Below are 144,179 nucleotides of genomic sequence, written 5' to 3' on the forward strand. Positions count from 1 at the left end.
TTCTTTTCCTTGTCTAATTGCATTGGCTAGTATTTCTCAAACAGTATTGGAAATAACAAAGTTGATAGTCTGAGTTTTGTGAAACTGCTTCTAGTGTTTTGTCATTAACTATGACATAATGTTGAGCTTCACATGACTATCTTGTTCTCATTTCCCAGGTCTCAGCTAAGCTCATATCCTCAGGGAGTTTTTTTCTAACTATGTGATCTAAAATCCGTCAGCCCTTGTCTCTGTTATTTTATTTTCTTCACAGCTATTATTTCTGTATTTATTGTGCATTGTGTATTGAATTCTGATTTTTTGTTCATTTACTTTTTCAAATTGTTTATTGTTTTTGCCTTCACTTAAATATAAGCTCCATTAGAGCAAGAACCTGATCTGCTAGTGCATAGTACTTTTCTATTGATAAGTAAACATTGGACCTTCTAGCTTAAAAAGATAAAAGCCCAATATGTCCTCCCATCTTCTCACCACCTCCCTTTTTATTAAACATTGCCACATTTTACTACACTCATGTACCACATTTCCCTCTGTCCTGTAGTTGTATGCATAAATCGCTTCCCTAACACCAACAATGCTTTTTACTACCATTCTTTACTTCTTGGTTAGATTTTCTGAGTTACTTTCTTTGAGGTCTAATGACTGCAGTATCTCACCCTTCCATGTTTTGTTGTCTCTCTTGTCTTTATATTTGAACAACTTACTTAGCATTTCAGTCACCATATATTTTCTTAAATACTTCTTAGAACTTCAGACACTGCTCCATTATCTTTTGCTAGGAAATATTGCTCTAACTGGCTTACTTTCTCCCTTGCCTTGTCCTACTAGTGAGGGCAGGCTGTGCTGGCTATTTGCTTAATTATTTCAGGTTCACTTTTTCTCCCTTTGTTCCTTTCTCAGCCTTGCAGAGAATGAATGTCACGAACTCTCTTGCTGTTTTGCTTCCGGATCAGTTCTGCCAATATAGGCAGAACGAGGAGGGAAGCCTGGGTTTCTCCCTTTCCTTCAAAAAGCATCCCGGTCAGTGACTTTGTCTTTTCCTTGGATCAGCTCCCTGGAGAAGAGCTGCCCTATCTGTCCTTACTCTCAGCTCTCTCCTTTTTATTTTCTTCAAGCCAGGCCTTAGTCTTAACCTCTACCGTTTTCAAATACCCTTCTTTTGAAATACCTAGGGTGACTTCCATTTTCTGACTGGAGCCTGACTCATTCGGGCATGATTAGGTGTGCTCAAATACACCAACATTTTCCATTTTCCTTTCTCCAGCCACTGCCTTTCAAAGATTATATTATGGGTTTGTGCTTCTTTCGTTGTTTTGATGTTTACAGAGGAATATTTTGGCTCTTTAAATACTTCTGTTAAGCATGGGGGGTATTTCTTCAGCTATCGTATCCTGCAGTCCATTGTCAGTATTTTGCATAGCACCTTTGGAACTCTTGTGCTTGTGAGACAAGTAAAGAGTGATGTAGCCTGAGCCTGCACTGCATTTTAAAAATTAGAGCTCTAATTAGCAGAGCTCTATTTATATTATTAAAATTGATGTTTTTTATCATTAACAGTTTTCGCTCATAAATACAATGTCAAAGAATCAAAATGGAAAAAGTGAAATTTAGGACACTGATTTGAAATTTCAGAACGACTGCTCAAGTTAACCTCTATGATTTATAAAAGTATTTTGGAAAATGTTGATTAAATACAAAAGTGAGCAATATTAGAGAGTAAAGATTTTAAATGTGTACTTATTTCATGTGAAAATACTTGAGCACCACACACTGATTTTTCTAGATGGGGATATACAAGACAAAAATTATTGTCCTTGCATTCTGCCTCTCATTGGCAGTGATAACCCTGAAACTACCTAAACAGGGTAAAACTAACATACCCACATAGGCTGATCAAATTGGGCAATTAACAGGTACCCTAAATTTTTTAGAAAAGTATACTGTGACAGCAAGTGCTGCCTGTCAACCTTCAATCTTCACAGAGAATTCTCAACCCCAGCCATTTTCCTTATGATGGATATGTGCAGTAAAATGTTCTATTAGTAACACAGAACATCATTTCAAGTGTTTCCTGCCTATACCTGTCCTAAAAATTAGAACCTGGTTGGACATCAAGGCATCATCTTAACCAAAAATACGAGACTATCAGTCCTATTGAAGCCAGGACATAGTCCCCAACCCCTGTGACACACATCGTGCCCTTCAGTTCCTGCTGGTCCATCTCCCCAAACTGATCACATTAGAAGAAGCCTCTTGCTTCTCATTGGCTTATTTACTCCTAAAATGTGCTCACAGAAATCTCTTTAATTACTGGTTCAGTTGATTCATCTTGCCATAATGCTAACAAAACAGATTTGCAGTTAGGTTTTGGTAACCAATAGTAAATTGCAACAATTTCTTACAAGGAACGAAAAAGCTAGTTGTTGTTCCTATCTCCTAAGGTGAAGGACAAAATCAGTATTTGAAGAAAAATTTTTCTGTAACCTTTATAAATTTTCTTCAATCTGTCTTTAGCTCTTCAGGATTTGTAATTCATTCAATAAGTATTTATGGAATACTCTGTATCACACTGTTCTTTTGAGGAAACCAGTGAACAATAGAGATGGCAGATAAAGGCCTCTGAGCTGAACTTTAAGACTTAGACTGAATGGGCAGCAAAAGTGTACAAGTCTTGAAAAACAAACTCCCCAGGGCAGGGGAAATGCAAACCCTAGAGAAGGTAATGCAGTGAGCAAGGGAGAAACAAGTTGATGAGACTGAGGTGACATTTAGGGGTTTAAACATGTAAATAACAGGAGCTTAGGCTTTCGTTCACACATGCGATTGGACCATGAACAGAACGTGTGGTTTCTATCCCACTCTGGTGGCTGCATGGAGAATAGACTGTGTGGAGGCAGTGTTAAGATGGGCGCGAAGAGAAGGGTAAGGAGACTGTGGTAGCGTTCTGGTTCAAAGATAACTGTGGACTGGAGTGGTAAACATGGTGAGAAGCCACAGATCTAAGTACACCGTGAAGGCAGAGCCTGCGGATCTTGATGGCTTGAATAGAGGATGAGGGTGTTGAAAATGGGCACCCTAGAGAACAGTCAGAAGCACAAGAGCTTTCTTAGAGAATCTGCAATATTAAATCAAGCATCTGAGCTATGGTTGAGTGCAAAGAAGAGATCAGGTTAACTTGGGTGAAACTAACCTTGAAGTGGTTCTTAAAGACAGGGGCTTAGATGAGATTTAACCAGGACGACCGCACTTCAAGGCATTCCCAAAATTAAGACATAAGAAAAAATGGGGGTGGGGGCTGTGGTTTACAATAAATTAGAACAGGATCTAAAGAATCTCAACTTTTAAGCCAAAATTTTTTATTGAAATACTGCAACTAGGAAATTATATTACAACTGACATGACACCTGCTATTGAAATTAAAGCAGTAATCTAGTATTTGGTTTTTTAAAATGCAAATTATGCATTCTAAGACTTTCAAAACAGACTGTTCTGAAATAACTGCACAGTATAGTCAAAACATATTTATTACTTTTTAGTGTCATTTTGTACACTTCAGTACAAATACAAGAATATAGTCATAATTACATGTATTGAAACGAATTTCCGTATATTCAAACCCCACATCTAAGTACAGTAGCATTAAGTCCTGATTTAAGCCCAAATCAGAACCATAATAGTTTTGATTTGCAGAGTAACTTATTTCACTTCACGCCTACCTTCCTCCCCTGGGCAATAACTCCTTAAAGCTAAGGCTATTTAAACATAACAATAGATTAGTTTTGAAATGGGTAACAATTCATTCTTTGCAAAGTTTTAAGCACCTCCTTTCCAAGATTTTACAAGTGTGAAACATATATAAAATTAGAAGATAAAACGGTTCGTTTGGGCTATTAAAATCATGATGTCTTTCAAAAGACTGAAGCATGAAATTTTCAGTGTGGTAAAAATCTGGAGATATCTAGTCCAAGTTTTAAAATTAAAAATTAGTTCAACTAGTTACACAGAAAAAAGAAATAGGGATGCTGGTTCTTCAGGGTAAAGAATTTCTAACAGACCCACCTTCACAAAATATTTTATTACAATATAGTATGAATATGTCCCTTTTAAAACAAACACCCTGAGGTTTCCTAGGGGCTATTTTTATATCCTTTTTCAAATTATTTGAACTAAGGTCTCCATCTAAACCAAATGAGATACATATTCAAAACCATGGCAATAAGCCACCTAGATAAAGAATGTTCTCTGGTAGTATTCCTATTTTAATAAACAGTCCCTGGTTACCTCAAGGTTAGTAGCTGGACACTGTATCTGTATTAAAGTGCAATATTTAAAATAATTTACTGTAGAATAATTAATTCAAGTATTGTAAAAATAGTTACAAAAACTTTTAATTTTGTGTTTAAAAATTCACCAGGAAATTTCAAATCAGGCATCTTCTCTCTATATATATATCTTTGTGAGCAATTCACTTAGGGATGCAAACTTTTTTAAGCAAAGAAATAAGGTGATGTAAATCTATGATAAACTATTAGCAAGTCAAATTTACCATCTGATCAGGAAAACTTTGCCACCCAGGACTGTGCCCATAAGGGTTCTAGCTTAACACAGCTCTTTGGAGTTTCATTTACATGCACTAATCAAGTCCAGCAACTGTTAACAATCTCAAAATATAAACATTTCATGACAATATGATGTACATTTGTTTCTTCCTACATTTTAGAAGTATGCTCATTACAATAAAAAAAATCAGTTTCCAGTATAAGATTCTAATTCCTCTTAATTATACTGGAACATTTTTGTACTTTAGAAAATATCTACACTATTGTTACAGTTTATTTTTTAAAATTTATTTAAAAATCTGAACATTTTCCTCTATACTTTATGCTTAAAGCACAAGAGCAATTTCAAAATTTCATTATCCCAGACTGCAGTGAACATTAATGTCTGACATCACAGAATAAGCCCTTGGTGCTGGCAGTTCTCTAAAAGCACATGAACACATCTGCCTTGACAGGAAGAAAAAGGCTCTAAATTTAAGTTGAGATTCTAAAATTAAGATTTTTCTGCATAAAGAAACCCTTGTGATTTGATAGATTACTGGCAATGTCATGCTAAGGCCACGTGATCAATATTTTAGCAAAGAAAAAAAAAGCCAAGGTAATTTTATAGTAGCAATAGTTTCTTTTTTTATTTTAATATACTTTAGGAAAACAATATACAAAGCTGAGCTTCTCCACCATTTCCAGCTAACAGTAGGAAGCTCCAATTACACAAATTTAGCGTTTTGTGATGGCTAAGAACAGCAGTCAGCACCAGACTTGAACAGTTAGCTACAACACAAACATCCTTCAAAATGAAATGTCATAATAGCAAGACAGGTAAACCAGGGTTTAACAAATGACAACCACTTGGGAAGTGACTTAGTCATTCTTGTTGAATTTCATAGTTCATTAAATTATCTTATACACATTTCCTGTTAATATGCTTTAAATGAAACCTCCCTTCAGGACTTATTTCAGTTAAGTATAAATATTCAACAAGAATAGTTCTAATAAAGAATCCCCAGGTAGTTCTTCTAATATGCATTTGACCAAAGGAAAAGAAAAATAACAATTCATTTATTTTAACATGTTTATTACAACAGATACAATTCACATGTGACTAGCTTTGTTTCCTCTTTCCCCTCACCCAACCATGTTCATTGGGCCATTTCTTCACATTTGAGCAATCAATGTACTTTCAGCACATGCGCCCAGCAGTACTTTTAGGTCCATTCCATTCTTACAGGGTGCAAATGGATTTCAATAATTTATACAAACAAGTGAATTATGCTCAATCACTGCAACTTTAAGCTACTGTACACAGGAATGAAAAGGTTAGAGAAAAGTGCCATAGCAACAGTGCCTTAAGAAAGGAGAAAAAAAGAGGAGCCTTAAAAAATGGATAAAATCAGATCAAGTATTTCAGAGGGAAATGAAACACACGGGAAATGAAAAAACATTTCTCTGCAAAACAAATGGAGAAGCACTGCTCTTGATCAGGTGCAAGTGTAGACACGGTTGTCCCATGATATTGTACACTGCCCGTATGGTTCAGAATTGTATTCTCCTCAGACACAGATCGCTGGCGCTTGCACTGAATTTTTGAAAATGCAAGATTTTTGAATGATAAATTAAACCCTCCCCCATCCGTTTTTTTTTTTTTCTTAAAAAAGCTAATTTTGCAGACAGGTTTACATGTAAAAGGCTAGGTATTTAGCCACCTCAGCATTGATTAGTTTTGGATGTCTAAGCTCATTACACATGGCTTCCCATGGCTTCACTCTACAAAACATATTTACAACGTGAAGAATACATCTACATTAAATCTACATTTCAAGGGTTTTACAAATCAATCTGTCTCTTTCCCTTGAATTAACTCTCACAGATCCCCTTCCCCTTGTCATTTCCTTTGCCCAGCTTAACGGTCCAAAGTCTACGTAACTGCAGCTCAAAAATGTTAAGATTGGGCAAGAGATTTATAGTTCCTGTACTCAAAACCATGTGTGGTTATTCACATCTTCACACCATGAAGGAATTCTGATTTTTTAGCTTTTCGAGTTCCTTAATTTGTTGTCTCAAAAATAGTATCCTGAAAAAAATAAGAAGGCATTAGAACTGTGTGGTCATATAAATATTACAGAAGAATCAAACTTTTAACAAAAATCTCTTAAAGAAAATGAGTACTAGTAAGACAAAATAATAAACTGACTAGTATACAGTTAAGACAAAATAACTACTAAATATATGATATACAGTACCTCAGGAAGTTAGAATGTTTTCTAGTTTTCTAACAACTTCTCAATAATTAATTTGAATTAAAGATTTATTTAAAATGTAGTGTTCACTGTATCATCACACACAATGGCAGTAGATATTAAACATAATATAAACCTCTATTGCTCATTTTCTGCACTACCAGATAGTAAGTCTGGAATTAACCAAGTGCAAGAGGCTCATCATTTTGACTAATTGTTCTTAATACAAATGCAGGTTCATAAAAATGGAGCCAAGTCAAAGTCCCACAGACATGTCTATTTAAAACAAAAAATAAAACACAAACTCCACAGCTAAATATATTCCCATGAACTTCATACAAATCTTTCCCACTGATTCCTCTTTCTGGTGAACCATAACTTTTATGGCCTATACCAGGGAATTAGGCAAAATAATGTTATTGGCTCGAGATTTGACTATGTACACTGTTTTAACAAAATACAATAAAAAACAATATACTTTAAAAAAAATTAAATCATCTATCTAGCAGGCCAAAATGTAGTTTAAGTTTTACGTATGTTCAGAGCAATCCTAGAGTAAAAAAATCCCAGGTGATATTCAAAACATACCTCCAAATATTTTAGTAATTGAAACATTAGATAAAAATTCAATTTTTCTGAGTTTACTATAAATCCCAAGTTGGTACTCTGCCAAATAAGTAGTGTTTTCATGACAAGATTAATACCACTTTATATAGACAGGATGTAAAGCAATTTCTATACTAATGCTCACAAGAACTAGGGAATCAGGGAACGTGCAGATACTCCAGTACTTTCAGCCTTCTGTATAGTGCATTTTCTCCAATGAAAGTTGCTTTTGCATTTCATTTGCATAATTGAACAACTTTCTTTGATTGTTGTTTGCTTTTCTGATGTTCTTAATTAAAAATATCAAATGCTTATTTTTTTATCACTTCATATTCATTTTGAAATATCCTCTAATTTTTGTGAGCAGTAGATGTAGCTATCCTACTTGAAGATACCAGATTAAGAAGAGACAATAAGTTTATTTAGGTGGAAACAATTATAAAAACAGGAATGTATCACTGAACTTGCTGAACAACTAAATTCTTATTGTAATTTCTAAAGATCTATTGGTTATACAAGCGTGATTTAAAATTTCAACTCAGTAAGTCTCTTCGATTCAATATGCCTCTCAATTCAAGAGTGACCCTTTATAAAATTAGTTGCTAATTTCACTTTTTAAATAATACACTACTATACCGTTTAGTTATAGCAGAAGAAAAAACATCTAATGAAGCATTTCCATAGGTTAAGAAAAATGAAATCTAGACATTATCATTTACCAGAAATAATTACATTATAAAAATGAGTTACATTTTTATGAAACATGATACAATACCAAAGAAACATTAAATTTCCTTGCTGATACTTAGTTATGTTCTTCAGTCCAATTTGAAAAAAATTATTTCAGTGAAAAACTTACCTTTGCTCTCTCAATGTTGCTTGAATTTCACATACTCGGACTAAAGATCTTAAATTTTTTAATTCAGTACAAATTTCTGACATATGAACGCTCCCCATGTTATGAGCTTCTTCCCTCAATCTTGATGCCTATATTAAAGAGAAACACATAAAATATAAGTCACATTCACATATAAAAAAATAAAACATTGAATCTTTAAGAAGTTTATACCAAGATTACAAAATAATACTTCTCCTTTAAATACACAAAAATGCTGGTGAATCTAAGGGGGAAAATAATTTCCTTTTAAAAAAATTGTCTCATGGTGAAAGACACTTATTTTAAGATTTGCACATCAGGCTTTGAGAAGACAATATTGCCCATCTCAGAATAGTATAGGATAGGATGACTCATGATTTATTATTAATAAAAGATGCTGGGTTGGACTAGGCAAAGTTCAGGTGTAACACTGATAAAAGGACCTCACTGTATTACTATATCATGAGATACACAATGACTCCGTGAGCTTACGGAACAATTCAGATGGTCAGTTATATGGTATAAGGGAGAAACCAATGGCAATAATTGCAATGTCCTAAGGTCCCTTGTCCCAAAACAAAAATGTTTAACTTCTCGTAGCTTAGTCTATCTAGTGGGGGAGAGGTAAGATTAACAGTACTAAGTTTCTAAAACTATCAAAATGGCTGAATGAAAAAGCACACTGGCTTTGAGACACATTACTGTATTAACAGGGTGACCTTGTTATAATCCATTTAGTCTTCAGGGTTTCTTTGATAAAAAGAAAACTCATCATCTGCACTGGTTAGCAGTTTTAAGTGCAGAAAATAAAGCACTTGGTACAGAATTGAATGCCAAGTACTTGATAATAACATAATACATAATGATAATTATATTAAAACATTTTATGTGAAACCACAGATATTTATAAATATCCTACAGGTAAGTATATATCAAATATTTTATAAAATAGCTAGACAACCTACTTAGAAATTAGTTGTTTTAAATATAGCTTGAATTTAGCAGTCCAGGTTAGAGTTTCTAAAAGTAGAAGTTATATTTTTTAGTCATCCAAAGGTAATCATCTGCTCTGAATCATGTAACGTACCTGCTTCTCTGCATGGTCTGCAGGCCATCCTTGAACATGTTTTATGAGATTTTCATTGAAGTGTGCTGCTAGTGAAGGTGTTAATGAACATGGAGTTCGGGTAGATGAATTCTGTGGTACAACTGCTACATTTGATGCATTACTACCAGAAGTATGATTTGGACCAGGTGATGGACTTCTCTGGCTACTGGAAGAGAAAACACAATTGACATGTCAAGTAGTTTCTAGGTATCCCACATATTGTCCGCTGCAAATCCTTTCTATTAAAGATACCCAAATACCTAAGAAAAATGTTATTCTAACATTAGGCAAACAGAATTTAAAATTCAAAGTACATTTATATCATGTACTCTTCAATACACCTTCTGGGGAAAAAAGCTCTTTAAACACTAATGTCAGAGTCCTTTAAAATAACAGTACTCTCCAAATGTTACAACAGAACCTGATGACTGTACACTACAAACATTAATAAGAATGTCAGTAAGAAATGATCACATTGTAACAGCGGTAAAATAAAAGGTACACCTGAATATATCTCTGGTACAAGTGAATAAGGAAGGGACAATGAATACTGCTGTCATTTAACCTCAGAACAGAGTGTTGGATCAGAGGGTGAAATAATGAGGAGCAGATTACAGGAAATTTATTGGACAGCAATGAATGAGTTTAGTGGCAAAATAAGACCAAATAACACTATGAGATTAGTTATCTTTTTTTTTTGTATTTTTCCGAAGCTAGAAACGAGGAGAGACAGTCAGACAGACTCCCGCATGCGCCCAACCGGGATCCACCTGGCACGCCCACCAGGGGGCGTTGCTCTGCCGTGACCAGAGCCACTCTAGCGCCTGAGGCAGAGGCCAAGGAGCCATCCCCAGCGCCCGGGCCATCTTTGCTCCAATGGAGCCTCGGCTGCGGGAGGGGAAGAGAGAGACAGAGAAGAAGGAGAGGGGGAGGGGTGGAGAAGCAGATGGGCGCTTTTCCTGTGTGCCCCGGCCGGGAATCGTACCTGGGACTTCTATGCGCCAGGCCAACGCTCTACCACTGAGCCAACCGGCCAGGGCCATTAGTTATCTTTTTTAAAAGCTGTATGGTTTAGGCGAGGGTTTGGGGAAATGGTTGTGAGAACCAAAAAATCACTCAAATTAATTTCCTACTTGTTTCACCAAACTCGGTTCTGAATGAATTTCAATTATTTCCAAAAACTAAATCTCCCAAAGGATGAAGAGTTTTCATCACTGAGAATACCTAAAATAAAACTGTAGCCCTAAAGAGAATTTAAAAGAATTTCCCAATACTGTTCTGAGCAATGGGAACACTGCTGGAGTAAGCAGACAGCTTCCCAAGGTGATTATTGTCAAGGGAACAACTCTCATTTGGATGTGTAAGTTCTGAAATGCTTGTTTAGAAAACAACAATAAGAAACAACACAAATTATTTTGCCACCTCATAGCAAGAAATATAGGAAAATCAATTAAATGAAAATCATTTAAGTTGTATTTGTTCATTAACAAAGCAAAGTGACAACACACACTGGAGCGCTTTCTGAGAAGCAGTCCTGTGGGGCAGCTGAAGGGAACAGGAATGTTAACACACCGCTGGCAACACTGGCCCAGCTTCTGATGTGAGAGTACTGGGTACATCAATACACTCAAATTAAACACTGCTACACGGAGGTTAAAAATGACGTTTCATTTCTAACAAAAGTATTATAAAACCATGTACCCTCTTTGTACAAGTTATCACATATTGTTACTCTCATCATAGTCTATTAAGTGAAATTCTAAAGAAAGAGCCACTTTCCTCAGAATAACCCAGGCTTCACTACTAGAGACAAAAACCAACTTGTTGCTTCCTGCAGATTTGCCTTTGTGGATTCTGTAATACATAAAACTATGGCTAGTCATGGATTCTTTCAAGATGAAGTTCTAGTATACACATATTTATAATATGTGAACAATGCAGAATGGCATATTAAGGAAAAATTAATGATGTGTCAACATATAACATCAACTTACTTCGAGCGCTGAAGGCTTCTAGGAGAGACAGGTTCATGACCTTGTGGTTTGTCAGCAGTTATAGGCTGCTGCTGTGTGGCCGATTGTGAAACTGGTCCTTGCTTAACCACTGGAGTTGTAACCTGAAATGTCAAAATCTGGTAAGACAGGCTTCTATTACATTGGCAAACAGCATAGAAACTAGACAAAAAGCAAAAGTTCTATCAATAAAACTTCCCAATTATCTTTATTCAGTGATTTAAGATAAAAAAAAATTGTCCTAAATTGTTTCATAAGATTAATATTAGTGATACAGACAGACAATAGTTCCCCCACCTATCCTGAGGGGATACATTCCAAAACTTCAATAGAGGCCTGAAATTAGTACCGAATCTCTCTCTCTCTCTCTCTCACACACACACACATATATATCAGATCCTCAAATAACATAATTTTGTTCTACGCAGTTTCATTATAAAATTGATAGAAATCTACCCTCTGTTTATAACAATTAGCCTTCAGTAAAGGTGGTTTCATTATACATTGCTTTGCTTAAAGTTACGGAACTTATTGATGGTATTAAAGAGTTAGTTACTGTATATATATTTTTCCTCCTATACATACATATCTGTGATAATGTTTATGAATTAGTCACAGGAACAGATTAACAAGTAATAACAGAATTATAACAATATAACTTTTAGTAAAGTTGTATGAATGTACTCTCTCTGACAACAAGTGGCTACTCAGTGACTTATATAGTGTGGATACATTGGACAACAAAGGGATGTCAAGTGGGGGGGGATGAAACAGGATACTGTGAGATCTCCTCACAGCACTCAGAACAGTATGCAATTTAACTTAGGAATTCTTCATCCTTGGAATTTTCCATTTAATATTTTTAAAAGCAGCTGACCACAGATAACTGAAATTGTGGATAAGGGAGGGGAGACTAACTACTTAACTATGTATTGTCATTCAGACCCCAAATTCACATACCTCTCCAAATCTAGTTAATAATCTTAAATACCATAAAATCTAGAGGTTCAAAAAAGCAGAATGAGTTTCCAAAGGTCGTAGAAGCGAGTCAAGGTTTGAGACTTGGATCTAATTTCTTTTTAAAATGGCACAAAGCCATAAAATGACTTTCTTTGCACACCAACATAAGAAATGAGTTCTCCTGATTCCGAGCCCAGTTTTCTTTCCAAGACACTAACAGTGCTGACGGTCACATGCTACACAGCCTTTTGGTGAAGGAAAGTGCATAAACAACAGAGGTCCCGATGTAAGATTAACAGCTGGATATTCCTAATGCCTAGTGACATCTTAGCCCCTCAGTGATATCCTGGCCATTTTCAAGGCACAGCATAACAAATCATATAAATATTTACATTGTGATACCACTGCCTACAGCAGGGGTCCCCAAACTTTTTACACAGGGGGCCAATTCACTGTCCCTCAGACCGTTGGAGGGCCGGACTATAAAAAAAACTATGAACAAATCCCTATGCACACTGCACATACCTTATTTTAAAGTAAAAAAACAAAACGGGAACAAATACAATATTTAAAATAAAGAACAAGTAAATTTAAATCAACAAACTGACCAGTATTTCAATGGGAACTATGCTCCTCTCACTGACCACCAATGAAAGAGGTGCCTCTTCCGGAAGTGCAGCGGGGGCCAGATAAATGGCCTCAGGGGGCCGCATGCGGCCCGCGGGCCGTAGTTTGGGGACCCCTGGCCTACAGCATTCTGTACATTAACATGCTGTCCGGGTTTTGTAGCTTAGGAGCTGGAAAGGAACAATACTTGTCACCACAAAATACATCTATGTGGCATAAGGCTTGCTTTAGGGTAATTAGTTATAAGAAACAGAAGACATGGGAGAAGCTCTGAAGACCAAGTTCTCCCCCTTTGTAAAAGACATTTATATTTGCAAGGAAAACCTCCATTTGTAAGGCTGTCTCCCTCAGTGTTCAGGTACAAGGGAAGGGAACGACCACATCTACAGAAATGCTCACCAATGCTCAATACAAGAACTTCGATTTGCATACCAACCTTACCCTCTTCTTGGCTTTTAACCTCCCCTGATTCCCCTTACCCCCAACATCTTCTTTAATCTTCAGCTGAAGATGATATTTAAGGTAGTGGCTTCAGCCACTGTGGTGAGCTACTTAGTTTTTCTGAATCTTTCCCATGTGACCAGGAGGGTGTATATTATTGTTAAACTTTTGTTTGTTTACCTCTTGTTAATCTGTTGGGGACCGAATAAATAAACAGGGTATTTCTGCAATCTGGACAGAGGTGCTGGGCCCAAACCCCACCTCATTTGCCTGGTTGACAGGGAGCTACACCTGATTCTCATTTGTCTCACCTGTGTTCTCTGGAGGAGGCTGGAAGCTAGTTTCTTATTAGTGTAAAGTAGATTTGGATGGTATGGTGGGGGTTGTTTTTGAGTTGCCTTGGAAACAATTGAATTGCTGATGGACCACAATTTTTCTATGAATAAAAGTGGATGTGCTTCTGGGAGCACGAACGTTATGGCTAAGGAACAGTAGAGACTGTGTGCCGTGGCATCCTCCTGAACGCGTGCGTGCGTGCGTGTGTCTTTAAGTCCCTGTCTATCATTTATTTCAATTCCATACCTTTTCCCGTTCAAGACACCGTAATAGACTCGTCATGGCTGGACCGCAACATTAATTTGTTTTATTACAGGATGTCTCAGTCAAGAAGCCAGACAGGTGCAGGGATAATTACCTTTTCTCCCCTACAGAGCAAAAGACACCACCACATAGCCTAGGTGTGCAGCAGGCTGTACCACTGAGGTTTTGTGCACCTGCACTTCGTGATGTTCGCACAACGAAAAAGCTGCCTAATGAAGCATCTCTGAGAACGTACTCCCATCGTTTATAAAAATAAATGTTACTCCATCATATAAATACAGCTGCTTAAATTTCAACCACATATAGAGACAAAGTACAGACTGGTTATCAGAGAATAAGCAATGGCCCACATAAAATTCAACTGGAGTGATCATCAAAGAGATGTCACTCTACAGAGATAGACCAAGAGGTCCATGGCTGCCAGTGGGGATACATTTACTATTCATATACAGGTGTTAGAGAGGACGAATACAGGCAGTTTTAAATATAATCCCCAAATAAAGGTACAAAGGTAGATGCAGCCTTTGTGATTAAGTCACATCCCCTAGGCAGCAGAGTTTTTCATTTGAGGTCTTTTTTTTTTTTTTAATGATTATTCTCCCAAATAAATCTAAATGGCTCGACTACTTTTGAATATAAAAGAACTTGTTCTTTTATTACAAACATTTTATAAGATCACATGTCCACTTATTTTTAAAAACTTGAAAAAGTTTTTGAATGCAAAAATTTATAGCCATCTATATATCTAAAATAAGTATTTTAGTCAATTATCAAAATTAATACTTCCAGCTTAAGAGACTGGAAGTACTAATTTTGATAACTGACTAAAATAAATACTACCATTTATTTCACTTTTAGTCATCATTTGCTGTACTCTTAAGATACCATCTTGGGATAAGTTTTAAGCATTAAGATCTATTTTACTGAATCTCATATTTTAATTCATCTCCCATCAAAATATAAACAATAAGGAATCATGTAAACTAACAATTATAACTCAGAATTTTAAAAATCAAACTACACTGATCCTAAACACGTGCAGGTAAATGGTTGAAACAGGGAGGAGATGAACCAACAGAAGACCTGAAGGCTGGCCTACCATCGATGTCAAGCTATGTCTCAATGCATTTTTTATGTTTAGACTTCTGCTTATGATTTTGTTTGAATAAAGAATTCTTTGGGTTTGAAACAGCTCATTGCTTTTACAACAACTAAAAAGAATCTTCTCCTACATTTACCATTAAGAGTAAACAAGTACAATATATATATACCAACTTCCAGATCTCGGTGTTTTACTGGTGGCATGCTTCAAAGCAAAGCTTGAATGTGACTGGGATTGGGGGTTATGAATTTGTGGGCAAGCTCCAAATGATGTAGTCTAAAATTTGACTAAAGCACTTTAGAGTCCTATTCATAGTCCAATAAGAAAAGACCAACAATTTTCTAAAAGCTCTGAAGAGAGCCATCCATGTAAGATTTTGCTTGGACCAACACAGGCACATAGCTTAGTATCAAAGACCTAAGTCTCAAATTGACTCTATCACAAAAACTAGATTTAACTAAAGGTTTAATTTTCTCATCTACTAATTGAGTCAAATATTTGAGTCTCATGATGTGAATGTTAAACATAATACATTTAAAGCTCTTAGCACAGAAACTGACTTATGTCTGAAATAAAAGTATGGGGAAAAAGACATGGAAAACATGTTTCCTCATCTCTTTTAGATTTTGATAATTCTACAAATATTAAGACTCAATTAGTATACTCTGCTTTATCCTGCTTTCCATGTCACAAATCCCAAACTGGCAAAGAGAAGAATCAGTGCATAAACACAGCACAGGTCCAATTCCCTCCTTCATCCTTCAATTAACTGAGAGGTTCTAACCTGCATCTATTCACACTCACCTGTTATTCACGCCACCCCTTCCTTCTTCCTGGCTTTTTCTATAATACAGATTCTACAACATCATTAAACTTAACTAAATCATTTCTTTTCTCAAGTTTCCCTGAAGGCGACATACCTTTGGTTGTGATGAAACAGGAGGAGTACTAATCAAAGGTTTGATAGGGACTGTATTAGTTTGAGGTGTGCTTATTCTTGGAGACACATAGGATCTTGGGGACGATGCATCAGATGTTAAAGACATTGGAGACTGATTAGATGGCTGGGCTGCAGAAGAATGAAGGAGTTAATTTCCAGTGAACAACCTCTGTAATACATTTGAGGATCTTTGCATCTCTGCACATGCATCCCCCACCCCCAAGAAAATACTACCTAAAAGTCAGGATGTGAGATACTCATCAGGGCCACCCTAGCTATATGAGCTGTGTGCTACAGATAAGTAACATCCAGTGTGGCGCACTCTCTTCTAAGGCTAGGCAAGAAGGTAAGTCTGAACCCATTCTCACATGGAAGGCATCTTCACCATCCATTACTTCTTCGTCTACATTGAGGCTCAGGTTCTACCTTAGTCTATTGCCTCATGAGGCTATCTAGAGAATTGATCAAGTCTTTTCACTATTATACAGTGGTACCTTGAGATACAAGTTTAATTCGTTCAGTAACCGAGCTTGTAAGTCAGTCAACTCGTATATTAAACAAATTTCTCCCATTTAAAATAACTGAAATAGATTTAATCCATTCCAGCCCTATGAAACATCCCCAAACCATCATAAATTATGAAAAATAAAATGTTTCTAATTAAGAAACACACATGCATACTTTACCAATACATAACAAAATACATGAAATAAAAGAAAAAAGTATTACTTAGTACACTTATCTGCAAATAATACTTTTCTCAAGATTTTATTTTTTTTAGCAGTTGGGGTACAGACGGCATGACAGGAAGGGAGAGAAGTCTGAAGTATCAACTGCCATAGTAGTGGCACCTTAGTTCATTGATTTCTTCCTCATATGTGCCTTGACTGGGGGCTCTAGCTGAGTCAGCCGCCTTTGGGCTCAAGCCATGAGGCCATGTCGATCCTACTCTCAAGCCCACGCTCAAGACACCAACCATGGGATTTAGAACCTGAGTTCTTAGTGTCCCAGGCCACACTCTAACCACTGTGCCACTACCTCATGAGGCTTCTCAAGATTTTTGTTGTGTTTAAGTAGTGAGCTTTTTTTTTTTCTTTTAACATACAGAGAGCATAAAAGGGTCCTTGGCTATATGAACGACTAGCTTTTGCTTCCATCACTTTGTTGGGCTGAACGGCATCCATGAGACTCTCTCAGTGGCATATGTATTAATCTTCATTTGTGTACTTGAGTAATCACTGGATTTAGTATTAAAATTCTGAGTTAAGGTTTTATCCGTGACTCTATACTACAAATTACTTATTTTTTTCTCTCAGCTTTAGATTCTACATTATACTACTAATTTTTTTTTTAAAGCTTGTGTTCTTATCCTGGAATAAACAAATACTGTACATTGTGAGGTAGGATGCAAGAAAAATTATGAGTTTTAAAACAGGTGATTTCAAAGAATTACTGTTGTAGCACTTTATAGGTATGGTCTGGAAGATCATAAATACCATCATCATTGCTCTGACCCCGGGAAGGCTGTGCGTAATTACTTCACTTGTATGTCACTTCAGTTTGGAAAGAACTGAATGGAGAAATTAAAAGGCTCAAATGATACACACCAAAAGTGCTCTGGAAAATATTATAAATTGTAGCTTTTATTATAGAGAGTTAGCTTTGCTTAGCTAAGTGTAGTCATGTTATTCATGGGGAAATCTGCCTGCCTTTAGCTCTTAAGCACATCCTTCTGGCTGGAGTCAAAGGTCTGTTGCCTCTGTTATTATATTATGCTTTCTATACTTCTTTTACTTAGTTTTGGGTTCTGTTTAAAAATGTTACTTTATTCTTACTCTTCCTAAAATATTTGTTTATTAATCTTGCTCCTTCTTTTTAAAGGTTTGGTTATTAGTTTTGCTAAGTGGTTTATATAAAACCTATTTCATAGGATGTGGAATCTAGTCTCTATTCAGAAAGCTCCTGTATCTGAAAATGAATTTCTTCTAAACAGCAGATTCAATTTTCTCTTGGCTCTGCAGTGTTAGGCTAATATGCCCTGATGCTTATGGTATTTGATTATTATATTATCTACTCTAGAAACTAGAGCTAAAAGCTATCTAATGAATGTTTATTAGGCTGGTGGAAGACATGCCATTTCTTCAGAGGTAAGAACTTGATTAATTGAGTGCTTGTCAAATTTTGAATATTCATGACACAAAAATTGAGTGAATTCCTGGATCTTAACCTCATAAGAGATCAACAGACCTCATTCCTAACATAACCTTACATTTATAGGGTACTCTACCAATCATGTCTTTTAAACAAATCTGCAATGTGGTACTTTTATTTCACAGATTTAATTATTTTGTAGAACATTTTACTCACAAATGTGTACAAATAAATGTCAGGGCATCTAACCTAGACTTCTTAATGGATCACTCTGGGATTCATTTCAGTCAGTAAAATTGGCCTTTTTTTCTTCATTATTGCTGTCTTATTTATGGAAATTTTTGTGGCAATCTCAACTCTCCTAGTAGTGTATAAATATGGTATTCTAGTAGTTCATATTACTACAGTGGTGCCTTGAGATACGAGTTTAATTCGTTCTGCAACTGAGCTTGTAAGTCAACTCGTATATCAAACAAATTTCTCCCATTTAAAATAACTGAAATAGATTTAATCCGTTCCAGCCCTGTGAAACATCCTCAGACCACCCTAAATTATGAAAAAAGACAAGTTTTTAATTAAGAAGCACACATGTATACTTTAACAATGCATAACAAAATATATGAAGTAAAAGAGAAAAGTGTTATTTAGTACTGTATTCCTACCTTGGAGACAGACGAGTGGGGCTAACAAAAGTGAATGGCGGAGGGGGGATGGAGGGAGGAAGGGATGCAGGCACTGTAGACACGTAAACTAAAACTGCACTTTCTTAACACTAAATGTAAACTAAAACTTCATTTTCTTTAAACAAAACTAAAACTGCACTTTCTTTACTTAAAATGAAACCACAAAAACTTAATTGTAAAAAAAAAAAAAGCATTTTCTTAACTTTAAAGGTCACCTAAGCTTAACATTATGTATTTTTCATTTAATCACCACCTGTTTTTGCCTTTTTGGCTGCACTTTTGGCACTTTCACTTGCAGGGCTTTTGAATAAAAATCTATCCAAAGAGGTTTGCTGTTGCCTGCCTTTTAAAATGTTACGGAAATGTGACAAACAAGTGTCATTAAAAAGTGCTGAAGCATGACCAGTTGAAACTTTTTCTGGGTGTTTCTTTTCAATGAAACTTGAAAGCTTCTCCCACATTGCCAGCATGTCTTTAATTTCACTTGTAGAAATCACTTCCTCCGACTCGACCTCCTCCTCACTACTAATCTCTTGCAGAAGCTCCGTATGTTGCATCACTTGTAGCTCCTTCAACTCCTCAGTTGAGAGTTCCTCCTCATGTTCCTCGACGAGTTCCTTTATGTCACCCTCAGCTACCTCCAGACCCAAGGACTTTCTGAGGGACACAATCTCCTCCAACGCTTCTACCTCGGTCTTGGTCTCTGGTCGGAATCCTTTGAAGTCCCTGTCTGCAACAACATCAGGCCATAACTTTTTCCATGCTGAGTTCAAGGTTCTTCTTGTAACCTCTTGCCATGCCAAGTCAATAATCTGTAAACATATCATGATGTTGTAGTGATCTTTCCAAAACTCTTGAAGGGTTAGATTTGTATTCTCAGTCACCTCAAAGCAGCGGCAGAACAAGCTCTTTAAAGCTGGAAATGACCTGCTGATCCATAGGTTGCAAGATTGAAGTCGTGTTGGGTGGGAGGTAGAGGACTTTCACGAATTTGAACTCATCGAGAATGTCATCTTCAAGACCAGGTGGGTGGGCTGGAGTATTTTCAAGGATTAGTAATGCTTTCATCGGGAGTTTATTTTCTGGAAGATATTTCTTCACCGCAGGACCAAAGACGAGATTTACCCATTCAGTAAAAAAATGCCGCGTAACCCATGCCCTAACATTGGTGCGCCACATAACCTGCAGTTTTTCTTTAAGAATCTTGTGAGTCTTACAGGCTCAAGGATTTTTGGAATGATAACACTAGCAGTGGCTTTACTTTACAGTCACCACTAGCATTTGCACACAATGCAAAGGTCAGACATCCCTTCATGGGTATATGGCCTGGCAGCTTCTTCTCCTCTGTGATGATGAAAGTATTCCAGAGCATTTTTTCCCAAAACTATCCTGTTTCGTCACAGCTGAACACTTGTTGGGGGATGTAGCCTTCCTTTGCGATAAGCACAGCAAAACGTGCGATGTACTCCTCAGCTGCCATAACGTCAGCACTCGCAGCTTCACCATGCCTCACCACCGAGTGGATGCCAGATCTCTTGAAATTTTCAAACCAGCTGTGACTTGCCTTAAACGTATCTTCTGCCTCTTTTGAGGTTGATGGTTATTCTTTCTTCTTCAAGTCGCTGTAAATAATACATGCCTTTTCGCATATTACAGCCTCCGTCACTGTATCTCCTGCCAGCTCTTTCTCTTTCACCCACACCAGCAGAAGCTTCTCCATTTCTTTATAGATATTTGTCCTTAATTGGGACAGAATTGTAGTTCCTTTAGCTGGATTTTGCTTTTGATGGCATCCTTTTGTTTAAGGATGGTACAAATTGTAGATGTATTGCGGTCATACAGCCTGGCCAGTTCAATCACTCGTACACCATGCTCATACTTTTTTTTATTTCTTGCTTTACTTCTATTGACATTATTCTCTTCTTCTCACCACTGTCCTTTACACTCACCTTCTTCGGTCTCATTGACAGCACATACAAAAAGTTAGTAAAAAATGCAAAAATGATGCAAGAACAGGTAGAGTGCACGAGATTCGACTTGATTCTGTGGGTAACAGTGAGAAAGAACGAGATGCTGGTACTGTGCTGCCGATACTGGACTCATGCGCCAATGCATCAACTAGCAGCAGTTTCCTGAATCATGACTCATACCTCGGAATTTTGCTCATATCTTAAGAATTCATAGGTTGGTCTGCTCGTATCTCAAGGTACCACTGTACTTCAATTTTAGATCAGTTATTCCTGCTCAATTTACCAGCTTTCTGAATTGGGGCTTGAGTAGGAGTCAAAGCGACCCTTTCATTTCTCCTTTATCCCTGTGTCTCTCTCCATTGAATAACATCACAGAAGAGGAAGATGGCTATTTCAAGGCAAGACTTGTGCTTTTCTGTATCCATATCTTCTAGTCAAAAACCATCTAATATCAACCTGAACCAAACTTCAACTATTAAAACGTACTCAACTCTTCACAACTACTGAGGGCGTATCATCATTTATTTTCAGCTCTAAAGTAAACTATCTCAACAATAACTTAATTTCAGCATAAAATATATATTGCATTGCAGATTTGATGGCAATTATTTTAAGATGGTAAAGCCTCTTTCACCCAAAAAGTATATAAAGGGAGACCTGACTTGGGGCAGTGGACACATAATGCAATAGATAGCTACTGTATTGCAGAATCGTGCACCTAAAACCTGTACACTTCTATTAACCAATGTCACCCTCAATAAATCCAATAAAAAAATAAACAAGATGAGGTATATAAAAACACTATAGTGACGGTAAAAAAAAACATCAAACATAAAATAAAACCATTACTGTAGCAAAAAAGCTCAAAGATGAAATGATTTGCTAGAAATCCCCCCAAATCAAGATACAATGCTGAAGATATCTAAGAATATGAATACCTTGTGTAGATAGCTGAGCAGCCTGAGAAATCAGAGAGGTTATGTTGAAAGCTGATGGTCCAGCAGTAAGAAACTTATGAATTATAGACTGCAACGAGGCTTGTGTCACAGCTGCTGTAAGAACTAAAAATATATCTTAAATTAAAATAAAACAGAGGCATATGTGGCATTAATAACAACTTAAAAATTCAGAAAGAACAGAAAAAACTAGAGTTGTATCAAACTAGAACTGTCAAAATAAAGATCTTGATAACAGGAGTCATAGAATGGGTCTAGAGACATGAAATAACCAGAGGCAGAGGACAAGAAATTTAATGGGATTATGATCAAGAAAAAGAGTACTTTCCTTTACAGTAAAATTCTCCTCTCTGAGACTTAAAAAACAGTAACATGAGTATTCACTGGAACTCCTGATTATACCATGAACCTATTCACATATAGATAAAATGCTCAGTTTCTTAACTATATAAATGGTAGCTATTTAAACAGATTGCTTTTTTAGACAAGCCGACCACTCAAACCCCTACTCAAACCCTATGCAATAGATAGCTACTGTATTGCAGAATCGTGCACCTAAAACCTGTACACTTCTATTAACCAATGTCACCCTCAATAAATCCAATAAAAAAATAAACAAGATGAGGTATATAAAAACACTATAGTGACGGTAAAAAAAAACATCAAACATAAAATAAAACCATTACTGTAGCAAAAAAGCTCAAAGATGAAATGATTTGCTAGAAATCCCCCCAAATCAAGATACAATGCTGAAGATATCTAAGAATATGAATACCTTGTGTAGATAGCTGAGCAGCCTGAGAAATCAGAGAGGTTATGTTGAAAGCTGATGGTCCAGCAATCTTTTAAGAATGGGTATTAAGAGGAAAAAAGCTGGGCACTTAAGAAAGCCATAAGAGCTTTCGTTACTAGCATTTTCTTATGCTATCATTTCTTGAAACTGTATACCAGTTCCACTTTGCCTAATAAAGAGTTAACCTATCAAACAAGACAATGGCATGGTTACCTTAGACCAGAGGTCGCAAACCACGGCCTGCGAGCCATATGCGGCTCAATCATATAGAGGACGTTTTTAGCAAAGGCTAGCTTAGGAGTACCCTAATTAAGTTATTAACAATGTACCTACCTATATAGTTTAAGCTTAAAAAATCTGGCTCTTAAAAGAAATTTCAATCGTTGTACTGTTGATATTTGGCTCTGTTGACTAATGAGTTTGCCGACCACTGCCTTAGACAATAAAATTAAAATACAGAAAAGCTGAGGACAGTAAGAACAAAAGATTAATGACCAACTAGCCTGCAATAGCTCCATTTTTTAATTTTATTTTTCTGAAGCGAGAAGCGGGAGGCAGAGAAACAGACTCCTGCATGTGCCTGACTGGGATTCATCAGGCATGCCCACGAGGGGGTGATGCTCTGTCCATCTGGGGCGTTGCTCTGTTGCAACTGGAGCCATTCTAGCATCTAAGGCAGAGGCCATGGAGCCATCCTCAGTGCCCGGGCCAACTTTGCTCCAGTGGAGCCTTGGCTGCAGGAGGGGAAGAAAGAAATAGAAAGGAGAGAGGGAAGGGTAGAGAAGCAAATGGGCGCTTCTCTGTGTGCCTTGGCTGGGAATTGAACCTAGAATTTCCACAAGCCAGACCGATGCTCTACCACTGAACCATCTGGCCAGGGCATAGCTCCATTTTTTTTTTTTTAATTTTTCTGAAGTGAGAAGCAGGGCGGGGGCAGGGGGGAGGCAGACAGACTCCCACATGCGCCCCACCAGGATCCACCTAGCATGCCCACCAGGGTGTGATGCTCGGCCCCTCTGGGGCGTTTGCTCCGCTGAAATTAGAGCCATTCTAGTGCCTGAGGCAGAGGCTATGGAGCCATCTTCAGCACCCGGGCCAACTTTGCTCCAATGGAGCCTTGGCTGTGGGAGGGGAAGAGAGAGACTGAGAGAGAGAGAGAAGAGGGGGAGGAGTGGAGAAGCAAATGGGCACTTCTCCTGTGTGCCCTGGCTGGGAATCAAACCTGGGACTTCCACACACTGGGCTGATGCTCTAACGCTGAGCCAACTGGCCAGGGCTGGGCATAGCTTCATTTTTAAGATAAAGAATTCAACCATATAAAAATGTAAGAAAATAAAATTTTTTGCAATGCTCTTAGGACTTAATGTTTGAATCTAAATGGTTTACAAATTAAGAGTACAGTATATACTTTTATTCAGACTTCCTTGCAATCACTGCCTGAAAGTTTTCACATACTGAAAAGTGAAGCTGGAATTAACACAATAAACTATGAAAAAGAGCCAAATGCTATGTTATCCATTACCTCCCTTCACAAAATATTTTCAAGTATTAATTACCTGAGTTCCTACCATTCTAGTAATCAGCATATTAAACATTCCAAATAATTAGCCATAGACAGGATTTTTTTTAAAAAGCTAAAAAATCGAGTGTTTTTATATCAAGTTTAGCAAATGCTTTTTACTTGCAAAACAGCTTATTTCCAGTTAACTACCAGTATATACCAGTATATGGTGAGTCCTGAAAAATACACAGAAAACCCAATATTAACTCAACTATAATAATACGACATTATGGGAGATATAAATTCCAAATAATAAAGTACAAATATGAATTTCAAAATGAGACAAAGACCACTCCTAAAAATGGGGATTTTACTAATTACATAATTTTATACACAAGTTAGTTTGTAAAAATTATTAGCATGAAAATTTACCTTCGTTTATTTTGGATATGTCCACATTAGAATTATTGAGTTGCAGTGTAGCTTGCAAAGCAGGAAGCAACTGTCTAAGAAGATTTGGATCCTGAAGTAATGGAGGTATTGGTGACTGCGGAACAGGAGAAACAGGGATAGCTGAAGCAGATGTTGGAGGTGCAGATGTAGGGTTCAGTCCGGAGGAAGAGGACGTGGAAGGAGTTGTGCAAGAATGTGATACAGATTTGTCTCCTGGTGTCGATTCTAAATAAACAGGAGATAATAAGGCTGAAAAAAAAATTACTCAAATAGAGGAAACTGGAACCAATATCTAACAAGTTACTTCCACATGCCAGGCACCCAGCCTAAGTAATGTCATTTAAACTTTGCAAGTTAGCACACAGAAGAGACTCTGTAAACATGACTGACTAGAATGATGAGGTAGGCATTATTATGCCCTGATTTTACTGGTGAGACACCTGGAAGACTGCATACTTGCTTTATGTCACAAAACCTGGTAAATACCTGGGTATTCAAACCACACTCATATCTGATTCTGAAAATACTGCATTATTTATTAGTAATGCTGTTTTAACCATATTTGCATGTTAACTACACATTCAAGTAGTTCCACTAGGATAAAGGAACAATATTATTCTCCAGGACTAAATGCTATGTCTTATAAAATAACTTAAGGTGAAAATATCTATGAGTAAAATAACAAGCTGCCTAAACATAACACATCATGCACATCAGGACAGGCAGCGGCGTGGGCAGTCCTGGCCTAGGCTAAGGGTATGATAGACAACTAGTGTGTACCTTGCCAGATATAAAAACTTACATTTAAAACAAGACAAAATTAAGGTAACTGTAACTTCTGTATATATATTTAAATCTTTAAAACTAAGAGAGGGAAATATAGAAAGACACCTCTGACAGAAAGATACAGAAATTCACAAAAAGCAAACCAATTACATCAAAAGTACTGGTAACCAAAATATTTTAAGGAACTCCTATAAATCAAAAAGGACAAATTACACAATAGAAAAATAAAAGACATGAAAAGATTTCACAAAATAAACCTGAACGGCTTAAAAAACTGCAAAAGATGGTCAACTTCATTGATAAGAAAACACAACAGGGTATCTTTTTATGGTCACCAGTTTAATAAAAACTTAAAAGCCCAACAATATCAATGTCGGCAAGGAATAATCGAAATACTTCACATTTCCGGTGGAGGCTAGACTGATATAACCACATTGGAAAATAATAATTAGGCATTATCTAGAAAAACTGGAGCTGCACACACTTCATGGTCCAGTAACTTCCTTTTGGTATGTACCCTTAGAGAAACTCTGATGTACATCAGGAGAAACAGTCAACAATTTTTATCACAGTATTATGTTTGCTTTATTTTAGCACAAAACTAGAAACAAATCAAATACCCACCAACAGAAAAATGAACACAGACTGGTATTTTCATACCATGAAATTTTACTAATACAGTGACTTTCATGGAGGACAAGAGAGCATTAGAAACAGAGACCTTACTATGGGTAACAACATTAAGAATGGGGACTATTCAAGATATTCATACATATTATCTTACAATATTGGTCTAAGTAAGTTTGCTGCCTTCTGCTACTTGCATGTAAGTTCCTGGGAAAGGCCTGTCCCAGTTGGCTCTGCCCCAAGGCCATAGCATCCCAACCTGGCTGAAGTTGATGGTTGACGGCTTACAAACTGGCCAAGAAGGGCATGACTCCCTCGCAAATTGGTATGATCCTGAGAGACTCACATGGCATTGCCCAAGTAAGTTTTGTGACAGCCAATAAAACCCTGAGAATTCTTTTAAGTCCAAAGAACTTGCTCCTGATCTTCCTGAGGTTCCCTACCATTTAATTAAGAAAACTGCTGCCATCTAAAAGCATCTTAAGAGGAACAGAAAGAATAAGAATCCTAAATTTCATCTGATTCTGATCAAGAGCCGTATTCACTGGTTGGCTCAATATTTTAAGACCAAGAGTCCTCCCTCCCAATTAGATATATGAAATCATCCACATCCTCTGGGCTGATTGCATAAAATGTCTATGTATGTATTCAAGCAATAAAATCATTATTTAACTAGAAAAAAGTTATGCTAAAGCATCTTTAATACCGCATTTCTCGAAAATTTTAAGCTCATGTGCATATACAATAACTGACTTACAACTGCTATTATGATGTATGTTTCAAGCACACTGTATTTGAATATTACCCTGCTACCTAGTAACTATAAATCTTCATTTCCAATTCTAGGAACTAAACATTCATTAATAGTCATGGCCCCAGAGAATCTGGGTATTACTAGCAAGCTTACTGAAAATGAACTCCTATCAGCCTTTATACCACTAGGGTAATGGTCAAAAGAACTAGGGGCAATATCTCTCTAAACCTCAGGATGTACTGATCCATTACGATCAAGTCAGAAAGCCTAAGACACTTTAATTTTTTACGGTAAACATTTTAAAGGAGGATTTATAAGCATGCAAAATACAGTTTATCATTGCATTATTTTGTATATGAACAACTGTAAGCCTACTTTTACCCTCGTCTGAAGATAAGTACACAGAAACTTGAATTAAACAAGATTTTCCTTTTGAAAGCCAGATGAAAGTTACTGTATTTAATGGGGCAATTATAGACCATAGTAGCAGTCTCCTTCAAATCATCTCTGAAGGTTCAATTTAGGAAATACACAGCTTATAGACAGTTTAATTAATGTTAAGACTGAAACAAGTTCTGTATTTTTATACTCTGCATAAACTAATAATCACATCTCTTTGGAATGACCCTTCCCTCTTTTGGTTACTTTTACTGTGGTTTTCTTCTGCTTTTAATGGCAGGAGTTGGAAAAAAAGGTGTGAGTTGTTTTCAAATTTGTTTTGGTGCTTCTAAATCTACCCACGGATCTGAAATATTAACAGTAGCTTGAAGATTCTTCAGTGTTGTGCTTCAATCCAAGAAAATACACAGGATACCATAAAAAATTAACACCCCCAAACAGAAAAATAATCACACCATAAAAAAACAAAACAAAAACATCCTTAACTTCTAATTTTTAATGTTTATTTATCCTGAGGATAGATACCTTTTACAGTTTCATAAGAAAGAATTATTGATAAATAATATGGAAACCAGTTGATACTGCTCCATGCTTATGGAACCATCAAGCAAGAACTCTAAAGTCAAGAATTTTACTACAGAAAAGTTGTACTTCGAATACCAGTTTTCAATAGAATTGTAATTAAAATCACCTATAAAGTTAAAAAAACCCAAAAAACAAAAAACACCCACAGAGAGCAGGGCTCCACCCCTGTCCTCATGAACCTGGTGAGTCAATCACAAGCATATGCTGAACTTGTAAAAGTTCTATGGGTGATTCTGGCGTCCTTTGCAGGTTATGGGGGGGGGGGGGGGCGCGGGGGAAGATTAGAGAACTTCCAAGGTTCTTAACTTTAAAAACAAAAGGAATCAAAACCAAAACAGAAAAACACAGCATAGACTCAGAGGACAGAGTGTACAAATGGGTTACAATAAAAAACAGGAAAGCTGCACCCCATTTCTGGGCAGGCCTTCAGCACGCTATTTTCACATTCTTTAAAAAATAGTACCACTCACCCCCATATAAAGGCCCTTCCAAATCATGTTACATTTAAACATTTTAAATATTACATATTTGCCTCAGTCTGTAAGTATAATTGTGAATAATGTATTGAGTTTAATAATTAATATGGATTAAAAAGCTATACTGAAAGGTAGTTTTACTTTTACCATTAAAATGTGAAAGAAACGTGTTGGCTGTGTGCCCCTCCTGTGTGCAGAATGCCTTGACACAGATCTTTTATCTTACCCAGCATCTTCTAATACACAGTTTATCATTCCTCCCTTCTATTAGAATGTGAACTTCTTCAGGAGAGAAATTCTGTTGAATTTATCTCTGTGGCCTTCGTACACACGGAGGTCTGGCACCAAGATAGCATCAGCATGTATTTGTTGACTGGATGCCTGAAATTGGCAATAAAGAGCGACCTAGGTGCATGTGGATGTGGTCTCCATAGGTTTAAAATTTGTGAGAATGGGGAGGAAAGCCTAAGGTCTCCATAAACAACTGAGACAACAGACAACAGCTCACTTTATGCCATTTTCATAAAGCTGAGTTAACACTATATAGTTCTGACACAAATTTAACTTAGACGTATTTTTAAAAATATTATAAAATGTACAACCACTTCTTTTAATAACACAAAGGCAAAAGAACTACAGTTCAGAACAAGTAAACTCTGTATTTTTCTATATATAGTAGTAAAAGGTACGAATTACTTTTCTAATCATTAATTTCCTACAATGTTCTGATAGTTGCTATACAAGTACTGAATAGGGCCCTGGCTGGTTGCTCAATGGATAGAGTCGATCTGGCATATAGACATCCCGGGTTCAATTCCTGGTCAAGGCACACAGGAGAAGTGACCATCTGCTTCTCCTCCCTCCTCCTCCCCCAGCCAGAGGCTCCACTGGAGCACATCAGCCTCAGGCATTAGAAATAGCTTGGTACTCGAGCATCGGCCTAAGATGGGATTGCTGGGTGGATCCTGGTCAGGGTGCATGTGGGAATCTGCCTATCTCCCCACCTCTCACCTTAAAAAAAAAAAAAAGTACTGAACAGGACATGTGAACAAAGCTCAAACTAGCAGTGCACTAAGGTGTGGAACTGCCTGTTCTATTTTCTAGTAATGGTGCTACACAGCGGAGTACAGCACGGGAAATTTTAAAGGGAAAAAATGTATGCCAGTAGAAAAAAAAATGTAAGATAGCTAGGTAACAACACCTGGTATATAATCTGTGACTTTTATTTTTAATTTTATAACTCATGAATACACACACACACTCGTTCTTCGCCATATCACCGTTCACTTTTCAGGGTCTCACTGTATTGTGGATTTTTAAATTATATATATCTAATTTTGTATCGTGGATTTTTGCTATATCGTGGAATTTTGCGGTATTTTTAAGTAAAATAAGCATTTTCTAGCCTAAAAAATTGAAAACAATTTAAAATATTAAAATATATTAAAAGAATATTACTGTATATTCACTGGTGAGTACTCAGAATTTTATATGTTGTTAAAATTACGTAGGTTTAAGAGTATAGAAAGTGTTTAAGAGCATAGAAAGTGTTTATAAGAGTGTGGGGCAAGATTTATAAGAGTGTGGGAGGGTTTATAAAGCCTTAAAATATATATAAATAATAAAATAAATATAAGGTTGTGACTTAGTGAATTTTCGCCTACTGTGGAGGGTTCTGGAACCTAATCCCTGTGACAGGCGAAGGACCACTGTATATACTTATACTTTTTAAGTGAGAGGAGGAGAGATAAAGAGACTCCTGCATGCTCCCCAACTGGGATCTACCTGGCCACCCCTGTCTGTGGCTGATGCTTGAATTAACTGAGTTATCCTCAGCACCTAGGGCCGATGCACAGACTAATCAAGCCACTGGCTACAAGAGGGGAAAAGAGAGAAGGGGGAGAGGGAGGGGAAAAGAAGCAGATGGTTACTTCTCATGGGTGCCCTGACTGGGGATTGAACCCAGGACATCTGCACACCGGGCCGATGCTCTATCCACTGAGCAAACCAGCCAGGGCCTAATATTTTAAATAATGTATCCATCCAGAATATTTCCTATGTATTCAAAAATGTACATAAATACAGTGCTGATGTTTTATAATATAAAGATATATTTTTGCACTTGATTTTTTTATTCAACTGAGAAAATCTATGCTAATAAAAAGCATGAGCATATTTCAAAACATTTGATTTTGTTATACTAAGGTGATCTCAGCAATAACCAACCTAATACACCAACTGTGTTTCCTCACATTTTGTCACTAATCTTTTTCTTTAATTCAGTGAGAGCAAGAGGGCAAGAAAGAAAGAGAGAGAGAGAGAGAGAGAAATAAGAGGGGGAGGGTGGAGAAGCAGATGGGTGCTTTTCCTGTGTGCCCTGAGTGGGAATTGAACCCAAGACATCCACATGCCAGGCTGACGATCTACCACTGAGCAAACTGGCCAGGGCCAGTTGTCACTAATCTTAAGGATGAAAAATCTCATTTAAATTATTTTAATTTTAATTTCTAATATGTATTGGTAATAGTTCTCTTGAAACTTTTTATACTAGAAAAATATATATGCCATACAATTTTCCCCTTTAACAATGTCTAGGTTTGTAACTCAGGGGTATTAAGGACATACACACTGTTGTGCAACCATCACCACTATAATCATCTCCAGAACCTCTTCATCGTTCCAAATAGACACTTTCTACCCAATTAATTAAACAGTAGCTCCCCAACTCCTAGTAACCACTATTTTACTTTCTGCCTCTCTGAATTTGTCCATTCTAGATACATCACGTAAGTAAAATAAAAAATATTTAACCTTTTGTGTCAGGCTTCTTTCAATCAGTTTAAGGTTTTCAGGGTTCATCCATGTTCCAACACATGTCAGAATTTCACTCCTTTTAAGATTGAGTAATATAATATGTGTGTCACAATCTGGTACCCCTTTATCCACTGATTGGACACCTGAATTGTTTCCACTTTTTGGCTATAGTGAATGCTGCTGCGGTGAACATGGTATAGAAATCCTGTGTAATTTCCTGGCTTTCAATTTTTTTGGTTCTATACGTAGGCGGGGAATTGCTGGATCCTATGATAAAATTTCACTTTATGATGAACTGCCAAACTGTTTTCCACAGCAGCTATTGTCATTTTACATTCCTACTTGTAACACAGAGAAGTCCACAATCTCTCTATCCTCAAAAACACTTATTTTCCTTTGCTGTTTCTGTAACAGCCATCCTAATGGATGTGAAGTGGTGTTTCCTTGTGGCTTTCATTTGCTTTCTCTGATGACTAATGGTGCTGAGCACCTTTTCATGTGCTTATTGGCCATTCAAGTCTCTTCTTTAGAAAAATGTCTATTGAAGTCCTTAGCCCATTTTGAACTCGGTTGTTTCATTTTGTTAGAGTTATAGGATTTTATATACTGTATTTTGAATTTTAATCTCATCCCGTTTTGTGGGTGTTTTCACTGGGGAGCGTCCTCTGATGGACAAAATTTTACATTTTAATGAAATCCAATTCAACTATTTTCTTTTGCTGCCTGTACTTTTGGTGTCACATCTAAGAAATCAGGTCCATTGATCCAGTTTGAGTTAATTTTAGTAACTGTAAGGTCAGTCTGGCATTTTAAAATTCCTTTTCTGTAACTGCCTGTTCATAGCCTTTGCTCACTTTTCTACTGGATTACCTTTTTCATACTGCTTTTATTTTTAATGTATTGTCAATGTACTATTACATATATTGCAAATATTTTATCCCAATTTTATATTCACCATTTAACCTTTGTTTATTGTATGTCACAGATAAGCTTTAATTAATTAATTTGTTTATTTAAGCGACAGGAAGGGCCAGTGATGAGAAGCATCAACTCATAGTTGTGGCATTTTAGTTGTTCATTGATTGGTTTCTTGTATGTGCCTTGACTGGCAGGTTGCAGCCAAGCCACTGACCCCTTGTTCAAGCTGATGAGCCTGCACTCAAGCTGGTGACCTCAGGGTTTCAAACCTGAGTGCTCTGCATCCAGGACACTGAGCCACCACCTGGTCAGGCAAGTTTTAAATGTCTTATGTGGTCAAATATATACGTCAACTTTCTCTTTTAAGGCAATGTCTTGGCCCTGGCCGGTTGGCTAAGTGGTAGAGCGTTGGCCTGGTGTGCAGGAGTCCCAGGTTTGATTCCCGGCCAGGGCACACAGGAGAAGAGCCCATCTGCTTCTCTACCCCTCCCCTTCTCCTTCCTCTCTGTTTCTCTCTTCCCCTCCTGCAGCCAGGGCTCCATTGGAGCGAAGTTGGCCCGGGCACTGAGGATGGCTCTGTGGTCTCTGCCTCAGGCGCTAGAATGGCTCTGGTTGCAACAGAGCAACACCCCAGATGGGCAGAGCACCGCCCCCTGGAGGGCATGCCAGGTGGATCCTGGTCAGGCGCATGCGGGAATCTGTCTGACTGCCTCCTGTTTCCAACTTCAGAAAAATACAAAAAGAGGAGAAAAAAGAAGGGCAAATGCCTTTTTGGGTCTTGAGTAGAGAGATCGTCCCTAACCCTCAAGTTATAAAACATAATTTTAAAGTTATTGACTAAAAGAGACTAAATTCCTCCATTTACACAATCAGTTATTTAACAATATTTAAGTAACTTTATGGCCAATCTTTCTAATTTTTCATGAGTACTTAGTGAAACAAAAAATTATTTTAAAGCAAAGACGTAGAGTGCTAAATGTAACCCATTACAGGCAGTTAATGGCCTTCTATAGGTCAGCTATAAAGGGCTTATTGCTGATACACAGTGAAAAGTTTTAGGTTAATTAGAATTTTACCCTGTCTACAAATATCATCAAAATACAAAAGGAAAGCTTATTTCGGTGACTAACCCTAACCTCACAATATATGAATAATCATCCCTCCCATTAGATGACAACTAGAATAGCACGTAACTATTGACTATCAGACATGTTAATCTTCTGAAGCTAGCTTGAGATCACTGCATAGGTCTATTTCTGTGGCCATTCTGTTTACTTTTCAAACTTATCTGTGCTAATAAATCACCAGAAATTTGTTAATTAAGACTGTTAAACTCTTCTAACGTGGTACTTATTTGGCCAAAGCAAAGGAAAATGGACTCATGTCTCCTGCCTATTTTGTAATTTCACAAATCTGGAAGAGAGAGTGGAGTTAGGGCCAATTTATAGAACAGACAAGGAGCCAACTGATGAAATATCAGATTTAGATATTTTAGCACATCAGAGTCTGTTACTTTATTAGATGGTTGGCCAATAAATTAACCTTGCCAATAGATGTTCTAATGTTACCCTAATAGATAATCTACAAGGAGGTAGCCAACTTCCCCCTTGTTTTATACTACCCAACGCAAGAACTGTGCTCTGCAAAATCTAAGTTTCAAAGCTGCTTCACATTTGCGTCCCTTCCCTTCAAGCAAGGATAGATTTTGATTTATCTTAGGTTTTCCATCTCAAAAGGCATACCAGTGGTCCCTCATCTATCACGGGGGTACGTTCCAGAACCCCCCCCCATACACAATAGATGAAAATTCACAAAGAAGCGTCCTTATATTTTTTATTATATATATATATATATATTTTTTTTTTAAGGCTTCATTTCAACTTAATATTCTTTTAATATGTTTTAACTCATTTTTTTATATTGTTTTAAATTTTTAGGCTAGAATATGCTTATTTTACTGCAAAAATAATTAATATATAAAAATACCTATATACCACAAATCCCGCTACATAGCAAAAAATCCACGATACAAAATTAGATATATACAATTTAAAAATCCGTGATGCAGTGAGACCACAAAAAGTGAACCGCGATATGGTGAGAGACCACTGTAGAGATCTAATCTATTGCTGGTATCCTTTAATTAGATGCATATAACCTCTTTCTTTTTCTCCAAATACATTTTCGTAAACCATGACCAATGCTGCTGTTTCTCCAACCCTTAACACACCCATTACAATTCTTTCACTTACACTGCTAACAAAAATTAGGGATCAGGGAACATGCAGATACTCTAGTACTTTGAGCCTTTGTATAGTGCATTTTCACCAATGAAATAAAAGTTGATTTTGCATCTCATTTGCATAATCACTTTCTTTGACTTGTTCACTTTTCTGATGCTCTTGTTTAATAAATGAAATCAAACACTTCTTTTTTTTATTGCTTCATATTCATTTTGAAATATCCCCTAATTTTTGTGAGTATATTTATCCATCTACATCAAATATTTGTCAAAGCACTATGGCTAGATCAGTGGTTAAGAAAGATCCTGCTCTTATATTATTTAATGCAGCACCCTACTGCTAACATCCTTAGAACTACTTACTCTACTAGCACTGAAGACCAAGAGACCAATTTTATTTGAACCATCAAATGCTTCAAATAAATTAAGAAAAATCCAAATAAGGAAATCACTACACTGGTAAGAAGAGTCCATAGGAAGCACAATTTAAATAATAACATTAATATCTCTGAGGAAAATATACATATTTCAAATTAATGGGTGCTTTACAAATTTAGACTAACTAGAAAGTAATCTGAAAAAATCCAAATTCTTATTTAAGGAAACAGATTATCTTCAGTTCACATTTGAGAAGTACTTGGAAACTGTAGAATTTTTAAATAGGCAATTTCAAGGTAACTGAATTTCTTCCTAAAGGTTTTATGTCAAGTTTGATTAGCAAACATTTTGTAGAATTTCAAGTTAAATCACCTATGATTTGTCAGAAATTTCTGGAGTCTAAATTAATATAGATTTGCTGGGTCTTTCATTATGGTTTTATAAAAAGAATATGGATTTTGGGAAAGCTGCCTCTTAACACCATATGTTTTTAGACTGCAGCAATGTGCAGGGTCTTTTTCATATCTAAGAGATAATACATTCTCCCTCAGGATGTTGCTTTACAGAATAAATTAAAATGTACATTAAACCCTTTGCACCAAACATGGTACACTGTTAATTTTTAATTACTAGGTTTGTCAGGAATGGTACCTGAAGAAGCATGGAGAGGGCAGAAGGTAAAAAAAGTACAAACGCAAAAGTGTAACATCTAATTCTACACAGGACACAGTCTAATTGAAGGAATTAAAATTATAATGTGATAAATGCTGTAATAAACAAAAGCACAAAGTGTATGGGAAAAAATGGAAGAGGTTAACTAATGCTGAGAACCAAAGGACATTAGAGCTGGCTCTTAAACAAAGGGTAGTGAAGAGTTTAACAGATGGAATGGAAGAAACGTCTTTCTTTTCAGCAAAGGCTTAAAATATTAAAGAACATAACATGCCCTAAGAAATGTATAAATTTGCAACAGATGAATTATAGGAAATGTCTTATATTGGACTGCTGGAGCTCAAGCCAGGAAGACAGGCTGCAACCAGACTGTCAAATCCTTGCTTTTTAACCTTACTACAAAGTATGAACTTTATCCTTTGGATAATGAAAACCATTAGAAAATTTAGAACAAGGAAGTAATAAATCCAAAAAAATTTTTATAACGAAGCCACCACAAGTGAATGGACTGGGTGAAAAGAAAGCAGAGCAGTAGTCAGTTTAGTTCAGGAGAGATAACCTGAGTTTCAATAATGGCAGTTACATAAACAAGAGAAAGAACACACACAGATAAGAAGCCAAGATTTGTCGACGGCTGGGTAGGGCAGGTGGGCAAGAATGTTGAAGAACAAGGAATAGTTGGGGGAAATAGTGTTGTCACTTACTGAGAAGCTCAGAATAAACTGTGAAAAAAAGAGGAATTTGGGACATATTGCATTCTGCAGAGATGTAACAAATACCAAGTGCTTATGGAAGGAAAGTATGTATGTGAGCCAGAAATAAAAGACCTGGAAGCCACTCATAAGAATGCCCAGCAACAGAGAACATGATGAGCAAGAAAACAAAACAACACAGTCAAACACAGAACTCTGCTGGTCTTGAAGGGGCAAGAAGATAACAGAACTAGAAAATTTAAGAGTAGCAGTATCCCAGAAGACAGAAAAGAAAGAATTTCAAAAAGGAGGTAAAAGCTAAAAAGTGTTAAAATAAACAAGGTAAAATAAGACTCTTTAAGAACTGGAAAACCTAACATCCTTTAGAAAGTACCATCACATTAACAATTACTAGATTCAATTTTCATCTCTCAAGAATTCTCTTTGTAAATTTAATTCTGCATCAGGGTGAACATGACTTACATACCTATCCTTGGCCCTCAAGTTGGACTTTAGGAGGCGAAAGGGAGACACCAGCTCAGATATGGCCTGAGGTCCATGTGTGGATGGACCTCATGTACACACAGCATTCTCAAAACCCATTAAGACATCTGAAAGTTCCTTGACATTTACTAACGCCAACCTGCTAATTACCCTGCTTATGGGCCTACTCACAGTAATTTATTTATTGCATTTTCATTTCCTTAGTTCCTTAAAACACTCTAAAGCAGCAGTTCTCAACCTGTGGGTCGTGACCCCGGCGGGGGTCGAATGACCAAAACACAGGGGTCGCCTAGCCATCGGAAAATATATATTTTATTTAAAAATGTATAATAAATATGTATTTTCCGATGGCTTTAGAACCGCTGCTCTAAAACATATGTTTAGGATTGTGAGTGGTCTAGGCAAATACACTTATGCCATTGCCATCACTGTGCTTCTGTTTATGTGCCACCTCCCAAGCAGTGGCTGCCACAATTTTTCTCTAACCTTTTTGAACTTGGTATGGTTATTAGCACTAAGTTGGATAAATACAGTTTTGGTTGCAAAGTATAACTTCTACTTTTCAGACATTAAGACTCTATATCCTTAAAAAAAAAAAAAAGACTTATCTTGTGGCCCACGACTCAGTTTTCTAATTCACAAACTAAAACCAATAGTAGAATAATTATACAAAAATGACAAGTTTTAAAAATGTCTCTATTCATACTGAATTTTAATTAATAGAAAATTGAGACAATTTCTAAATTAAACCAACAAGACAATCATCACAAAAACCAAAAATTACAAAACTTCTAGGGACAGTCATTTGGCTAAGTTATTCAAGCCATTATTAAGTGTTATAAATACTGGACTTCAAAATGTCAGGCAAAACAGTTATGAGGCTTCATAACTTTCATAATTTCAAGTTAAAAGAAAAAGCCAAATATGGCTAACGGTAGACCTATATCTACACAGTAACATTCTAAAAAACTTAAAAAAGGAATTTATAATTAAGTTAATTTAAGCTAATGGAAATAATGTAATATAATTAGAAACTCAGAAACTATATAGTTCAACGTGCAGCATATCTAGTAATAATGCATACCTTTTCTTTCTGTTTTCTGTGCAGGGACAGAAGATGTGGGTGTAGGCAGTTTTGATAAAGTAGATGCTCCATTAGCATCAAATGATTTCTTTGGCTGGTGATCAGACTGTAGCATAAATTGACTAGAAGGAACAGTGCTGGGGGTAGCAGTTGGATGCACCACAGGTTTGATGGGGTGCTGTACTGGCGCAGAACTACTGTGAGTCTCTGCTCTTGGCAGTCTGTAGTCTCTGTCATTGTGTCTGCTTGTCTGAGACAAAATATTCTGTGGGAGCAAACTACTGGCATCACTGGAATGCTTGTCTTCCACTTTAGTTCACAGTTCGAAAAAAGATGTTGGAATGACGGAAAGGGGAAGAAAAAAGATTACGTTAGAATCCTATCTTGAACATCAGCTAATTGAGCAACAAAATTGTACTTTTAATGAAACTGCAAGCTCAGTTAGTGTCTGCAGTTTTACTACTACTATTTACTATAAATATCTAATACTGGAAGAATTCTACCTCAACTTTATTAATTGACCTATAGTACTCAGATTTCAAGTAGGCTACTACTTCCTGGAGATTTTTTAGAACCACACCGTTGTTCAAACAGAACATTAAAAATCAGTGTATGGAGTTACATTTTACTCAGATAAAATTATTTTTAAAAAAGTAGCCCTGGCTGGTTGGCTCAGTGGTAGAGCATCGGCCCAGCATTTGGAAGTCCCGGGTTCGATTCCCAGCCAGGGCACACAGGAGAAGCACCCATCTGTTTCTCCACCCCTCCTCCTCTCCTTCCTCTCTCTCTCTCTTCCCCTCCCGCAGACAAGGCTCCATTGGAGCAAAGGTGGCCCCGGCGCTGAGGATGGCTCCATGACCTCTGTCTCAGACACTAGAATGGCTCCAGTTGCAATGGAGCAATAGCCCAGATGGGCAAAGCATTGCCCGATGGGCTTGCCAGGTGGATCCCGGTTGGGCACATGTGAGAGTCTCTTTGCCTCCCCTCTTCTCATTTTAGGTAAAAAAAAAAAAAAAAAAAGAATTAAAAAACCATTCTTCTAAAATATAGATCTTAGATTCTAATAATTAACTGAATTATCCACAATGATTCTACTGTAAAATATTAGCTTTGTTAGCTTAATCTTTTTGAATACTGAAATAGTTAATTTGTGGGCTCTGAAAGTGTTTGTGCTAGGGCTCAACTGACCTCATTTTGGAATGACTGAATTAATCAGTTAATATTTTAATAATGCTGGCAAAAACCAGAATTAGTTACAAAATAAAGGTATAGATAATGCTATGTAAAAATAGAAGTGCTACATCCAAAGCATAGTAAAAAATAAAACAAAACTATTTGTTATTATTAATTACTTTCAGAACAGATCCTCTTCCAATTTAAAGCCACAAAAACTATTTTAAATTCAGGAGTTAAGTACTTTTGCCTCCACAAAGAATACAAAAGTAGGAAAAACTCAACAATCATCGTAACAAAACTTGTGTTTATCAAAAAACTCTAGTTTAAACAATAAGTCTAATCAGTAACTAAAGAATTAAAACAGTATGTTTCATGTGTTTCCAAGTAGAAAAACATTTTAAGATTAAAGTACATTCTATGTAATAATATACTGCTCATTTGAAGTGATCAAATATCCCCTAATTTTTGTGAGCAGTATAGTGCCAAAGGATGCCCTTCCTGTTGAACACTGTATTGTTTCTTACTAGTTCCTCCAAATCTAGAAACCAGGACAGCACAAAGAAGGAAGCATGCTCAAACTACTTGTCAGTTTTTAACTCATCAGTGCACAACGCCTACATATGTTACATCAAAGTAAAAGGTACAGCCAAAAAACTTCAATCAGATCAAAACACAAAGTCTTCTGACTTAATGACTTACCATATTTCCCCATATATAAGACGCACCGTTTTTCGAAAAATTTGGGGTCTAAAACTGGTTGTGTTTTATACAGTGGTTTTTTTTGTAGATTTTTTTTTACTTGCATATCCTGGGGGTTTTTGCACTTGTTTTTTCACTCATTGTTGATGACACTGATTCAGACACAGATGAAAGACACGCTAATAAATGGGAGTTTTGACAGTGATGAGGAGTGTATGAATTTTATGATGAATAAAACTTGAGTTCAATAACTTTATGTGATTTTTTTTTTCTTCAAATTTCCAGCCCCCAAATTAAGGTGCATCTTATACATGGGAAATACAGTGATAAATGACATTCAGTGTTATATATTACCTATCAGGAAAATGAACAACACATTTATCTGTTGTTGTATATTAATTCATTGGTCAACTATCAACCTGCATGCACAGAAAACTTATTAAAAGTTTCATACTATACTACACTAGTTTCTTCCTGAAAATATATATTGCCACTATGATAGAAACTTTTAGGAACAGACATAACAGAAATAATACTATACCCAATTCCCACCAATCCTGTCACTTGATTACCTAGAAGTTTCTTTCTTTCACCAAGAAAACTCCCATTTAGTTCTTTATGATTATAACAGTCTAAATGCATAAAGTAAATGTACTCCGATGAAAAATTAGATAGTATTTCTTTTAACACTTATAAACTTTAGGGGAAAAATCAGCAGCAGCAATACAGGAACTAAGAAAGATATACCTGCCAGTTTCCTATTTGAACTCTACAGAATGATTAAAGCACTGACTCTATTTGTACATCACCCACAACAAAGACATTTAGCAAACGTCTGGAGAAATTTTCTGTTGTCACAACTGGGAGGTGTGATACACATCGTACAACACACACAGGACAGCATTCCACAGCAAAGAATTACCTGACTCCAAATGTCATTTGTGTTATTACTGAGAACCCCAAGTTAGGGTTTCTCTAACCATCAAGCAATCACTCTAAAACGCATATATTAAAGATGACAAAAATAATCTAGTAGCAGTAATATCAAATTAAAAATTTTATCCATATAATTTTCAATGACAAATTGTGGAGAACATTATTTGGTATTTGGTACACTGCAAAAACCCCCAAAACCTCTCTAAAATCTATTTCTCCACACAACACATACACACACACTTCTTTATTGGCAGACAGAATTACAGAGCGTTAAGCCTTACCCTACATGAATACCAATGGACTGGTCATATGGGCTAACTCGCAATTAATTTTTGGCTAAAGTCAAACACTTAGGGATTTTATTACTACACCACACCACATAAACCTCAGTTGACAAATTAAGAACAAACAGAAACCCCCCAACATAACCAAGGTCCTTTCTCAAGCATTACTTAAAACTCAAAAAGTGTGACACTCAACTACATTTCAACACAGACACACTGACTCACTCTTTGCACTTCTAGAAATTTAGCTAAGGAAGCAGACAGATAAGTGGGCAAAAATATGAATTAAAGTACTGTTTACGATAGGAAAAGGCTAAAAGCCACCTAAAATATCCACAGATTATTCTATAAATGAGGACACATCCAAAACACATGGTGTTCTGCACAGAACACCATGCAGTCAATATATATACCAAACAGAAATATAAACTGACATTGAAATATATCTTTGAAACATTATTGAAAAAAGAATTAAAAACTGTAATATATAATTACATTTTTATTGGAAAAGATGTATGAACACATTTATATGCAGATAAAAAAGTATGTATCTCCAAATGTCTGAGTCACAGAATTAATGAAACTGATTAGATTTTTTTTAAAAATGGTTTATTAAAAAGAGAAAACTATATCTTCACTTACATCAATATATCTTTTAGATCTCAAATTACCCCCTTCACTTACTCTACCCCAGCAGAGGAGGAATGACTCAAATGACAGGTTATTTTGGAAAGAATAAGTAGACGTATAAGGCTTTGATCTTTTTCCTCTGGAAACCCATCAGTCACTAAGTGGAGAAGCCTAGCCAGGTAACTAAAAAAATAAAATAAAATAAATTTCTTTTTATACCCATTTACTGTTCTTCCTCCATACCCACCCACACCTTCCCACAACACTGGTCAGAAAGTCCAGAAGGTGGGTGCTATTTTTATTTTAACCTAAGGAGGAAAGCCTTTATCTCATTTTTAATGGTTTATCAAAAGTCAGTTACTTAAAATATTAAGTGAAATGGGACTAAAACCTAAGTCCTCCGTCTCAAAATGCAAAATTCTCAATTTCCTAACTTTAGTACTTTAAATCATTTTTGCTTTCTAAAAATTAAGTACAATTTTACTTATAAAATTAAGTTCCAAGAAATATAGCTTAAATATCCAGTCTCACAGAACTATGATGTTTCACCTAAAATAATTATTTCCATCAAAATATTGATATCCTCTGCTGAGACTACCTAGGTCTCCTATTTTTTTATTTTAAAATACAGGAGGAAGATTCAAATGCTTCAGTCTAAGAATTCCTAGAAAACAATTTAATTTCAAAATTTGATAAAGAGCCCTGTGTCATTTAAAGATTTTATTTATTGATTTTACAAGGGTGTGGGGGAGAGTGAGAAAGAAGTATCAACTCATAGTTGCTTCGCTTCAGTTGTTTATTGCTTGCTTGTCCTATGTGCCTTGACCAGGCAAGCCCAGAGGGTTTGGAACTGGTGACCTCAGCGTTCCAAGTCGACATTATATCCACTGTACCACCACAGGCCAGGCATCTCTGTGGTATTTAAATTTTACTCTAGATGAGGGAAGCCACTGGGAACATATGTTTTGTATAGGCTTCAAACTTAAAACAAATGTATGTTACTAATTATATTGTCCCATTTGGACAAAATCTTACCTCCAAAGAACATTAAGGTATGCCCACGATATGGAAATGTTATATGTACCTATGATCGTGTTGAAATCAATTTCCAAATATACAGTAAGGATAAATAAGGTTTTCACTGAAAACATAAAACACCAATAGTTACCTTTATGAAACTATCTGTGTGTGGCTCTGATTCAGTTATTAGACTGAAACCCAGGGAGTTTTGGAAGAGATTTCAGTGTCCAGTTTAATAGTACATAATTCAGGGTGGGGGTGGGGGGTATACAGGAGAAACTCCCGATTTAAAAAGAAGTCAATCTACAAAATAAAGTTTTATTTTCTTACCAGTAAGGATGGTAATGAATACATGTGTGTATTGCGTTTCACTGTGCATACCTTCCTTTTTAAGCAAACACAATGGTGAAAGTCAGAAGAACAAGATCCAACATAATGAAAACCTTATACAATGTCTCTGTATTTTAGTTTACCTACATAAGTGGTTATGCATTTAGATTTGTAGCATACATGAACTACAGGAATAAATCAAACATCATTTCTGTTTGAAAGAAAAAAATACTTACTTCCACTGGCAAATGCACTAGTGGCTGTCGCTTGCATCACCTCTCTTCTGTAATCCCTATCTTTTGGGAAGCTATTAACTGCCATCTTGTTTGCTTCTTTCTGTCTCTGTTCTCTAAAAATAAACAAACCCATAATAATTATATCAGGTACAATGCGTCTACAGAACACTTCTGGCCAGATGCTCAACAAAATGGTATATGCAAAATAAAAGAACCAAACATAGCTAGATTACTATGTATTTAATAATATTTAACTAGTTTGGCAAATGGAATGCAGCAAATGAAACATTAATGTTTTTAACTGGTGGCAATATTATATCCATTATTTATATGCCATTAACCCTACAACCAAAACTGCAATTTTAATTCTATATATATGATGAAAATACAGTCCTAAAAGAAAAATAAACATTCTATTACAAATTATAAGGAAGATGCATAAATGTAGATTAATGTAAATTTTTTAATTAATTACACTGTTCCCAAGGCCCTTGTGGACAGTTAATATGTCCTGGTTTTCTTTAAGGTAAAGAGAAATCACGAAAAACACAGATGATGGGGGTCAATCACTGCAATTAAAAAGGAGAATAAATGCCACTATAAGAAACCTAAACTTATAATGTTTAATGTTCTATGATGTTAACTTGTAGAATTAAGAATAAGAAATACTGTTCAATGAGATTAAGAGCAGATACCTTTCAAGCCATTCTTTTGGTTTTTCCCATTGTGAAACTTCTGTTCGACAATTGTAGTAGTACTTCTTCCCAGAAGAGCTAATATGCTCAGACCAGTCATCTGCAGAATCATAAGGCTTAAAAATATTTTTAAATTAGAAAGTGTTAACACTATTTAATCACTTGATATGAAATATCAAGAATGTCAATGGTTTTCAAAGTATACATTTGGGGAAAAACTTGTAAGAGAAAGGTGTCCTGACCTAGAATGTAATTATCTACATATATACCTTAAGAGATCTTAGCCTATGAAAACTTTCAAAGATAATGTAAAACCCTATAAACATCAAATTAAGTTGATTAATATAGTTTATTGGACACAGGAAGGAAAATGCTAATTTCACATCTTGACTTTAGAAAAAAGCATTACAAAAATTCTGCATTACCATAATTTTAATTGCTGAAATTCAGTCACACTGGGAAAGTGGGGTGGGTGAAGGTTAAAGCACTCACTCTCAACTGACTGACTTGATGACATGAGAGCATGTCAGTTACAAGCTCACAAGGCATAGCAGTAATCACATATAGTGTAATATATCTACTACTACCTAGTGGGAAAAAAACCAAGATTTAAAAATGTAAACATAACACTGTTTAAGGGGCTGTGAACTTGTTTCACCTTCAAAATCCATGAGATGGGTCAAGTATGTACTAAACCAGGGGTCCCCAAACTTTTTACACAGGGGGCCAGTTCACTGTCCCTCAGACCACTGGAGGGCTGGACTATAAAAAACTAAGAACAAATCCCTATGCACACTGCACATATTTTATTTTAAAGTAAAAAAACAAAACGGGAACAAATACAATATTTAAAATAAAGAACAAGTAAATTTAAATCAACAAACTGACCAGTACTTCAATAGGAACTATGTTCCTCTCACTGACCACCAATGAAAGAGGTGCCCCTTCCGGAAGTGCGGTGGGGGCCGGATAAACGGCCTCAGGGGGTCGCAGTTTGGGGATCCCTGTACTAAACCTTGTGTCAAATAATATAATGGGCAGCATCAGTCATTTTCCTGTAACTAAAACTGGTCTGTCTTTAGGAAAGTTCTTAGATACAGTCTCTTCCAAGTATTTTATTAGGCACTATAAAACCAGAATGACATTAGAAAAATCTGAAAGGCCCAGCTTTTATGGAACTGATCTCAAAAAGTGAATGTTGGAAGAGCCTGCACTGGCCTCAGGAAATCTGGTAGAATCTCAAGTATACTTCAGATGAATTTAACTATTTTTTCAAAAGAGCGTTTTTTAAAAATTTTGTGAAAGAGACCAAGAGAGGGACAGACAAGAAGAGAGAGAGATGAGAAGCATAAATTCATTGTTGCGGCACCTTAGTTGTTCAGTGATTGCTTTCTCTTATGTGTCTGGGGGAACCAAGTAACTTCTTGCTAAGGCAAAGACCTTGGGCTCAAGCTGGTGAGCCTTGCTCAAACCAGATGAGCCCGCGCTCAATCTAGTGACACTCAAGCTGGCGACCTCAGGGTTTTGAACCTGAGTCCTCCGTGTTCCACTCCAACGCTCTATCCATTGCTCCACCACCTGGTCAGGCTCAAAAGAACTTTGATAGTAAAATGAAATAATATTATACTTTGGGGTAGCCTGTCCTTCTGGATACACGGTATAGAGTGGCACAACTAGAAAGCTTGAGAAAAGCAATTTTTATGGTCTGCCTACTCAGCTTAATTTTACCAAATAAGGAACAAGCTGAGATGACTTATGAATTGTCCATGGGTCCCAAAACTAAGTGATTAAAAAAAAAAAAGGGATCAAAAATCAGGTTTGCCGATTCCATTATTTCCACTAAATCAACACTAATTCTAGAAATGCCATAACAATTTTCATGGCAATTGAAGAAATACTACAGATTCTACAATATGTTTACACTCTCAAGTTTACATCTCAAAATAACGAAACTACTGGGAACAAGTCCCGTGCCTCCAAAGCTATCCCATTAATGGAGAGTTAATGCTTAATCCCCCAAGCTTCTAGAATTAGGCTTCACCAACCTGCAGCAATCACAGAAGGCAAAATTCAAAAAAGTTCTTCACCACCCACTGCTCCCTATATCTAAATTATTATGCAAACTGAGCCCTTCTCTGGCTATATCTGGAAGATTTTGGTTTGCTGGGCAAGTGGTTATATCAGACTACTGGTCTGGTCTGAAGAAGCACAGTAAGATTTGAAGCAGGTGGACAGGAGTGCTCTTCAAAGTGATGGTCTGTGAATGGTTGTCTTTCCTAGAGTAGATAAGGAGTTTGCATCACAATATGTATCAACATATGGCTTCCCTCACCAAGTCTTGCTTTCAGGGGGGGAAAAATCAACTGAACAGTTTATTTAAAGATAATTAATTTAGATCTTGGCACAACTTTAGAACAGTGAAAAGTTCAAAGACCAGAAATCTTGAGGAGCACGGGTATACGACACTGCACTGATTTTACCTATAAATCTTAAATTAGTACAGATATGTGTTCCAAGGTACAGGATTATAATCACATATCAGTAACTTTAGCTTTCTTTACCCCACTTCCACCCTCAAAAAAAGATTAAAGTGGTGGGAGGAAAACTTTAAATAATGGTGTAATTTTAAAATGCTCAATGTGCAGCAAACAGCAGATGTTTCTTTTTTGTTGCATTGTATTTCTTTTCCACTTTACTGGGGTATAACTGACAAATACAATTGTGATTTATTTAAAGTGTACACAGGGATGTTCTGACACATATATAGAATGTGACAGGGTTCTTTGCCCATTTGGTTAACACATCCATCACCTAACATACTTACCTTTCCAATGATAACATTAAGTACTATTACTCTCTTAGCAAATTTCAAGTACACGATACATTTATCAATACTGTCACCATTTTACACATTAGCTCTTCCTTCAGGTATTAAATTTCTTATTTAAAAAAATATCTAACATTAAGAACAACAACAACAAAAAGCCTGAAAACATTACAAATTTTCTAAATCAGGCTTGTTGAAGTAGCCAACTTATAACTCAATGCAGCAGCAGTTCTGCAAGTGCTGCCCAGGAACCTCTGAGGGGCTGCCAGATCATTTCACAGGATCAAAACTATTTTCTTAAGAAAACTAAAATGACTGCTTTCTTCCCTCTATCATAAGAACACAGTGTTTTTGCAGAGGCTGAACAGATTTGAGACTGCAAAAAGTTGACTGCACAGGCCCTGGCCGGTTGGCTCAGTGGTAGAGCGTTGGCCTGGTGTGCACAAGTCCCGGGTTCGATTCCCGGCCAGGGCACACAGGAGAAGCGCCTATCTGCTTCTCCACCCCTCCCTCTCTCCCTCCTCTCTGTCTCTCTCTCCCCTCCCGCAGCCGAGGCTCCATTGGAGCAAAGATGGCCCGGGTGCTGGGGATGGCTCCTTGGCCTCTGCCCCAGGCACTGGAGTGGCTCTGGTCGCAACAGAGGGACGCCCCGGAGGGGCAGAGCATCGCCCCCCCTGGTGGGCGTGCCGGGTGGATCCCGGTCGGGCGCATGCGGGAGTCTGTCTGTCTCTCCCCGTTTCCAGCTTCAGAAAAATACAAAAAAAAAAAAAAGAGAGAGAGAGAGAGAGAGAAGAAAAGAAAAAAAGTTGACTGCAGGGCATATATGATATTCTAGGCATCTTCTATTAAGTTAGGCATTAAAGAAATGTTTGATTTTTTTTTAAGCGAGAGAGACAGACAGGGACAAACAGGAAAAGTAAGATGATAAGCATCAATTCATAGCTGGAGCACTTCAGTTGTATATTGATTGCTTTCTCGTATGTGCCTTAATTGGGACATTGCAGCTGAGCCAGTGACCCCCTTGCTGAAGCCACCAACCTTGGGTTTCAAGTCAGTGACCTTTGGGCTCAAGTCAGCAACCATGGGGTCATGTCTATGATCCCATGCTCAAGCCAGCAACCCTGCGCTCAAGCCTGGTGAGCCTGCGCATAAGCCAGCAACCTCGGGGTTTTGAAACTGGGTCCTCAGCATCCCAGGCCAATATTTTAATTACTGTGCCATTGCCTGGTTAGGCTGATGTGTTTTCTTAGTTTTAGAACTATTTTTCATAAAAATATATTACAAGCTAACATGTAGTGAGTTTATAATTAATTTTAAATTAGTAAAGTATATTTCAAATTTATTGGTTTTAATTTTTAATATGGTAAATACTGATAATAAAATCCACATAACAAAAGTCCTCAATATTCATGAATGTCGTGAGGTCTTAAAACTAAAAGTTCAAAAATGGCTGCTCTAAAAGACTAGCAGTGAACAGTGACTTAGCCACCTGTCTACTCTCCTTCAACTCAAAATGTCTTCTGGGGGGGCCGCGGCGGCATAGCTTAGTTGGTTATAGTATCGAACTGACACACCAAGGTCAAGAGTTCGATAGTCAGGGAATATATAAGGATCAACCAACTAATACATAAATAAGTGGAATAACAAATCAATGGTTCTCTAAAATAAAGGAGAAATTAAAAAACAAACATAAAAATGTCTTTTAGTACATTTATATGGATGTTGCTGTTCTCAAGGAAAAAAAAAAGCATCTCCCCTCTGAAACACGTCCCTACCACTAACTACAAGTTAAATGATGGAAATCAATCCTGAAATTATTTTATGAATTGATAATAAAATAGTTCATAAAATAACATCACAGATGGCATTCACTGTAACAAAGAATTTCATTGAGTCCTAAGAATTCTCTATGACAAATTTCTATTTTTTGAAATAAAGTAGAAGAGTATCTTTAAGCAAGATTGGTTTCAGAGAATAGATCTTGAGTCAAGTTTCAAACTGAAAAGCTCCAAAATATGAAGATATTTAGTTGATAACAAGAAGTTGAAGATAATGCAAAGTCCTCTAAGACAGAACTTGAAACTTTTCCCAACAAATCAAAGTTGAAGGATACCTAGAGATTTCATTTATGTCTTTATATATATATAGATATTTAAAGAAAGGACGAAGGGAGAGGGGAGGGGGGGCAGAGGGAAGAGGAGGAGGAGGAGGATAGGAAGCATCAACTCCCATATGTGCCTTGACCAGGCAAATAGAGGGTTTCGAACCAGTGACCTCAGCGTTTCAGGTCGACGCTTTATCCACTGCGCCAACATGGGTCAGGCTCATTTATGTCTTTAAATGAGAATTAAGAAAATTCTATATGAAAATGTCCAAGGTCTCTTTATAAAGAAAACCCCACAAATACACATAAAACAGTCTATATCAGGGGTAGACAACCCTTTTATACCTACCGCCCACTTTTGTATCTCTGTTAGTAGTAAAATTTTCTGACCGCCCACCAGTTCCACAGTAATGGTGATTTATAAAGTAGGGATTAACTTTACGTTATGAAATTTATAAAGCAGAGAGTTACAGCATATAACAATAATCACTTACACCAAGTACTTTATGTTGGATTTTCGCTAAGTTTCGCAGAATAAATCTATAAAACAACTTACTATAGTTAAATCTATCTTTTTATTTATACTTTGGTTGCTCCACTACTGCCCACCATGAAAGTTAGAACGCCCACTAGTGGGTGGTAGGGACCAGGTTGACTACCACTGGTCTATATGATACTTTTAAGTCCTATCATGATTTAGATTAGGAAGGAGAAGGCATTCAACAAACTTTTCCTAATTTACCACGGGCTAGGTAGGCACTGTGTTAAACACACCACAATAAATGTTCATCATAGGACCCAGCAGAGAACTACATGTAAATATGTTAATTTAATACTAATAAGTTAATTTCAACTTGACTTTCAACAGTTTAACTCAATAAATATAAGGCAAATCACTATATAACTGTCTATGTAGTAATCTAGATAATATTGTTACTGATTTTCAAAGACAGATTTAAAATCTGAAAACCTCAGTGGCATAAAGAAGGTCTACTTCTTACTTAACCTAGGTTAGAATAATATTCATTCACTTACTCTTTCATTATGAAAATATTAGATGAAAGGTAATTTTGTGTTTTACTCACTACTCAAAAACTTCCAACAGAAGTGATTTTAAGAGAAAGTCAGTGTTTAATAAACCTTCAAAAATGTTCAAAGCCTACTTCTCGGGCAAGATGAAACTGATGGTTTGTAAATGCTATGTGTCATAACCACTGGGCACAATATACACTATAATTAAAATCTATGGTAAGGGGGACCCTTGTTCTGAAAACATGTTAACATTAAATCCATTCTGGTAAAGGTCTTCAGTTTCCACTCATATAATGAAATTCCCTGACACTCTTTATGATTTGGGTCTTTCAAGCCCATTATTTGTTCTGATTTCACTGTTAATCCATTTCTTAAAAATCAAAATAATCAGAATGTTTTCACTGAATAAGGATTAAAAAAAAAACAATGTCAACATGTTCTGCCTCTGTCCTAACGGCACACAACTACCAAATCTGAGTTGTCAACAATACATAGATAGAGGATAGTGTCACTTTGTAAATTAATGGGGCCATTTTATACACACACACACAGCTATTCATTCTGAAATCCTGAGTACGCACTTCTTATTGAAAATGAGTCATCACAAGCAGTTTGGTAACACGAAAGTTTATCAAGCTGTGCCCTGCCCTCTACCCACCCTTTTATGTTCTATTCTGTGATGCTAGGCCTGGAATAATGCAAATATCACTCTACTTAGCCAGCTGGCCTCATGTTAGAGTCTGCCAATAGTGGGCATTACAAGACTGAAAGGCATGAGAAAGGAGGAGCCTGGCACGCAGTTCCCATTTTGAGCTCTCTCCTGTCTGCCCCAAACCAGAGCTAGCTTCATCAAACCACTAAGAGAAATGTAGCATCACCAGTTCTGCAGGGCTCCTCTAAGCTCCTCAGTTCTGATAACCCCAATCTCTTCCTGTTGTTCCTCAGCCCTAAGGGATGGTCACTACATACATGGTCCCTTACTGTCCCTTCTTGTTTTTTCAATTCCTCAATAACTTGCATATCTGTTTAATCAATCCTGTATATGAAATTGTGTTGTTTATGCTAAAACTAGCTAGTATGATTTCTCATTTCCCAAGCAGACCCTGATTAACACAATATTTAAAACTATTCTACATTTACTTTTATGAAATTATCATTGAAGTCTCAATTTTCTATGAAAATGTACTACCCACATTGCTTCAAGAGGCAAATAATAAACCCTGAGGGTCTTTCAATTCAGATTAACGTCTAATGATCACCAGACAAAAACCTGCTGGATTCAACCTACACTTCTATTGCCTTCTTGTTGTTCTTTCCCTTCTATAATGTATTTTCCACAGTTATTTGGTATATTTTAAAATGCAAATATGTTTTCTGATTATATCCTTCACTAGAGTTCTCCACTGCCTTTATAGAAAATTAATGTTCCTTGGCAAGATATATAACTCTTTGTGCTCTGACCCTCACTTATCTTTGTAACATGAACTGCTCCCATTTTACCATATCAAAATCCTGTACTTTTCAAAACATGTTATACTATTTTATATTTTACACTTCTATATCTTTGTATTGTTTTTGCATGTTACTCAAATTCCAGACCTGGCTATGTTATATTCAGTCTGTTGGGTAGCACTACATGTACTTCAATACCTCCCTCATCCAAGCTAGGAGTCCCCATCTTGAGTGCTCTCAAAGCAACTTTAACATGCACTTTTTTTTTGTTTTTCAGTGTTTTTATCTTTGTGATAGAGACAGAGAGAGGGACAGAAAGACAAGAAGGGAGAGGGATAAGAAGCATCAATTCTTTTGTTATGGCACCTTAGTTGTTCATTGATTGCTTTCTTGTATGTGCCTTGCCAGAGGGGCTACAGCAGAGCGAGTGACCCCTTGCTCAAGCTGGTGAGCCTGTGCTCAAGCTGGATGAGACTGCACTCAAGCCACCGACCTTGGGGTTTTGAACCTGAATCCTCTGTGTCCCAGACCAACGCTCTATCCACTGCACAACCACCTGGTCAGGCTAACATGCACAGTTTTGTTTATTTTTGGTCTCCACTGCAGACCTGAAAGTTACTTTAAGATAAGCCACATTTTCTTAGTCCTACATATCTACAACACATACTTCGCAAAGTGAAACCTTATTAAATTTTTGCTGAATCAATGTATTAGAACTCTTAGGACAGTGACCTTTAGTCACTAGTGTCTACAGGAGTATATAATACACAGTAGAGTCATAATAAATATATATAAGTTTATGTATTGTGGGAGAGCTGCTCAAATTAAACCACTTTAACTTCAAAAGTTTCAGAATATGTGGTTCTTTGTATCTCAGATATCTCAATAGTAAAAGTTGGCTCTGTACAGGAATGCTGATGAAATAGTATCAAGATGATATCTTCAGACTATCCTCAAGTTTAATAAGGTTAGTTCAAGTAGTTAAAACACATAAAGAAAATGTTAAAACAGCTGTAACAACACTTGGTGTGAGGGTTTTTCTGCAATTAAATACTAAAAAAAGAAAATTGGGCATGTTTATATACTTACTGCATCTGAAGTTTTGCTTGGATTATTGCTTGGATTAGAAGAATGTGAATTTGAACTATGAAGACCACTGTGGTTGTGCGAATTCTCTTGTGGAGAGTAACTGGTCCCTTAAAAAATAAAAAGTAAAAGTAAAATAAATAAGTTTTATTTCATGTTTAACTTAAATTGGTTTCTATCATATCATATATCTGATATACATCACTGTATATCCCTAAATCATCATTTTACATAAGCCTCAAGAATACATATATATACTCATACTTACTTCATCTATACTATTTCTACCAAGTTTCAGGTTTATTTTAAATAAGTTTTTTAGGGAAAAACATAAACAACATATGTAGAAAAAACACAGAAATTCAACTGATATAGACGAAGTTCATAATTATACCATATTTTTGCAATTATTTTTCAGTTTCTTCGTTTCATCAAATATTCCAATTAAAACAGCATCAAATTTTCAAAATGTCTCATGGAAAGTTCCTGCTTTCAAATTAAAAAACATCATCAAGATTTCTAATAACAGGATGAACTCTACCGCCCAAAAAATGCTGAAATGTAACTCCTAAGTTTTATGAATAATCAACATACCACAGAGATCAAAGACAGAATTTTAAAAAAAAATTTATTTTATTGATTTGAGAGAGAGAGAGAGAGAGAGAGAGAGAGAGACAGGAACACCGATCTGTTCCTGTATGTGCCCTGACCTGGGAATCGAACCAGCAACCTCTGTGCTTTGGAAAAATGCTCTAACCAAATGAGCTATCCAACCAGGGTGGTAGCTTTTATTGTCTTAACAAAAGGAAAGTATAAAAATCCAGACTAGCAAAAACACTGACTAATGATACAAAAAGGTTCCCCATAAGTCTACTTGTTAGTACTTCAATTCATCCCACATATTTATTATTCAGAATCAAGGTAAGATAAATTTAACTGTTTTTTTAAACTTAGAAGGTAATGATATAAAAGCTAAACTATAATAAATAGTGGGACAATTTTAATGGTCCAGAAATTAGTAGTCATAACCAGCTATTATGAGTAAGAATGCATTCAATCAACAGGAATAACTAAAAGAATAAAAAAGGTGACTGGGACAGACAAAAGATGACTGTAAGGTTTTAGATATCCAAGTGGAAATGGCCAGCAGATCCATGGACTAGGAATTCCAAAGTGGATCTGAATTCTCTTCCATTAGAAGTGAAAAGTAGGGGACTCTAACTTTGCCTTGCATACAGTAAGCAAGCACTGAGTTCAAAATGAAATAAACAGTATGGCAAGAGAAGGGAGTGGCCAAGATTTAACCTTGGATAGGGGCCAGCTAAAAGCAGAGTGATATAAAAAATACAAAAGAGGGTTAGCTAAAAGTACTGAACACAATTTAGGTGGTACAAAAGAGGAAATTTTGCAACAACCCTGAAGCCTGAGATGGCTGATGGTTTTTTCACCTACTTGTTTTTAATTTTATCTTGCTGTACAGTATGTATTTATGTAAAACACTAAACTACTTTAAAAGAGTAGACTATAAATTCTTCAATAAACATTGTGAGAATGAATAACAATCAAGAAGAAATCGGTCAAAAAGAAGCTTAGTGGGCGGGAAAGTTAACATACCAGGTTTAAGACTGTTATCCTTAGAAAGGCTTGCTTGTGCAGCTTACATAGCCAAAAGGCAAGTGGAAACCAGGATTTCAGAATTTCCACAATAACTGTTAAGAGCTGCTCACACTGTGCCAACATGATTTATGCTGAACACCTGCTTTCCCACTGAGAATCCAGACTTTTGATACATGCTAGGCAGAGGTGCCTACCTAATAAGCCTTGGGTACTAAATTTCTAATAAGCCTCCTGTATACATTTTGCAATTGTTACAATTCGTGCTGGAGGAACTAAATGTGTCCCGTGTAGCCCTACAAGAAGATGCTTGTAAACTATCCAGATTTTTCCCCACATGCATCCTCTCAGAATATCTTGCAGCTGTGATAATGGCTACAGGATGGGTCCTGTGAGTCCTCTTAGACAATCACAAAACCGGGGGTGGTCGGGGGGTACCAAAACACCCAGTTACAAAGAAAGAGTAATACTCCAAGTTTTAAAGGAAACATCACGAATCATGTGGAAATTTGTACTTTCCAGATGTAACATAAAATTTTTAAAAACTGGGTTTATAGTTGAATGCAAATTAGAGAACTACAGTGGTACCGTGAGATACAAGCAGACCAACACACGAATTTCTTAAGATATGAGCTGCAACTCGGTCCGTATTTTTGTTCGAGATCTGAGCAAAATTCTGAGATACAAGTCGTGATTCCGGAAGCTGCTGCTAGTTGGCGCGTTGGTACATGGGTCCAGTATCGGCAGCACAACACCAGCATCTCGTTCTTTCTCATGCGTTACCCACAGAATCAAGTCGAATCTCGTGCACTCTACCTGTTCTTGCATCATTTTTGCATTTTTTACTAACTTTTTGTGTGTGCTGTCAATGAGACCAAAGAAGGTGAGTGTAAAGGACAGTGGTGAGAAGAAGAGAATAATGTCAATAGAAGTAAAGCAAGAAATAAAAAAAAGTATGAGCATGGTGTACGAGTGATTGAACTGGCCAGGCTGTATGACCGCAATACATCTACAATTTGTACCATCCTTAAACAAAAGGATGCCATCAAAAGCAAAATCCAGCTAAAGGAACTACAATTCTGTCCCAATTAAGGACAAATATCTATAAAGAAATGGAGAAGCTTCTGCTGGTGTGGGTGAAAGAGAAAGAGCTGGCAGGAGATACAGTGACGGAGGCTGTAATATGCGAAAAGGCATGTATTATTTACAGCGACTTGAAGAAGAAAGAATAACCATCAACCTCAAAAGAGGCAGAAGATACGTTTAAGGCAAGTCACAGCTGGTTTGAAAATTTCAAGAGATCTGGCATCCACTCGGTGGTGAGGCATGGTGAAGCTGCGAGTGCTGACGTTATGGCAGCTGAGGAGTACATCGCACGTTTTGCTGTGCTTATCGCAAAGGAAGGCTACATCCCCCAGCAAGTGTTCAGCTGTGACGAAACAGGATAGTTTTGGGAAAAAATGCTCTGGAATACTTTCATCATCACAGAGGAGAAGAAGCTGCCAGGCCATATACCCATGAAGGGATGTCTGACCTTTGCATTGTGTGCAAATGCTAGTGGTGACTGTAAAGTAAAGCCACTGCTAGTGTTACCATTCCAAAAATCCTTGAGCCTGTAAGACTCACAAGATTCTTAAAGAAAAACTGCAGGTTATGTGGCGCACCAATGTTAGGGCATGGGTTACGCGGCATTTTTTTACTGAATGGGTAAATCTCGTCTTTGGTCCTGCAGTGAAGAAATATCTTCCAGAAAATAAACTCCCGATGAAAGCATTACTAATCCTTGAAAATACTCCAGCCCACCCACCTGGTCTTGAAGATGACATTCTCGATGAGTTCAAATTCGTGAAAGTCCTCTACCTCCCACCCAACACGACTTCAATCTTGCAACCTATGGATCAGCAGGTCATTTCCAGCTTTAAAGAGCTTGTTCTGCCGCTGCTTTGAGGTGACTGAGAATACAAATCTAACCCTTCAAGAGTTTTGGAAAGATCACTACAACATCATGATATGTTTACAGATTATTGACTTGGCATGGCAAGAGGTTACAAGAAGAACCTTGAACTCAGCATGGAAAAAGTTATGGCCTGATGTTGTTGCAGACAGGGACTTCAAAGGATTCCGACCAGAGACCAAGACCGAGGTAGAAGCGTTGGAGGAGATTGTGTCCCTCAGAAAGTCCTTGGGTCTGGAGGTAGCTGAGGGTGACATAAAGGAACTCGTCGAGGAACATGAGGAGGAACTCTCAACTGAGGAGTTGAAGGAGCTACAAGTGATGCAACATACGGAGCTTCTGCAAGAGATTAGTAGTGAGGAGGAGGTCGAGTCGGAGGAAGTGATTTCTACAAGTGAAATTAAAGACATGCTGGCAATGTGGGAGAAGCTTTCAAGTTTCATTGAAAAGAAACACCCAGAAAAAGTTTCAACTGGTCATGCTTCAGCACTTTTTAATGACACTTGTTTGTCACATTTCCGTAACATTTTAAAAGGCAGGCAACAGCAAACCTCTTTGGATAGATTTTTATTCAAAAGCCCTGCAAGTGAAAGTGCCAAAAGTGCAGCCAAAAAGGCAAAAACAGGTGGTGATTAAATGAAAAATACATAATGTTAAGCTTAGGTGACCTTTAAAGTTAAGAAAATGCTTTTTTTTTTTTTACAATTAAGTTTTTGTGGTTTCATTTTAAGTAAAGAAAGTGCAGTTTTAGTTTTGTTTAAAGAAAATGAAGTTTTAGTTTACATTTAGTGTTAAGAAAGTGCAGTTTTAGTTTACGTGTCTACAGTGCCTGCATCCCTTCCTCCCTCCATCCCCCCTCCGCCATTCACTTTTGTTAGCCCCACTCGTCTGTCTCCAAGGTAGGAATACAGTACTAAATAACACTTTTCTCTTTTACTTCATATATTTTGTTATGCATTGTTAAAGTATACATGTGTGCTTCTTAATTAAAAACTTATCTTTTTTCATAATTTAGGGTGGTCTGAGGATGTTTCACAGGGCTGGAACGGATTAAATCTATTTCAGTTATTTTAAATGGGAGAAATTTGTTTGATATACGAGTTGACTTACAAGCTCAGTTGCAGAACGAATTAAACTCGTATCTCAAGGCACCACTGTAGTAATATGAACTACTAGAATACCATATTTATACACTACTAGGAGAGTTGAGATTGCCACAAAAATTTCCATAAATAAGACAGCAATAATGAAGAAAAAAAGGCCAATTTTACTGACTGAAATGAATCCCAGAGTGATCCATTAAGAAGTCTAGGTTAGATGCCCTGACATTTATTTGTACACATTTGTGAGTAAAATGTTCTACAAAATAATTAAATCTGTGAAATAAAAGTACCACATTGCAGATTTGTTTAAAAGACATGATTGGTAGAGTACCCTATAAATGTAAGGTTATGTTAGGAATGAGGTCTGTTGATCTCTTATGAGGTTAAGATCCAGGAATTCACTCAATTTTTGTGTCATGAATATTCAAAATTTGACAAGCACTCAATTAATCAAGTTCTTACCTCTGAAGAAATGGCATGTCTTCCACCAGCCTAATAAACATTCATTAGATAGCTTTTAGCTCTAGTTTCTAGAGTAGATAATATAATAATCAAATACCATAAGCATCAGGGCATATTAGCCTAACACTGCAGAGCCAAGAGAAAATTGAATCTGCTGTTTAGAAGAAATTCATTTTCAGATACAGGAGCTTTCTGAATAGAGACTAGATTCCACATCCTATGAAATAGGTTTTATATAAACCACTTAGCAAAACTAATAACCAAACCTTTAAAAAGAAGGAGCAAGATTAATAAACAAATATTTTAGGAAGAGTAAGAATAAAGTAACATTTTTAAACAGAACCCAAAACTAAGTAAAAGAAGTATAGAAAGCATAATATAATAACAGAGGCAACAGACCTTTGACTCCAGCCAGAAGGATGTGCTTAAGAGCTAAAGGCAGGCAGATTTCCCCATGAATAACATGACTACACTTAGCTAAGCAAAGCTAACTCTCTATAATAAAAGCTACAATTTATAATATTTTCCAGAGCACTTTTGGTGTGTATCATTTGAGCCTTTTAATTTCTCCATTCAGTTCTTTCCAAACTGAAGTGACATACAAGTGAAGTAATTACGCACAGCCTTCCCGGGGTCAGAGCAATGATGATGGTATTTATGATCTTCCAGACCATACCTATAAAGTGCTACAACAGTAATTCTTTGAAATCACCTGTTTTAAAACTCATAATTTTTCTTGCATCCTACCTCACAATGTACAGTATTTGTTTATTCCAGGATAAGAACACAAGCTTTAAAAAAAAAATTAGTAGTATAATGTAGAATCTAAAGCTGAGAGAAAAAAATAAGTAATTTGTAGTATAGAGTCACGGATAAAACCTTAACTCAGAATTTTAATACTAAATCCAGTGATTACTCAAGTACACAAATGAAGATTAATACATATGCCACTGAGAGAGTCTCATGGATGCCGTTCAGCCCAACAAAGTGATGGAAGCAAAAGCTAGTCGTTCATATAGCCAAGTACCCTTTTATGCTCTCTGTATGTTAAAAGAAAAAAAAAAAGCTCACTACTTAAACACAACAAAAATCTTGAGAAGCCTCATGAGGTAGTGGAACAGTGGTTAGAGTGTGGCCTGGGACACTAAGGACTCAGGTTCTAAATCCCATGGTTGGTGTCTTGAGCGTGGGCTTGAGAGTAGGATCGACATGGCCTCATGGCTTGAGCCCAAAGGCGGCTGACTCAGCTAGAGCCCCCAGTCAAGGCACATATGAGGAAGAAATCAATGAACTAAGGTGCCACTACTATGGCAGTTGATACTTCAGACTTCTCTCCCTTCCTGTCATGCCGTCTGTACCCCAACTGCTAAAAAAAATAAAATCTTGAGAAAAGTATTATTTGCAGATAAGTGGAATAAAGTTGGCTTTAAATGATACACATTTAAACTAAATTTAAGAAATTAGTAGAACTGAAGAAGCAAGCAGGGGTCGTCAAACTTTTTATAAAAACTGCCCACTTTTGCAGTGCTGGTCAACCTGGTCCCTACCGTGCAACCAAACAGCGCCGCGATTGGCCCATCATGAAAGCTGGAACGCCCACTAGTGGGCTGTAGGGACCAGGTCTACCAGCACTGCAAAAGTGGGCGATTTTTATAAAAAGTTTGATGACCCCTGTAAGGCTTCCAAGAAAGAAATACTATGATCTTTTCCCTAACAAACAGTATCTTCAATATAAAAAGACAGAGTCATTTCTACTTGGCATCCTCTATAACTTCAAAAGCTCTATCTTAAGAGTGAGGATATAACCCAGGGGTCTCAAACTCAACTCAACATGTGGGCCGCAGAGCAAGATCACAGCCGTTCGGTGGGCTGCACTAGGTCTACAAAAGGCAACTGTTACGCAACACTTTTCTCACTGCAGTTGAAAACAAACAAACAAAAAATCAGTACAACAAGCACAATCGTACATGCAGTTTACTCAGTGTCACAAAACGACCAGAAACTGTAGTTCGCATCACAACTGCTGTTAACTAAGCTAATATCTAGCTAGGATGCTAGAGAAATGAAAAATACAAGTAGGTCCTTAGGCTTACTTAATTTTATCCAAAATATTTTGAACTTCGTGGATTAGTCTGCGGGCCACACAAAATTGTTCGGTGGGTCGCGAGTTTGAGACCCCTGAACCCATAGTCTGAGTAAAATGGAGCCCTAGAGTACTCTGGGAAACTAGCCAAAAAATGCAGCAACACACCTGACTCAGCAAGAAAGGGGAATGAATCAATTAGAAGACCCTCCCATTTACAAAAGGAAACTTGAAAAAGAGAGGGAAAATGACAAGTGTACACAATTCTAAGTGATCAAACAAGGCCTAGGAAATACTTTTCAAAAGGTGAAACAATAGTTTTCACTCAACTAGGGCCAAAATATTATGGCATTTGTGTCCTTATTTAAAACATGACAATCGATAGATTTTATTACCAGATCCTCAGACTTAAAAATTAAATCTTACTGCCTTCTACTAATAACTGTAATATATACTGAATAATTCTAAATAAAAGATTTCAAAGACCACTCTCAGAAAACAAAAGTCCTGGACTGGATGGAGGGGAATTTTACCAAACACTCAAAGAATTAACACCTATCCTCAAACTATTCCCAAAAATTCAAGAGGAGGGAATACTCATGAGGTCAATTTTACAAGGCCAACATTATCCCAGGTCCAAAACCAAATAAAGACTACAAAGAAAGAAAACTATAGGTCAATATCCCTGCAGAATTAAGATGCTAAAATCCTCACAAAGTATCAGCAAATCAAATCCAGCAATACAATAAAAAGATCATACACAAAGACCAAGTGGGAATTATTCTGGGGATGCAAGATTGGTACAGTATCTGTAACCCAAAATTGTGGATTCAATGCTAAGTAAGGGAATATACAGAAATAAACCAATGAATGCATAAATAAGTGGAACATAGCTATGTTTCTCTCTCTGTCAAAACAAAAAATAAATCAATAAAAATTATTTTAAGAAACTCCATGATTGCCCTGGTCTGGCCAGTGGCTCAGTGGACAGAGTGTTGGCCTGATGTATGGACATGCCAGGTTTGATTCCTGGTCAGGACACACAGGAGAAGTGACCATCTGCTTCTCTGCCCATCCCTCTATCCCATCTTTCCCTCCTGCATCCCATGGCTCTATTGGTTTGAGTGTGGTGCTGGGTGCCGAGTGCTGAGGATAGTTCTGTTGGAGCACATCAGCCTCAGACACTAAAAATAGCTCAGTACTTGAGCACAGGCCCTTGGCGGGGTTGCTGGGTGGATTCCAGTTGGGGTACATGTGGGAGTCTGCATCACTATCTCCCTTCCTCTCACCTAAAACAAACACACACAAACAAAAAACCCACATGATCATATCAATAAATATGGAAAAAGCATTTGCTAAAAATCCAGTACCCATTTATGATAAAAACTATCAGCAAAGTGCAAATAGAAAGAATATTCTATTCATCATAATAAAGGCCATATATGACAAACCCACAGCCAACATCATACTCAATGGGCAAATACTACAAGCATTTCCCTTAAGATGTGGAGTAAGACAGGGATGTCTGCTTTCACCACTCTAATTTTAAATACACTGCTCACAAATATTAGGGGATCATGGAATATGTAGATACTCCAGTACTTTCAGCCTTATATATAGTGCATTTTCACCAATGAAATAAGCTGGTTTTGCATCTCATTTGCATAATCAAACTTTCTTTGATTTGTTTGCTTTTCTGATGTTCTTGTTTAATAATTAAAAAAATCAAATGCCTTTTTTCTTTTTTTTTTGTATTTTTCTGAAGCTGGAAACAGAGAGGCAGTCAGACAGATTCCCGCATGCGCCTGACCGGGATCCACCCGGCACACCCACCAGGGGGCGATGCTCTGCCCATCCAGGGCATCGCTCTGTTGCGACCAGAGCCACTCTAGCGCCTGGGGCAGAGGTCAAGGAGCCATCCCCAGCGCCCGGGCCATCTTTTGCTCCAATGGAGTCTCAGCTGCGGGAGGGGAAGAGAGAGACAGAGAGGAAAGAGAGGGAGAGGGGTGGAGAAGCAGATGGGCGCCTCTCCTGTGTGCTCTGGCTGGTAATCGAACCCGGGACTTCTGCACGCCAGGCCGTCGCTCTACCACTGAGCCAACCGGCCAGGGCCCAAATGCTTTTTTTATCGCTTCATATTCATTTTGAAATATCGCCTAATTTTTGTGAGCGGTATAGTACTAGAACTCCTAGACACAGCAGTGAGAGAAGAAATAAAAGGCATTTAAATTGGAAAGGAAGAAGTAAAACTGTCATTATTTGCAGATGGCATAGTACTGTATATAGAGAACCCTAAAGATTCCACCAAAATAAACTACTAGAACTGATAAATGAATTCAGAAAAGCAAGATACAAAATATCCAGAAATCAGTGGCATTTTTATACACTGATAATGAACTATCATTAGAAAAGAAAACAATCCCATTCACAATTGCTTCAAAAAGAATAAAATACTTAGGAATGAAATTTAACCAAGGATGTAATAGACCTGTACTCAGAGAATGATAAAACACGAAGGGAAAAAAAACCCCACTAAAGATAGAACCTGAAGAAGATACAAGTAAGAGGAAGCATATACCATGTTTATGGATAAGAAAAGTTAGTATCATTAAAATGTCCACATTATACCCAAAACATACAGATTCAATGCAATTCCTATCAAGATACCAATGGCGTATTTCACAGAACTAGAAGAAATAATCCAAAAATTTACATGGAAACAAAAAAGGTCCCAAACAGCCACAGCAATCTTGCGAAAAAAGAAACAAGTTGTTGGTACCACATTACTGATATGAAATATTATGCTACAAGGCTATAGTAATTAAAACAGCATGGTACTGGCACAAAAGCAGAAATACAGAACAATGGAACAGAAGAGAGATCCGAGAAATAAACCCATGCCCTTATGGCCAATTAATATTTGACGAAGGAGGCAAAAACATACAATGGAGGTAGGAAGGTTAAAAATAGTCTATTCAATAAATGGTGTTAGAAAAATTGGAAAGATGTGCAAAAAATAAAAAATAATAAGGAAACCAGACCACCTGTTTACACCATAGACAAGAATAAACTCAAATGAATTAAAAACTTAAATTAAGATTCATAACCATAAAAATCCTAGAATAAAACACAGGCAGTAAAATCTTGGACATTTCTCATAGCAATATTTGTTTTTCTGCTCTCTCTCTTGTGGCAAGGAAAACAAAAGAAAAAATAAATGGGACTACCTCAAACTAAAGTTCTCACACAGCAAAGGATATCATCAGTAAAGTAAAAAGACAACTGAATGAATGGGAGAACATATTCAGCAATTATAGACCTGATAATGGTCAATATACAAAATTTACAAAGAACTTATACAACTCAACCCCCCCCAAAATGAACAACCCAATTAAAAAATGGGTAAAAAACCTGAATAGACACTTCTCCAAAGAGGACATGCAGATAGTCAATAGTCATATGAAAAACTGCTCTATGTCACTAGTCATCAGAGAAATGCAAATTAAAACCACAATGAGGTATCAATCACCTCATACCTGTCAGAATGGCTAGCATCAACTAATCAGCAAACAAGTGTTGGAGAGGATGTGAAGAAAAGGGAACCCTTATACACGGTGGGAATGCAGATTGGTGCATCCTTTGTGGACAGCAATATGGAATTACTTCAAAAAATTAAAATTGGAACTGTCAGGGATTTCATTTCTTAGACTATATCGTTATTTCCCCATATATAAGATGTACCCTCCTTTCCTGAAAAACTTGGGGTCTAGAACCTAGGTGCGTCTTATAGAGTGGTTGCAGACTTTTTACTTGCATTTGACAGTGATAAGAAGCTGTATGAATTTTATGATGAATAAAACTTGAGTTCAGTAACTCTGTGTAACACATTTTCCCCCCCAAATTTCGGGCCCCCAAATCAAGGTGCGTCTTATACATGGGGGAAATACAGTATGGGGGGGGCACAAATTCAAAAGATTATAATACACCCCTTTGTGTACTGCAGCATTCTTTACAATAGCCAATATTTGAAAGCAGCCCAGTGTCCACCAGTAAATGAGTGGATAAAAAAGCTGTGGTACATTTTACACAATGGAATACTACCCGGCTGTAAAAATAGAAGGGAATCTTATCCTTTGCCCTGGAGAGCATTCTTCTAAGTGAAATAAGTTAGCCAGAGAAAGACAAGTGCCATATGATTTTACCCATACGAGGAATCTAATAAACACAATATACTGGGGACAAAAAAGAAATGGGACTCACAGATACATCATAGAACAGGCTTAAAGCTGTCAGAGTGGAGGGCGATTTGCAGGGCTCAGTGATAAAAGATGAAGGGATCAAGGCGGGGGGGGAAACTCACAGAAAACAGCACGGTGACTACAGAGTAAAAGAGGGGTGGGGGAGATACAAGGTATAGGGGGGATACATGGTGATTGATGAAAGGAGATTTGCCTTGGGGTAGTAAACCACAATACAATATACGGAAGATATATATACTATAGAATTGTATACCTGAAACCTAAATAATTTTATTAACCAATGTTACCCTAATAAATTCAATTAAAAAATATCTCATGGCCCTGGCTGGCTGGCTGGCTCAGCGAATAGAGCATCAGCCCAGCGTATGGATGTCCCAGGTTGGATCCCCAGTTTGATCCCAACAGGGCACACAGTAGAAGCAATCATCTGCTTCTCTTACCCTCCCCTCTCTCCCTTTCTCCTCTTGCAGTCAGTGGCTGGGTTGGTCCAAGCATCAGCCTAAGGTGGTCTAACTCGATGGATTCAAGCACTGGTCCCAAACAGGGGTTGCAGGGTGGATCCCAGTCAGGCATATGTAGGAGTATGTTCCTCTATATCAGGGGTCAAGAACCTTTTTGGCTGAGAGAGCCATGAATGCCACATATTTTAAAATGTAATTCCATGAGAGCCATACAACGACCTGTGTACGTTACTCATTATCCAATAAAAATTTGGTGTTGTCCCAGAGGACAGCTGCGATTGGCTCCAGCCACCCGTAACCATGAACATGAGCGGTAGGAAATGAATGTATTGTAATACATGAGAATGTTTTATATTTTTAACGTTATTGTTTTTTTTTATTAAAGATTTGTCTGTGAGCCAGATGCAGCCATCAAGAGCCACATCTGGCTCGTAAGCCATAGGTACCCGATCCCTGCTCTATATCCTCTCCCCTCACTTAAAAATAATATATATTCCAAGGACCTCTACCACCCCAAACAGCTTTTCAAATTAATAAAAGCAGGAAAAAGGTAAGGCAGAATGAGTAAGGTTCAGCAGTTAATTTCAAACTCCAGGCTATTAACAAAATATATATCAAGGTTAAATCTCAGAGATTCTAATTCACAGTACATGGGATTTGACCCCAAGACCTGAGTTTTTAGTAAATGCTCTCAAGACGGTTTGGTGTGGTCAATATCTGAGCCATACTTCATTCTAAGTAATATCCTGCCTTCCACTGTCTTTGGTCCTCCTCTCCAAAGCCAGAGACCACAAACATTTAAAAATAAGAAGATTTCACAAAGAAAGCCATATGTCTGTAATGGGTATTTCTGCCGTAACATGATAAATGTTTTCTTGAAAACCTTGAATTCTGCAAAACTGTAAACTAAAAACAAAGTCTTATGGGCAAAACAGAGAAAAAAATAGAGGAAAAAAAATCACTCAAAATTTTAGAACCAAAACACTAGAGCATGAACAGCAGAGGGAGGCAGCTCAGCCTGGCTGTACATTGGCTCAGGAAATATTAAAAATGCAAAAAGCATTAAGACAGAAATGCAGTTTGCTGGGGCTGAGAACATAGAAGTGAAGTTCTGAGCCAGGGGTCGAGAACCTATGGCTTACGAGCCAGATGTGGCTCTTTTGATGGTTGCATCTGGCTCGTAGACAAATCTTTAATAAAAAAAAATGTTAAAAATATAAAACATTCTCATGTATTACAATCCATTCATTTCCTACCGCTCATGTTCATGGTTGCGGGTAGCTGGAGCCAATCACAGCTGTCCTCAGGGACAACACCAAATTTTTATTGGATAATGCATAACGTGCATGGGTCCTTGTATGACTCTCATGAAATTATATTTTAAAATATGTGGCGTTCATGGCTCTCTCAGCCAAAAAGGTTCCTGACCCCTGTTCTGAGCACTGATGGAGCCAAAGTTAGAATGAACAAAGAAAGTGCAGCTTGCCAGACAGCCAAGCTAGGCTAGGGAGCAGGTTTTAAGTTTTTTTAGGCACCCTGCCTATGCAGGTAGTTGGTTGAGGCTATTTTCTATCTAAAGGTTTAACACTACTCTCCTGTTATTCTGATCCACCTTGCCTAGAAAAAAATTTCACGTAATGAACCAAAACAACTTCAGTTTATACTGATGTCACTCTCCAATTTACCAGTTGTATGAGCTACTGGTGGTGAAAAGCAAAGCTGCGGTAACCAGAATATGTCTCTTAGGGAGAGAGGGAAATGGATTAGATGATGTGTCAATAACCAGCTTTCATTTACTGTATTTCCCCATGTATAAGACTCATCTTAATATTGGGGCCTGAAATTTGAAAAAAAAAAAAAAGTATTACATAAAGTTATTGAACTCCAGTTTTATTTATCATAAAATTCATACAACTCCTCATCACTACCAAAACTCTCATCCATTAGCTTGTCCTCATCTGTGTCTGATGATGAATCACTGTCTTCATTATATTGCCTCGTCCTCAATTCCACCTATGGCATTTGAAATGCAACACTTGCTTGACAATGATCTCAATATTGATACTATTCCAGGATCTTTTCACCCAGGTACAAACTTCTCCTATAGTTGGTTTCTTCACTCTTCCTGCTGGTGTCAAATTGTCCCCAGGAGACTTTATTCATTGTTTCCATTTGTCTCTCATGGCAGCTTTGAAGGGTTTGTTAATGCTGGCATTAAATGGTTGGAGCTGGGATGTCAAGCCTCCAGGTATGATGGTAAGTTTTGTTTCTTGCTCTGAAGCAATCTTTGTGTTTGTTGTTACGTGTGCCCGGAACTGATCAAGCACCAATAGGGCAGGTTTGTGTAACAGCCCACCCAGTCTCCTTCTCCAAACTTTCTCAAACCAGATCTTCATCCCATCCTGATCCATCCAACTCTTGTCATGAACGTGGACAATCACTCAAGGAATGTCTTCTTTTGGCATTGTTTTGCGTTTGAAAATCAGCATACGAGGCAGCTTGGTTCTGTTGGCACAACAAGCTAGAACAACTGTATAATGGCTCTTTTCATGTCCACTTGTCTTCATCGTTACAGTTTTCACCCCCTTCTTATCAACAGTTGTTACTTGGGACATCAGGGGACTTCATCCATATTTGCAATCTGTCCCAACTCAAACTGATGTGTCATTCAACACTGAATGACAAAATGACAAAATTCAAAGACCTTCTGCTCACAGCTCTCAGGCATCTTTTGGGCAAGTCTGGTATGTGTACGCATGCTTAGTCCATTCTGTTTCATGAAACTGAAGTACCAATTGTGTCCTCTGTTGAAATCAGTAACTTCTTTTTCATCAGCAATTCTTCTTACCTCATGCTGAACCATCTTTGTGGACAAAAGAATTCCAACTGCCCTTTGCTCTTCCAATTCCTTCTCTAAATCAGGCCATTTTGCTGACTTGCCTCTCATGGCCTTCTTCTGCCATGGCATTTTCAGTAGGGTTTCCTCTTCCCGTAGCCAGTCTTAGATTGATGTCTCAGTTGGAGGAGGACCAAACTTACATTCAGCAGCATGATTTCCATTCACTTTTGCAAACTGGATCACTTTTAAAATGAATTCAGCATGGTACAAAAATCTTATCTGAGACATTTCTGGGCAGAATGCGGCAAAACGTAACCTACTATAATATACCAGTAACAAGTGTGTGAAACAATGAGCACAAAGACAACAAGCGCTAAAAAGCGAGAAATGCAAGTAAAAAAAAAAAAAAAAAAAAAAAAAAAGAATCTACAAACCACTGTATAAGACGCACCCAGTTTTTAGACACCAAACTTTTTTTTTTTGGGGGGGGGGAGATATGCGTCTTATATATGGGGAAATACGGTAACAGTCCCCTATAGTTGAGTTACTCCTTCTTGGTCTGTGCTCTTCAAATGAATGACAGCCACCATGCACACATAGCTTATACAACAATTGAAATGTGGCTACTATAAATTAAGATTTGCTTTATGTACCAATCCCAGCCAGATAGCTCCATTTGTTGGTTAGAACATCATCCTAGATATAAAAGGTTGTGGGTTCAATTCCTGGTTAAGGCATATACAGGAACAAATCAATATTCCTGTCTCTGTCTCTCTCTCTTCCTATCTCTAAAGTCAACAACAAAGATTTGGTAGGTATGCAAAATACACACTGGATTCAAACCTTAGCATGAAAAGAATGTAATACAGCACATTAATTATAAAATATTACATAACGAACTATTTTTGATACAATGGGTTAAACAGCATATATTATTAAATTTATTCCAGGTATTAGCTACTAGAAAATTTAAAATTGTATACACAGCTCACTGGACAAGTATTCAGAGAACTCAAAGAGAATACTTCCATGCAGTGAGCAAGGTGATGAGTGCTACAAATGAGGCTGGAAAGGTAAGAGTTTCCAGAGGACCTTGAGTGGCTTCCCTCTGCACTCACTGAAATTCAAATCACATGTCATGATCTGACACAGGTTTCAGGTGCACAATTCTATAATACATCATCTGTATATTGCACTGTGTGTTCACCACCCCAAGTCAAGTCTCCCTCTATCACCATCTATGCCACAGACTTCTTTCCTTTATATGGCTGGCTACTAATCCTTCAGGTCTCAATTCACAAGTTACACCCTAAAGAGCCTTCCCCCTGACCACCTTCCACACCTACCTACCTCCCTGCCATCACTACTTTATTTATAGTACAAATCATAGTATGAAGTCATCCTGTTTATTTACTTTATATTGTCTGTCTTCTCCTTGAGGAGAGAAACTCACTGATCAAAGGGACTTTACCTGTTATGCTGACTATAATCCTGGTAATTACAACAGTGCCTGAATCTGTTAGAAGACACTAAAATAAAACACGTGAATAAAAGGAGGTCCAATATTGAAAACAGGAGCTCTTATTGCAGTGTGTGTAGTGTGAAATTAAGGACCCAGTAGCCCAGTCACAGTCCTGGAACGTACTGGCCCCATATAGCTTCATGTAGATCATCTCTAGAGCAGTGTTTTTATCTGCCAGTCCATGGACTGGTCCGCCAGAAATTCTGTGCCGGTCCATGAAAGAGTTAACCACCCTAATGTTGTATGATTATAGACCCAGTGATCTTAGTCAAGTTCATTTATGCTCAGGGGGATTTCTGCCTTAGCGGTACCTGAAATAACTCTATTTTCATCAGTCCCCAAGTGTGAAACGGTTGAAAACGATTGCTCTATGTTAGTTGAGCAATAGGCCAGCAGCAGTAAGAAATCCTGTGTGTCATATGCAGTTCACCTGTTTAAATAATATAACAGCAAAAAAAGTTTTAAGGCACTCATTACCTCCCACTCCCACTGAAAATATTTACTAATAAGAAAAATTGCTATACCCTATTAGCTGTACAACATAATATAAACTAAAAAAGTGCTTTGTCCCAAAATTATGAAGTTAGAAACAAAAAAAGGCAGCATATTACAATAGTCATCACAGGGAAAACACTAAGTTTTCTCTTACAAAGATATTTTTCATACTGCTCTTATGTCTCTTAATATACACACAAACAACATTAACTCAAAGCTCCATCTGTTTCTGCGGTTTAGTCATCCTGTTTTTGTGTTGAGACAGGGCTGCAGTTTTAGATACAGCTAGTGGTCATCTAACATTGGACATTCCCTCCACGTGTTTAACTGTGAAATGGTGGTCTATTAAAGGAAAAGTAAACATTGCAACATTGCCTAAGCCAATTTCATAAAAATTAAGTGGCAGATGCAAATGTTACTACCAGGTATTTGAAAAATAAAAACAGTGGCTCAGAATGATTAAGGGAGAAGTGCCAACAGATCGTATTAGCAGAAATGTTTAACCTACATACCAATTTCAGGGCAACATGCCTTAGACAAATATTACACATTTCACTCTCCCTTCAGTCCCAATCTTCTAATGACTTCACAACCCTTCTTATCCAACCACAGCTCTAGCCAGATTTAGATTATGTCTCTTGAGGAACTGCTTCAAACTCTCAAGGAAAAAGTAATTCCTGTAGTGTGTAATCTTTTTCAGAAATAGACTCAATCATGAAAGTAACCAACTGCAAAATCCTGACACAGATGACAAGAATCACAAAGCAGTAAGAAAATTAAGGGAATTCACAACTATATAAATACCTCACTCTGGAAATGCACAATGGCTGAGTACTGAAAGACCTGTATGAATATAATTTAACTTTTTTAAAATATGCTATCAATAGATATTAAGGGGGCATCTGATAAAACTTAGACTTCTAACAGCATTAAAAAGTGAAATGCAGAAAGTCATGGATGGCTGGAAGGTAGTAAAGAGACAAATATATGGTGACAGAAAATGATTTAACTTTGGGTGATGGGCATACAACAACAATTCAAATGCTATAAAAATGTTTATCTAAAACCTATGTACTCTTATTGATCAATGCCACCTCTTTAATTTTCTAAATAAAAATTAAAGAAAAACAAAACTACAGTGTAATATTTAAAAAAAAGGAAAGTCACAGATGTTTTCTGATTATGAAAAAAGATAAACTTCAAACAGGGATGATCTATATATACACATAATGATCATTTATCACCAAGCAATACCTTTTAATATCAAGATTCCCAATTAAGAGCTTCATCAATTTTTAACAATTGCAATAATTGTTACTATTTTCTAAAATAAAGAACAAGTATTATTACTATAATCAGAAGCTTCAGAAAAATATTAGAAAAGTTAACTCTGTCCTCAGTGGCTTTTTCCCATATGTACATATAATATCCAAAGATAGAATTATACTACTTTATACATGGATTTTTCTACCTTAACATCTTCAGTCACCAACAAATATGATTCCAATTATCATTTCTAATGGCAACATTATATTCCCTGTTGCACACATACATCATAATATGTAATCAGAGAACATTTACGTTCTCTATTTACCACTTATCCAGATGTTGGAAGTCCCAACCCACATAAAAATGGAATTAGCAATATCTAACTCTGAAAAGAACCATGCAAAAGTCATCTTAAGAGACTGCTTCTGATTTGATTTTAAAAGCCATTCAATAGGCCCTGGCTCTACCACTGGCTCTGTGGTAGAGCATTGGCCCAGCATGTAGATATCCCAGGTTCGATTCCCAGTCAGGGCACACAACAGAAGCAATCACCTGCTTCTCCACCTCCCACAGCCCTTCCCACTTCCCACAGCCATGGAATGACTGGCAGGAGTGAGATGGTCCCGGGGACTGAGGATGGCTCCTTGGCCTCTGCCTCAGGTGCTAAAAATAGCTCGAATGCTGAGCAACAAACCAATGCCTCAGATGGGCAGAGCATCCCCCCATAGGGGGTTTGGTGGGTGGAGCCCAGTCAGGGCACATGCAGGAGACTGTCTCTTTGTCTCCTCTACTCTCATTAAGAAAAAAGGGGGGAGCCATTCAATGATTGGAATGATAACTATGTATTAAATAAATCTGAGCAAAACATTTGATAATGAAAATCACATTAAAAGCAGCTTTTTCCAAAATATGACAGCATAACAATAGGATTTATAAAGGGCAAAAATAGAAACATCAAAAATAACTAAAACAATTTAACCAAATCCAGTAAGGGAATAGTCATCACAACCAAACTTGCTCGAACAAATGGTTTCGAGAGACAACTAAATACATACTCAAGGAGAGAATAATACTGAAGACCAACATTTAATTTCTCCACAGTCTGTTAGGATGCATATTTTGTAAACTATGGCAGGCAGAAAAGGTGGAAGGAAAGGGTCAACTGGCCTAATAAGTTGACTTTTTTGAACCCAAGTAAGTAGAAAACTACCTGAATCAGGAGAACCCTGATAGTTTAAAACCTCTTGTGTGAACTCCCAGGTGAGAAAATTAGTCAAATACAGAGGAAGTTCACAGAAAGCAAAATGACCTGCTACTTTTCTGTATTATCATTCCTCTATACCTCCCAACTTCTTTCCTTGATCTAGACTCAGGTTATGAATCACCAACTTCTAAGGATACTATCAAAATAATGTACAGGAGGATAAAGAAAATCTAAGAGAATCTAATCAGACTATACAGGGTTAACCAAGAGTAGGTTTACAGTTGTACAATAAATAATAATATAAGAATAAACTGTTTCATGTACTCAAAACTGTAAACCTATTTTTTGCCCACTCCTGTTATATATCTCAAGAGTAACTTTACTCAAGACAATTACACAAAAACCATCACACTGAGTCTGTACAGAGACCAAAGTGGGAGTATTTAACAAGTGGGTGTAGAAAATACTTTGAAAGAAATCTCAGAAAACCAGTAACTTTTTTATTATTGACTTTACAGATAAGGAGGGGGAAAGCAAGGAGTTTCAACTCAATGGTTGCTTCACTTTACAGTTCATTGCTTGCTTGTTGTATGTGCCTTGACCAGACAAGCCCAGATATTCGAACCAGTGACCTTAGCGTTCCAGGTCGATGTTCTATCTACTGAGCCACCACAGGTCAGGCAGAAAACGAGTAACTTTTTAAAACAAATACTGTTCTATGTCAAAGAATAGAGAGAACATGAATTCTATGAAAGAGTACACAACAAGAGGATACAAAAAGGAGGAAACTAGGATAAATAGGAAGAGAAATCTAGAGAAGATATTAAACCATTAAAGACAAAAACCACATCTGAAATAATAAAAGAATCAACATTGCTGAAAGCAATGTAAACCATCAAGAACACAGATATGAGAAATATCACAAAGTATACAGGACAAAAGCACAAAGATGATATAGCACTTAGAGAAAGATGGCAGATATAAGGATGGAGCCAACATATGTAAAATTGGAGGTCCTGAAGAGAAAACAGGGAGGGCACTCGTGAGTATAATAAAAGCAAGCTTTCTTGAAATAAAGGAAGATCTCAATCTGGAGACTGAAGGGAGCTTACCATGAGACAGGAAAAAGTCATGAAAAATCAACAAAAACCACCATGTCCTCATATCCCAGTGAAGCTGCTGAATTTTAAGCATAAAGAAGAATTCTAAAATCCAGGTAGATGACTTGAAAAATTAAAAAATGGCTGCCCTCAGTCTTCTCCAAGGAATGCCAAAAGACAAAGTAATGTTTTGTGCTAGAAAAAAAAAATGGATGACCCAAAGAATTATTTTTCCAGCCAAGATATCACTCATGAGCAACAAAAGGACTAACACAATCACAAGAAAAATAAAAACAAACAAAAAAGACTGGTAGTCTTTTCAGACAGAATGCAGCTAAACACATCTGCTTAATATCTGAAATCAACAGCCACTAACATTTGCCAAGTGTTTATTTTGATAACTGTTTTGTGCCAAATGACTGACATTATACAGTAAATGTTAATTTACTCAAACTAAACTCAAAACTTTTCCTTCATTGCAATTTTATTTTATAAAATGTCAGTAATACTCCCCTACCACCATGCACACAGTACTCACACAGCAAATAATTAATTTACTAAACATTTACTGTATACCAAAGATGGTGCAAGACACTAACAGAATTAGAAATTATTCTTCCCTGGAACTTAAGTTTCCCAAACTTAACCATGTGTCAAAGAAACTGAGGTGCTTTATTTATTTTTTAATTCAGCTGAGAGAGAGAGAGAAAAAAAAGGTGGGGAGGAGCAGGAAACATCAACTCCCATCCTTGCCTTGACTGGGCAAGCCCAGGGTTTCAAACCGCAGACCTCAATGTTCCAGGTCAGTGCTTTATCACTGCGCCACCACAGGTCAGGCCTAAACTGAGGTGCTTTTTAAACAGTTAAGAGCCCTAGTCCTGGGAGTTAAGGGGTGGGGGAAGGTGGAGGTGGGCTCAGGAGGAATAAATGGTGATGGAAGGAGACCTGACTTGGAGTAATAAACACACAACTGTGTACAGATGCGTTGTGGAACTGTGTACCTGAAAGCTGTATAATTTTATTAACTGATGTCACCCCAATAAATTCAATAAAAAGAAAAAGATTCTGAGTCCCATACCACCACTATTAATAATCTGAGAATTTTCAAGTTTGTTTGAATTTCCCAGGTAATTCTGCTAGCCAGGTTTAGAAATAGAGCCTCTTCCAGTTCTCTGTATTTTCAAAGGTAGATCAAATAATATCCAGTAATTTACTGCTGTGTTTTATTCTATTGTAAAATTTTTGACAATGGCAATATAGTACATATGCTGCTTTGCTATAAATATCAGATTCTAGATTGCACTCCTTTTGAAAACATTATTTTAAATGTAAAAAAATAGAATAGCAAAATGTACCTCTGAAAACATAACAGCTCGAGTTTGACAGGTTAAAAATAAATTGCCGTAATATACTGAACAAACCATACATTTGTTCCACTGAATATAATGACCATTTATGAAAATACAGATTATCCAGAAGAGTTGTTTATATACTGCTCACAAAAATTAGGGGATATTTCAAAATTGATATGAAGCGATAAAATATTCCCTAATTTTTGTGAGCAGTGTATTACTTTCTGAGCAAAATGAAAAGCAAATCTGATACATCTATTATCATGTCACATTAGATACAAGTATTGAAACATTAAATTAGTATCCAGTAAAACTCCTTTCCTTAAAAAATTCAGGTATTGCCTGACCGGGTGGTGGCGCAGTGGATGGAGCGTCGGACTGGGATGCAGAGGACCCAGGTTCGAGACCCCGAGGTCGCCAGCTTGAGCGCGGGCTCATCTGGTTTGAGGAAAAGCCCACCAGCTTGAGCCCAAGGTCGCTGGCTCCAGCAAGGGGTTGCTCGGTTTGCTGAAGGCCCGCGGTCAAAGCACGTATGAGAGAGCAATCAAGGAACAACTAAGGTGTTGCAATGCGCAATGAAAAACTAATGATTGATGCTTCTCATCTCTCTCCGTTCCTGTCTGTCTGTCCCTGTCTATCCCTCTCTCTGTCTCTGTAAAAAATAAATTAATTAATTAAAAAAAAATTCAGGTATTTGTATAATGACTTACAGAAAAATGTGATCAGAGAGAGAACCACTGATGAAGATTAAATTCTGGCAATAATATAGTTTGATGATTGATGGCATTAAGTGGAGATTTTCCTGTTTGCAACTGTCACTAGAAAGTTAAGCAGCTCACCTACTATATAATCCAGCAATCATACTCTTAGATATTTGTAACAGAGATATGAAAAGTTCTTTCATACAAACATCTGCACATGAATGCACAGCTATACTGGTTGGTAATAGCCAACAAATGGAAACAGCCCACCTATTCCTCATGGCGAATGGTTCAACAAACTTACATATATCATACCACAGAACACCAGTCAGCAATAAAGCAGAAATGCATGCATTAAATATACACATTTCCTTGGTTTCTCGGGGGAAATATACTGAAGTTACATACTGTGATTCCATTTATATAACATTCTTGAAATGACAAAATTATAGACTAAGAACAGATTAGAGGCTGCTAAGGATTAGGGAAGAATGGAAGGAGGAAGGGGCCTATAGCTGTAAGAGATAAGCACAAGAAACTGAGGAGCTGTTCTGTTATCTTGACTGTGGCGGCATTTACTTGTTATCTACTCCTGTGATAAAGTTACACTGAACTAAATACACACACACATGATATTGGTGAAATCAGAATAGGGCCAGTAGATCTGATCAATATTGATTTCCTGGTTGTAATAATATAATTTTGCAAAATGTTACCAATGCAGCAAACTGAATAAAGAATACACTGGAGAGCTATACATTACACTACTGTTCTTTTAACTCTGACATCTATCATTTCACATTTGCAGAATATAAGTTAAAATATTTTTAAAAGTAGTTTTCAACAAAAACTTTAAAAAAGAAATTCAAATGAAATCTTACCCAGATATACAAAAACTAGATAAAAATGGTACTGATTTTGCTTCTCTGTCCAGCTCCTAACAGTGCACGGCACTTTGCAGAACCTGCATGGCACTGAAATTGCATTTTGAAAGCATTAGGGAGACAAATTTATCAACTAGAGAAGCCCCTACTCAGTGTTGTAGATAGGCTCAGAGACCTTAAGTAAAACAAATAGTTAAACCAATTTTATGACAGGCTAATTGACATAAACAGAAGTTAAGTTCCTATGGCATCTCATCAACTTAATAACAAAGCAAAGTGTAATAAAACATGTCATTTGAAAAGTGCTGTGCTGTATTATTTCAATAAACCGTCCCATGTTTAATTTAAAAATTGGAGCTACAGGGATTTCCACAGGTATAATTTAGTAAACAGCAAATAATAATCAGTATATACACTATAACAGTAAAAAGCTGCCTTCTTCTTATCAATGAACTGTTATGTTAATAATGCTCCAATCTAAGGCCAATCCTTTAGCTTGCACACTAAAATCTCAACAATGCTCCACAACTGCCCCTCTAGTTTTTTCATCCACTGAACTGGATCCATCAGCATACAATAAGGTTCAGTGGACCCTATCCTCTAAAAAGAAAGAAAAAGAACCCTTTCCTTTAAGCCACATCCTACACCAACCAGTTTTGTTCTCTCCCTTTTATAGAAAAATTCCTTTAATAAAGTTTGTTAATCAGGTCTTCACTTTCCCAAATCCACTAAAACTGCTCACAACACTGGCAAATAATCCTTTTCAATCTCCTTTGCTAGTCCCTCCCCAAATTCCTGATTTCTAAACATCAGAATACCTCAGGATCAATCCAAAGCCATCCCTTTCAGTCTATAGCAGGGCAAACTTCCTGGTGGTACACTATGACCAAACCCATTCCTTTACATAATGCACGTGGCTGCAAAAATTAAAATATGTATTTGTGTATGCCTTACCAATCTCCCATGCTTCCCTTAATGTTTTCTTACTTTACACATTCCATTTTTTTATATAGAAAAATTCATCTTGGTTGATGCACTACTACAGATTCTTCATTCTATGATTTTCTGATATTTTTCTAATCTTTCACTACTAATCAACCTTTGACTTTTAGGTGTCTGCCAATTATAACAACTAAAAAATCCAGTGTATAAAATTATGTTCTACTCTTTGCAAAGTGTCTTTATTCCCCAGGACAGTCCCACCTTGGAATTCCTTCAGATCTTGAGTATAGCACATTTTATTAATTCTGAAGCAAACTCAGTATTATTTTACTGGATCTCATTAATATCAGTAATTGTAATCTTTGACACAGTGAACAATAAGGACCAAAGAGAAAATGAAGAACTGTGAACTGAACATAGGTTGGTTTGCTTACATAAAACTGAAGAAAGCCTGACCAGGCAGTGGTGCAGTGGATGGAGCGTTGGACTGGGATGCAGAAGACCCAGGTTCGAGACTCAGAGGTCGCCAGCTTGAGCGTGGGCTCATCTGGTTTGAACAAGGCTCACCAGCTTGAGCCCAGGGTTGCTAGTTTGAGCAAGGAGTCACTCAGTCTGCTGTGGGCCCCCGGTCAAGGCACATATAAGAAAGCAATTAATGAACAACTAGGGTGCCGCAATGAAGAACTGGTACTTCTCATCTCTCTCCCTTCCTGTCTGTCCCTTTCTCAAAAAACAAACAAAAAAAACCCTGAAGAAAAATAATTTCACAGAAGTAAACTTTTATCTCTAAGGACAAAATGTTCAAAATCTCACATGCTTTATATAGATAGTAATACTGTATGACATTAATACTGTTGTTACACTGCTTTGATAGGCAATTTTTACTGGCATTGAAAATTCATTAAATATACAGGAGTGAGGTCAAGAAGAACAATGGTGTGGGCGATCCCCTTGGTCTCTCCCCTTGCTATAATTCAATAAAGGATTACACGTCTGAGATCTCTATGCATGCAAACATCTAAAGCTGGGCAAGTGGAAGTGAACCAGGGAGGTGAGAAGGAAGAAGAGCTCCAAGAGCTGCGAATGCAACCCTGTAGCCCAGAGCTCACTGTTTGGCTAAGAGGGGGAGGAATCAGGTTGTGGATGGCAATCCCTTCAGCTGTCAGGAAAAAGAAGTTCAGTTAGCATTCCTGTAGGAGTGGGCAATACAAGCTGCAGCTAAGGCCAGTAAATGAAGCACAGAGGTGTGGCCACCACTGTCTGGCAACCAGACAGAGAAGCAAAGCCACAGAGTCAGCCTTCCAGAGCTTCCCTCCCTCACCCTTCATGTCAAGTTGCAGAGCAGATAGTGTGCAAACCCAAAAAGTGGTTACTACAGAAATACTTTTTACCAGAGCACTCACACTCTGCAACTAATCCTAGCGTTGGGTGGAAGTGCAGTGGTGGTGGTGGAGGTGGGAGATGCTGCAGAGGTTTGCTGGCTACAAATGCTGGGAGGACTGAGCAACAATGGACGCAGCCCGATCCCCTCAGCTATCCTACCACCACCACCAAGGCTGCACTGCCCGTGCTATCTGGCTGCAGAGGACAGCCCTGGGATTTCATGGATTTGGAGCCCCAACACCCACCGCATTCCCCTACAGAGTGGGTGCACTGGGACCAGAATAACCAGATCACAAGAGGAGGCACCTACCTTCCCAGGGAACACAGAACATTTCCCACCAGCCTGCAGATATCAGAAAAGCCAGAGAAGTGAAAAAATAAAAAAAAACTTGTGATTCAGTGCCACTTACTAGAAACAACAGAAAGACATCAATCTCTAGAGAAGTGCCACTCATACACAGATGCCTACACAGAGAATCCAACAGAGACCATGAATAATCAAAGTAGTGAGACAGCTCAGAAAGAAAATAAAAAATCTCCAGAAAAATTAACTTAAAGACATGGAAATATGTAATTTAAGTGACAGAAAATTCAAGATAGCAGTTCTGAAAAAACAAAACGATTACATCTGTAAAACAGAACCAAATAAAAATTCTAGAGATGAAGAACTCAAAAAGATCAAGATTGAACTATTGAGTCTGACAGGTAGGAGTACAGTGGATAGATACAACATTGACCTGGAACAGTAACGTTGCTGGCTCAAAAATTCGAGGTCACAGGATTGAACATGGGAACGCTGACAATTCCAAGGTCATTGGCTCTGCTTTAGCCCTTTGGTCAAGGCATACAAGAATCAGTCAATGAACAACTAAAGTGAAGCAATTATGAATTGATCTGTCTCACCATCTCCTCCCTTTTTCTTCCGTCCTTTCACTCTCAAATCAGTAAAAAAAATTTCCAAAAAAGAAAGATAAACTAGTGACCGTAGGAAATACAGCTGATCACATGAAAAGAAAAAGAATTAGTGTTACTGAAGATGCAGAAGGAAGATGAAAGTCTTAAGCATAAAAATAAAAAATAAATCTACGAGAAGTATCTGACTCCATCAAAAAAAGCAATATAAGAAAAATAAGCATACCAGAGAAGCGAAGGAACGACAAGCCAGTTCAAATAAATAGTTGATGAGATCTTCCCAAACCTAAGAGCTAGATCCTCATATCCAAGAAACAAACAGAACGTCTATCTACCTCAACCTAAAAGGCCTTCTCAAAGGCACACTGTATCAAAACCATCAAAAATTATTGACAAAGGAAGAATTCTCAAGGCAGCTGGGGAAAATGAGAAAATAACCTATTAAGGAAAGCCTGTTAGACCCATCATAGATTTCTCAGCAGAAAATCTACAAGCCAAGAGAGTGGAATCAATATTTAAACTATTGAAAGAGAGAAATTACCTGCCAAAAATAATATATCCAGCAAAGTTATCCATTAGATATGGAGAAATAAACTTCCAAACATACAGAAACTGAGAGAATTTATCACCAGAAGACCTCCATTGCAATAAATATTCAAGATTATTCTATCTGAAACAAAGAACAAAGGGTCACAAAACTATGAGTAAGATCTCCAACAAACTTACAGTATAAACAGGGATAACTTATCACAATAAAAATATAAAAGGAGAGGAGGGAAAAGGCCTGAATATGCAAAGGAGGATGGAATTCAAAAGAAAAAGGACTACTGTATATATGAAACGTTCACAACCCTATGGTAACCACATACACAAAAATCCCAAACTGAGACAGATAACTTAAGAATAAACAGAAAAAAAGTATGGAATACCACCAAACAAAAATAACAGAAACAAAAAAGAAAACCAATGGAGACACAGAGCTACCAGACAACAAATGAAAAATGGCTATAGGTTGGGGTAGTTAGCCTTTTTATACCTATTGCCCACTTTTGTATCTCTGTTAGTAGTAAAATTTTCTAACCGCCCACCGGTTCCACAGTAATGGTGATTTATAAAGTAAGGAAGTAACTTTACTTTATAAAATTTATAAAGGAGAGTTACAGCAAGATAAAGCATACAATAATAATTACTTATCAAGTACTTTATGTCCAATTTTTGCTACGTTTGGCAGGATAAATCTTTATAAAACAACTTACTATAGTTAAATCTATCTTTTTATTTATACTTTGGTTGTTCCGCTACCGCCCACCATGAAAGCTGGAATGAACATTGATATGTAAAGACACATGCAGCCCCATGTTCATTGCAGCATTGTTCACAGTGGCCAGGACATGGAAACAACCAAAAAGCCCGTCAATAGATGACTGGATAAATAAGATGTGGCACATATACACTATGGAATACTACTCAGCCATAAGAAATGATGACATCGGATCATTTACAGCAAAATGGTGGGATCTTGATAACATTATACAAAGTGAAATAAGTAAATCAGAAAAAAACAGGAACTGCATTATTCCATACGTAGGTGGGACATAAAAGTGAAACTAAGAGACATTGATAAGAGTGTGGTGGTTACGGGAGGAGGGGGGAAAGGGAGAGGGAAAGGGGGAGGGGGAGGGGCACAGAGAAAACTAGATAGAAGGTGACAGAGGACAATCTGACTTTGGGTGATGGGTATGCAACAAATTGAAAGACAAGATAACCTGGACTTGTTATCTTTGAATATATGTATCCTGATTTATTGATGTCGCCCCATTAAAAAAATAAAAAGAAAGCTGGAATGCCCACTAGTGGGCGGTAGGGACCAGGTTGACTACCACTGCATTAGACCAAGTGGACACAACTGACATTCACAGAGCCTTTCATCCCAGAACATCAGATTATACTTTCTTCTCCAGTGCACACGGAATGCTCAAGGACAGATCATATGCTGGGTATTAAAACTAGCCTCAAAAAATTTAAGAAGTTACCATGTAACCCAGTATTGGAAAAACAAGTGATTTTTTTTTTTAGGTTTGCTTGCTTGTATTGGGGCAGTGCCAGGTGTCTAGAGTCTATGAAAGGCTGCTGGTGCTTGCCTTCAGGGCAGCAGATTACAAACTGAAAACTGCCTTCCTGCTTGGGAGGGGTCATTGTTTGCTGGAAAAGGAGCCCCCCCCCCCCATCCTGTTTTGCTGGAGTGCAGAGAGAGAGAGAGAGAGAGAGAGAGAGAGAGAGCACACACTGAGGGGCTTGGGAGCTCTGAGATTTTGGCCCGGTCTGTTTGGCTGAGCATTGCTGAGGCAGGTGGGGGCCTGTGAGTCCAGGTGAATCTGGAAAGCTGAGGAGCTTGGGGGCCCTGCCTGTTCAGCTTGTCCACTGTTACGAGGCTTTAATTAGCGGAATGGCCCACCATTTTCTGGCTCCACAGTTCCTTTACCATCTGCCTGAGTTCAATGAGAATCTGCACAATGATGGCAGCAGCCACTGGCATTACACCCAGTAATCATTCTTCTGATTATCAACCCAAAATATTTGATAGCATTTATTTGCAAAGATATATAAGGTCTACTGGAAAGTTCTGTCCGTTTCTATCACAACAAGTTTCAACACGTAAGTAAGCTCATGTTTATTTGGCACATGTGTGCCTCTCTATTTTTATCACTTTAATGTATACATACTGACAGAGCAAATTAACTAAAACAAAGTTGATTCACGTTAGTCTTATGTGTGAAGCGATAGTGTACCCATGGCTACTGACAAAGTTCATTTATGTCACTGTAATTTTTACAAATTTCAACAAGGAAGAAATGCTACAGAAGCATGTCTGTCGCATCCACCATATACCCTGGACTTAGCACCCTCCGACTATCACTTGTTTTTGTCCTTACAAAATTTTTTGAAGGGCAAAAAAATTCAAAAATGAAGAAGGTATCAAACAAGCACTGGTTCAATTTTTCGCATCAAAAGATAAAACATTTTTCAAAAATGGGATATACAAATTGCCCTCACGCTGGCAAGAAATCATTAATAATAATGGCAATTATATTATTTAATAAAGTTTATTGACAGTAAGAAAAATTTGTATTTTGTTTTATTTCAAAAACGGACAGAACTTTCCGGTAGACCTTATATTTACCCTATGTTCATTCTTCACGGTGGCCAAGATATGGAAACAACCAAAGTGTTCTTCGACAGAGAACTGAATAAAAAAGATGTGGTATACAGACACAATGGAAGACCATTCAGCCATCAGAAAAATGAAATACTACCATTTGCAACAACATTGATGAACCTTGAGAATATCAATGCTAAGCAAAACAAGTCGGTCAGAAAAAGCTAAGATCTATATGATTTCATTGATATGTGGGATATAAAACTGAAACTCAGACACAGAGAACAGTATGGTGGTTACCAGAGAGAAGAGGGATGGGGGAGTAGTACGGGTAAAGGGGGACAAATACATGGTGATAGAAGATGATATGACCTTAATAATAGGTGGGCACACAAAGCAATACAGATCAAGTATAACAGAAATGTACACTTGAAACTATATAATCTTGTTAACCAATGTCACCCAAACATATTTAATTTAAAAAAATAAAACACATTAAATTATGCCTGATGTTTTATTAATCAATTACACAAGTACTGAAGTTAATTTCTTAACACCTCAGGGTATAACACCTATTTTTCTAAGAAAAAGACTGCTTCACATTAAACAATCTTAACTTATACAACCTTTTCAGAAGATGCAAAGTATGCAACAATTTTTCTAGTCCCAAGTACTGTATTTAGGATACCCTTATCTTAAAACTTATATAATAAACTGCCTGACCTATGGTGGCACAGTGGATAAAGCGTCGACCTGGAAATGCTGAGGTCACTGGTTCGAAACCCTGGGCTTGCCTGGTCAAGGCACATATGAGAGTTGATGCTTCCAGCTCCTCCCCCCGTCTCTCTCTCTCTCTCTCCCTCTCTCCTCTATAAAATGAATAAATAAAAAAAAAAACACCTTATACAATAAACAGATTAAACTGGCAAAGTTCTCACTAGTAGGAAGGAAAAGCAGTCTTCTTCAACCCAAAGTAACCCATTCATATCTGGTCTAAAAAGTGAGTGGTAATGTAGAACAGTTCACAATTATTTAACAAATACCTAGAATTTTTTGATGGAACCAAAGCACTAAGATGAGAGAGACATTTCCTTAGAAAGCAAGGCTTTGTAAAAAACCTTTACAGTATTTTGGTTTTTGGTTTGAACCAAAGGAAATTCCTAACATTCCTAGTGTAATCCCCAAGTGATAAACCATCACTAAGAATTAGAGGGCGCTTGAGTACCAAGAACTCCAAATATATATCCTATTTAAACCTCAAATATGTCATATTTGCTTCCACAAAAAAATTAAGGATACTTCTGTAGATATAAAGGACCCAGGTTATCTTAGCATCTAGGTTTTAAGTTTTAGATTTTGTTTTAAAATTTTAAATTTAAGTTTAACCCAGATTTTCTGCTATTCATCATGCCACAGGCTTCTTTGTTCCCCTACTCCATTATAGCTATCATTCATATAGCACAAAGCAGTGGCTGTCAAACTTTTATGTCCATCAACAAGACTTGCGATCATGTTAAATGTGACTTTCTGATTCAGTTGATCTTAATTGGACTGAGTGGTATGTTAACACCAAAATGATTCTGGGACAGGAGGTCCATGAACCACAGTTTGAGAAACAATGGTACGTTTCTGACCATAAAAAAAAATAGCCAGAATATTCCTCTAAAATATAACAAAAATATAGAGCACGTTCTGAAGAACACTGTAAAATTTACAAGACTTAAGATTACTGGCAGTACAAAACATGGAAGCAACTCAGAGCCCATAAGTAGACAAATGGGTAAAACGCTGTTGTACATTTGCACAATGGAATACTACTCAGCTGTACCCTCAGTGACTGCATGGATGATCCTGGAGATTATTATGCTACATAAATAAGACAGAGGAAGATAAGTACTATATGATTTCAATTATATATGGAATTTAATGAACTAACAAAACAGAAACAGACTCATAGATGCAGAGAACAGACTGACAGCTATCAGAGGGGAATAAGGGTTGTGTGAAAAAGGTGAAGGGGGCCCTGGCCGGTTGGCTCAGTGGTAGAGTGTCGGCCTGGCGTGTGGAAGTCCCAGGCTCGATTTCCGGCCAGGGCACACAGGAGAAGTGCCCATCTGCTTCTCCACCCTTCCCACTCTCCTTCCTCCCTCTCCCTCCCTCTCTCTCCCCCTCCCGCAGCCAAGGCTCCATTGAAGCGAAGTTGGCCCAGGCACAGAGGATGGCTCCATGGCCTCCGCTGCTAGAATGGCTCCTATTACAGTGAGGCAACATATAGGCCAAACATCACCCTTTGGTGGGCATGCTGGGTGGAACCCAATCGGATGCATGCAGGAGTCTGACTGCCTCCTCTCTGCTTCTAACTTTGGAAAAATACAAAAAAAAAAAAAAAAAAAAAAGGTAAAGGGATTTAGCAGTATAAATTGGTTTTTCAAAACAGACACGAAAATGTAAATTATAGCATAGGGAATATAGTCAATAATATCTTGATAAACATGATAAACATATATGGGCCCAGGTGAGTACTTGAAGCAGAGGGGAGACCATTCTATAAAGTACATGATTTTTTCACCACTTTGCTGTACACCTAAAATGAAATCAGAAAAAATACTGGATGTAAACTCTATTATAGATCTTCTTAAATCAATAAGAAAAAGATTACTGGCAGTACATTTTATAGTATATTTTCACTTTTTGTTAAAATAAAACAAAACAAAAAAACCCACCCCCTCTATAAACCCTAAAAATAACTATAAGATTTAGTCTTTATGATGAGACATTTAGTCTTCTGGCAGGAGACAAGATTTATCAGAATCTATGCAATTAATCTGTTGCTACCCCATGTAAGAACCATAGTGCCACAGATGTCACTGTAATCTTATTGTTTATACCGTTTCAATTCAATGTTATTACTCTCTAATTATTATTCCTTTTTTTTGTTTTGTTTTGTTTTTGTTTTGCATTTTTCTGAAGCTAGAAACAGGGAGAGACAGTCAGACAGACTCCCGCATGCACCCGACCGGGATCCACCCGGCACGCCCACCAGGGGGCGTCGCCATGTTGCAACCAGAGCCACTCTAGCGCCTGAGGCAGAGGCCACAGAGCCATCCCCAGCGCCCGGGTCATCTTTGCTCCAATGGAGCCTTGGCTGCGGGAGGGGAAGAGAGAGACAGAGAGGAAGGCGCGGCGGAGGGGTGGAGAAGCAAATGGGTGCGCTTCTCCTGTGTGCCCTGGCCGGGAATCGAACCCGGGTCCTCCGCACGCTAGGCCGACGCTCTACCGCTGAGCCAACCGGCCAGGGCTCTAATTATTATTCTTAATCGCCATTTTATAAGTCATTTTAAAACTACCTAAATAACAAATATCTGAGATATTCAGTAAGAAGGAAGAACAAAGACAGAGAATGTGAGGAAAGAATGTGCCTGAAATGCTCAAGGAAGTATAAGGAGGTCACAGTGGTTAAAGTTCAAGAGAAGAATCTAGATCAGTGGTTGTCAAACTTTTTGAAGTCAAGGCGCTTGAAGCCCAAGATTGCTGACTTGAGCCCAAGGATTCTGGCTTGAGCAAGGGGTCACTTGACTGTGGTCAAGGCACATATGAGAAAGCAGGGGTCACTTGACCGTGGTCAAGGCACATATGAGAAAGCAATCAATGAACAACTAAGGTGATGCAACAAAGAATTGATGCTTCTCATCTCTCTCCTTTCCTGACTCTCTCTCTCTCTCTCTGTTCCTCTTTTAGTCTCTCTTGCAAAAAAAGAGAAAAAAAAAAGTGTTTACCCCAAAAACCCACAAGGCAGCCAAAGTGGACAGAGATCATACATTATATAATTTTTAACTTTAACAGAATGTGCTTCCCTTTATCTAACATCAGGATTATGAAATTCTTTTCTTACCATAATGCTTCTGTGTGCCTGCATTTTGAACCTAGGGTATATGAGAATATATTTACTTCTGATTTCCTTTCTTTTAAATTAAGGCTTCAGAGAAAGTTATGTTCTAGTTGCTACAAGCATGCAAAGTCTACTTATTAGAATAAGAAGTAGGTTGGCATTCTCCACTCTCCTTGGTACATTTTCTAAAACTCTAGGACAGTGGTTCTCAAAGTTTTTGATGTCTAGGTGCATTTAAAATCCTATGAATAATTGTAGGTGAAGTATATTCAAACTTCTGAGATATATGTTATAATAATTAAGTCAAATATTAAAGAAAAAAAAGTCCAAGAGTACTTTTATGGTAATTAAATGAAATAAATATGATCAAGTTAAATTTATTCTGATATTAAAAATATTTTATGCTACATATTTTGTTATGCTAAATTTTTAGAATTAGTAAAAAAGGGGTTAAGAAATTAAAAAACAACAAAAAGTTATCTTTTTATATACATAGATACATGCTTAGTAAGATTTAGTAAATTCGGCAGGTCCCGGAGCAAATGTGTTAAGTTTTTTCATTCTTGTGTTTATGAGAAACATGAACCTGATGTGTCTTAGTGGTTTCTTCAATGTTTGGGCACATATTTGAAAGGCAAACTCTCATTTCCTCATCAATACATTAAAGAATTCCTCTCTTTTTACTCTAAATTGTGTTGAGGGTAGAAAATCCTAATTCACATAAATAGGATGTTGGAAATTGTAGTAAAATGTTCAAAGCTTTTTTAGATATTGCCACATATTCTTCTTTTATAGAAATCCAAAAGGCTTCAAGAGATAATTCCTTATGTTTAATCATCAATCCACGATCAGTATCAGTAGCTATACCTGCCACTATATCTTCTGTTAATGTTAAACCAAAATCACTTGAAGCTTCCATGAATGGGTTTCTAATCCAGTCGTATTGTTCAGTGTTAAGTAACAAAAAATAAGAAACCAATGTTTCTTCTAAGCTTATTAAATGTTCATTATTGGAAGTGTTTCATTTATGCAACTGTTATTTACCAATGGAAACATTTCCAAATTACCTTCAACAGCTTTTCTTTTCCAGATCTGTAGTTTTCTTTGAAACACTTTCATTTTGTCAGTGGATGTGAGAATATTTTCTTCTTTCCCTTGCATGCTAGTATTCAAAATATTGAGCTGCTGAAATATATAAGACAAATACTGTAACCTGGCGATCCAATATACCCACTGAAGGAGGTTACAAAAATGTAACTGTTTCATCTCTTCAAGAAATGCAAGTTCTTGTCCTAGCTCCTGTACACTGGTAAGTACTTTTCCCCTTGACAACCACCTCATCTCAGTGTGTAAAAGCAGCCATCTGTGTTGTGAATCCATATCGATACAAAGCTTTTTGAACAAACACGATTTGATAGGTCTTGTTTTAATAAACTTTTCCATCTGAACAACTTGATCTAAAACTTCTCTTAATTTTTCTCCCAATGTTTTTGCCATCAAGGCCTCCTATGAAGAAAGCAGTGAGTTACGATGACATTCTCATTTTGTTTTTTTACAAAAGATGTAAGACCCTTAACACAGCCTACCACGGAAGGGGCGCCATCTGTACAAATGCCTACACATGACTTCTATACTAACTGATATTTATCAAGATAGTTATTCAAAATGTTAAAAACATCTTCATCTTTTGTACACACACCTAATTCTTTGCAAAACAGAAACTGATTTACTATTTGATCTTTATTAATAAAACAGACAAATGCTAAGAGTTGCATCATGTTGGTAATGTCTGTTGACTCATCAACTTGCAATGCAAAATTTGAATACGGAAGCTTATTACTGCATACATTTTTCTCGATATCAGCAGACATTTCTATAATATGCCTGTGAAGTGTATTGTTGGACAGAGGAATCTTGCTTATTTTCATTGCTGCTTCATTTCCTAGCACTGTCGTGGCCATTTTTTTGCATGCAGGCAAAATAAGTGACTCACCTACAGTATGAGCTTTCCTATATTTTGCTATCAGTTCTGAGACTTGATAAGAAGTGATTTGAGCTTACTCAGCAAGTCATTATACTTTTAAAAGAATGTGCCGCTTTTGTTTGTTGTTCAATCTCTTGAAAAAATGTACATATTTATCTTATAAATTAGAGTGTATAGTTTTAAAATGTTTACTCAATTTACTAGGAAGCAATGATTCATTTGCCATTTTACATCCACATACTGAACAGCAGTAAAGGATGATCTTCACTTCTGGTCCAAGTGAAACCAAAGCTTAAATAACTTTCACTATGTTTGCGAGTAGGCTGCGATTTTGCTTTCTTACTTGTACTCAACTTTTGCTCACTTCCAGAATCGAATTCTTCAATATCACGCTTCTTTTTGAGAAATCTATCCATTTTATTTGGGTATATTTATCTAAAAATAATATAATGATGTGTGTTGGTCAAATAAGTTTGTAAATATGATATATATGTTTGCTCGCTTGTGACTTATATTGGGTGTGGGGGACAGGCTGTAAGCAGGCCAGGTCGTTGTAGCCTAAGGTTTGGTTTTGGGACTAAGCTTTTCCCCACACCCTTGACTGATTGTATGATCTGGGTGGTGCACTCTCATGAGGAATCCAATTATGCCTTGGATAAGTGGCTTTGTATCAGAGACTTCCTTGTTTGTATATTGGATTAAGGGATTTTGGTTCTCTACACTATAAAGTGGGACAGACCAGGAGCTTGGACACACAGTTCCTGCTATCACAATTGCAGGGGCTTCCCTGATCCCTTGCCCTTCATGGGAAGAGCTGGTTTTCTGCTTTTCCCTTGTCTTCTTTTGTGGTTTGCCTGTCTTGGTGAGACACCAATAAATAGGATGGCCCCCCATCCTCTGACTCCGCCATTTCTTTATCGTCTGCCCGAATCCAATGGGAACCTGCATGTGAATGGCCACGATGGCGGCTCCTGGCCTTACAATGTGTTAATAATAAATATAATAATGATGTGTTAACAAAAAGAGCAGTATTTCCATAATGAAATGGTATAATAGAGTAAACTATATTTATTTTTATATATGAGCACATACTGTGAACCAGAACAGTTAGTAATTCCAGGTCCCTAGTGAGAACGGTGCGGAATTAAGAAAATATGCAGAATTAAGAAAATACGGGGTGGGGAGGGCCCTGTAATTGCTTCTGGCAAGAACAAAGCATGCCCCAAAACTGCATCTTGCTTTATAGGGCAAAGTGAGGTCATTAGCAAATCTTAACTTTACACCAAACAAAGGATAGAAGAAACTTTCCTCCAGTCTTTCCGGGGAACATGGGGAGTAGTGTAAACAATCCAGCACCACAGCCTAACAGCCTTTTGCAATCTAATCAGGCAAGTGAGGTGGGGGGTTGGGCAGACTGTCAACTTACAACCAATTCCGCACACCTCTGTTCTCAAAAAAACTAAACTCCAAAACCCTGTTGATTTTTTGGTCCCCAACAGGCACATATTTCTCTGGAATACCATAGGGCGCACCTAGAAATCTTCTAGGGCCCACCATTGTGCTCTGGCACACACTTTGAGAACCACTAGTCTAGATGCATAAAGTCAGAGCCAAAACAGCAGAATGAGGAACAAACCACATAGGGTCTGTGGGCCATTAATAACTTTCTAGAAGGTTTTAAGCAAATAAGTGACTTGATATGATTGCTGGACTGAGAATAAACTGCAGTACTGGCAAGCAAGAAAGCAGGAAAACCTGTTAGGAGACTCAACATTATTGGCCTGAGCAAATGGGAGGCTGTAGTTTCTACATAACAAAATGGGAAGTTTGAGAGAAAAACAAGAAGCTCAGTTTTGGACACTACCCGATAATCACCACAAAGGGTTATATGTGGTAACAGATGTGCTAACTAAACTAGACTGGGATTTGGGAAGTTAGAGGAAGTTGGTGGTGGTTGGAAAGCTATTATCACCTTTGTTCCTGTTCTTTAATTAGAATCTTTCCAGAAAATCAAAGTCCAGTGAATTGCAGAAAAAGCTGAGTGGAAAGCAATGTCTTCATTACTCAGTAGAATTTTGCCAAACCAACTCGAACAAGCCATACAAAAAATAAGCAAAGGCCTCGCTGGAGCTGCACTCTGGTAACCGTGCATGATACAATACGGGAGGACTTGGTTTTCCCAAGTGAAACTGTGAGCAAGACAACCTGCATAGAACTGCATGGCATGGCAGCCAGCTCATAAAGGTTCATCTGGATAAAGCCCAGAACAGCAAAGCCATGGAACATGAGGTTGAAACATTTCCTGCTGTTTGTGAGAAGCTCACAGGCAAGGATATTAATTTTGAATTCCCAGAGTTTCAGTTGTGAACAAAAATAACTAAATAAAATATCATTCACAATATAAAACACCGAAAACGTTTATACTCTATTTTACATATTTTAATCTTAAATCAGTTTAAATGGCACTATATAATTACATAATGCCTTGTTCTATAATACCCTACACATAGCTCATCTATGAAGTAAAATCCAGAAAAGGCTGTACATTTAAAATACAAATATACAATTTCTGAAATATAAGGCATCTTTCAAATTTTTGAAGTAAATCCACCAGAAATTGGTGTATGGCCAGTAGCCACGGCCACCATTACGGCCAATGCAGATTCGCATTTGATTTGTACAGACACGATAATGAAAGAACAGAGCCAAGAACTGGTGAGCCATTAACTTTAATCCTAGCTTGCACTTGGCGGGCAAGAAATACACACAGTGGGAAAACACTTTCCTTTCCATTCAGGGCTCCCAAAGCCACTGATTTATCCAAGTTTCCTAGAATTAAAGGTTTGTACCTAACCAGCCTTATTTACCTCTGTTTCTCATCTCCTTCTCTCTGCACAAATTGACTTCTCCTTCAGCATTCCTCCATTTAGGCTGCTTCTCCTCCCCCCTCCATGTGGCCTTTCTCTGCTCTCCTGCAGCAGGGGCTCCTCTGCCCCATTTTATAGTGTAGAAATCAAAACCTTTAATCCAATATACAAACAAGGAAGTCTCTGATACAAAGTCACTTATCTGAGGCATAATGGGATTCCTCATGAGAGTGCACCACCCCTCATCATGCAACAGTCAAGGGTGTGGGGAAAGGCTTAGTTTTGAAACTAAGCCTTAGGCTGTAAGGATCCTGGCCTGCTTACAGTCTGTCCCCCACACTCAATGCAAACTATAAATGAGCAAATATATACATCATATTTGCAAACTTATTTGACCCACAATTGGTATTTCAGCAATAGACTAAATTTAAAATGTTTAATACATAGTATTTTGAGAGTCAACATGAGTATTTCGCACCCTGAAACAAAAAAATGAATATTGTATTTGGTGGACAACTTAAGACTTAATAAACATAAATAAAGTTATACTGACAAGGTTACAAACTAAACCACTTTTTATATAAACAAAGCTGATTTATACAGTATATACAGCAAAAGCTTTAGGACTTCTACTTAAAAGTCTTGAAAATTTTCAATCTTATTTCTCAATTTAAATTAGTAAATAAGAAAACTATTGTGTTTTTCTACTCTTATGTATACACAAAAAATGCTAAATGCACACTGTTGGGAACTAGTTCAAGTGTTCCCACAAAAACACAAGCCAAATACGTATACTATATTTTACTGTTGTTAGGGGACAGATAAAATATATATGAAAGCAGGCCCTGGCCGGTTGGCTCAGCGGTAGAGCGTCGGCCTGGCGTGCGGGGGACCCAGGTTCGATTCCCGGCCAGGGCACATAGGAGAAGCGCCCATTTGCTTCTCCACCCCCCCCCCTCCTTCCTCTCTGTCTCTCTCTTCCCCTCCCGCAGCCAAGGCTCCATTGGAGCAAAGATGGCCCAGGCGCTGGGGATGGCTCCTTGGCCTCTGCCCCAGGCGCTAGAGTGGCTCTGGTCGCGGCAGAGCGACGCCCCGGAGGGGCAGAGCATCGCCCCTGGTGGGCGTGCCTGGTGGATCCCGGTCGGGTGCACGCGGGAGTCTGTCTGACTGTCTCTCCCCGTTTCCAGCTTCAGAAAAATACAAAAAAAAAATTTATATATATATATATATATGAAAGCATAGATTAAAGCACAAAAAAACAGAAGATTTGCCTGCATACCTCTTAAGCCATTTATTTTGAAAGGCCCTTGGAAATGATCAATTCAACCTTGTTAAAAAAAAATAAAGAAAAAAATAAATGCAACAGCCAAGGAAGTTATATGACTTGCACATAATAAAAAAGCTAATAACCAGCAAAGTAAGAGTACAACATCTACATCTTAAGCGCATGCTCTTTCCACTCATTTTTTACCTTAATTCTTGTTATGAAGTTAACAAAAGTTTATCTCTAGGAGAATACCATGTTAAAAGACACATATCCAAATCCAAACAGAAACTTACTTACAATTAGAATATAGTCAATATTCAAAGAGTTCTGGCTTTATGATTCAAATTTTACTTGGTAGTATTTCCTTAATATAATGCTTTGACATGTACAGGGTGGGGATAAAGTAGGCTTACAGTGGTGGGGCAGTGGATAAAGCATTGACCTGGAATGCTGAGGTTGTCAGTTCGAAACCCTGAAGCCACTCCACCCCTGTCAAGGCACATATGACAAGCAATCAGTGAACTAAAGTGAAGCAACTCGTATCAGTGAACTCAAGTGAAGCAACTATGAATTGCTTCAACACCCCCTCCTCTCTCTGTAAAATAAAATGTTTTTTAAAAAATGTAGGTTTAGCCCTGGCCGGTTGGCTCAGCGGTAGAGCGTCGGCCTAGCGTGCGGAGGACCCAGGTTCGATTCCTGGCCAGGGCACACAGGAGAAGCGCCCATTTGCTTCTCCACCCCTCCGCCGCACTTTCCTCTCTGTCTCTCTCTTCCCCTCCCGCAGCCAAGGCTCCATTGGAGCAAAGATGGCCCGGGCGCTGGGGATGGCTCTGTGGCCTCTGCCTCAGGTGCTAGAGTGGCTCTGGTCGCAACATGGTGACGCCCAGGATGGGCAGAGCGTCGCCCCATGGTGGGTGTGCCGGGTGGATCCCGGTCGGGCGCATGCGGGAGTCTGTCTGACTGTCTCTCCCTGTTTCCAGCTTCAGAAAAAAGAAAAAAAAAAAAAAGAAAGAAAAAAAAAAAAAAAAAAGTAGGTTTATAGTTCTATGTGAAACAGTTTGTCCTTGTCTTATAATTTAATAATTGTTATATTATTTTCCATAGGAACAACTATACATCTACTTTTGTCCCTCCCTATATCTATCTATCTGTTGATATAGTATACCAGTCTGGAAAGTATACCTTTGATTTAAATTAAGTTTATATTTTCTTTTCACTCAGGATATTCTTGGCTTTCTTACGCTTTTTTCCATTTTGCTTTTGACTCACACGTATCCTTTTAAATTTCTACTCGAACTCAGAGTACTCATGTTCGTAGAGAAAAAAAATGCACAGGATGGGGAAATAATAGGCAGTATGGAGTTTTTATCAGCTGTCACTTATATCAGTCAGCTACAAGCCAGAAAAGAATCTGTAATAAAGGTGGTCGGTCATGGCCCTGGCTGGTTGGTTCAGTTGATAAAGCATCGGTCCAGCATATGGACGTCCTGGATTCAATTCCCAGTCAGGGCACACAAGAGAAGCAACCATCTGCTTCTCTCCCCCTCCCTAAGCCAGTGGCTAGACTGGTTGGAGCACATGCTTGGTTGGAGCACAGGCCCAGGCACAGACTGAGGATAGCTTGGCTGGTTCGAGTGCATCAGCCTCAGGCGCTAAAAATAGCCCAGTCAGGCACATGCAGGAGTCTGTCTCTCTATCTCCCCTCCTCTCACTTAAAATAAATTAATTAAAAAAAAAGGGTCAGTCATACAGTTAATAAAGCTACTGTAATAATCATAATCTACATGTCTTTTTCCATATGAACTATAAACTTACTTTTGACCACCCCTGCATATTAAAAACCCAGAGGTCAACCAATATGGGTGGAGTCTTCTAAAACAACACTGCACAAAACAAGCCTGAGAAGCTATGTGCTTCTCTGCCTCTCTTCTTTGGTACCAATCTAAATGATATTGAAAAGATTACAGAGATGCTGGAGTGCTTCAAAGAATGTCAGAAGGTTAGTCCATGTTTTACAGACCACAGTAAAGCCTCTGAGTGGATCATGAAAAGCTATGAATTGCTCTGAAGGAAAAAAGTATGACTCAGCACTGGACTGTCCTGATGTGTAACCTGTGCTATAGACAGGAAGTCACTGTCAGAGAATATGAACAGACAGAATAGTTTTCTATAGGAAAAGATATCAGACAAAAGTGCATTTGTTGGCCCTGGTCGCTTGGCTCAGTGGTAGAGCGTTGGCCCAGCGTGTGGAAGTCCTGGGTTCAATTCCCAGCCAGGGTACACAAGAGAAGCACCCATCTGCTTCTCCACCCTTACCCCTCTCCTTTCTTTCTCTCTCTTCCTCTCCCACAGCCAAGGCTCCATTGGAGTAAAGTTGGCCCAGGCGCTGAGGATGGCTCCATGGCCTCTGCCTCCGGAACTGGAATGGCTCTGGTTGTAACGGAGCAAAGTCTCAGATGGGCAGAGCATCATCCCCTACTGGGCATGAGAGGTGGATCCTTATCGGGCACACACAGGACTGTCTCTCTGCCTCCCCACTTTTCACTTTCGAAAAATACCAAAAAAAATAAAGTGCATTTGTTTAATCCGTCCATAGAACACATCATAGGAAACACTAAACTAGATTCAGAAAAAGGAGAAGTAAAAATTGGTGAAACAGCAATAGCTTAAGATATGCAATGACACCATCTGACTGGTGGAAAGTAGCAATGAATCAAAACTTCTTAAGAAATTGAAACAAGAAAGTTCCAAAGTAGCACTGCATTTGAACACAAGATAACCATCAGGACCACAGGGGAAATGCACAACTTTAACATAGACAATGAAGACACTAAAATTGTTACAGATTTTGCTTACCTTGCTTCAGTCATCAATTCAAATGGAGACTGTAAACGAGAAATGAAGAGGAGGCTGAGACTTGGAAGGGCAGTCATGGAAGGATTGATAAAGAGCATGAAGAGCAAAGATAATGTCATTAGAGACCAAGGCTAATATCATCCACACCCTTGTATCCCAATTTCTGTATACAGATGGGAAAGTGGAACAGTGAGGAAGGTGGAAAGAAAAAAATAGAATTTCAAAAACGATGTTAGAGGAGATCTCTGTGGATAACCTGGACTACCAGAAAAAATGAACAAGTGGGACCTATAGTGAATTAAGCCTGAAATACCACTGGAAGAAAATATGACAAAACTCAAGTCCTAACTATTTCAGGCACATCATAAGAAGGCGGGGTTCTTTGGAAAAGGCAGTAATGCTGGGAAAAACAGAAAGCAGTAGGAAAAGAACACCAAATATGGAATGATTAACTCCATAAAAGAAGTCATCTGCATGAGTCTACTGGGCTTGACTGAGGAAAGGGCATTCTGGACATCACTCATAGGTTGCCAAGAGTCAGGAGCTGCCTCAAGGCACATAACACACTTATATAGAACAGACAAGACTAACAAACCAAAATTTAAGTATCATTCTGACCAATAAACCTGATATTCTCCACCTGGTTTCATCAATTCTAAACCCAGATAGAGGAAAATCCATAATATGAATTATTATTCCAACTTTTACAAAAATAAATTTGTGTTTTAAAGCTAGAAGATAGCTTTTTTTAAAACCACACAGAAAAAAATTGGAAAGGTGACAATGTAATGATTTAAAAAAAATAAACATGAGAATATTCATACAAAAAAGTCAAAAGGAACCTTCAAAGTATTCACCTTAAGGAGTCCCCAATGATGCCAATTCTCAAAACATTTATTCTCTTTGAGAAACCATTTCAGAGCCTATTATATATTTACTCAAATTATCTTAAGCTAATTTTTTAACTAAAGATGGATTCAACTATTAAAATAATGACTAATTCAATGAAAATACTGTTCATATAGAAGGTAAGTTAGCTAATATTGTTTCATATCAAAAACAAAATGGGATTAAAGAAAAATTAAGGATGAGCTATTACTGTGGCTTTGAATTTTCAACAAAATATGAATTCAATCCCAAAAAGCTTCAACTGAGCCACTGATAGAAACAGTTTATATGTATTCTTTCAATGAGTTTACTTTTATTTTTAATTTAACATTTTTTTTGAGAGAGAGACAAACAGGAAGGGAGAGAGATGAGAAGAATCACTTGACTGCTTCTCATACATGCCTTGGGGGGGGTGGGGGTGACGACACTCAAGCCAGCAACTGTGTGCTCAAGCACAGGACTATGTACTCATAAACTTGGGGTTTCAAACCTGGGACTTCAGCATCCCAGGTTGACATTTTATCCAATGCGCCACCACTTGTCAGGCTCAGAAAGTTTACTTTGAAAAGTCACAGTTTTATTATCGAAATACACAAGTTCAAGAGCTGTAGAGCATGCCACACTACTGATAAAAAATGATCTTCAGTTAACATTTCAGTCATATTTTAGCAATAAAATCAACACAATCACTAATTAAAATGATTAGATCAATAATTCTCAAGGGTAAAAATGAAATGGAGCACCACATAGAAGAATTTCTAGGGAAATTCTTCATTTCAATAAGCTTGAAAAATTGTCTATTCAAGTATAGTAATTTTTGGAAAACAGAACCCCAAAAAATCGGAACTCTAAAACCCTAAAACCTGATTATTCTCCCTAATATACTACAGAAAGTAAAAATATAAAATCTAACTAGTTGCACATGGATTTAAGAATATCTGAGAATATAGAAAAGGAGTCAAAATTAGTAAAACAGGTTGTAGAATTTTAAATGTTATTTTAGTTAAACTACACAGTATTTTGCAGGATTATATAAAGCAACTAATACTAGTCCAATACTGAAGGTCATTTAAGGGATTGGTAATAGTGTGTAGGAATCAACATACCAATTTTGTATACTTTTCTTTAAGTTTATATCTAAAAGTTTATATAGTTTTCTGAAAATATAAATAAATTATTTGCTTCCTTCGTAAATAGTACTTAAAACCAACTTCAATGCCACCATTTTAGGAATTCTAGAATAGTAAAAAATTAACTTTCAATTGAAACCAATTAATTCTCTAAAGGAGACCACTCATCTGTTTTTTGACATTTACTAGATATGCCACGTAGCACATAACATTAATTTAACATTATGGAACACCTACATTTACATTACAGTTGATCTGGCAAACCATTTATGCAAATAATCACAATCCACTGCAAGAGTTGGATCAGAAACAGATTTAAGGAAGGCTTCACACAATACAAAACTGGGATCTTAAAAGATTAAAAAAGAGGTTTGCCTCCCCCCAAAAGGGTAGGAATAGAGAGAGGACAGTGTTGGCTGTGAAAAGAGAACAAAGGGACAACAGCACCTGATGTTTTCGAACGGGGTAAGTGGTTCTGCATGACTATACTATAGAGAGGAAAAAGTGATTGAGAAAAGATAGCTGTTTAGACTCTTTCTTGGCCATGGTGACTCAAGAGGTATTAATTTGTTCAAAATTTCAAGCTATATTCATAAATCTATGCTGAGATGCTTGCTTTCTGACATGAACATAGCAGTGCTTTCTTTTCATTTCAGTGTCCCCCATGGACACAAAACAAGGAGATCTGCCAGATAAGCGTCCAAGAGGTAGGGAGGAAAATTCATTTATCTGAAGAATTATTTTGTCACTAGAACATAATGAAGACCATAAAATTCAGGCTTTAAGGGTTAATGAAGGAAATAACATGTTTAAATGTAGAGCCTAAAACTCAGCAATGCATAAAAAATGAGACAATAGATCTATTCAAAGAATGTTGCAACAGTTAAGAGAAATGAGGTCTAAAATTCCTCCTAAACACAAGAGAAATGAAAAATCAAGGAAGGATGACTTCCTAAGTATTAAAAGGGAAAGTGAATACTCAAGCTATGAATAGATTTTAGGAAGCCATCTATGGACCATCATATGAAACATGTCTAATAACCAAAAAGATACATAAGACTGAAAATCAAATGATAGGGTCTGAAGAATGAGATGTCACAGGGACAGAACACAATTAACAAAATTATAAAAATTAAGGTTGGTCTGCAGTTTTAGAAAATATAGCCTTGTCATTTACCCTTAATATTCTTTGTAATTTAACCCTTTCAGTAGTACGAACATTCATGTATGTCCTCATGCCTCCTAACCATCTCTGGATTGATTTATTTTAAAAATGTATAAGGGAGCATTAAAGAAACGCAAATGTATGTTCTTCTTGTTTCCATAAATTGGTTATCAAACATGATTTTAAGTTAATAACCCTGTAACTGGAACTAATTTTATTTTTTGAAAAAGAAACAGAAAAAAAGCTCACTCCCGGGGTCAGCGAGCATGTAGAAAACTCACTACTCAAAAGGTTAAAAGTCCCAAGACAGATAAGACTCATACCTACGAATACAGTATTAAACATGAATGCTTTAAAATTCTGATAAAGAGCCAAAAGGGTAGCAGGAATAGAAACATGATCAGATAATCACAGCAAAGGACACATACAGTCAAGAAACTGCTTTTCTAACAGCCCATCACACAGTGTTTCAACTTCCTTAGCCGTTTCTGTTACAATGAATGTTTTCATTATCAACCAGCATCCTTTTATGAAGTTGGAAGAATCTGCAGAATTTTTCTTCACAAATCAAGTATTAAATGCAAAATACTTTATTGTGATCTCCTCATCCATGCCAAAATATTACAAAATAAAATTTTACTAGTATAGCTTTTGGCTACCAGTATGATACAGGTCAGAACACTTCAAAAGAGGCCAATTTAATTTATGTCATGGTCTTCTGACATACTGTTACACAATTCAGAAGTAACCAAAGATTCAACCAAAATATTAGCACTACCTAAATATATCAACTTCACTAATTTTAAATTTCTTTTAAAATGCAATTGCTCTTAAGGGTCACCTCAAGAAAATTATTTGCTAACACTTTAGTAAGTCTGAGTATAACAATTCAGGTAAAGGACATTTTTCAAACAGACAAAAAGCTAAATGAAACTTACCACTCAACTGTCTCAGGACAGCTTGATGGCAGAGGGACTGTGGTGGGGAAGGGTGGGAAGGGAGGAGAATATGGGATGTCAAAAACTTTTATCTAGAGCAGTGGTAGTCAACCTGGTCCCTACCGCCCACTAGTGGGCGTTCCAGCTTTCATGGTGGGCAGTAGCAGAGCAACCAAAGTATAAATAAATAGATTTAACTATAGTAAGTTGTTTTATAAAAATTTATTCTGCCAAATTTAGTGAAAATCCAACATAAAGTACTTGGTAAGTAATTATTACTATATGCTTTAACTTGCTGTAACTCTGCTTTATAAATTTTATAAAGCAAAGTTACTTCCCTACTTTATAAATCACCATTACTGTGGAACCGGTGGTCAGTTAGAAAATTTTACTACTAACAGAGATACAAAAGTGGGCAGTAGGTATAAAAAGGTTGACTACCCCTAAAAAGCAATAGTGGTGAGTCCAGACACTACACAAATATGAATTACAAGCCTGTCCAGTTGACAATATGCTTACAAACTTCTCATTTGTACCACAAAATACTAAGTTAGCCATTTAATGTTCAATTTTTTTAACTTATTGATTTTAGAGATAAAGAGACAGAGGATGGGAGAGGAGGAGTGGGGGAGAGGGAGAAGGGGGTTGAGGGAGGGGGGGAGAGGAGGAGAGGAGAGAAATACAGATTTGTTGTTCCACTTATTTATGCACTGATTGGTTGATTCTTATATGTGCCCTGACTGAGGATGGACCCTATAACCTTGGTATATTGTGACAATGCCCTAACCAACTGAGCTACCCAGCCAGGGCTTAACATTTTATTTTAATATTTCATGCACACAAATCTAAGTCAAGAGAAAAGGTGACAAGAAAATTCTTTAAAACTCAAGACAACACAAATATATGATTTAGCAAAATTTATACACATATACCACTCTAACTTCTAGATTCCAAATGATATAATTCACATTCCTTAATATTCAGTTCAGAGGTCCCTCTTCTGTTGGGTGTAATACTCCCTAAAAGTTCTGTTTTCTAGGCTCCATCCCCCACTGCTCTAGATGGAGTCGGGGTCCTTATATCTTTAACAGCTCATTAGATGATTCTAATATGCTACCAAATGTGAGGAAATCACCCTAAATGTGTTTTGGTTTTTGAACCTCTGCACCTTTCCAAAAAATTCCTGAACTACTAAGTCCTGGGTAACAGCAGATAGCAAGTTAGAATTGCTCTGCACCCTCCATCACGAAGCTCTCACTTGCCAAGACTTCCAGTATTTTTCTTCCTTCCGTCAAAGGAAAAAGGAAGCAGGGGACTTAAGATCCAGAACTGCTATCTGACACTAACTTTTCATTAGTCATAGGAGTAAGAGTAAACCTCATAATTTACTGTGTCATATTCCAGGCACTTAGTTACATATCAGGTGTTTTAGGTACATAATTTCATCTAACCCCACAACAATCTTGGGGGAATGGACACACAAACTCAGATAAAGCACTGTGTCTGAGGTCAGCTAAGCACAAGTATCAGAGCCTGGCTTAAACACAAATCTAACTGTAAGAAGACTTCAGCCATTAAACATAAGAGGTTAAGATATTAATACTCTCTAAGCACTAACTAGAAAGTACACCTAGTAACGATCTCTCAGATTGTGATCGTTAACACCAAGTGTCTGTTGAGTGCAGTATGCAGATATTAAATTCAAGTAAAAACAAAAAAAAAGGCACAGCATAATGATTTTTTTTTTTAAATGAGAGGAGGGGAGATAGACATATTCCCGCATGTGCCCTGACTGGGATCCACACAGCAACCTGTCTGGGCCGATGCTTGAATCAACAGAGCTGTCCTCAGCACCTGGGGCTGACACATGAACCAGCAGAGCCACTGGCTATTAGGGGAGAAAGAGAGAAAGGGGAGAAGGAGGGGAAGAGAAGCAGATAGTCGCTTCACATGTGTGCCCTGATGGGGATCAAACACGGGACATCTGCATGTCATGCCGATGTTTGATCCAGTGAACCAACTGGCAAGGGCCATGAAAGCTTTTTAATAAAAATCCTGGAAAGGCTATAGACTACTTCTGATATTGTACAGCATAAGAATGTGTCTTATGAGAACTACTGATTTAACTCTAAAATGATAGGTTCTGAGGAAATTTTATTTCCCTCCTTCACTGGCATTTTCTAATTTTCCTGTAATAAAAGTGTACTAACAGAAAATTTTTAGTATGAGAAGCATTACATATAGGAACACTTTGTTTTATTGTACTTTCAAGATGTTTCCTTTTTAACAGACTGAAGGAAAGGCCCTTCCCTCTACCAGCAAAATGTCTGAAGTGTATGCCTGTAGTTCAAGAACCTATTAACTCCAACCTTGTCTTGCACAATTACGGTATTTCATAATTAAGGCATGATCAATTTTTTCTTTAGAGAAACAGGATTATTTGTAAAGCTAGACAGAACAGGGTGATCATATTCTCCAGAACTTTGCTGTCCAAATTCAGAAGCCACTGACCATCCATGTAGCAAGTAGGCACATGAAATGTGGCTAGTACAACTAAAATACACTGAGTATAAAATACTGGATTTCAAAGCCCTTGATCAACAAAGGGATTATAGAAAATCTTATTTTTAAATACCAAGTACATATTAAAATAATGTTTGATATGCTAGTTTACATAAAACATACTCAATTTCACTTCCCTTTCACTTCAATATGGCAACTAGCGCACTACATGACTTGAAATTTGTGACCCACATTATTCTCCCATTGGACAGTGCTGCTCTAGAACTGTTACTCACATGCAGCCAGCAATGTGGGCACCATCTGGTACCCTGTTTAAAAAAAGGCAGACCTTTGGGCCCCACCTCAGAACTGCTGAAATAGAATACGCATTGTAGCAAGATCCTTATGTTATGATAGCATAAACATTCAAATCTAAGAATCACTGTTCCCGAAAGCTGCAATCACTCCCCTTAAATCATGACAATCCCAATATTCTTTTGTTTACCCATATATTGAAATATTACAAGCTGCCAGACACTGTTCTAGAAAACAGTAATATGTGGGGATAAAACTGTTAACAGTTTCCTGTTCTCATGGAGCTCATAGTCCACAGAAGACAAGCAAACTAAAACACAGTCAGTTAGTTTTGCTAGCTACTGATGTACCAGAAAATTATTTGAGTGCAACACAAATTTCCGCATTACTTAAGAGCAATTCACCTGTGAGAAATCACTAGCTGCACCCAGCTGAACCACATTACACAGGAATTCAGACAGACACACACCTCAAATATATGCCAGGTTCCTGAGATCACTGTGAGTTGTCATATCCATTCTCAACTGTTACTACTTTCAGAGGGATGTTTTGGATAACCCTCCTTTCATCACTTCACAATAACATAAGCTGCAACTCTTCCACCAGATGCCCACTTCCATGAGCCTACCACAGGTCTTTGCCAAAGTGTCATGTATATTATATTGTTAATATTTAATAAGCATGATTTTTGTTAGTTATGTTTTCTTAACATGTCATTGATGTTTCTGAATACTGTTCCCCCGTTAAACCCATTTTCCCCATAAATCCTGTGGTGTCATCTTGCATAGTATGGTAACTTTCAGAAACATGTCATGTTATATCAGAATGACTGTAAGTAAGTAACATTGGGGCACGTCAGCACAAGGAAGGAACAAAGCAGTAGAAAGGAAAGACAATAATGAGAATGGCTGTTTGAGTGTGACCAGAAAGGGTAAAGTCCCCTGTGAGAGGGTGACATTTAAGCAGACACATTAATGAAGTGAGCGAGTGCCAGGGAAGACAAGCAAAAAGATGAACATCCCAGAAAGCAGCAGCAGAACACACAGAATGCCCGAGACAACAGACTTCTTTCTGGAGGGTAGGTATGGACAGAGCAAGACAAACAACAGGAAGAAAGGCAGTGAAGAAACTTAAGAAACTTCGACGCACCAGGCTGCACAGGGTCTTTTATAGGTCTTGATAAGTAATAGTCACTGGAGGGTTCCGAGTCTAAGAGTGATGTGACGTGGCTAGCACTTTAACTGGACCACTCTGGCTACTGCATGGGGAAACAATTTGTCAAACAAAGAGGATGCAGGAACATCCTTCAGAAGGCTCTTGCAGTGTCCTGGAAAGAAAAGGTTTGGTAGCCAAGACAACAATGCTTGAATTTTAAGTATTTTAAGTACTGACAAGTGGTTATACTCGCTTTCCATTTTCCACAATCAGCTGCATACTTTTATTGAATTATATTTCCATCAGTGAAACAGGGATAATCTGATCAACCTATTTCAAAGGCTTGTATAAAATCAGATGAAAAACAATGTAAAAGGGCTTTGAAAATTACAAAATACATAAATCATGAAAAGAAACTAGACTTTTTTTGTGGTGACAGAGAGTCAGAGAGAGGGACAGATAGACAGGAAGGGAGAGATATGAGAAACATCAACTCTTCATTGCGGCTCCTTAGTTCATTGATTGCTTTCTCATATGTGCCTTGACCAAGGGGCTAAAGCAGAGCGAGTGAACCCTTGCTCAAGCCAGCGACCTTGGGCTTAAGCTGGTGACCTCAGGGTCTCGAACCTGGGTCCTCCACATTCCAGTCCAATGCTCTATTCACTGCCCTATCACCTGGTCAGGCAAGAAACTAGACTCATAAAATTTTCAAGCTGTCAATAATTGCATTTAAAATAACTGGCAAATAGTGTCTATAGTTCTTAGAATAAAGATCCAAAGCAAAATGCAGTTACAGATGTGGTCCCAGTTACAGAATCCCTGTAAAGATGCCCCTACTCATGGCTATCTTCACTCTTTCCAGCATCCTAACAAAATGATACATTACATACACCAAAGCCATCTGTACGATAGAGTAAAACAACCGGTGTTTAACAGAGAGATAATCTATAATGTATAAATTTTCTGTAAATTATGGACCAAAATCTTAAGTACAGGGGTGGGCAAAAGTAGGTTTACAGCTGTGAGTTCATGTAACAGTTTATTTCTTTTTCTTTGTGACAGAGAGAGAGAGAGAGAGAGAGAGAGAGAGGTACAGACAGGAAGGGAGAAAGATGAGAAGCATCAATTCTTCATTGCAGCACCATTAATTGTTCATTGATTGCGTTCTCATATGTGCCTTGACTGAGGGTGGGGGGGGACAACAACAGAGCGAGTGACCCCTTGCTCAAGCCAATGACCCTGCGCTCAGGCTGGCAACCTCAGGGTTTCGAACCCGAGTTCTCTGTGTCCCAGTCCAAAGCTCTACCCACTGCCCCACCGTCTGGTCAAGCACAAAATTTATTCTTATATTATTGTACTCCTATTGATATCACAACTGTAAACCTTTTTTTGCCCACCCCTGTATATTACACCAAGAACTTTAAATACATCTTGCACAACTAAGAAATATTTCAATTAAGATTGCCTTAAAAGATCAAAGTAAGCCATACCAAAATATACTGCTCACAAAAATTAGGGGATATTTCAAAATGAAAATGAAGTGATAAAAAAAGCTGATTTTCTTATTAAACAAGAATATCAGAAAAGCAAAGGACAAGTCAAAGAAAGTTGTTCAGTTATGCTAATGAGATGCAAAACCAACTTTTATTTCATTGGTGAAAATGCACTGTACAAAAGTACTAGAGTATCTGCATGTTCCCTGATCCCCTAATTTTTGTGAGCAGTGTAGTTTTTTTTTAAGATTTTTTTTAATTCTTTGCTTTAATTTTTTTTAATTAATTATTTTTTTAAGAGAGGAGAGAGAATGAGAGAGAGAGAGAGAGAGAGAGAGAAGGGGGAGGGAGGAGCAGGAAGCATCAATTCCCATATGTGCATTGGCCAGGCAAGTCCAGGGTTTTGAACCAACGACCTTAGCATTCCAGGTCGACACTTTATCCACTGCGCCACCACAGGTCGGACAGCAGTGTAGTTTTTGATTGTGCAATAGAAATACCATTTCATCATAAAAAATACATAATAACGGTATCTTTAAAAATAACCAAAATGTGCCTGACCAGGCAGTGGCACACTGGATAGAGCATCAGTCTGAGACGTGGAAGACCTGGATTTGAAACCCTGAGGTTGCTGGCCTGAGCACAAGCTCATCCAGCTTGAGTGTGGGTTCACCAGCTTGAGCAGTGTCCCTGGCCTGAGCCCAAAGGTTGCTGGCTTGAAGCCCAAGGTCACTGGTTTAACCAAGAGGTCACTCGCTCTACTGTAGCCCCTTGATCAAGGCACATACTATATGACAAAGCAATCTATGAAGAACAAAGGTGTCTCAATGTTGATACTTCTCATCTCTCTCCCTTCCTGTCTGTCATCTGTCCCTGTCTGTCAAAAAACAAACAAAAATAAAAATGTTGAAATATATGATGACTAGCTCTGGCCAGTAGCTCAGTGGTAGAGCCTTGGCCCAGCATGTGGATATCCTGGGTTTAATTCCCAGTCAGGGCACATAGGAGAAGTGCCCACCTGCTTCTCCACCCCCATCCATGCTTCCCTCTCTCTCTGTTCTCCTTGCCTCCTGCAGCCATGGCTTGATTAGAGTGAGTTGGCCCTGGGTACTGACAATGGTTTCATGGCCTCCGCCTCAGGTGCTAAAAAATGGCTCTGGTTGCAACGGAGCAAGGGACCCAGATGGACAGAGCATCACCCCCTAGTGGACTTGCCAGGTGGATCTGGGTTGGGGTGCATGCAGGAATCTATCTCTGCCTCCCCTCCTTTCACTTAATAAAAATATATGGCGACTAAGACAAATGATGTATGCATCAAATACATACACAAATATTTAGAGCATATTTTTTTAATTAAAGAAAAAATACTGAAGAGCAAAATATATTGTTTCTCTTGAAATGGAATACCTGCTTCATATATCTTTTTAACTAATCTATTTTTAACTAATCTATGGAAATCCAATGCAAACATAGCTGTCTAGTTTACTATCTTCCTACAAAGCATCAATCAATAAAAATAGGTAATACTTATTACTGATCTTCATTACATTAGGCAATGGTGTTAAAATACAAATTATAGTAAATTCTAGATTCCGCATAAAATTTCTAAATTGCTTTGAAACCAAGTCTCAGAATGCGAGACCCTGAGAAAAATGCCTTCTTCCTGGTAAAAATGTTGGCAAGCTTTCACCTTAAAACTTATTTTTAAAACTGGGACATGTGATAACATGCAATGCATCAATGTCAATCCCCTGGCTTTGTTACCTACTATAATCAGGTAGTATGTAACCACTAGAAGAAGTTGGGTAAAAGCATTAAAATACAAGCAAATCACCTTTGAACTAATTTGTGCTATAGTAAACATCCACCAAATGAGCTTTCAGTATGACCAATGTTTCATCTCTGACATCATATACAATATACCAGAAAGGGCTAATTTCTAGACTTGGCTGACAGTATTTGCTCAATTTTATATAAGTGAATTTTCCTTCACCTGTAAAACTATAAAACAGACATATTATCTGAACTATCTACCTTCCAAGATGAAAATGAGGACCAAATGAGACTTTATTTCCATAGTATATGAGACTTCATTTTCATAGCACTCTCTAACATTACAAACATAAAGTATATTTTATTAAAAACCTAATTATTAGAATAACCTGAGCCATGTTGTACAAGTACCACAGTCTATATAATCCAATGTGAAAAGATTCAAACAATTCTAAATTATATTTTAAAAGCTCTAAAAACACCAATTATCCCCATTTGGTCCCACTGAACAATTCCTTCACAGGTTGATTATAGTAATCTTTGAAAATAAGAAAAAAGATTTTTCCAAATTTCTCCAGATATGGCTAAATGACAAGACAAAAAACCTTCACTGTGCACTTAAAAAATTTTAAAATCTTGAGAAGTAACGGTTAACAAAACACAAGGGCAATTTTCCTTCATCTTCAAAAGATACCTGAATGCTAATAACTAAAGAGCTATGAAAACTCCCTGAAATCCCACAAATCAAAGAACCAATGAAGAATATTTTTGAATTAACTGATTGACCTAAGCTACCTCTCCTACAAAGATGTTTCTAACAAGTATTCCAAATATGTTTTCTAAGTTTATTATAGTTAATTCTGAGAAGATGAAAAAAATGGAATAAGCCTCAGGAGGCTGATGTTTTGTGGAACAGCTTTACAAAATCCTTGTAAAGATACCCTTTTGCCCTGGCCAGTGGCTCAGTTGATAGAGCATAGGCCCCATATATGGATGTCCTAGGTTCGATTACCAGTTAGGGCACACAGAAGAAGCAACCATCTGCTTGTCTCCCCCTTCTCTCTCTTTCTCGCTTCCCCTCCTGCAGCTGGTGGCTCAACTGGTTCGAATCTCAGCCCCGGTTGCTGAGGATAGCTCAGCTGGTCTGAGTAAGCCAGCCTCTGGCACTAAAAATAGCTTGGTACTCAAGCATCAGCCCCTGATGGGGTTGCCAGGCACATCCCGGTCAGGGCACATGCAGGTATTTATCTCCCTTCCTCTCACTTAAAAGAAAAAGAAATTACTCTTCATTCCTTATTTGTACTATCATCATTAGAGCTGGTCCTCAAACAAATAACCCACACATTTAAACCAAATGAAAGAGTTTTATAATCCAATAAAAGTACAAATTTAAACAGTATTATATTGTATGTTCATTCTTCTGAGGTTTGGATGTCATCTGCACCTTTAAGAACATGCATCAGCTATAAGAAAAATTCCATAATTATACCTTAAGATTCTTGCTTTTGGTTAAAATATTTTGCAGACAGAGAGAGAAAGAAGAAGGAGAGGGAGAAAAAGGGAGACAGAAGGAGAGACAAGGAGAGAGAGGGAGGGAGGGAGGGAGAGAGGGATAGGAAAGAGAGGAAAGAAAAGAGAGAAAGAGAAGCATCAACACCTATTTAGTTGTTCCATTTAGTTGTGTACTCATTGATTGCTTCTCTTGGTGTTCTGACAGGGGACTGAACTCATAACCTCAGTGTGATGGGACAACACTATCCAGTAAGCAACCAGTCCAGGGCCAGCTCTTGGTTATTTTTTAAACAAAAGATTATGACTTAGACCACGGAATAAATAAAAACAACTTATTTCCCCTTACTGTACAAGAGATCATCTATATTCCCTTTAATAAATCCCAAGGGATAAAATATCTCAATATTTTATCAGTGCATACATTGTCTTAAATCATTTCTAGGAGTGACAATCCCTAATTCCTGCTTTCTAACATTTTATTATATACCTTAAAATCCTTTCTGTATATTACTTCTAAACTGTCCCTTTTCAAGGCAATCCAAAGTGCCATGAGAGAAATCTAGTAATTACTGGAAAACAACAAACTTATGAGCTCTAAATTTATTTAACTTGCTTTGTAAAATGCAACTTACAAACCGTAGCACATAGACTATTAAATTATATTTACTAAAGTCATTAGATTTTTTTAATTCCTAAAATAACAAATTTGAAATCAGTTCAGTAAAGAAAAGAGTAACCTACTCTTCTTTTGTACTTTTCCAAAGAAGCTGGGGGAGGCAGACAGACAAGACTCCTGCATGCGCCCCATGGGATCCACCCAGCAAGCCCACCAAGGGACGATGCTCTGCTCATCTGCAGCACTCAACCTAAGTCATTCTAGCACCTAAGGCAGAAGCCCTGCAGCCATCCTCAGCGCCTGGGCCAACTTTGCTCCAATGGAGCCTTGGCTGTGGTAGGGGAAGACAGATAAAGAGAAAGGAGAGAGGGAAGGGTGGAGAAGCAGATGGGTTCTTCTCCTGTGTACCCTGGCCGGGACTTGAACCCAGGACTTCCACACACCGGGCCAATGCTCTGCTGTTGAACCAACTGGCCAGGGCCAGTAATCTATTCTTATACTGTTATTTATTCATGCAGAGAACAGATAATGCAACTCACTTGCATTTGACTTGAATAATGGCTCTGACTTTATATATATACGAATATGTGTATATATTTGAATTCACATTTAAAGACAAAAACCTAAAGAAACACCAATGCCTGTAATAAAATTATACATATGCGCTTTTATTTTTTTATTTTTTAAAGAAATTTCTTTTTATTTATTCATTTTAGAGAGAAGAGGGAGAGACAGAGAGAGAGAGAGAGAGGGAGGAGAAACAGAGAAGGGGGGGAGGAGCTGGAAGCATCAACTCCCATATGTGCCTTGACCGGGCAAGCCCAGGGCTTCAAACCGCAATCTCAGCATTTCCAGATCGACGCTTTATCCACTGCGCCACCACAGGTCAGGCCATATGCACTTTTAAAAGTTTAGTTTCAATCACATTTAGCAATAAAAGAAAACACCTGGAATCAAAGTATAACGACTAAATATCTAAGTATTAAATGAGGGAAGAATCCCAAATTGACATCTTTAAAAGTGAGAATTAACATCAAAGATGCACTGTGAACTCCAGAATGGAGATGCCCTATTTTATGGTATTCATCATTCCTACACAGTATAAAGGAATATAGCAGCCAGGTATATTAGACTGCACAAATAAGGACAGAGTTACACTATTAGTTAATAGGCTCCACAGGAAGACAGACAAGCAGCTAAAATACAAGTTAGAAGGTGAGGCCTAACTCAGCAAATGACTACATCAGAAAAATAAGAAAGAAGTTTCTTACAAATGGAGCTAAGGAAACATCAACAAGCAGATACAAATAAGGAAACTTAGAGCCAAGAAGAAGTATCTGGAATTAAAATGAAAATGAAAATAAAGAAAACAGGAGCAAAGCAAAAGCAAGCTGCTATTCTACTCTCAAAAAAAGCCTTTAATAATTGTTTCCAGGGCTGGATCACATCTTTACTTCCAGGAATACCACACCATTGTGGCACACAGTAGATGCCCAATGGTCGTTGAATAAATAACCAACAAAATGTTTTTGGAATTATTTCACCTGTAAAAGAATTTATCAGGCATGATTCATTTTAAATGTACAAGTTCCCTAGAGCACTTAAACTGACTTCATCCTAAATTTGAGAATTGATGATAGATTAACCAGATCATAATTGTTAACAGAACCAAAGATACTCATCTACACAGAGATGAGGTGTCACATCCTATTCTGTCAGTCACCAAACTTTATTTATATTTGATTTGATTCAAAAAAAATATTGATTTTAAAGAGGAAGGGAGAGGGAAACATCAATTTGTCATTTATACGTTCATTGGTTGATTCTTGTAGGTCCCCTGATCCCAAAAAAACCTGCACTTTGGCATATTGAGAAGACAATCTAATCCACTGAGCAACCCAACCAGGGCACAATTACCAAATTTTAAACATGAAGCACAGCACAATACAAATAGTACATGTCCTCTGAGAGCTAAAATTGGAAATGAAAACCACTATAGAAGAGTGACTGATACTAGTATCATCTCTGACTATAGAAAACACAAAGGAAAATTTACCTGCAAAACTGAAAATATTAATCATTTTAGTAATTTTGCCATCAAAGAACTTCTAATATTTTAATAACCAAACCCATCTTCTGTTACTCATAAACAAAAATATGGTTTATCTGCATTAGTAGCACAAAGCTATAGCTATAGTCAACAGAGAATTATACTTCCTATTTCATATCAATGAAATCTATTAATTTCCTCAACCCAGTAACTATGTACAGAGAAGACCAATGTTTCTTAATATTTGACCACACTGAGTAAAACTGATTTCTATCCTAGAAGGCAAAAAAAAAGAAAACCAGAAGATGCAGAATATTTTTTAAAAAGCAAGCCAAGTATTAGAAGCTAGTTGACAATCAGAGGCAGAAAGCCACATGGCACTCTAATGAGTGTCCTTAAAAACATCAATATTGGGCCCTGGCCGGTTGGCTCAGTGGTAGAGCATCGGCCTGGCGTGCGGAAGTCCCGGGTTCGATTCCCAGCCAGGGCACACAGGAGAAGCGTCCATCTGCTTCTCCACCCCTCCCCCTCTCCTTCCTCTCTCTCTCTTCCCCTCCCGCAGCCAAGGCTCCATTGGAGCAAAGATGGCCCGGGCGCTGGGGATGGCTCCATGGCCTCTGCCTCAGGAGCTAGACTGGCTCTGGTCGCAACAGAGCGACACCCCAGATTGGCAGAGCATCGCCCCCTGATGGGCGTGCCGGGTGGATACCGGTTGGGCGCATGCGGGAGTGAGTCTGCCTGCCTCCCCTTTTCCAGCTTCAGAAAAATACAAAAAAAACCCCACATCAATATTGTACAATTATCTCAAACATATCTATTAAGATATAAGATCTTATAGTGGGGGAAAATACATGTATCTTCACTTAGTGGAACTGGTTTGTTCCTCAATGCATGCTTTAGACATGAAATCTGGTATCTTATCTTGTAAATTTAGGGAAATTAAATATGAAAATAGTTATTGGGTTTATTTTACTTTTTCTCAACGTCCTACAACAGAGAGCTGGAGATAAACTAATAACTGAAGGGTAGCAACATTATACAAAAGAAATGAGGCTAACTTTTAAAAAGTTGAATATTTGAATGAACACAGTATAAGTATAGAAGACATTAATAACATCCAGAAAAATACTCAAAATACTTTAAATGTTTACAACAAAACCCCAAATTTTCAGAATCACAAATGGTTTTTTAACCTGTGAACTGTCTTCAAACACCTACTGTTTTAAAATCAAAATTTATCATTAGGAAACACATTTGAGGCCCTTAAAAAATAAGACTCAGGCATCAACAAGAATCTCAAAATTAACTAAGCCAAATAAAATAAAACCTTTAAAGTTTCTTTCTAGGGAAAACATCTTGCATTTCTCTCACCATTCATAAAGCATTTGGTAGACTATGTTCATAAGTGCATTCTCTTATCATCAGCTGCTGGAGTCCATTTTTAGATATTTTGGGTTAGCACCTTGTTTCTACAGTAACTTGTCAGGAATCCAATAAAAATAAAACTTTTTTATAACATAACCATATGGCAATGTTTGCAGGCTAGAAATGTTATTGCCACCTATTGTTTTCATGAAGTCTGTGAAATATATGTGAAAGTTTCAACAAAAAAGCTACTCACCACCATCCCTCTCTCTAACTCGGTGAATATGCACATTTTTGGCCTTACTGTGACCTGTGCTGTCACTGTATTTGTTCTCAGGACTGTCAGATCTCCGCAACATCTTATTTGGTGGTGAAGGATCTGCGGCGTCTCGCATTTTCTCATGTCTGTGATCACCACTACTGGGGTGACTCTTCGATGAATACTTAAGTGCCTGTAAAAAAACATCACCCCCCCCAAAAATGGAAACTTTAAACATAGTATGCTAAATTCATTTCATCATAAAATTTGATGTTTTAACTCTATTAAGTTTTACAAATTTATGCCAACGAAATTAAAAGTTCCATTTTTTAACTACGCCTTTACATTATTCAGACAAGGCCTACATAAATGCCTAAGGGTCCTCATATAAATCACAATATCTTATGTTCAAAAAGAAGAAAAAACTCCAGTCCACAAAGTATCTTGTAAATACATGAAATCAAACACCTTGGCACGTGAGTTCAATACATTTTTCTGAGAATTAAAAGGTTTGCTCTAAGTAGCAGCAGAAACCGAGCACTATTGTAATCTATTTCTGCTCTACACCTGACGCAAAAACAAGTATGTTTCTGCAAACCTACAGAAAAAGAAGGCATCCTTTCCTCCAATTCGAATTCACAAAAAAGGATTTCAAACCTGCCTTACCTACTCTGCCAGGTGGGGGAAACAAATTAAAAGTACAAAAAAATGTTGGCTGGCACTTCTTGCATAACTAAACTCAATGGAGCTCCCTGGTAGAAACGCTGAATGAACCCTACAGCAGACTCCTGGGCAGCTGCGGAGGCGGGTTCAGCAGTAGCTTCATCTCTAACACCCAAAAGCCACGGACCAGGATTTCTAACCCGACTGCAGGCTTAGGAACCTGCGCCCGTCCCCGAGGTGGTTAGACGTGAGTGTTTACAACCATTCAGGAGCTCTTTCCTGAAAAGAGGGCCACTAGCACTGCACATGCAGTCCCTGCAAGAACAGACGGGCCCTACAGACCCAGAGCGGTGACACCGGAACCAGTCGTGCAGCAGGCGAAAACCTGTGCTCCTGCAGGACCTAAGCACCACCTCCCACTACTAAGGCCACTTTTCTGCACCAGAAACTATTAAGTGAAGGAGGAACAGGGGTTTACAACACACTTCAGAGTTGCAAAACCCTTCGTTGTTTCCTCCCAGGCCTTTCATCTAATTTAACACCTTAACGTGAACTTTTGTGCTCCCAACACAGCACGACTAACACGCGGCGCAGGAAACACCGAACGCCTCGCCCCATCGACTCCTTCATACCCTACTATCGAGTCAGGTCCTTCCTGGCCGGGGAGGATTTTTTCCTTAAAACCCAAACTTCCTGCACTCAGCTGGCCATACAAGTACCTAAGGTGTCTGGGGGGGGGGGGGAGAAAGCTTCCAGGAGACCAGCACCCCACTGCTCGCCGGGTCCCGCGGCGCCGTGTCCGTTCCGCCGCCCCGCGGGGCCTGCAGCGGCACCCGAAGCCTGCGCTCGAGTACGAGGGCCGCCCTCCCTCCGTCCCCGCGGCCGCCCCTCCTCCCGCCGCGGCAGGTACCTGGTAAGGCTGCGCGTCCCCCCTCCGGTCGTGACAGCTGAAAAACAGGAAGAGAGACAGCGACATGAAACATCCAGGCAAAAAAGAAGAGGCCCAGCGCCCTCCCCGCACAGCCCTCCAGAGCGGCCCGACCGGCGGGGAGCTGCACACACACGCCCGCCGCTCGCGGGCGGCGACAAGGCGCACGCCCGGCCCCGGCTCCTCCGCGCGCCCGGGCCTCGCCGCGCGGCCGCCCCTCCTCCCGACCGAGTCGGATCGGAGGAACAACAAAAATGGCGGCCCCGCCAGCAGCAGATAAGGAGGAGCGCCCCCCCCGCCGCCCCCGCCCCCGCCGCGGCCCGACCCGAAACGAAAGCCAATTTACCCATCACTGAGTCTCTGCTGTTTCCTCGCATACATTACCATCAATGCGCGACCTGGGAGTGTGTGTCGGGGGAGGGAAGGGCGGCCGCGAGGGGCGGGGGAGCGGGCGGCAGCACCGGCACCGGGGTCCGGCGCGCCCTCGGCGACTCAGCTCCTCCCCGTTACTGGCGCCGGCGCTCCCGGGCCATCTCCCTCCGTCCACACCACGCTCACTCTCAACCCCGGAGAGGCGCCACCTACACGGCGGAAGCGGCCAACCGGAGGGAGGAGGACAACAAGACGCGTCCTGCTCGGCCCCGCGGAGACTGACGGCCTCCTCAGCCTTCTCCTCCTCCTGCTGCTCTGCCGCCTCCTGCCCTCCTCTCCCCCAGCCGCCGCCAGACCCTTCTCATCCGCCTGCAGCCGTCTCCGGTGCCGCCGCTGCCGCTCCACCAACTACATCCGGGCAACTCTGAAGCTGAGGCCTTCGGCAAACCTCGGCAGTTTCCGACTCGGCACCCCTCGGCCCTCCGCCCCGCCCCGCCCCGCGCAGCTCCGGAACGCCGCCTTCGGCAAACCTCGGCTCCCATCGGCCCTGCGCCCCGCCCCGCGCAGATCCGGAACGCCGCCTTCGGCAAACCTCGGCTCCCTCCGACTTTCCTCTTCCTCTGAGGCCTGGCTCGACCCCCTCGAGCTCCGTTAGCGCTTTCCGGTTGCCGCTGCCTTTCCTCACGCTCACGTCCGGACACTGCCGTTCCAGTTTATGGAGAGTCCTGCCTGGGGACCCGTTCCAGGATGGTCCTAGCGGCCCCGGGGCGCGTGAGGAGGGAGCCGCCTTCGGGAGGAGGACGATGGGGCGCGAGAGAAGCCATCTCGGACTAAATAAAGGCGACCGGGCGGCTGCGCGTGCGCCGAGGCGGGCGGGAGAGGGGAGGCGGGCGGGGGAGGGGAGGCAGCCGGGGAGCGTCGGCCCTGGCCCCCGCCCTCACGGCGGCCGGGATGGTCGCCAGGCGCTCGGAGGGCGTCGGGACGGTCCCCGTTGCGCCTCGGTGGGCCGCGGCCGCAGCCGCTCCTGGGAAGCGAGGAGAGCGCGACGGTCCGCTCGGCCTGTATCCGGGGCCGAACCGGGTCCGGGCACCAATGCCGAACCGGCCGCTCCACACGGTCAGCAATCATGTTCTACTCGCGAGTGCTGCGCGCGCGGTGACGGCAGGGAAGGCGCGAGGGACGCGGTGCGGGGGGCGCGGGCACGGTCCGAGGTCGCCGCGGGCGGCTGCAACTGGACGAGCTGGGGATGCCCGGGCGGCAGCGCCGCGTGCGCCCTCCTCCCGGTGTCGTCCCGGTTCGTGGGGGTGGCGGCGGCACTCAGCTGGGTCGGGGGACGGAGAGGTCTGTGTCCCGAAAGGTCAGGGGTGCTGGGGCGGGGGCTCGGGGACGTTCTCCGCTCTCAGACCTCCGCATAGGAGTGAGAGCATCGTCACACACACGGAGTGAGCCCACAGCTGATTTTATAGAAGGAAAGGCGAAATAGGAAACTACAAGGAAAGAGACCTCTCCAGAAAACACTGGAAAAGTTACTGATTTGTTTGGACCCACCAGTTGCACGATTGCGGGACCTAATGAAGACGTGAATGATGTGAGGAGAGGACTGTGAAATCACGACTGATTGGAAAAAGTGAGCACCTGTAACTTCGGTCACATCCACTAGCCGAATGTGGAGGTAGCGGCTGTTTGAGGACTAGGAAAAGCCTGCCTAGTGCCCACTTAGTAACGAAGGAACACTGCCAGTGACCATAGGAGAAAAGATACTGGAGTCCGCGTGTCATATCTCGCACTTGGAATGAACACATAGAAGGCGGCAGACGTCGGTTAGAAGAGCACACGAAGTGCTGTGTAAACCTTATGCAGAAACTGAAAACTGGCAGTTCTCGTTTGGTAATGAAATGTCTGCTAAAATGGACCTCCACCCTTGGATCAAAAGCAGCAGCGCTGGCCGAGCTGTTCAGGAAACTGCCAGGCAGTGTGCAGCCATCCTCCTCATTCCCAGAGTCTCGGCTCCACTGCTCCCCAGAGTCAGTAGGTGCTGCGTGCGTGGACATGTGCAGAGTGGTGACAACAACCTGCCTGACATGCATTTTCAGAGGAGGTTAAACAAGGCTACACTCAGCCTTATTGTTTCACCTCTCACATGAAAACAAATGTGCTTTTCACGGTATATATAGTGCCATGTTTTCACATTTGTGATTTTATTGGTGATTTTGTTGTTTTAAGTGCCTACTTCCTCCCTGCATAGTGCTGAAGTGGTGTCTCGTATTGACACACACAGGAGGGCTTTGTCTGATGTGCCTCCTGCAGAAAACACATGCCCAGATAAGCTTCCTTCAGGCTTATCGTTAGTGCTCTTGGCCATGAATTTAGTGTTAGTCAACAGTATATATTAAATAAGGCATCTAAACAGAAACACATAAGACAAGATTATGTATTAATTGGTTCATAAAAATGTGACCAGAGTCCCATATATAACCCTGTAATTTCTCCAGTAGTAGTTCAGTGTTTATTGTGACTTTATAGAACATTATCTCAACTAATGAGAATTGACCATTTACTAAAGGACATATTTAAATGTTATACCATTTTTAAAAACTCTGTCTACCTTAGATTCCATTATCCATTGTTTTAAATCCTTTGAAAATAACCAATTCATTCTCTCTTTTTCCATTTTTCCTGTCTAAACCACAACCTCAATTAATTCACTGTATGCTTGCTTCAGAGCAGTTGAACTTGGCTGGAGAAAAACGTGCAGTCCTGCTAACTGAAATGAGTTCACCCTCTCAGATTAATTTCCCTAGTCTGTTTACCCTGCCTTCTTAGGCAGCTGTTTAACATCATTTTTTTTTTTCAAGATCTGTTTATTTATTGATTTTTAGAAAGAAGTTGGGGAAGGAGTGGGAAGCATCAACTCGGTAGCTGCTTCTTGCATGTGCCTTTACCAGGCAAGCCCTGGGTTTCCAACCAACAACCTCAGCATTCCAGGTCAACACTTTATCCACCAAGCCACCACAAGTCAGGGTATTAAAATCTTTCTTCCTGCCCTCTCCTTATTCATAGGTCCTTATCCTGCTTCTTATCTCTAGAAAATAGAAGAAATCAGAAACCAGTAATAGCTCCTGCTTCCTCCCACTGTTGCAGCTACCAACCTTCCTACAGCTAAATACATTGCTACGCTCCAGTAATTGGGTAAATGGACAAATTTCCTAAGACCAAACTTGCCACTTTGCACTGAGTTCTGTTTTACTCTTGTAATTGTCTGCTTTCCTTATGAATTTTTTCCCTCAACGGGATCACTTCCATTAACTTCTAAGCATGTTTTAATGGTTACCATCTTCAAAATAAACCAAAACCTGTGTCCCTCTCCAGATATTACCCATTGCTGTGATCTGCTCTCCTCTACAGAAAAACTTCATCTCCACTCTACTACTCTTGAATCCACACTCCATTGAAACTGCACAAGATCAGCAGTAGCTCCATGTTCTGAAACCCAAATTTCTTTAGTCTTCATCTCACTTCATCCATCAGCAGCATTTCAAACAGCTAATGACTTACTCTCTTTTTGAAGTGCCTTATCTTGCCTGTGAGGATCCCACTCTATTTTTCTCATTTCTCTTCCTATTTCTTAGTCTCCTTGCTGGTTCCTCATTTAACAGCCTCTAAATGCTGGTGTACCCTGGGATTCAAATCTCACAACTTGGACTGCTTCTCTGTCCTCTCTCCCTCGGCAATCCCATCCAGACCTTTGGCTAAATGAAGTTCACATTTGAATCTGCAGCCCACCCTTTTATTCTAAACACTGGACTCACACTTAACTGCCTGCGATATAGCACTGCTTGAATGCCTAACGGGCATCACACACTTAATATCTCCAAAACCAAACTTGATTTCCCCCCTCAACCAATCCTGACCAGGTCTTCCCTGTTTGATAAAATAGCAATTCCATTTTTCCAGTTAAAGCTAAAAATGTTGGAGTCATCATTTTTTCATGCTCCACATTCACTTCATCAGCAAAGCCTATCAGTTTTATTTTTAAAATATACTCAAAAATCTGATCTCTATTTACCACCTTTATCACATTTGTTCTGGTCCGAGCTACTATCTATCCTCTTCTACATGGACTATAGTAAAGCTCTCCTAACTAATCTCCCACTTGTACATTTGCTTCCTCATGGTCTACTCACAACAGTCACAGTGATCTCTTTAAATGTCAGTATCATTGTTGTCTTAAAACCCACCAATGGCTTCCCATCTCACTCAGAGTTAAAGCCAAAGCTGTCACATGTAGACTCTACAAGACCCTGTGTAAACTGCCTTCATCCATGTACCTCTGGCTTCATGTCCAGTGATTTTTTACTTACTCATCCTTTTCCCACCACTCTATCTTCTCCTTTTCTCCAATATACCAAGCATGTTTCTTTCTCTGTCTCAGGATGTTTGCATTGCTATCCTGATTGGAATGTTATTTGTCTTGGTACTTGGCTCACACTATCACTTCTTTAGGTCTGCTCAAATCTCACTTTATCACAAAACTTTTTTCTCTGAGAGCTCTTTATAAGTGTTGCCTGACCACCCTCACTCCTTTATATCTTTCTTACTCCTTTATATTTCCACCCTGCTATATTTTTCTTACAGTTGGTATGTTTGCTACATAATGTTATTTGTTGTTTATAGGTTATCTCCTACTAGAATGAAAGCTGTATGTGACATATCAGTTAAATATTTTTGGATGAAAAGATATATATGCCTACAAAAATATGTACAGAGAAAATAAAGTATTGTAATTAAAATTTTTTTTATTGTTTTTAGAGAGAGAAGGAGAGAGCAAGAAAGAGAAACATCAATTTGTTGATCCACTTATTTATGCGCTCATTGGTTGATTCTTGTATGCGCCCTAACTGGGAATCAACCCTGCAACCTTGGTGTATCAGGACAACACTTCAACCAACTGAGCTACCCGGCCAGGAGTATTATATTCATATGAGAAAAAGATGTATCGTTCTATTTCTGCTTGCTTTCTAAAAGAATAGATCTATTGAATATAAATCCAGTCCTGCTGTCACAAATACAATGAGGGAAAGAAAGCTGGATTATTTCTAATACAGATAAAATATTATACCAACATTTGAAAAGGTACATAAATTTGTATGTACCTTTACATCTAATGGAGAGGACATTTTTATTTCTAATGAGTGAACTCAAGTTTGTACATGAGCAAAATATCCATATTTCAACCGTCAGGTTAACATGCCAACCAGTAGAGAGGGAGAACTTTTAGAGGATAGTCTAGGTGACCCCAATTTTAACATGATCCTGTTGTTGGAGGAAGAAGCAAAAAGTGAAGCCCTTGCCCTTGCTGGGTGGCTCAGTAGATAAAGCATCACCCGACATGCCAGAGGTCATGGGTTTAACTCCCCATTTCCCCCATCAGCACATTTGAGAAGCAATCAATGAGTATACAACTAAGTGGAACAAAAAAGTAAATCAAGTTGATGCTTCTCTCTCTGTCCCTTTCTCTTTCATCAATGGAAAAATTTTTTAAAAAGTGAAGATCTCAAGCCTCTAGTTGTAAAAGGGACATAAGATTTTGCTGGACCATGATCCGTGATGGTGCAATAGGTCCCAGGTATGAAACCCGAGGCCACCCACTCAAGCGCAGGCTTGCTGGATTGAATGCGGTGTTGCTGGCTTAGCATGGGATCATCAACATGATCCCATGGTTGCTGGCTTCAGCAAGGGATCACTGGCTCAGCTGGAGAGCCCACTTGCCCAGGTCAAGGCACGTATGAGAAGCAATCAATTAACAACTAAAGTGACCTGCCTACGAGTTGATGCTTCTCATCTACTCCCTGTCCCTAAAAAAATGAAAGAAAAAAATTTTTGCTGACATTTCAAAAGGGTTACAAAATAAGGATGTATTTCCTGAAAATTTTACCTACCATTTTTTATTTCTTTTTATTTTTCGTCCTTGCCTTCCTCACAAACTTGACATAGTAGTTATTAAAATCATAAGTTTTGGCCCTGGCCGGTTGGCTCAGCGGTAGAGCGTCGGCCTAGCGTGCGGAGGACCCGGGTTCGATTTCCGGCCAGGGCACATAGGAGAAGCGCCCATTTGCTTCTCCACCCCTCCGCCGCGCTTTCCTCTCTGTCTCTCTCTTCCCCTCTCGCAGCCAAGGCTCCATTGGAGCAAAGATGGCCCGGGCGCTGGGCATGGCTCTGTGGCCTCTGCCTCAGGCGCTAGAGTGGCTCTGGTCGCAATATGGCGACGCCCAGGATGGGCAGAGCATCGCCCCCTGGGGGGCAGAGCACCGCCCCTAGTGGGTGTGCCGGGTGGATCCCGGTCGGGCGCATGCGGGAGTCTGTCTGACTGTCTCTCCCTGTTTCCAGCTTCAGAAAAATGAAAAAGAAAAAAAAAAAAAAATCATAAGTTTTGGAATCAGAATGACATAATGTAGAACTTTGACTACATCATTGACTAGAAATGTGATCTTGGGCAAATTAAAGTTTCAGAAATTATGCTTGCTTGTATCAAAAATTGGCTTGATAGGATTTAGGGCCATTTGTAAATAGTAAATTATATAAATAATTTAGCACCTGGCAGCTGTTTCACTACCAGTGGTTATTCATTTAAATAAAAGCATTGAGCATCCCTGGCCAGGTAGCCCAGTTGGTTAGAGTGTCATCCTGACATACCAAGGTTGTGGGTTTAGGGCACATACAAGAATCAGCCAATGAGGCCCTGGGTAGTTGGCTCAGTAGATAGATTGTCAGCCTGGTGTGCAAATGTCCTGGGTTTGGTCCCCAGGTAGGGCACACAAGAGAAGCAACCATCTGCTTCTCTTCCCTTGCAGCCAGTGGCCCGATTGGTTCAAGCATCAGCCCTGGTTGCTGAGGACAGCTCAGTTGGTCTGAATGTCAGCCTCAGCTGCTGAGGATGGCAGTTGACTCGAGCATTGTCTGGAGACCGAGTTGGGGGGAGGGGTTGCTGGGTAGATCCTGGTTGGGGTGTATGGAGGAGTCTGTCTGACTTCTCACTTAAATAATAATCAATGAATGAATGCATAAGTGGAACAGCAAGTCAATTTTTCCATTTCTCTAAAATCATTTGAAAAGATTTTTTTTTAAGCACTGAGCTTTTCTTTATTATGTCTTAGGACCGTAACATTAAGCAAATTTACTTGGTCTATGCCAGTGGTTGGCAAACCGCGGCTCGCAAGCCACATGTGGCTCTTTGGCCCTTTGAGTGTGGCTCTTCCATAAAATACCACATGCAGGCGCTACCTCGATAAGAAATGTAACTACCTATATAGTTTAAGTTTAAAAATTTTGACTCTCAAAAAAAATTTCAATCGTTATGCTGTTGATATTTGGCTCTGTTGACTGAGGAGTTTGCCGACCACTGGTCTATGCTCTTAGGGAGTTAATCTTTTAACTAACTGCAATACATAACTAAAAGGAGACCCTTTTTGTTCTCAGATTTGTAATGTGAAGCTTTCGTTCAATATGTGGGTAAAAATAGGAAAACTGCAACAAAAATTACTATTTAGAAAAGAATAAAAACCTCTAGGATAGTACCATATCAATATAAATTTCCTCCAAATGATAGATAACTAAAGTGAGCCGAGTTTGAGGCTGTACCCTAAACCCTTTGCCTCTGCCAAACTTCAGCGTGAATTAACCCAACTATTCATTTTGTAGCACCTCTGAGCAGCTACACATTGCTGAAGACTTTTGAACAATAGAATGGATAGATTCTACTAAAATCTCATGATCACTCAAATCAAATGAACCCTCAATACAGCCAGGCAGTCTTACATTTTTCTCTTCAACTTTCTGACCCACTCCAGCAAGTTTTCCAAATTCCACTCTCCTTAAACCTATCTTTCTTATTTAATACCTCCCTTTCACTGTCAGCATATAATTTCACCTTTCTCCTAAACTAAACCATCACATTAAAGTTTCTTCCTGCTTCCAAATATGCAAATTTTCTTACACTCAGATCATCTTTCTGTTTACTCAATAATTTTTTTGAGTACCCAGTATGTGCTCAAGGAATAATACGAACAAAAAATCTCTGCCCTCCTGAGCTTATATACTAGGTGGAAAAGACAGTCATATAAAGTGTACATGAATAATGTAATTTAGGAAGTAGTGCTATGGAGCATAGAAGGCAATAAGAAGCAATGGATTAAGCAGTAATATTTTAAATAGTGTGGTCACTGAGTAAAGAGTTAGAGCATGATGAAGGTAAAGTTGCATGGGCATCTGGAGAGGAGGTCCTTGGCAAAGCAAACAGCAACCAAATGTCCTGAGGCAGGGTTGTACTGAGTGTTCAAGAACAATAAGGAAAGTTATATGGGTGAGATATAGTGACTAAGGGGAAAGTAATAGGAAATGAGGTCAGATAGGTTACGGGGTCAGGGTAGGGAAGCAGATCATGAAGGTTCTAATAGTATGAGAAGGTTGGATCTTGCCCTGGCTGGGTAGCTCAGTTGGTTAGAGGTGGTTTTCAACCACCAGTCCATGGACTGATTTTGGTCGACCAGAAATTTCAAGCCAGTCTGCAAAAGTTAACCACTCTGATGTCTGAAGATTATACAGTCCAACCATAAAGCTGTTCCCACACTGATAATTAGCAGACAGAGCAGCCCAGGATGGGGGGGGGGGGGAGGGACACTGGTCATCCACTTGGTGTGTGCTGAGTTCCTGCAAGTCCAGGAGCTCAAAGGCCCACCCTCAGCACAGCTGGACTGAGGACCCATAGGGGAGGGATGTTATGCCCTGAAAATCAAGTGGAAGTTTCTCCCTTGGTAACTGTGATGGGTACATTTTGATGGCTGGTGCTGTTCTACCCTCCTGATAGGGAACTAGGAGGGATACAAGAAACCAGTTGGGGAGGGGGTCACCCTGGTGCACTACAACTGATGAATACACTGTCCCACCACAAAAGGGGCAGGCTTGAGTCTATAATCTTCATACATGAGGGTGGATAACTTCATGGACCAACACAAAATTTCTGACAGACTGGCACTGGTCCACAGGGTTGAAAACCAATGGGTTAGACTTGCATTGTCCTGATAGGCCGAGGTTGTGATTTCAATCCCTGGTCAGGGCACATATAAGAATCAACCAATGAATGCATAAATAAGTGGGACAACAAATCAATGTTTCTCTCCCTTCCTCTCTCTAAAATCAGAAAGTAAAAAATATTTTCTTTTAAGGTTGGATCTTATGTTGAGTAAGATGAGCAACCATTGGAGAATTATGAGCAGAGAAGTGGCATTGGCTCCTGTGTTTAGAGTAGTCTTTATTAGTGGTTTTAATCTTTTCACACTTGGGGACCAGTGAAAATAGAATTATTTGGGGGACCGCTAAGGCAGAATCACCCTGAGTATAAGTGAATTCAGTAAAGAGCATTAGGCCTATAATCTTTAATACAACATCAGGTGACTAACTCTTTCACAGACCAGCAGTTGAAAAAGACTGGTCTATCTGACAAGGAAGCAGGGAGACTGGAATACATCTGCATTGTTTGAAGACCACTATTTCAAAATGGGAGTTAAGCCTACTCGGTAACGCCATTTCCTTCACATATGCTTTTCTCCTACGCTTTCAATTACTTTATTAGTTATCTCTTCCTTAGTATACTCAAGTGTTCCTTTAATCTGGATCATTTCCATTTGTTTTTAAACATGTCTGAATCCTATGACAAAAGAAAGAGTAAAACTTTTAACCCCAATTACTGCTCTGTCACTTTCCTAACTTCAGCCAAACCTTCAGTAAGACTTGTCTCTTGACAACTCACTGGTTTCATTCTTCACTCCTCTATTCATATTTTGTCAATATAGATGTTCCTAAGGCAGTGGTTCTTCAGCAGGTAGTGCTGATTCTCCAGGGAGCATTTGGAAATGTGTGGCAGTATTTTTTTGGTTATAACACAAGGGGGAGGGGTGCTACTGGTGTTTAGTTAAAGGTCAAGGATGTCTAATGTACTGCAATAAGTAGGATAACCCCTTACATTTAAGAATTGTCCTGATCGAAATACCAATATTTCCTCATTAAAAAATAGTTTTAATGTCACAAAAGATTTCTGTGTACCTATATCCACAGAATATTTTTCAATCTTTTTCCTACTTGACCTTTGACTATTTGACATTGATAGCTAATCACTTTGCATTCCTCTTTCCTCTTGGCTTCTGTAATACATCACATTCCTTGTTTCATCCTACCTTTCTAACAACTAACTCCTTTTTACACACCCATACTCTTCTACTCCACTACCAAATATTGAGGTTCTTCAAGATCAGCCCTTTGAAGATAATGTCAACAAAAATAGCAAGTAGGGAACTCCAAGAACATGTCCCTCTACATAAAGAGCAAAATTGTCAGAATCAAGTTTATATGAACTCTGGAAACTAATCAAATATTACAATAACCAGACAAACAAGAAAAAGGTTGCTGAATCTCAGTAGTAACTTTGTGTCATTTAAACTTATTGTGGCCCCATTTCCTCATCCCCAGTTCAGCAACAATTTTAAGGACAAAACCTGCATTTCCGGTGTAGGTTCCTGAGGCCAGAAAGAGCAGAATGGACCTTGTCTTCAAAGAATTGTGGTAGGGGCCCTGGCCGGTTGGCTCAGCGGTAGAGCGTCGGCCTGGCGTGCGGGGGACCCGGGTTCGATTCCCGGCCAGGGCACATAGGAGAAGCGCCCATTTGCTTCTCCACGCCCCCCCTCCTTCCTCTCTGTCTCTCTCTTCCCCTCCCGCAGCCAAGGCTCCATTGGAGCAAAGATGGCCCGGGCACTGGGGATGGTTCCTTGGCCTCTGCCCCAGGCGCTAGAGTGGCTCTGGTCGCAGCAGAGCAACACCCCGGAGGGGCAGAGCATCGCCCCCTGGTGGGCAGAGCCTCGCCCCTGGTGGGCGTGCCGGGTGGATCCCGGTCGGGCGCATGCGGGAGTCTGTCTGACTGTCTCTCCCCGTTTCCAGCTTCAGAAAAATGCAAAAACAAACAAACAAACAAACAAAAAAAGAATTGTGGTAGGTTGTTTTGACATATCTGGTGACTCTCTGAAGGACAGATGCAAAGGGTTTGTCCTTATTTCACCTAACTCAGAACTCTCCTGAGATAGGCAATTACCCAGGAGGCATTTGTCAAAAACATTTAAAGGAAAGTTTATTATCTCCTGAGGAGAAAAATAATGGGGCAAATTGATAAACACACCAGAAAGCCTGGAAGGGAGGGGTACTTTGGAGAATAAAGTAAAGACTTTGAAAAGTTCTCACATATTCCTGGGAATCTGAAAAGCCACATGCATGCCTAAGGTGAGGTGAACTTGCAGGCTCTGCTAAAAAGGCTAAGGTGGACTTATAGATTGCCCAGCTGAATGTTGAAAGTGTTCTATTTTTACATACACAGAACCCGCTGGCAAGAATTGGAAGAGAGTTTTGGGGTCTTTTGTTTATTTGTTTTGTTTTATTTTGTCCTACATATTTAAGGTAATCTCTGTTGAATCACTGACCACTAAGCCAACAAAACAGACTTTAGTCACCACACACAGAAATAGAGGGTTTACAAAATTAGTTTAGAAAAGACATTAAACAATGGCAATCACAACAAGCGGCAAAAACAAACTCTAGGGAAGAAGGAAAATCTTATTTCCAGACTTGCCACAGTATAATAATTAAAATGCCTAGTTTTCAACAACAAAAATATGAGGCAGGCATAAAAATAAAGTATGACCAATATACAGGAAAAAAGTTAATAAAAACTTCTCAAGAACACAGTTAGTGGAATTAATAGACAAAGCTTTCCCATGAACCCTTTTAAAGATGTTTTAAGAGCCATGGACAGAGAAGGGTATCAGGAAAACAATTTCTCACCAAATAAGAATACCAATAAAGATTGAAATTATAAAAAAGAACCAAATAGAAATTCTGGAGTTGAAAAGTACAACAACGAACTAAGAATTCACTGGAGGGGTTCAGCAGCTAATATGAGCAGTGAAAAGAGAATCAACAGACTTTAAGGTAGCTCAATTAAGATTACCCAGTCTGAGGAGCAGACAAGACTTGAACAGAGCTTAAGAGACTTGTAGGACAACATCAGGTATACCAATTTTTGCATTATGGGTGTACAAAAAGGAAGGAAAAGATAGGAAAGGGAAGAAAGACTGAAGGATAAATGGTCAAAAACTCCCCAAATTTGATAAAAGACATAAATGATATGTTTAAGGTCAACAAACTTCAAGTATGGTAAATACAGAGACCTACATGAGGATACATTATAATCAGAACTGTCAAAAATCATTGACAATACTGAACACAGCAAAAGAGAAGCAAGTCATTGGAAGCTAGGAGGCAGTCAGATGACATATTCGAAGTACTGAAAGAAAATAAATGTCAGCCAAGAATTCTATATCCTGAAAAACTATCCTTGAAAGAGAAATAAGACATTCTCAGAAAAACAAAAACTAAATTTGTCACTATAAGACCTGCCTTACAAGAAATACCAGAGTTCTTCCACCTGAAATGAAGGGACACAGTAACAAATCATGTGAAGAAACAAAAAGCACTGTTAAAGGTAACTGTGTAGGTAGATACAAAAGTCAGGGTTAATGTGTTTTGGTTAGTAACTCTTCTTTTTTCTTGTGATTTGAAAGACAACTCCAAAAACAATAATTATAAATCTATGTCATTGTGCATACAGTGCATAAAGATGTAATTTGTGATGAAAACAGGAGAGACAGGATGAAGTGTAGGAGAAAAATAAATTAATTTTGAAACTGAGTCAGTTTTTATCCAAACTATTCCATTTCTTTGTTCCCTTTGGCAAAACAGTTCTTGAAATAATAGTCTATACTTGCCTCAGATTCCTCCCTCTAATTCTCACTTGAACTTAATCCTATCAGGCTTTCACCACATCACTAAGACTGCTTTTATCAAGCTACCAATATCCTCCATATGTTAAATTCCAAAGGTTAGTCATCAATTCTAATATCTGATCCACAGCAATATTTGACACAGTAAATTACTCCTTCCTTCATGTTACATTTTCCCCCCCTTAATTTCCAGAACATCACACTTCCTTCCTACCTTACTGATATTTCCTATACTGGTCTGATGCTTCTTCCTGGTCTCACATTAGAGTGCCCCAGGCTTCAGTTCTTTCTCCACATCTTAGTGATCTCACCTAGTTTCATAACATTTATTTTTTTTAATATTTTATTTTTAACTTTATTCAGTTTTTTTTGGAGAGAGAGAGAGAAGGGAGAGGAGCAGAAAGCATCAACTCTCATATGTGCCTTGACCAGGCAAGCCCAGGGTTTTGAACCGGCGACCTCGGCATTCCCAGGTCGACACTTTATCCACTGCGCCACCACAGGTCAGGCTAGTTTCATAACATTTAAAACCATTTGCTGACAACTTTCTGATTTATAACTAGCACACAGGAGAAGCAACCATCTTCTGCTCCCTCCTTCCGCTCCGCCCTCCCCCCTCTTCCCCTCTTGCAGCCAGTGGCTCAATTGATTTGAGCGTGGTTGGAGCACATCAGCTTGGTACTCAAGCATTGGTCACAGATGGGGTTGCCGGGTGGATCCTGGTCAGGGTGCATGCAGCAGTCTGCCTCACTATCCCCCCTCCTCTCACCTAAAATAATAAAAATAATGGTGAAAAATGTACAACAAAGTTAAAAGTAAATTATGAATTTGCAACAACAGAAAAAAATATAAAATGTTAATAGATGAGTCAGAAGAAGAAATACAAACACCAAAAATGTTCAACTTCACATATAAACTAAGAAGTAAAAATCAAATGACTTTCCAGTTCAAAATCTGTAGTACTTCATTCAAGATCCATTTTCTGCCCTGGTCAGGTTGCTCAGTGGATAGAGTGTCAACCCAGCATGCGGACATCCCGGTCAGGTCACAGAAGAAGCAACCATCTGCTTATCTTCCCCTTCTTCTCCCCCTTCTCTCTTCCCTTTTCACAGCCAGTGACTTGATTGGTTCAAGCATTGGTCCTGGGTGCTGAGGATAGCTTGGTTGATTCAAACATTGGCCCCAGTAGGTGATCCTGGTTAGGGTGCATGTAGGAGTCTGTCTCTCTATCTCCCCTCACCTAACTTAAAAAAATTTTTCATTTATTTTCCTAATTTTTACTATTTTCTTAATTTCATAGTTATATTACACTTTTATTAACCACCTCATTATTATTTTCATTTTGCAGATAAGAAAACTAGGGCATAAAGTAGTTAAATTAGTTGGTCAAAATCACAGATAATAAAAGTAGCAGAGCTGGAACGGTTTGACCCTAGGAACTCCCCCCGAACCAGTATACCATGATACCTCTCAGTGAGTTAAAGCAAAGTTTTCAAGAATGATCTGGGAATAGTCAAGACCCTTTCAGAAGATCTATGAAGTCAACACTTTCCATGATAATAAAGCATTTGACTTTTTCACTCAGTAATGTACCTCGCAGTTTTCATGAAGCCATGTGATGTGTGATGTCACAAAAGACTGAGTGCGGAGACAAGATGGCGCTAGAGTAGGCAGACGTACCAACATCTACCTCCCAGAACCAAAGTGGATTACAAACTAATTTTATGAACTATCATCTGGAAAAACAAACTTTGGACTAAACTAAGAGGACTCTTCAACCAAGGAATGCTGAAGAAGCCACACAGAGACTAGTAGGAAAAGCGGAAACGGGGAAATGCGGAGAGGGCTGCCCAGCTCCCCGGAGCGAACGGCAGCAGGGAGAGACTCGCATGGCGGAAAGTGAGTTTAGCAGAGGGGGGAGGGTCCTGAACCCCAGGAACAAAGCCCCAGTCTGCAGCCCCAGAGCCCAGAAGAGGCATAAGGACAGTATTTAGCTGGAAACAAGTCGGGATACTGTTTCTAAGAAAGAGTCTGATTTCTCAGACCCAGGATCCTTCTTAAAGGGACCGCGCAGAACATCTCTCTCATAACCACCCACCCGGGGCTCCTGGGGACGGGGGGAGAGAGGAGAGGACCAGAGTAACAGGAAGAGAGTGTAATCTAGGAGGCACAGGGAGAAGCATTTTGGGAGATAGCCACCCTAACCCCTGGGACGAGTCACTCCCCAAAGCTGAAGTGAATATTTCCCCCGGAAACAGCAATACCAGCAAAGGGAAGCAGGAGAGCAGCCAAACAAGCTCCCCCGCGGCATTCAGAGCAGAGTCGCATAGAAGGAGGGAGCTTTTGGGTCTACAGTAGTGAATCTTAGGGTCCGAGCTGCAACACCCCCACCCATGCGGCTGAGGGCACGCCGGAGGGCGGGCGGCAGCAGGAGACAAAAGCACGGATCTGCTGGCAGGGGCGGAAACCAGCTGGCCACCACTCGGCTCAGGTGTGAGCTCAATCTTGCCCAGCTGGGGAGAAGGGGGTGTGCAAAAGCGGTCAAGCTCAGCTGCCGGCAGCCTGTAATCCAGCCTGTGGGAAAAGGACGGGAACCCCGGAAAGGGTGGAGACCAGCCCCTGAGCAAGGGCAGAGGAGCACAGCCTTGCCCCACCCATGCAACCCAGGCTTGCGGTCTGACTTAGTAGCCGGCTCTTCCCGCAGGGGTGGAGCCAAAAGCTTAGAAGAGGTGGAGTTCCGCTACTGAGCTGAGCTTGGGAACGCAGTCCTGCCCGGCGGTAGAGCCAAGGCTAGCAGCCATTCCTTGAGTGGGCTCCTCCTGCAAGGGCAGGGCGAAAGCCCGGAAATAGACGGAGGCCCGCAGCTGAGCAAAGGCGCTCGCCAGTGCCCTCAGGACCAAGCATAACGTCACACACGGGGGCAGGGCAAAGGCCAAGGCCACCAATGCTTGTGCACCCGAGCACGTGATCACAGCCACTCCCGTGAAGAGAAAATGCAGAGGCAGTGAAATACAACACCAATAAACCAAGAGAAATACTCAGAAAAGGACCTAAGTGAATCAGATATAACCAAATTACCAGATGCAGAGTTTAAAATAACGATTGTTAGGATGCTCAAAGATAACAGAACAACCATAGATGGCCATTACGAAAACCTAAATAAAGAGATAACAAATATAAAAAAGGACATTGAAATATTAAAAAGATTCAGTCAGAAATGACAAATAACAATATCTGAAATAAAGAATACAATGGAAGGAATTAAAAGCAGGATGGATGAAGCAGAGAATTGAATCAGTGAGTTAGAGGACACAATAAGTAAAGGCACAGAAGCAGAGCAGAAAAAAGAAAAGAGACTCAAAAAGTCTGAGGAAACTCTAAGAGAGCTCTGTGACAACATGAAGAGAAATAACATCCGCATCATAGGGATTCCTGAAGAAGAAGAGAAAGAACAAGGGATAGAGACTTTGTTCAAACATATCATAGCAGAAAACTTCCCCCAATTAAGGCAGGAAAACATTACACATGTTCAGGAAGCACAGAGAACTCCATTAAGGAGAAACCCAAAGAAACCAACACCAAGACACATCATAATTAAAATACCAAAGCTAAATGACAAAGAGAAAATATTAAAAGCTGCTAGAGAAAAAAAAACTATCACCTACAAAGGAGCCCCCATAAGGATGACTTCTGACGGCTCAACAGAAACACTTGAGGCCAGAAGGGAATGGCAAGAAATATTCAAAGTAATGCAGAACAAGAACCTACAACCAAGACTACTTTATCCAGCAAGGCTATCATTTAAAATTGAAGGAGAAATAAAAAGCTTTACAGACAAAAAAAACCCTCAAGGAATTCACTGCAACCAAACCAAGGCTGCAAGAAATGCTAAGGGACGTGTTGTAAACAGATCAAAGGAAAAAAAGAATATAGCAAAAGAAGAATACAGTTTCAAAGAAAAAAAATGGCAATAAACAATCACATATCAGTAATAACCTTAAATGTTAATGGATTAAATGATCCAATCAAGAGACATAGGGTAGCTGCGTGGATAAGAAAACAGGACCCATACATATGCTGTCTATAAGAGACACACCTTAAATCAAAATATGCACACAGACTGAAGATAAAAGGATGGAAAAAAATATTTCACGCAAATGGAAATGAAAAAAAAGTTGGCATAGCAATACTTATATCAGACAAAATGGACTTTAAAACCAAGACCATAGTTAGAGATAAACAAGGTCACTACATAATGATAAAGGGAGAAATCCAAAAGGAAGATATAACCATTATAAATATCTACGCACCTAATATAGGAGCACCTAAATATATAAAGCAGACTTTGATGGACTTAAAGGGCAAGATCAACAGCAATACTATAATAGTAGGGGATTTTAATACTCCATTAACATCATTAGATAGATCATCAAGAAAGAAAATTAACAAAGAAACAGCAGACTTAAAGGACATACTAGATCAACTCGATTTAATAGATATCTTCAGAACCTTTCACCCTAAAATAGCAGAATATTCTTTTCAAGCGCTCATGGTACATTCTCTAGAATAGACCACATGTTAGGGCACAAAAGCGGTCTCAACAAATTTAAGAAGATTGAAATCATATCAAGGACTTTCTCTGATCACAATGGCATTAAACTAGAAATCAACCACAATAGAAAAATTGAAAAACATTCAAACACTTGGAAACTAAATAGCATGTTATTAAACAATGAATGGGTTAACATTGAGATAAAAAAAGAAACTTAAAAATTCCTAGAAACAAATGATAATGAGCATACATCAACTCAAAATTTATGGGACACAGCAAAAGCAGTCCTGAGAGGGAAGTTTATAACATTACAGGCATACCTCAAGAAGCTAGAAAAAGCTCAAATAAACAACTTAACCCTGCATCTAAAAGAACTAGAAAAAGAACAGCAAGTAAAGCCCAGAGCTAGTAGAAGGAAGGAAATAATAAAGATCAGAGCAGAAATAAATGACACAGAGGCTAAAGAAACAATACAGAGGATCAATGAAACCAGGAGCTGGTTCTTTGAAAAGGTAAACCTTTAATGAGGTTCGATGAACCTTTAATGAGACTCACCAAGAAAAAAAGAGAGAGGACTCAAATAAATAAAATTAGAAATGAGAGTGGAGAAATAACAACTGACACAACAGAAATACAAAATATTGTAAAAAAATACTATGAAGAACTGTACGCCAAAAAACTAGACAACCTAGATGAAATGGACAAATACCTTGAATCATATAATCTTCCAAAAATCAATCTGGAAGAATCAGAAAACCTAAACAGACCAATTACAACAAATGAGATTGAAACAGCTATCAAAAAACTCCCCCAAAAGAAAAGTCCTGGGCCTGATGGCTTCACAAGTGAATTCTACCAAATATTCAAAGAAGAACTAACTCCTATCCTTCTCAAGCTATTTTAAAAAATTCAAGAGGAAGGAAGACTTCCAAGCTCCTTTTATGAGGCAAGCATAATTCTGATTCCAAAACCAGGTAAAGACAACACAAAGAAAGAAAATTATAGGCCAATATCCCTGAGGAACTTAGATGCAAAAATCCTCAACAAAATATTAGCAAACTGGATCCAGCAATATATGGAAAAAATCATACACCATGATCAAGTGGGATTTATTCTTGGGAGGCAAGGCTGGTACAATATTTGCAAATCAATCAATGTGATTTATCACATAAACAAAAGAAAGGAGAAAAACCACATGATAATTTCAATAGATGCAGAAAAAGCATTTGATAAAATCCAGCACCCATTCATGATCAAAACTCTCAGCAAAGTGGGAATACAGGGAACATACCTCAACATGATAAAGGCCATCTATGACAAACCCACAGCCAACATCATACTCAATGGGCAAAAATGAAAAGCAATCCCCTTAAGATCAGGAACAAGGCAGGGGTGTCCCCTTTCACCACTCTTATTCAACATAGTTCTGGAAGTCCTAGCCACAGCAATCAGACAAGAAAAAGAAATAAAAGGCATCCAAATTGGAAAAGAAGAAGTAAAACTATCATTATTTGCAGATGATATGATAATGTATATAGAAAACCCTAAAGTCGCAGTCAAAAAACTACTAGACCTGATAAATGAATTTGGCAAGGTGGCAGGATATAAAATCAATACTCAGAAATCAGAGGCATTTTTATACATTAATAATGAACTGTCAGAAAGAGAAATCAAGGACTCAATCCCCTTTACCATTGCAACCAAAAAAATAAAGTACCTAGGAATAAATCTAACCAAGGAGATTAAAGACTTGTACTCGGAAAATTATAAAACATTGATAAAAGAAATCAGGGAAGATACGAATAAGTGGAGGCATATACTGTGCTCATAGTTAGGAAGAATAAACATCATTAAAATGTCTATATTACCCAAAGCAATTTATAAATTCAATGCAATACCGATTAAAATACCAATGACTTACTTCAAAGACATAGAACACATATTCCAAAAATTTATATGGAACCAAAAAAGAACACGAATAGCCTCAGCAATCTTGAAAAGGAAGAAAAAAGCGGGAGGTATCACACTTCCAGATCGCAAGTTATATTATAAGGCCATTGTACTCAAAACAGCATGGTACTGGCATAAGAACAGGCACATAGATCAATGGAACAGAACAGAGAACCCAGAAATAAACCCACAGCTCTATGGACAACTGATATTTGACAAAGGAGGTAAGGGCATACAATGGAGTAAAGACAGCCTCTTCAACAAATGGTGTTGGGAAAACTGGACAGCTACCTGCAAAAAAATGAAACTAGACCACCAACTTACACCACTCACAAAAATAAACTCAAAATGGATAAAAGACTTGAATGTAAGCCGTGAAAGCATAAGTATATTAGAAGAAAACATAGGCAGTAAGCTCTCTGACATCTCTCGCAGCAATATATTTGCTGATTTGTCTCCACAGGCAAATGAAATAATAGACAGGATAAACAAATGGGACTTTATCAAACTAAAATGCTTCTGCACAGCTAAAGACAATAAGAACAGAATAAAAAGACAAACTACACAATGGGAGAATATATTTGACATAGCGTCTGATAGGGGGTTAATAACTAAAATTTATAAAGAACTTGTAAAACTTAATACTAGGAAGACAAACAATCCAATCCAAAAATGGGCAAAAGAAATGAATAGACACTTCTCCAAAGAGGACACACAGATGGCCAACAGGCATATGAAAAAATGTTCAACATCACTAATGATTAGAGAAATGCAAATTAAAACCACAATGAGATATCACCTCACACCAGTCAGAATGGCGCTCATCAATAAAACAACACAGAATAAGTGCTGGCGAGGATGTGGAGAAAAGGGAACTCTCCTGCACTGTTGGTGGGAATGCAGACTGGTGCAGCCACTGTGGAAAACAGTATGGAGATTCCTCAAGAAATTAAAAATCGAACTGCCTTTTGACCCAGCTATACCACTGTTAGGAATATACCCCAAGAACACCATAGCACTGTTTGAAAAGAAGAAATGCACCCCCATGTTTATGGCGGCATTGTTCACAATAACAAAGATCTGGAAACAGCCCAAGTGTGCATCAGAGGATGAGTGGATTAAAAGGCTTTGGTATATATATATACTATGGAATACTACTCAGCCATAAGAAATGATGACATAGGATCTTTTACAACAACATGGATGGGCCTTGATAACATTATACTGAGTGAAAGAAGTAAATCAGAAAAAACTAAGAACTATATGATTCCATACATAGGTGGGACATAAAGATGAGATTCAGAGACATGAACAACAGTGTTGGGGTTACAGGGTGGGGGGAGGAGAAGGAGGGAGTTGGCGGAGGGGAGGGTCACAAAGATCACGACTTTTCAGCATTTGCCATATTCCCCCCTTAATCTATAGACAGACAGCAAATATTTACTTATGGTGTTTCCACTATAAAGACTGCTGTCTTAGGGACAAATGCTGATAAACTATTTCAGCAGTTCCTCCTTCTTCAAAGACTTATATGTCAACATAGAGCTCCATGTTTCATAGGACATACTCAAGCTCATTCCATGCTCCCTGGAGCTTTAGCACAAGGGAATGCCCCCCCTTTTTTTTTTGTAGTATTTTTTCTTTTATTTATTTATTTTTTTTGTATTTTTCTGAAGATGGAAATGGGGACGCAGTCAGACAGACTCCTGCATGAGCCTGACTGTGATCCACCTGGCATGCCTACCAGGGGGACATGCTCTGCCCATCTGGGGTGTTGCTCTGTTGCAACCAGAGCCATTCTGGCGACTGGGGCGGAGGCCATGGGACCATCCTTAGTGCCCGGGGTGGCTTTGCTCCGGTGGAGCCTTGGCCTCGTGCGGGAGGAGAGAGACGGAGAGGAAGGAGAGGGGCAGGGGTGGAGAAGTAGATGGGCGCTTCTCCTGTATGCTGTGGCCGGGAATCCTGCACACCAAGCCAATGACTCCTACGGGTCTACCATATCATGCTTTTTACTTAAAAAAAAAAAAAATTTACATTTCTTTTGAATGCTGATGAACAGAAGACACCAAATCTTTTTCACCTGCAAACTACTACCTTCTTTATTAGATCTAGCTGATAACACTGTTTTGTCTTTTTCCAAATAGCTCCAGATATATGGAAAATATTTACATAGGCAGATGGGGATCCTCAAACCCCTCAGCGAGATCTTCTGAGTATGGCTTTTAAGATGCCTAGAGGCAGAAAAAGCCCAATAGAGATCAGGGGAACTACCAGCTTTTAGGATACACCCTTAAAGGCTCCAACGCCCCAAAGGGGTCTCATAGGATGCCATCTGGATCCTGCTTCAATAGTGGAAAGGAAGGTCATTGAGCTAAAGCCTGCCAGGCTTTCATGCCTCTGCTGTGAGGAAACAGGGACACTGGAAGGTAGGCTTCCCCCTCGCTCCTCTAAGGGAGGGTTCAGTCTCTTCCAGCCCTGCTCCAGCCACCTATGACCTAACCTTGCCCAGAATGCTGGGGGTTGCCACTGAAGGCTGAAGGTGCCCAGGGCCGTCGGCCCCATCTATGACACTGTGGATGAGCCTAGGGTATTTCTTCCAAGAAGCAGGTAAACTGATCTCATTTGCACAAGGGCCACTTAACTATGTATTGCCTGAATAGTCAGGTTTTTTATTCTTCCCTCAAAGATCTCTGTTGTGGGTGTTGATAGTCCTATTTTCTGCTGCTTTGCTTAATATATAGTGTTTCCTTTATCCCTCCTACATCAATGCCCCACTCATATTTCAGGCTGGGACCTACTCTTAATTTAGAGCTCTCTTTCCTCCTTTTGCCAACTTGTATTATGAATTTACCTTTGCCACCCAGCTTAGTGTATCCCAAGGTTCTCTTTACCAGGCCACAGTCACAGAGCTCCAGGGAAAAGCAACCTGTCTCAACTCTCCAGGCAGAGGAGAACAGAAGCTCCATATCCACGCATGCTGCAAATGGCTTTTTCCAGTCTACCCGAATCATTACCAGCTAGAAGCAGCGGCCATTGGGACTTGGACATGAGCTGCAAAGTATAGAATGGTGACAACAATTCCAGCGCAATGCGGACTTTTCCTGTGTGGAACTTTCCTGGACTCCTGCTCCCTGTGACAGCTCCTAACAGACTGAACTGTGGTTGGGTTGCATTTTTCAGGGATTTGGCATGGTGATGGGGCCAACTTGGACCTGGTGAACATGTTAAGGACACTACTCTTTTATGGATTCTTGCTGTATTGGCCAAGAGTTTGCTTAAAGGCTTTTAATCACTGTAAAAAAAAATAGAGGACTGGATGAAGAAGACGGGGCACATATACACCATGGTATACTATTCAGCTAGGAGAAATTATGACATCGGATCACTTACAGCGGAACGGTGGAGTCTTGGTAGCATTGAGCGGGGTGAAATAAGCGAATCAGAAAAAAACAGGAACTGCAGGATTCCATGCATTGGTGGGACATAAACGCGAGACTAAGAGGCATGGACAGGAGTGTGGTGGTTAGGGGGGGTGGGGGGAGGGAAGGAGGGAGAGGGGAGGGGGAGGGGTACAGAGAGAACTGGATGGAGGGTGGCGGAGGACGATCTCTCTTCGGGTGATGGGTATGCAACAGAACTAAATGACAAGATAACCTGGAAATGTTTTCTTTGAATGTATGTACCCTGAATTATTGATGTCACCCCATTAAAATAAATATTTATTTATAAAAAAAAAAGACTGAGTGTGAAGCAGACAGATTAACAGCTAATTTTCATTTTGCCAGTTATTTTAAAAGCTCACAAAAATAAAGTCATTCCTGTTTTGAAAAAGTTATTTTTCATAAAATATTTTTGTTAACATAGCTTAATTTAAATAAATTATTAAGTATTTAAAAATTTCTCAGTTTTCATTTCTAAGATAGCAAATGTCAATAGATAAGACCCACACCAGGTCTTTGGAGTCCTCAATAATTTTTAAGGTTTGTAAAGGGGTCCTGAAACCACAAAGCTTATGAACTACTAAATTAAAGAATTACCCTCAGACATTTGAAAGCTGGGTCAACTGGGCCTTCATATTCTTTTTCTGTGGCTTTTTCTGCCACGAACAAAATCTTGAGAACTGCTCTTTAGGCTAGCAGTGTTTCCCAGTGTAGTATGGGAAACCAGCTGAGCTGGTACTGTGACACCATCAGCCTGGGCACGAACCTGTGCACAAGTATAAACTGTCCACTGAGCAACATATTCTGTCTAATAAATAGCCCCACCCAGCAGCATGCTGGCAGGTGAAACTGGCCTCCCTGTAAGAGACAGGGCATGTTTCACTAGGGCCACCTGCAAGGGTAGAAGACAATGGAGTAATTGATGTTTATAATCAGCTGTAGCTGGAAAGGCACCTGATTTTGGTTTTCCATTTACTAGGTTGATTTTAAAGTTTCAAGTTCTTTTAAGATTGATTTTATTTATTTACTTATTTATTTATTTATTGTATTTTACCCGAAGTGAGAAGTGGAAGGAGGCAGACAGACTCTCTCACGCACCCGACCAGGATCCACCCGGCATGCCCACCAGGGGGTAATGGTCGGCCCCTCTGGGGCGTTGCTCTGGAGCTATTCTAGCGCCTGAGGCGGAGACCATGAAGCCATCCTCAGCACCTGGCCAACTTTGCTCTAATTGAGCCTTGGCTGCAGGAGGGGAAGAGAGAAACAGAGGAAGGAGAGGGGGACGGGTGGAGAAGCAGATGGGCACTTCTGTGTGCCTTGGCTGGGAACTGAACCTGGGACTTCCACATGCCAGGCCAACACTCTACCACTGAGCCAACTGATTAGGGCAAGATTTCATTTTTTATTGATTTTTACAAAGAGGAGTAGGGAGTGAGAAATATCAACTCATAGTTGCTTCACTTTAGTTGTTCATTGCTTGCTTGTTACTTATCATATGTGCCTTGAAGGGGCAATCCTAGGGTTTCAAACCAGCAACCTCTGCATTCTAGGTCAATGCTCTATTCACTATGCCACCACAGACCAGGCAGTTTTAAAGTTTCATTTGAAGATTAATTTTAAAATTGAGTTGACTTAAAGAAAAGTATTTTTAAATTTTACATATTATGTGAATATGGCAACATTAAGTGAACAAAGTTTAAGAAAGAATGTTCTAAAGGAAATTATTGATCTGTCTGGTGTGGGTCTGATGTGGTTGTTGAGGTTTTGATAAAAATAGGGCAAAACTTGAGTTAATGCCATACCCCTACATTAAGGGGATTTTAAAAATCTGTGCTTAGGAGTAATAGATCAAACTCCTTTAATCTGGTATTTGTGGGGGATTTTTAACCTCTACTTATTCCTTTACCTAGTGAAACCTGCTTATTTGTACATTTTATTCACTTATATAAATCTTGTGTCCATCCCCAGACTCTTGCTACTCAGCCATCACTGAAGATTTAATTACCCCTCAAAATACATGAGCTCATATATCTGATAAGGTACTGATATTCAGAATATATAGAACTTCCTACAACTCAGCAAGAACAACAACAGCGGCAAATGATTATAAAAAAATTTTTGAATAGACATTTCTCCAAAGATATATAAATGGCCAAGAAGCACATGAAAAGGTTTTCAACATCACTAATCAAAAAGAAAATGCAAATCAAAACCACATGAGGTATTTATTACTTTACACTCACTAGGATGACAAAAAAAGAAAGTAAAGAACAAGTGTATCTGATGAGGACACAGAGAAACTGGAACCTCTATACACTGCTGCTGTGATATGGTGTTGTTATTATGGAGAGAACAGTATGGAGATGCCTCAAAAGATTTAAAATAGAATTACCATATGATTCAGCAACTCCACTGCTGGATCTATACCCCAAAGAAAGCAAGGACTCAGATATTTATACACCAATATTAATAAAAGTATTCACAGTAGTCAAAAAGTAGAAGCAACCCAAGTGTCCACTGACAGATAAATGGGTGAACAAAATTATAGTATACATGTACAATGAAAATATTCAGCCTTAAAAAAGGGAGGAAATACTGATATATGCTACAACATACAACATGAACCTTGAAAACATTATGCTAAGTGAAATGAGCCAATTATAAGAGGACGAATGCCTTATACTTCCACTTATATGCGTTACCTATTATATACTGTTCACAAAAATTAGGGGATATTTCAAAATGAATATGAAGTGACAAAAGCATTTGATTTTTTAAAAATTAAATAAGAACATCAGAAAAGCAAATGACAAGTCAAAGAAACTTATTCAATTATGCAGGTGAGATGCAAAACCAACTTTCATTTCATTGGTGAAAATGCACTATACAGAAGGCTGAAAGTACTGGATGGAGTATTTGCATGTTCCCTGATCCCCTAACTTTTGTGAGCAGTGGTAGTCAAATTCATAGAGACAGAAAGTAGAATATAGGTTACCAGGATCTAAGGAGAAGCGGTAACAGTTGTTTATTTTTAGTTGGTCCAAAGTTTAGTATGGGATGGTGACACACAAGGTGGATGGTGGTTATGGTTGTACAACAATGTGAATGTACTTAGTGCCATAAAACTGTACACTTAAAAATAGTTTAAATGGTAAAATTTGTTACATATATTTTAGCATAATTTTTAAAACCACTGTGTGAGAAGATATTATCCAGATAACTTAAGGTAGAATCTAAACCATAATAACAATATGTCTCATGTGAAATGGAAAATCAGATGACCCCCAAATACTAACTAATCCCTCCTCACAAAACCACAATAATCAATGTTATTTGCATGGCAGTGTCTACTTGTACATATGCTCATCTGAGCACAGATTAAAATTTTACACTGGTGGAATATTGTTTCTGGGTCCCCATTTTAGGCTTCCTTTTGCAACCCTGGCAATAACACAATAGAGCAGGCTGGATCTAAAAGTTCTGCCAGGAAGTTACCCTAAAACAGAAGGACCAGTTCGTCAACATAACAAGAGGCAATGCCACTTGGGCAGGATGTTAGAGTGCTACCGTAACAGTTACTCAGGCCTCCCCTACTCAGATCCCTGGTTTACCCAGATCACTTTGCAATGCAAGCTTTCCTCGGCAAACTTCATTTTTGCAAAACAGCACAAAAACCTTAAGAAAACGGTAAGCAAATTTTTTAAAATAGAAAAGCCAATTTTCTTTTTAAAAAATGTTTATTATAATTTTATCTACTTTTTACCAAGCTACTGAAATCGGTCTTTCCTTGTGAATAAAATGTTTTATTCCTTTTCTAATGTTAGAAACTGGCAGCATTTCCCTAAAAACGAGAGCTATCACCGCCTCAACGTGTTCTGTGTCATCCTTGAATTATTATCTGTCTTTGAATCACAGCAGAGGAGAAGCCTACAAATGGCTTTTTGGGGAACTCTTATCCTCCTAAATTTTAGAGAGATGCCCATTTGGGGGTTTTTGCTCAAGTTAAGTTTGCTATATGTAGAGGGGTTTCCAATACTTTCAGCAATCATTTCTTGTTAAGGTAGGGTTTCCCTGGATCCTGAGGCCAGCAGATTACCACAGTCAACACTCTTCTGACAGACTCGAATGCTCCACCAGTACATCCTAGGATCTAATTCTGTAAAACCTTCCAAACATGCATGTTCACATTCGCGTGTTGTGTTCATAAATTCATGGGAGATAGATCAAGGGAGGGCTATCGTCCAATCCAATTTAGGATAGAATGGCCAGCTACCCAGTTTTTCATGCCATTTGAAGAAAATTTATGAGAATTCCACTCATGTAAATGTCCAATATAACTAATTAAGCTTCATTATCACTTTGGGATAACAGACTTCTGTAACAACTATCTTGTAGCTCCCCACTGGCCTATGTGATATTCTTTTAGGCCACTGCATTGAACATGCTGCAGCAGGGGACATCTTTGGCATATACAGGTGGGTGCTTGTTTTCGCAGCCCAGCCCAAACGGGACATATGACTACCAGCAGGGCTCCAAATTTATATTAGAGTTGTCTGCTTGCCAAGTGGTATGCAACTGTGTGGCAGTTCTAAATTCTTTCCTTTGAATATGTTTTCTATTTTGCTTTAATTCTCACATCACAAAGTGTACTCCTAGAAAAATGAATATTCCTCAGCTATGTCAAAAAAGACAGGTCATCTTTAATCAGCATTTAGAAAAACTAAATTTAGTTTGAAAAAAATCTAGAATAGATTTTGATGTTTTTCTATATGAAACTTACTTTTCTGTTCAATGTATTGACCTATTTATATAGTGAATAAATTCACCTATGGAGCACTACAAATATAAAAGCCCTCTGTGGTCAAAGGGCTTTCTCTCAATATTTTTTCTCCTTTTCTTTCTTAGTAGAATCCTTGGTTTTTAGGGGGATCCATCCCTGTCCAGAAGAAGGCTGTATTTCCCCACTTCTCTGTAGCTTGATGTGGCCACGTGACAAAATTCTGTCTTATAGGATATAAAAAGAATTAATCCATGAAATTTCCAGGAAACATCCTTAAAGGGAAAGGGCTATTCTGCTTTTCTCCTTTCTCTGGCTACAATATCAGTGTGATAGCTGGAACCTGAATAGCCATTTGGAGTATGAAGTGGAAGACAGAGAGAAGAGCCTGGTTTTCTAGCACTGTGGGATGGCATATCAGCCCTAGAGTGACTACCTCCAGATTTTTTTCTTTCCTTTTTTTTTTTGGTATTTTTCCAAAGTGAGAAGGGGGGGATGCAGACAGACAGACTCCACATGTGCCCAACCAGGATCCACCCAGTATGCCCACCAGTGGGGTGATGCTCGGCCCATCTGGGGCATTACTCAGCTGCAATTGGAGCCATTCTAGCACCTGAGGCAGAGGCCATGGAGCCATCCTCAGCGCCCGGGCCAACTTTGCTCCAATGGAGCCTCAGCTGCTGGAGGGGAAGAGAGAGATAGAGAGGAAGGAGAGGGGGAGGGGTGGAGAAGCAGATGGGCGCTTCTCCTGTGTGCCCTGGCTGGGAATTGAACCTGGGACTTCCGCACACCGGGCCGATGCTCTAACACTGAGCCAACCGGCCAGGACCGATTTTTTTTCTTTTTAATGAGAGAAAATCACTATTTTGTTAACCACTGTAATTTTGGATATTTTCTTACTTATAGCTAAGCCTAATTCAGCTCAAATATGGAAAGAAATTATCTTCTTTTGAGAATGCACCATATTATGCTCTAAGTGGTTTAGGTTTGGTGAATAATGGCATCTTCGTTTATTGAAGTTATTCAAACCTGAATGATGTCCTCATAGTAACACAGCTTATTCCAGCTTCTCTTTCTGAGGATATCGGTAACTTCAACATGATGGTCACTTCCTTTGAAGAAACAGCATGGCTTAATAAACAGAATCTAAAGCAAATAACTTGCTACTTTAAATTCACTAGAGAAATTTTAGTATGCGTTTTCACCTCTTGTGTCTAATGCAATTGCAGAAAAAGTCAGTGTTGTGGTTAATCTCTGTTCTGTTGAGTTCAAAAGATTGAGGATTAGGTTAATACTAAGTGCATTTTGCATTGGAGAGGATTCTTCTAGAGTGCTGGCCAGTTTATTTCCTAGCCTACATGATGGTACATATATATATTTTTTCATATTTATCCATTAAACTCTGCACATGTTTATGTACCTGTATTTATATTTCATAACAAAGGATTTAAAAATAAATTTTGTGGTTTCTCTTAAAAATAACACCTTTTGTTACCAAGCTAAGTGGGTTCTTTTGCCTACATGCACCAAAGCCCAATCAATCAGGAATAGGAGTTTCTAGCCAAGAAGGTCAAGGGTTTTAAGTGGAGGAAATGATGCCAAGCCCAGAATCACAGGTAAACCAGGACTAGGACTAGAAGACCTGGTTCCCTGACAGCTTATAGGTGGTGGAATATAGAAGGGACTAAGCAAGTTAGGGTCCCAGTCAGGTCTACTATTGTAGGGAGTAGTTGATCATTGTATCTGGTCCTGATGTCAGCCACAGTATCACTTTGTCTGGTTTCACCAGGGATGTATTTGGTGGGGTTCATTCCACTTTTCTGGGTCTGGACCTGAAATACAACTCAGGCCTAGATGTTACCTTTTGTTTGATTGAAACTCTTTCTTTGTGGCCCCATAGACTTAAGCCTTTGTTCCTAAGATTGTTTAATGCTGACCAGGGCCACATTGTCCTGAGGGCTTAATGATTAAGGTGGTAGCCCTGCAAGGGAGAGGGATGTGGGTGAGTCAGGGTGCTGGATGGGGCCAGTTTGAATCAAAAGGAAAGAAAGGAGAAAAAGTTTTATTAAATGAAGTTTCTGTGTGGTTACACTTTCACTTGTTTTGAAGCAAATATTTTGTATTTGAAAACAAAGTACAATACAGAATTTATATTATTGTTAGTAAATTTCACAATAAAATATGAATTACTTTGATTAACAAATTTTTATCAAATATATGTAGTATTTTAGTTGAAACCAGCCAGTAGTTTCAACTAAGGATAATTCTAGAAATTTATCAGACTTTTATATATAGTATAGCATATACTTTAGCTAAACCCTGCAAGATCTAGTTGAAATATAACCACCTCAAATCCTTTGTAGAACAAAGCTAGAATAAATGGATAGACAGGTTTGATTTTTTAACTTGTAGTAAGGTACTAAGACACATTTTCATTAAAAAAATATAGTGTAGTAAAAGCTCTGGTTTCTATTACTGTGCTTGGATAAAGCACACAGTTTTTGAGTTTTAGTTTATTCTATAAAAGAGGCATAAAATATTTGCCTTCCTGTCTTCCAAAGTTGTGAAAATTCTGTGAGATATGTGAAAGGCCTTCTGCAACATTATGACCTATCAGGACTGTATGGTCATTCAGATGACTGAAATATATTTCTCAGGTATATTCGCCTTTACCCAGGGTTCCTGGCTCACACATCTTAAACCTTTTAGAATTTTCTAAGTGAGGAGAGCTACAAGGGGTGTCTCTTATTGTGTTAATGAAGTAACTTTTGGACCCGACCCAAGGGTGGGGGCTGGTTATTATTAGAAGTCAACCATTCGGTGTTGAAACTTTCAGTCTCCACCTTCTGATTCCCAGGGAGGGGAGAGGGACTTGAGGTTGAATA

The 144,179-nt window shown here is 38.6% G+C and overlaps 1 protein-coding gene across 9 annotated transcripts; it reads right to left on the bottom strand.

The window, feature by feature from the left end:
• Window positions 1-3,334: 3,334 nt before the first annotated feature.
• WAC (WW domain containing adaptor with coiled-coil) lies at window positions 3,335-114,515 on the bottom strand. Of its 9 annotated transcripts, none has more exons than XM_066386984.1 (14): window positions 114,389-114,515; window positions 113,308-113,344; window positions 111,732-111,927; window positions 52,018-52,124; window positions 43,514-43,629; window positions 42,819-42,931; window positions 37,508-37,816; window positions 24,556-24,825; window positions 21,812-21,934; window positions 16,050-16,198; window positions 11,382-11,503; window positions 9,367-9,553; window positions 8,262-8,389; window positions 3,335-6,630 (listed from the first exon to the last, which is right to left on the bottom strand). In XM_066386984.1, exons 3-14 carry the CDS (start codon window positions 111,868-111,870, stop codon window positions 6,561-6,563), a joined length of 1,833 nt encoding a protein of 610 aa, XP_066243081.1. In that variant the 5' UTR covers window positions 111,871-111,927; window positions 113,308-113,344; window positions 114,389-114,515; the 3' UTR covers window positions 3,335-6,560. The 9 variants fall into 9 exon arrangements, with proteins under 9 accessions (XP_066243081.1, XP_066243077.1, XP_066243078.1 ...); XM_066386980.1 differs by having other exon boundaries at window positions 114,290-114,507; XM_066386981.1 differs by lacking the exon at window positions 114,389-114,515 and adding an exon at window positions 114,228-114,359.
• Between the last annotated feature and the right edge of the window lie 29,664 nt (window positions 114,516-144,179).

The sequence above is a fragment of the Saccopteryx leptura genome, chromosome 5 (genome assembly GCF_036850995.1).
Source record: "Saccopteryx leptura isolate mSacLep1 chromosome 5, mSacLep1_pri_phased_curated, whole genome shotgun sequence".
In the NCBI taxonomy this organism is placed as follows: Eukaryota; Metazoa; Chordata; class Mammalia; order Chiroptera; family Emballonuridae; genus Saccopteryx; species Saccopteryx leptura.

Coding starts and splice junctions, on each gene's coding strand:
- WAC (XM_066386977.1), bottom strand. CDS start 113,712: ATGGTAATGTATGCGAGGAAACAGCAGAGACTCAGTGATGG. Junction 113,345..113,671: donor CAGCAGAGACTCAGTGATGG/GTAAATTGGCTT, acceptor CCTGTTTTTCAG/CTGTCACGACCGGAGGGGGG. Junction 21,935..24,555: donor CATATCCAAAATAAACGAAG/GTAAATTTTCAT, acceptor ATATATTTTTAG/TTCTTACAGCAGCTGTGACA.